General features: G+C 37.0%; 1 protein-coding gene and 1 long non-coding RNA gene across 2 annotated transcripts; both read left to right on the top strand.

Annotated features, from left to right (window-relative positions):
* Positions 1-3,454: 3,454 nt before the first annotated feature.
* LOC147577314 (uncharacterized) lies at positions 3,455-108,088 on the top strand. Its single transcript, XR_015240141.1, has 3 exons — positions 3,455-3,587; positions 8,505-8,677; positions 107,337-108,088. It is a non-coding gene; the product is annotated as an uncharacterized LOC147577314 (long non-coding RNA).
* A 767-nt stretch (positions 108,089-108,855) lies between these two features.
* On the top strand, positions 108,856-114,715 carry LOC147577313 (uncharacterized). The gene is made up of 3 exons (XM_086674759.1): positions 108,856-109,806; positions 111,034-111,226; positions 112,833-114,715. Exons 1-3 carry the CDS (start codon positions 109,761-109,763, stop codon positions 112,972-112,974), a joined length of 381 nt encoding a protein of 126 aa, XP_086530885.1. The 5' UTR covers positions 108,856-109,760; the 3' UTR covers positions 112,975-114,715.
* The last annotated feature ends 7,181 nt before the right edge of the window (positions 114,716-121,896 follow it).

Here is a 121,896-nt window from a genome sequence, read left to right as displayed (position 1 = left end):
CATGTGTCGTTCTTAAGAACTGTGTGAATTAATTTGTATGAAAATTTTCTGAGAGCACACGACAACTGTATGGTGTTTGCATAAACTGTGATTAGGGCATGGTGCCATAGTTATTTCAAAGAGGGCCGTAGCTACGACGTTGTCTGCTAGAGGAAAGATAAAACAAGCATGTGTTATTTCATAGCTATTTCATTCCAGTTTTCAGCAAACTACTGATGATTGCAATCAATGAATCTGCAAAGAGACATTTGCCTCCGAACACGGGATGCAGCTTCACCTGGCTGAGAGCCACAGTGAGAAGCAGAATTTGTCACAGGCTTGCATATCCAAATGTTCTGAAGGAAGGAAAATCTCCTTAGAAATACAATAATACTGTTCATATTATAAATTGTGATGTCTCCCATGGCATCAATTTTCACTGAGCACATTTCTTTCTAAAAATTCTTTGAACATTTATGCAATTAATTCAAATGCAAAAACCAATTAACCATATATCCTATAATCAAATCAGTTTCAAGTGAGTGCCCCAAATTTCAAGAGGACTTTGAAAGCACTACCAAAGTGAAATGGAACAAGTGAAGTGTGTAGTGCCAGCACAGGAAATTTTTCATTATTTTTTTCAGGCCCAAATACAGCTGCACAATATTATGCAACTTACTAAATGTCAGGGATGCACTAATTACACCATTTTCCTTCACCAGGATGTTGTATGTGGGTATGTATCACAAGTGGGGGACTTTGGAAAAAGACATCAAGAAGCCAAGAGTGGTATTAGAGTCCTATAGACTTGTGTTGAAATGCCTCTTAAAACTAGCTGTGGGCTCTTTTGTAAATTAATTAAACCCTTTGCTTTAGGGTTGTTTTGAGGAAAACGCCAGGCACGGGGTTGCAGAGTGTTCACCCCACCAGCAGAGGCTCTTGTTCATTGTGCGTACTATGGGTCAAGAGTCGTCTTTGCTTATACCCCCATGACCTGGTCTCATACATCCACTTGTACGAGGGCTAGACAGAGGCATCTGCCTTAGAGACAAACACAAGCAATGCAACTGGTAATTGTCATAATGATCTCTTCGTAATAGATTGTGTCTTTGATAATATCATTCCCCTATTGTGGAGCGTGACACAGTGACACAACCAGTCACCAACCAAGTCACACAGCCAGTTGGCTAAGCCAACTAAATGCCAAGATTATGAATGTGATTTCAGAAACCCTGAAAATGTCCCTTTCCCATGGGCAATCATGGATGTTCTTCCCTACCTCATCTGTTAATATTTAAAACTAAGCGGATGTATTGAAAAAGTTTTTCTTTTCCTTGATTATGCAAGTACCCTTAGATGGGTCCCTATAGAAACTTATCAGTACAGATAAAGAATCCGTGAGCAGGAGTTGATAGGAGTACGGGAAGAAAGGCTGAAAGTTATAGGCAAAAGGCAGGAAGAGGGGGTCTTGCCTCAGTGAGAGCTAATGTACAGCACAGGAAGCTGGACTATAGCGATGGCAAATTACACCTTTTCAGCAGACACCAAATTATGTCTATTATTAATAGCTCCATAATTTTTTACCCATGTGACTTCATGCAAGAAATTAACTTCTTTGTCAGTTTCTTCATCTGTAGAATGGGAATAATAAGGCCTATTCCATAGGTGGTTGTAAGAGTTAAATGAGTTAATAAGTGTAAATTCATTAGAATAGCGCCGAGTACATTGTAATTATGTTTAGCAATTATACATTAAAATTTTTTTTTAATTTCTAATCTTTATTTTTGAGAGGGAAAGAGACAGAGACAAGCAGGGGAGGAACAGAGAGAGAGAGAGACACAGAATCTGAAGCAGGCTCCAGGCTCTGAGCTGTCAGCACAAAGCCTAACACAGGGCTCGAACCCAGGAACCATGAGATCATGACCTGAGCCAAAGTTGGAGGGTCAACTGGCTGAGTCTCCCAGGCGCCCCAGCAATGACACATTTTTAAAGTGGCACAACCAGTTTTTTTTAAAGGAAGTTTAATTTTAACAATTGTTAAGTCTTCAAAGTGCCCTCATTAAAAACTGTTTCACATTAGAATTGTTGTGTAAACAGGTAGTTTTGCTTATATTTAATATGTTCCCAAGGCTAATTATTTTTATAATTACTTTCAGTAATTTTATACATGTTTGTTGATGATAGTTCTCATCAATTCATTAAAATGAGTGACATCTTGGAACTTAAACCTTTACCAGACACCATCTACTAATTTGCTGATCTGTGTCAGACATACTGTAGTTATCAGAAGTTAGCTAGATATGCACAATTTGGTATTTTGAAAGTGGATTTATTTTGGTATTTGATGTTGAGTCTCCTAAAGTTAAGCAGCTGTCACATTCCTCTCCACATATCCTGAAATTAAGTTATCAGAAAGCAAGATAGCAGAATCTGTCCTTAGATACTCACCACTCAGAAAGATCAAGTGGATGGACATGTAGCAGAGGCTGGTGTCTATTTTGTCCTTTATCTCAGAGCTCCCTAATGGCAAAACAGGAAAATTCAACTAGTTTGAACCCAGTAATTTCCATCATTCAAACAGAACAAAATGGTACATATTGAGGAAACAACCAGGTACACAATGTTGGAATTATATATATTTTAAATTCTGGGGTTTTTTTTGGCTTTAGTAACTTTTTTTTCTGACTTTTTTAATCATTTACTCATTTGTTCATCCACTTGTTCATTTACTACTCATTTGTAAGGAAACATTTAAGATAGGAGCTCTGTGAGGTAATGAAAATAACAATAGCTCTGACCATACTCTCAGGGGGTCCACAGTCTGTGACAAGAAACAGATATATTAGATAGATAATGAAAATACAAGGTGATGAGTGGACAAGAAGAGTACATAAAAAAGTTGCTCTTACAGGACATCTCATGGGCCAGATGGCGGTTTTAAGTCTTTGTTGTGGAAGTGACATGTAAGCTTTTGATGCCTTGTTGCATGGGATGTTCTATATTGAAGTTTGCTGACCTGTAAGTGGGAGTTGGGCCCTTCTGTTTGCTTCTTGTTTTTTTCCCTGAGCTTACAGTTTGAACTAGACTATTGCTAGATCCATGGGGGGGGGGGGGGTAAGTGGGGGAGAAAGCCTGTAAGAACTTAATATTTCTCATCCTTCACTTGCCTGAGGTCACTCAGCTTTCAGGTGGTAGAGCCAGGACCACAGTAGGTAAGATTTCCTGTCTGCCAGTCTAAACCTCCTTGCACTATGGCAAGCTATTTTCAAACTTTCCCTTTGGTTTTCTGAAAAGAAAATTTGGTAAACTGTTAGGAAATAAAACATAGCTCTTTGATGGTTTTACTAGTTAGAAAATTACAGTTTTAGACTTTGCAGAAGGATTGTCTTATTTCATTTTCTTACCATTGACAGTTTCACAGTGACAGAAACTTATTCATTCACTTCTTTTTGTTCTTATTTTTATGCAAAGAAGTTGAGGCTAAGAGAGAAGATGTAATTTGTTCAAGGTCACAAAGTGGTTATTGAAACAACATGGTTCCAAACCAGGAAGGTCTTTCTCTGAGATCTGCTTCCTTCGACTTTATCTTGCTGCCTCTTCACATCAAGGTAAGTCACCCAGTTCCTGCTGTGAAGGAGTAATTTGGTAGAAAAACACAATTTAGTAGAAAGCCATAAAGAAACAAAGCTCAAAGAAAAGAAATATCTCTAGTCACGATCCACCAAAAGAAAGATATGAGGAATTTCTGTAAGAGTTCAGAGAAAGGATGTGAATTTAGTATGGATTTGTAGGAAAGATGATATTTGCACTAATATTTTAGGAATTTATATGATTCAGGGATGTGGATATGGCATGATAATGGGAAAGAAGATTCTGGAAAAAATTAAACACAATTATCACATCCACAGAGGTCTTAAATTAAGATGCGTATAAAGTGAGAAGTTCATTTTGAGTGACACTGGTGTATATGAAAGACATGTGGACACAGAGGTAGAAAGCCCAGTAGGATAAAGCCATGGGCAGAGTTGAATGTCCAGATAAGAATGTGGATACCTTCCATAAGCTGTAGAGAGTCATCCAGCCATGTAAACTAGAGAAGTAGAATGATCTGTGTTGAGCTTTATTTTCTTCCCTAAAAAATAACTCATTTCACCTAAAATTTTATTTTCTTTAAAGCCTACTTCCTAGAATCTGTTTCTTAAAAGTCTTTGAGTTCATTCGATCAATATGCATTTAATAATGTGGGTAATAAATTTGTTTCCTAATTTTAAATTTAAGTTTGAGATGTTATTCTCAGAAGGATCAGGTTCTGTTTATAGCACAAAGAGCTAGTGAGACAGCAAATATGTTACATTATCAAGTTAAGAATTATACTTTGGTCAACATTGTGTCACTGAATGTTGATGCATTTTTTAATGATAGAAAAAAGACGAATAACAAACTGATGCACTTAATAAATTATAAATTTTTTCAAGCTTCACAAGGTAGGTAGAATAAGAAGACTATATAGTTGTTTGTGGATGAAAATGGTAAGCATTTATTGAGTGCATTCCATAATCTAGTCCTGTGAGAGAAGCCTCACCTCTCTTACTAATTTTTTTGATTATTTATTTATTTTGAGAGAGAGAGGGAGAGAGTGTGTGTGTGTACGCGCGTGTGCGCATGCAAGTGGGGGAGGAGCAGAAAGGGGGAGAGAGAGACAGAGAGAGAGAGAGAGAGAGAGAGAGAGAGAGAGAGAGAGAGAATCCCAAGCAGGCTCTGTCTGCACTTGATGCAAGGCTTAAACTCATGAGCCATGAGATCATGACCTAAGCTGAAGTTGGACGCTTAACTGACTGAGCCACCCAGGCACCCCCCTCTTTCTAATTTTCATGGTAATTCTATAAGGTGGTATTATTACTGCTGTTAGATGAGGAAATGGAATCTCAGGAGGTTAAGTGATTCACTTCATTCTCATTGTTGATGAGTGGCTCAACAGGGATCAACACCCCTTTGATTCTGATTTCAAAGGTAATGTTTTTAGTCGCTTCACTCAGACTCATGGTTATTAAAATATTTTTTACTTTATATTTTCTGTGTAATGAATAGATATAAAATAGACACAGCCTATCTTATAGAAGGCTGAATTCTGTCAAACAACCAAATTATCACCATTTTAAAAGTGTTCAAATTCCATGTTTCAGTGTAAAAAAAGAACTCGTCTCAGCGTATAGCCATGGTCTGATATTATTTTGACTGTTGTCACGTTGAATCTCTAATAAAACAGAAGGCAGAAGTAACCACAATTTATAATCTTTGAGAGATGTCAGTATATATTTTAAAACCACCTTACTTGATGTTATGAGGAACTTCAGACTGGGTTTGAAAAATATATATTGTTATGCCCTGTGGCATTTTCTGACCTGTCATGATGCCACTCAGTTTCAGAATAACTATTCATAGATGTTGAGAACATTTTTGTTGAATAAAGAGGCCATTTTGGAAATGTGTGGAGGTTAATATTATGCACATGAAACTGTGCTTTCAGCTTTCCTACACCCTGTCAAATCTGAGCAATTATTCTACCAACTCGCTGCCTGTCCCCGCCCCCACATCATTTCTTTAAATTGCTATGGAAATTAAATCGAGAGACACACTCTTCTTTGCAAGATGCCTCCTTCAGAATCCTCTCTGCTTTGCCCTAGCCAGTTTGGAATGGAAAATCAGCCCACATTTCCATGGAACTTAGCAAGGCTTGGGCCAGATCTAAAAGGCACAATTTGCCTGACATCTGTGTTCCAGCGTCATGTTGCATCAAAACAATCCGTGCTGCTCAGATGAAAGCAAGCATCCTATTGTATTAAAGCATTTAACAAGCTAATGGTGGTCACTTTCTATTCTCACATCCATACAATCACATCCCACAAGGACAATTATACTTGCAAAGTATCCAACTCCAATTACATTATTCCATGATCACACTGATATATTTTCTATCATTTTGTTTTCATTTTATCTTCCAGTGGGTGTTGTGTGTAGCACAGCTGAGGAGAACAGAGGTTTTTTATTTTTGTTTTTGTTTAGTCTTTATTGAAAGAAACTAGATGTCTAATTTATGGAGGCAAGAGCTTACTAATAACTTGTAGGCACTCCTTCTTACAATCAAGATCCAGGTGCTTAGTTAGGCCTGATCTGTGGCTGTGTAGTTAGTCAACAATGACTTAACCACAAGGGCTGGATGGCCACTGGGAGCCAAACATCTGGGTTGACCATTTTTCATTGCTGTTTTTAAAGGCAAGACAATGTTTCTAAAGTTTTGGAAACCATGGCATCTGCTCCTTTTATAATTACTGGTAGAGCACTCAAATTTCTAAATGGCCTCATGGTCTTGAAGCTTCAGATGTATTCCCCATACAACTTCAAATATCCCCTTTCCCTAAAACAAAACAAAACAAAACAAAACAAAACAAAACAAAACAAAAGCAGCTGCCATTTGTAAGCTGGACCAAAGTAACTTATAACTTGAATATTACAGGAGAGATGGCTGTGAAAATAGAGATTGGACCTAGAAGTAGACTTTAAAAAAAAAATTAATGTTTATTTATTTTTGAGAGAGAGAACGTGAGCAGGGGAGGGGCAGAGAGAGAGGGAGACACAGAATCTGAAGCAGGCTCCAGGCTCTGAGCTGTCAGCACAGAGCCCGACGCAGGCCTCAAACCCACAGACCGGGAGACCATGACCTGAGCCAAAGCTGGACGCTCAACCAGCTGAGCCACGCAGGCGCCCCTCTAAGTAGATTTTATAGATACTTAGGATAAACAGCTGTATTAAAGAGATATTAAGAGTGCTAAACTATAGAGATATAGAGTAATAGAGTAATAGAAAGGTCTAATATAGGAAAGTAACTGAATTTGGATAACCATAACCTGAGAGAATTCAATAAGGCAAATTTGGGGGTGACTGGCTGTCTCAGAGCATCCAACTCTTGATCTCAAGGTCATAAGTTTGAACCCCACATTGGGCACAGAGTTTAGTTAAAATAAATAAATTAACTAATTAAAAAAAATAAGGCAAGTCTCCCTAGTTGACTTTTCTAGGTCAGTAACTACTGAACATTCTACAGGTTCCCTGCTTCTATCAAAAATCCTTGTTCTTTTAGGAAGGTGAGAAAACTAAGTGTTCTCTGAGGTCTAAGTTGAAAGTTTCTAGTTTCAGCTCTAACTAAAAAATAACTTTCTTCTCCATAAATACAACACAAAGTAAAATTAGGTAATAGATTCTCATCTTTTGCAGCATAGAACAAAATACCATAGATCCTGGTATTTTGGATATATTGTCACTCATTAAATTATCAAATTATGGCTTTATAAAATTAGAGCTTGGTTTCATTAAGAATTCTTCCTTCCAATTCAACTGGACACTTTGACATCTTAATTATAGCCATTGTTTTGTTTGGGGCATAATTTCTGTATTTTCTTAAAACACAATGAAACACTGTCTTTGAACACATGCTTCTAGGTCCACCAAATTCAGTGAGCTGAAAAGAAAGATGGACCTAATTGTGATAGTCATTTAATAGTTTATTCTCCTTTTTACCTTGAAATCTTTCTCTCCTATTTCAGTTTTCCATGCCCAATCATGGAAGTCTCATGGTTGCCTCTGTTTCATTGAATCTGTCAGACTTTCAATAATAGTATGAAAATAACTGCTCATTTTCAGTCTGGAAGACCAATACCGAACATGTTATTATTCTATCATCAGTAGTTTAGCAGTGGAGTTTTCAGAAATCCCTGGGAAGACTTTTCCCATAAAACACCCACTGTTGGGTAACTGACATAAATCCTGAACAGCCGAAGAAGCTTTGGGCTAATTGAGCTCTCCAGGACTGGCCATGCTGGTGCTCATCCAGCAAGATGGTTACAGAGACTAATGATTTATGACTTCACATCCTGGTTCCTTCAACTGAAATTGGAAATAAGTGTTGTGCATAGATTCTACTGCTTTTTTGGTAATTGTGCAATGAGCAAGAGTCTTGTGGGAGGTTTCATTCTGACACAGTGTTTTTTGAAGATACTGCATGGAAACTGTGTTAGGAAAAAGAAAAATAAAGAGGCTTATGCTTTCTTTTTCTAGAACAAAGCCTCCTTTTAGCTTTGTAAAGATTATAACCACAACAGAATCATGAACGTAATAGAGATAGTTGCTATTTGAAGTGTTAGTAATGGAATTCGTTTTATACTAAATATTTATTTAGTGAATGTTAATGACAATTATATAGTTTTTTCTCACACTTTCCTTGATTACCATGACTTCCTCCTTATCATGAAGAATATCCAAATTAATAGGCACTGCCTTATTATTTTTACTAATTTCTATGATTTCTTGATTTTCACTTGAGCGCATTTGTGTCATAAAAAAGGTCTAAAATTAGTATTTTATTTTTCACTTGAGAATGTAAAGTGGAAAAAAGGCAGATATTATTCTTGATACAATTTCAGCTTTTTCAATATGATAGGCCTCCTATATCCATGGTTTCTCTTTCTAAGGGTTCAGTTACCTGAGTTCTACTGCAGTCTGGAAGCAGTTAATCTTCCTTCCAACGTGTATTCAGATGAGTAGTAGCCTAACACTATGTGACGATGCCTACTACGTCCGTCACCTCACTTCATCTTATCACGTGGGCATTTTATCATCTCACATCATCAGTAGAAGAAGAATGGTGAGTACAGCACAATGAGATATTTTGAGAGAGACCACATTCACATAACTTTTGTTATGGAATATTGTAATTATTTTACTTTATTATTAGTTGTTAGTCTCTTACTGTGCCTAATTTATAAATTAAACTTTATCATAAGTATGTACGTAGAAGAAAAAACATAGGGCATATTGGGTTTAGTACTATCTATGCTTTCAGGCATCCACTGGGGGCTCTTGGAATGTAACCTCCATGGGTAAGGGAGGACTATAAGTAGGTTGTACATATGGAAAATCATGTCAAGTCCCTAGGTCACAATTTCCTTATCTACAAAATAAGAAGTTTTTAGTATAAGGACTCACTCTAAAATTTTTCCTAGTGCCTGCAACTTAGGATGTTACATTTCATTTTTACTCTGTAGTATTTTACACATGACATTATGAAAACATAATAGCAAAAAGTTAACTGATTAAAATGAATAAAAGGCTTGTAAATACACAAAACACAAGACTTACAAGATAAGCAAGCAGATAGAGTGACATGCACAACTCTTCTTGCTGGATGAGTAAACATTGACAAAATTTTCTTCAATAAAGTGAGAGATAAATTCTAAATAGAGTAAGGATTGCTTCCTTGCATGAATTGATACGTGTTGTGAGTTGAGCATTCTTTTAACAAATACTGCTCACTTCTATATTATAGTCTAGTGAAAAGAATATTGGATCTACTTTCCCAAATATGTTGCTTAAAGATTGATGTACCTTAGCCAAATCATTTACCACAGTTTTCTTTTATAAATCAGCAGGTTCGGGCTTTTTAAATCTAAAACTTTTTATACTTCTGATAAGTTTATGTCATGAATTACATGGATATATGGGTGGATTTGGAGAGTGTAGATTTTGGAGCCAGGCAAACCTGGGTTAAAATCCTAGCCTGTTTAATTATTTTCCAAGCTGTATAAACTTGGTCAAGCTGCTGGGGTCACTGATGTCACTGGGTCTCAGTTTTGTAATTGGTAAAATTCAGTAGCTTAACTAAATAAACCTGCTCATTCACGTAATAGTCCAATGCCAGTTCCTGGTAATGAGGTCACTTTCTCTACGTGTGATTCAGCAGATTTACAGGGAAGACAATGGGGAAGCCTCATTTTCTTTTTTCAAAAGTCTTGGCTTGAAGGTAGTACACATCACTTTTGTTTACATTCCTCTGTTGGGAATTGATATATGATTATTCATGGATGCAAGGAGGGGTACAAAACATAACCCTTGTCTCCTCAATGGTTCTAGAGGCCATTCCAGAAAGGAGAAAAGAAAAAACTTTTTGTGGACCACTTGTAGACTGTGCCCCAGTAGATATTCAACATTTTTTTCATTACCCACTTTTCTCTCTTATGATTTGACTTCCATTTATCAGATCTTATGGAAATGAGGAGAAATATTAGGTAAACTCTGATACACACAGTTGCTTCATTTTCAGACATCATATTCTGAATGCCACGTGTACAATCTTGGTACATGGCTATATGCTAATATCTGGTATGTACTTGAAAAATACCATTCTACTATAGACTAGAAGTGTTTAGCAATAATGCCAATAATAACCCTTTTACTTGCAAATGTTTCTGACACACCACACGTGTCACTGTTACAGCAAAATAATTCCTTGATTTATTATAATTCCATAAATCATTCTGCATTTAACATCTTTACATCCTTTTGTAAAGGATTTGCTTTACAAAAGCAAACCTTTTGTAAAGTTTGCTCTTCATCCAAATGCTCTTAAAAGTGAATTGACAAAAAAATGCTTCAGTCCTATATGAATGAATTCAAAAGCATGGTATGTGATTACTTTTGGATGCTTCTGAGCCAAAGCTATGTTGTGGGGTGTGTGTGTGTGTGTCTGTGTGTGTGTGTGTGTGTGTGTGTGAGTTTGGTATGTCACTAGAGCAATACTATGCTTCAAGAATTTCATTACATTTCTTGGGAATTACTGCATACAAATAAACCAGCCTCTAGCGTTCAGCTTCATGCTGTTTTTAAGGAAATAAAATACCCTTTGCTCTTCCCTGGAAGTTATGTTTTAGTTTCTGATTATTGTCCACATTGTAGTTGTCTGTAGTATTTGTTAGTGAAAGTCCAGATGGCTGACATATAATTGATAAAAACGACTTGAAGCTTTCATCTTATATGCAAGTTTTTGCTCTGAAGTATACGTCTAAATACTAGACAGAGTAGACTGGCAGTCCGTATCTGTCTTCAGTGGGAACATACCATGCTGTTTTTCCCTACTGTGACTATCATTCTTCTCTCTACTCATACTGCCACTGGCCAACTGATCCCCTAAAAAATGAAGAGAAGAGGGGAAGAAGCTTCCATGCTGACTTCCTCGTTGATAGAATTGCCAGCAGGAACACATTTGATTCAATTAAATTAAACAAGTGTTTATTGAACACAGTCACTGGGCTAATGCTAGTGCAAAAATAAAGAATAATACAACATGGCCCCTGTCTATAAGAAGTTTATTCTAGGTGGGGAGATAAATTTATAGACTAGAAATTCAGTCTTCCGTTAAAATCACTAGATAATATTGTTTTACATGAGTGCTAAGGCAGATTATCTTCTGATAACAAAAAATAAAACCCAACATTACCAACACGAGACACTACTATACGCCTGGCAGAATGGCAAGACCAAAAATGTCAAGTATCGGAGAGGGTTTGGAGAAAGTGGAACTCTCATACATCATTGGTGAGGGTGAGAGTATAAAATGGTGCAATTACTTTGGGAAAATGTATTCCAGTTTCTTTGAACATACAATTACCCTAAAACCCAACAATTCCATTCTTGAATATTTACCCAATGTACGTGAATATATGTCCCCAAAAGACTTGGACAAAAATGTTGACAGCAGCATTAGCAGTACTAGTATCCATCACTGGGGGAACTGCCAAACAACTGAAAGCCACTTAGCAATAAAGAGGAATATGCTATTGATCCACACAGCCAAAGAATGATCCTCAAAAACATTACGCTGACTCAAAGAAGGCTTATACAAATCAATCAATATGGTACTATCCCATTTATATGAAGTTTTAGAACTGGAAAATATAGTCTATGTGGAAAAACATTAGAATATCACAACACTGGTAGACTCTGGGGGTGTAGGTGAAGACTGGGAACAGACTTGAAGGAGTTTTCTTGAGGGATGGAAAGAGTCCCTATTTTTTAAATGTTTATTTTTTTATTTTGAGAGAGTGCATGCACGAACAGGGGAGGTCGGAGAGAGAGGAAAAGACAGAGTCCCAAGCAGGCTCTGTGCTAACATGGGGCTTGATCTCACATACTGTGAGATCGTGACCTGAGTCAAAATCAAGAGTAGGATGCTTAACTGACTGCGTCACCAACATGACCTGGAAGCATCCCTATCTTGATAGGGTTTGGGGTTATATAGATGTGTGCATTGGTCAAAAGTCAGAAAATGTACATGTGAAATTTTGCATTTCATCGTGTATAAGTTTTACCTCAAAAGAAAAAAATTGTAAGCTAATATTTAACTCTAATTAATGAAATTCATGATACAGGTTCTAGCAGAAGCAGTTTATTTCAAAATGTATCAGAAATAAATGACGGGATTAAAGGGTAGATAAATGGATATGTCATAAAACAGACCAAAATGTTAATGACAGAACAAAGTGGTGGGTATATAGATATTCACAGGAAAAAACTCTTTTAATTTCACTATCTGTTAAAAAATTCATAATAAAATAGTTGGCATAAATAGAATAGAGCAGAAATGGTCCTGGTTTCCACCTAGGTTATTGAAGTTCCCCTGTGAATGAGTTTTATCACCTACTCCCTTATTTTTTTCTTCTTCAATCCTTCTGTTATTTTTGTTTCTTCAATTTCCTATTTGCTTAGCTTTCACAACCTTAAAAAATTTTGTCCCTAAACCTGTCTCTATTCAAATTGCTCTTTTTTTCTCTTTCTTAGTAAACTTATTTTCTTAAAGAGGATCTAAATTTGCCATCCTGCTAGCTTCCCCTTCTCACCCCCCCCCTCCTCCCCACCCCCAGCAGTTTGGTGTTCATCCTTGTTATTCTAATAAAGCTGCTCTTTCTCCACTGTTACCAAGAACCACCTAATTGCCAAATCCAATGTTCCTTTCTCAGTCCTCATCTGTTCCCTCTGAGGTCGCAGCAACAGGCCAAGGCAGCTGGTTTGACTCAGAACATTATTATGGCTATAAAATGACATAACCTGCCAAACTGCTTCCTGTGACAGACAAATAAACTGCCAGCTGAAGAGGCGCATGGATGTCACATTGCAACATCTCCTAGGACACATTTTTTCCTGCTTCTCTTCTCTGAATATTTACTGCGGCTGATCATCCACAAGTGGAAAACCTTTCTTCATCCAGTTTCTATGATTTAGATTTGAGTGAGTTTTCTTCCTCCTCTGTTTCCTCCATTTGCTGACCATTATCAAGCTTTGTTAGCTCCCCTCTTTAAGTTTCTACTCTGAAATGAACCCGTTTCATTAATTGTAATGACATCTATGTGTATTTTTAAAATAGTATAAGCTATTGAGAATTAAGGCACCAGACAAAACAGGTGTGTGTGTGTGTGTGTGTGTGTGTGTGTGTGTGTGTGTGTGTGTGTGTGTCTAGTGTCTATTTAGGATCCCCAGCCTACATTTTGAGAACCACTTGTATTCTGGTACACTTGTTTGATGATTTTTAAACATTCTCTAAGCAAGAGATTCCATTTTTAAAGCTTAACATGGAACTTCAACACTTAAAAATATCAGACCAGGGCACCTGGGTGGCTCAGTTGGTTGAGCATCTGACTCCTGATTTCATCTCAGGTCATGACCCCAGGGTTGTGGGATCTCTAGCCCTCCACTGAGTTTTGGGCTGAGCATGGAGCCTGCTTAAGATTCTCTCTCTCTCTCCCTCTCTCTCTCTCTCTCTGCCCTTCTCCTCTCCCTGCCCTTCTCCTTTCCCTGCCCTTCTCCTCTCCCTGCCCTACTCCTCTCCCTTGCTCACACACTCTCTACTCTAAAAACAACAACAACAACATACAACAAAAGCCAAAGCTACACTGCTCTGGTGGTGAGGAGGTCGGAGAGATTCACAGGACCCACCCCTGCCTTGGGTCTTGCAGAGGTCTTCACTCTCCTTAAGGAAGGCCTTGAAGTTTCTCCTCAGTACTCTGGAATCATGTTCCTTAAAATTTGGATGCATACTAGTCACCTGAGAATTTTATAAAGATACAGCTCCCAACTCAGTAGGTCTGGGATGGGATCTGTGAGTCCGTCATTCTAACAAGCTCTCAGGTGATACTAGTGCTGCTGGCCTGCAGACCACACTTAGCAAACAAAATGCTAGATTTCCTCAGTGCCACATCTGAATGCAATGTGTAAGCTTTTTATATTCCAGAGAACATTCTGATTGTTTTGTCCTTTAGGAGATAAATATTTGTTTCTTCAGGGATCAAGGAAGTAGATATTTTATTCTCTGTGATGTATAATTATTCCTCTAATATGTTTTCAATTTTGAAAATTCTATTTGGAATTGGACAATGGCCAGGTGGAATGATTTAAGGAGATTATATCATAAACCCTTTTTCTAGCATTAAAGTAAATAGGGGAGGAAGGCCTAGAGACAAGAAGGTTTAAGAACAGAAACAAAATCAAAACTCTTCAAGAAAACTCAAACCCTATTTGGAACTGGTAACCAGCAAGTTTAGTCACAGGAGGACTCAATAGAGGCACCAAAATTATAATGGATGGTTAATAGGTCTACTTGGATTCAGATATTTCTTTCCTCTCTTACCATGACAACCAAAAAAAAAAAAATACTAAAAGCTGTTAACTGGAGAATGACCTTTGATGCAAAATTTTCCACGAGTCAGAGGTTAGGGCAAGCATCAATCAGCCTGATAGTGAAATCAGCAGAACTGGTAGATCCCATACACAGACTGCAGAGCACTGTCTTTAACTTCCTAACCTAATAGGGCTATTCCTCAAGTTGAAGACCTCCTTCCTTTTTTCTCTAGATGGCCTTTTCTCCTTCATCTGGAACTCATTTTAAATTCTTTTTTTTAAGTTTATTTATTTTTGAGAGAGCGAGCGAACATATGAACTGCAGAGAGACAGAGCAAGAGAGGGAGATACAGAATCTGAAGCAGGCTCCAGGCCCTGAGCTGCCAGCACAGAGCCTGACATGGGGATTGAACCCATGAGATCTGTGGGATCATGTGAGATCATGACCTGAGTGGAAGTTGGAGGTTCAACTGACTAAGCCACATAGGTGCCCCTGTAACTCATTTTAAATTCTAATTGATGACCTGTATATATTTATCTTCAGCATTGATCTTTCTGGAGTTTTTATTTCTGTTCCAAAGGTTATTTACTCATTTCTCTCAATTAATTAATTAATTCATTCATTCATTCATGATATATCAATATAGAGACATAACAACAGAGAAAGCATAAACTAGTCCTTAGAGTTCCTGTGGGGAATATAGAAAACCCAGTAATTTCAATTCACTATGTAATTCCTCTAGCTCTTGGGGCCTCACACTTTCCTTTAATTGTTAGACAATGTGACTTTCGCCCTCATCCCACATATTGTGGGACGCTTGGTGACCCACTCCCCACTTTTGAGCACTCCCAGTGCTCTTTCGTATATTTGGATAGTGCTTGCTTCAAATTCCTGTCTAGAGTTAAGAACAGGTTCCTTCCTGGAGCTGTTGTCCTGTCTCTGCACAGGGATCATTATTGCCTCTCTTATTTCATAACCTGAAGCCTGCAAACACTGGCTTTTGCCAATAATAGACTTTTACACAAGTACTAGATATAACAGAGGTATAACTATAGAAAGCTAGAAGGGAAAACAGTGAAATACTGATGCTTGGTGGGCATTTTCTCATTGGTATCTTTATAGGTCTCAGCTCCCTACCTTAAGGTGAAGACCTTCTCTTTCCTGCAGTGTTCTCCCACTCCAGTGGTGAACCCACAGCTCCTACCACCCCCATCCCATATAAGTAGTGCAACACAGCCCTGTTTCACAGACTTGCCTTTCATGATCTTGCACAGGGGCCTATCCTTTCATGATCAATAAAGGGCAATCATGGTGTCATCCTAAACAATTCCTATCTTTCTAGGGCAGTCACCTTTAACTTAATTATAACTATTTTCTTTTTCAACAAGTATGTGAAAAATGCCACCAAAAACCATAGTAAAAATGGAAGTCCTATAGCTATATACAATAGAAGTAAGCCTCAGAAATATCATATTTAATGTAAAAGGGAAGTTATAGGAAAGCATGTGATTATATTTTCTAAAGACTAAAAATGAATGTAAAAATGTATAGGCAGACATACATATAGGACAGAATCCTTTTAGAGTTTATTTTTAAAACATAGCTCTTAGTCTCAAAACAAGATAGTGTTATCTCTGGGGCTGGGAAAGGCAGTAAGAAGAGATGGACAGGAGCCTGTAGGTAGCTATAATGCTCATGGGAATGTTCCCGTTACGAACTTGGGTAGGAGCAATGAAGTCTTATTTCATCTTTATGCAGTATAAGTGCTATATTGTAGGATATAGATCCTTTGTAAAGCAATATGATGATGCGTGATGCCCAGGGTTCTCTGATTCCACAGATATTAAATTCAGATTTGGAACAGGGGATTAGAGGAAGCTCCAAGAGAATATGATTTCTGAGATACTAGTGAAAGGCAAATGGCCATTTCTATCTGTAAGTTCCTCTTGCAACTCAGATTACATCCGCAATAAACTCATGTTTCTGTTTACTTTACTCTCAGCCAACTTCTCCTATCTGTCAAAAGTTAGCTCTCCAAAATATCACCAAAATAACCTGCTGATAAGACAAAAAATTTTTATTGCTTACCATGTGAAGGGAGAACACTACCGCAACAGTATCAGGAGCCTTGCAGAGGGGAAAGAACAACACTGGGGTATTTATTAAGATTCTGAAGTCTAGTGCGTGATTCTGAAATTACATTGAAATCAATGTGGGATAGACATATGGAGAAGGTATGCTTGGATAGAATTGGGTAAAGATCATGACTGATAGTTTAGAATTGGTGGACACTGGAAGAGGAAGATTTTGATGCAAAGGTTTACGGTCTTGGAATGCAAACTGTTGTTTGATGCTTTCTACAGAAGACTTGAAATTCCTGGAGTGAATAATTCATAATTGTTCATCAAAGTAATGAAGTTGCTTAACAAAGTAATCTGCAACTTATCTTCCTGAGTAAGGGTTTCCTGGAACACTAAAACTTTCTTGGTGAGGTCAATAGAATAGTCATGTTAATGTAGACAGTAGGCTGTATAGATAGTTTCAACTTTCAATAATCCTTTCTATGTTATTTAAAGGCAGCATTAGTTATCCAGTGAGGAGAAAGTGATTAAATTTAGTCAGAAATATCGCATCTGCTTCCTGATTCTGCCATTGACAACTTGGATGAGTCATGACACACTTTTAAATAGCACTTTTGGTACCTTTAGAAAGGGGGAAGAAAAAATAATATAAAAATAGAGGAGATAAACCATAAGAGACTCTTAAATACAGAGAATAAACTGAGGGATGCTGGAAGGGTGTTGGGTGGGGGTATGGAGCAAGGGGCATTAAGAAAGGCACTTGTTGGAATGAACACTGGGGGTAAGTGATGAATCACTAAATTCTATTCCTGAAAAAAAAAAAAAAAGAAAGAAAAGAAAGGGGGACTATGTTTCCTTTAAAAATCGGTGATAGAATTAAATGAGGAAAGGGTATTAGTATTATAGTATTAGTTGACCCTAAATCTCGTAGGGGAGGAAAATATCTTTTTCTTAAGTTTATTGATTTTGAAAGTGAGAGAAAGTAAGTGCACATGCATGTGAAGGGGAGGGAAAGGGAAAGAGAGAGAAGGAGAGAGAGAGAATCCCAAGCAGGCTCCACATGTCAGCACAGAGCCCTATGCAGGCCTTGAACTCACAGAAAGCGTGAGATCATGATGCGAACCAACATCGAGTTGGACACTTAATTGACTGAGCCACCCAGGTATCCCTTTCTTCTACTTTTCTAAATTCTCAGCTGAGGCCCCTGTAATACAAAACGCTAAATTAAGGAGAGATAAACATACATACGTATTGAATATAAATTTTACATGACACAGGAGCCTTCCTAAGGAAATGAGGACCTGATAGTGTGGCTAAATCTGAGTGTTCTTATGCTAGGTTTGATGAAGAATGGAAATGTGTGGGAAAATGTGATAGCTTATAATCTTTTTTGTTGTTGTTCTAAGCATCATAAACCAGGGAAAACAGCAAGGTCTATTCGTTTAGATTCCTTTCAGGGTCTTGGAGATAAGCATGTTCCCTTACTCCAGGTGTAAGGAGGACATCTCTCACAGGAGGGCTTTGTGACCTGCTTCAGGGGAAGTTCTGAAAGTCCTTCCAGTACTTGCCATTTCTTACATTCTTTCAGCTTGAAACATTCAGTATGCTAAGGTGTTATATTTTGGGTACTGTGTCCTGAACCCTGTGAATCCCCGCACACACCACATCTAAACTGGTCAGAAAATGTAGACAACTCTCCCAACATGCTATGATGCAGGCACGTTTCACATTACAGTGTTTAAAATTTTCTATATAATGGTGAAAAAAAAAATCTTAGCCTGCTTAAACAACAACAGAATTAGAACAAAGATACTGATCTTAGATTTAAATTCTACCTGGAATTTGTCATTTCTGCCAATGAACTCCGCTTACTCAATATTAAAATTGACTGAGGTTCTGTATGTCTCTCTTGCTTTTTTTTTTTTGTTGTTGTTGGATCACTTTAGCATTCAAAATGAGCCAATTCTGTTTCAGTCACGCTTGATGAGAACCGGTGATTCAACTGTTGCAAAACTTTGAAAGTGTTCATTAATTCAGGCTTAATTAATGCAGAATGACAATTAAACTTTTATGGAGTATATGTCATCAACATGAATACTATGCATTTATTATATTCCTGAATATTGGGATGAATACAAATGAATTTCAATGACCAAAAAATTTAAAATGTTACCCCAGTTGTATAGCCATGGTTATATATGAAATGCGCCTCACGTGACTGAAAAAGATTTAAAACTACATTTTATACCTTATGATATAAATGCAGACAAAGCACTATATTTTTATTAATGTAATGGCAGCTTTTCTTATGAAATCAGCCTCTGGAAAAAAGGAATAGATAATTCCTTTAACTTCTTGCTCAATAATTCATATGTCCTAAAAATATTAGAATTCTAGATTCATGGTATTAAAAATTCAGTCTGTGATTTCAAGAATATTTAGTGTTTCTTAAACTCAAATGTCTGTTCTTTTGTGTTAAATGGAACAGCTGTACATTCTAGAATCTAAACCAGCATAAGGTGAATGGCAATGTAAAATATGCCTGTTCATTTCAAAATTACATAGTTTCATCAAATCCTAGGCTTATATGCCAGGTTCCAGTATTCAACAGAGCCAGAAGTTTGCCATGGCAACTGCTGTTTCCTTTTTTTATATATAAATCTGCAGACTAACAGGAAAGAACCATCATGTCAGGATGTTTTTCCAATTCATATACAACTAGATTTTTATTGATGTTCATTTCTTATGATAATTTACGTTGAATGTTAAAAACTTTTGGTTTTAATTAGAATTTATATCAATATACTGATAGTATGTCATAAATTAAGAAGGTAGTATGTAACTTTTAAAATGACTGTGGAATTCTGTCCTCTGTATCAGTTAGTATTCCACTTAATTGGGAGTCAGCCGCTTTTTTTTTTTTTTTTGCAGGAAAATGAAGGGTCTGGGATCTGTACCTTAGTTTCTGCCTAAAACATTCAGAATCCTATAAACACCTTGCCATATTCATTACTTTTTGCACCAATACCAGTCACATATATATCATCTAGTAACAAGATCGATAATCATTTTATTAGCAGACTTTTTAAAGAGGACTGGGTAGGATTTCTTGGGTGGCTTAGTTGGTTAAGCCGCTGACTCTTGATTTTGGCTCAAGTCATGATCTTACCATTGTGAGATCCAGCCCCACATCAGTCTCTGAGCTGGGTGTGGAGTCTGCTTGGGGTTCTCTCTTTCCCCCTCCCTTTGACCCTCTCCCACTCTCTTTCTCTCAAAAAAAAAAAAAAAAAAGAGGACTGGGTAAAACTAAGTTACCATAGAAAAATTCACCACAGCAGAATAGACTTACAGGAGAAATAAGAATTTTCCTGAAAATTTATATAGATAGAAAACAATTTCATACAGAAAATGAAAATTATTTAAGAAATAAATTTTTATTAAAAACATAAGAAATAAGATATAGTTAGGTTGAGTGACTGGCAACTGTAAAGTCTTTCTTAAAATAATTATGTTCAAAAAAGACATCTTTCAATGATGAGTTCTAGAGGTTTTTTTAGTTTATATTTATTTCTGCCCTAATCTTTATTTCCTTCTTTCTACTGGCTATGGGCTTTGTTCTTCTTTTTCTAGCTCCTTTAGGTGTAGGTGTAGGTTGTTTATTTGAGGGTCCTCTTGCTTCTTGAGGTAGATTTGTATTGCTATAATCTTCCCTCTTACAACAGCTTTTGCTGCTTTTCAAAGATTTTGGACTATAATGTTTTCATTTTCATTTGTCTGCATATATGTTTAAACTTCCTCTTTGATTCCTTGGTTGACCCATTAATTGTTTAGTAGCATGTTATTAAGCCTCTATGTATTTGTGTTCTTTGCAAATTTTTTCTTGTGACTGATTTCTAGTTTCACATCATTGTGGTCAGAAAAGATGTATGATATGATTTCAATCTTTCTGAATTTATTGAGACTTCTGGCCTAAAATGTTGTCTATCCTGGGGAATGTTCCATGTGCACTTGAAAAGAATGTGTATTCTGCTGTTTTTGAATGGAATGTTCTGAATATATCTGTTAGATCCATATGGTCCAATGTGTCAATCAAAGCCACTGTTCCCTTGTCAATTTTCTGTCTGAATGATCTATCTACTGAGGTCAGTGGGTGTTAAAGTTCCCTACTATTGTTGTATTACTATTGATTTCTTTCTTTGTCTGTTAGCAGTTGCTGTATGTATTTGGGTGCTTTCATGTAGGGTGAATAAGTATTTACGATATTTACACATCATACTTTTGATAAGTGTCTTTTCTCCAAAATATACAAAGAAAAAACCCTACCAAATTATACAAAGAAGAATTAAAATTCAATAAGAAGACCAAAAGACCTGAGCAGACATCTCACCAAAGAAGATACAAAGATGGCAAATATAAGAAAAGATGTTCAATATCATATCATCAATAAATTGCAAATTAAAAGAAGATACTCCCACCTATATATTAGAATGGCTAAAATTAAAAAAAAAAAAAAACACACCAAAACCCTACAATACTAAATGTTGACAAGGATGTGCAGTAACAGGAACTTTTATTCATTGCTGGAGCTAGTGCAAAATGGCTCAGCCACTTTGGAATACATTTTTCACAGTTTCTCACAAAATTAAACATAGTCTTAACCATATGATCCAGCAGTTATGCTCCTTAGCATTTGCCCACATGAATTGAAACCTTATGACTGCACAAAAATATGCACTTGAATATTTGTAGAAGCTTTATTGCCAAAACTTGGAAGCAAGCAGAGTATCCTTCAATAGGAGAATGGATAAACCAACAGTGGTGTATCCAGATGATAAGAGAGCTATCAAGTCATGAAAGAACACAGAGGAGCCTTAAATGCATACTAACTAAGAGAAGCCACCTTAGAAAGGCTTCATAGTATATGATTCCAATTATATGACATTATGGAAAAGACAAAACTCTAAACTCTATAGACAATAAAATGGTAAGTAGTTCCCATGGTTCAAGGGGAGAGGAGAGATGCATAGGTGAACCACAGGGGACTTTTAGGGCAGTGAAGCTATTTTATCATACTGTCATGGTGCATACATGAAGTTACGCATTTGTCAAAACCCTTAGAATTTAAAAGCACAAACAGTGAATCTTAATGTTCAAGAAAACAACCTCAATTCAAGAAAAAAAATCATTTAGGAAGAAGGTAGGGGATCTCAGGAAGGAATGCAGAGTATGACAAGAAAATCTATATATTATAAATATATAAAACAACCACTGTCTTCCTTGCAATAACCCACAGATCCAGTCTTACCACAAAAATAAAAACAAAGACAAAACATCAAACAAACCCCAATAATGAGAATACCCTGCAGAATTCCTCAAAACTGATAAGGTCATAAATAAACAGGAAAATAGGAGAAAATTTTATGGCCAAGAAAGGCAAAAGAAACATGAAAACTAAATGTACTATGGTACCCTAGGTGAGATCCTGGAACAGAAAAAGTACATTAGGTTCAAACTGAGGAAACATAGATAAATTATAGACTTCAGTTTCTAATAATGTATCAATATTAGCTTATAATAAATGCACCATGCTAATCTAAGATGTTAATCATAGGGGAAACTGAGTATATGGAATATATGGGAGTTCTTTATACTGTATTTTCAATTTTTCTGTAAATCTAAAACTTCTAAAACATAAATCTGTTTTTAAAAAAATGCCAATTTGATGGGGTGCCTGGGTGGCTAAGTCGGTTAAGCGACTGACTTCAGCTCAGGTCATGATCTTGTGGTTTGTGAGTTCAAGCCCCATGTCGGGATCTGCGCTGACAGCTCAGAGCCTGGAGCTTGTTTTGGATTCTGTGTCTCCCTCTCTCTCTGCCCCTCCCCTGCTCACGCTGTGTCTGTCTTTCCTTCAAAAATAAATACATTAAAAAATTTTTTTTAAATACCAATTTGATGCACTGAAGCCTTTGCAAGTCACAGACTGCTTTGGGATTTATCATTTCACTTATTTTTTTTATAATAATTCTTCTCCAAAGCAATTTTTGTTATTTTCATAGAATAACTCTTGATTAAAGCCCAGATCAATTTCTCTTTCATAGCCTAGAGGTAGAAAGAGCTTCAAACACTTTTCAGAAATAAGTAAATCCTGGAACATCAGACTTGCTCTTTCTACTTCTCCTTCCCTAACCCCTTCTTCAGTGTTTTTAACAGCTTTCTTCTTTCTATTGCCAAGGCTGCTGAAAGCATGTCCCTTTGGTGTAGCCACACCTGATATGTAACCATCTCAAGACCTTACCATTAATCACACTCGGTTGTAGTTTCCTACTTAATTGTATCACCCACCAGATTGAGGACCCCTGTATCCTCACATACTTGCACAAACTTATCATGTAGTATACGTTCAAATGTATGTTTGAAGACAGTGCCACAAACCATGACTCTAACATCAACCTGCTTAGGGAACTGTGAACTAATACAGTTAGAGGGGTTTCCCTGTACCTGTTAAATGCCATTAAGGGGGTTGTGCCCATAGGAATGTTGATTGTTGTTGCAGTAGTTATGTTCTGTAAAGTCACTATAAACACTGAATTAGTGGACACTGAACAATTGCTCATGGGGAAAATACAGGGTTAGGTTCCTGAGAGACTCTGGTCACAGTATTTTCCTCAACTAATCAATACATAACCCTGTTTTATGTGTATTTCTGTTTCCATATGCCTTATTTAATATATGCTCTTGATTCATTAACATTGAACTCACGAAACACAGCACTGTTAATCATGCCTGAAAGAAGCTTATTTAACACAGGTATTTTCTCCTTAAGGCACAACCCAGCCTTTTAACGTTTCAGTACTACCTTGGGGGCCATTTTAAACAGCAAAATAACCAACAAAAAGCACAAACATATTAAAAACATGGCACTAAATTCACACTGTAAGACATGAAATAAGAATGCAGCGTGTTATCTTGTTTACGTCAGCTGGTAACATGCACGTCACGCAACTCAAGTTTTTCACCACTTTGTATACATCTGTGAATGACTTCTAAAGTCTTGCAAGTGATGATTTTGAAGTTATAAATAAAATTTAGTAAGTAGATTAATTTGAAAATACAGAATGTGTGAATAATGAGGAATGACTTACTTCATAGGTTCTAGAGCCTGACTGCCCAAACAATAATTTCCCTATTGCTATATAACGGATTTTTGAAAGAAAACCTGACTGTGGGTAGTAGAAAGCACCAGGACTGGGTACCAGGGTGTCTGATTTCTCTTCCCCTGCCTTATATTTCCTGAGTGGATGAAACAGCTCTAAGATACTCTTTTTCCTTCCATGCTAGTTTGTATCTACCCCTCCCATGTCCTAAGGGCATATGAAGAAGAGCAAATATGGGGTAGCACTGTTCATACAGGATACTGTTGAACCATAAATTTTATTTTTAAAATTTTTTTTTCAACATTTATTTATTTTGGGGACAGAGAGAGACAGAGCATGAACGGGGGAGGGGCAGAGAGAGAGGGAGACACAGAATCAGAAACAGGCTCCATGCTCCGAGCCATCAGCCCAGAGCCTGACGCGGGGCTCGAACTCACGGACCGTGAGATCGTGACCTGGTTGAAGTCGGACGCTCAACCGACTGCGCCACCCAGGCGCCCCGAACCATAAATTTTATAACTGAACAGGATCTCAGAGTTCATCTGTTTTATTTCCAACATATTCCAAATTTGGAAACTGAGACCTAGATGTTTTAAGTGACTTGCCCCAAATTAGCAGCAATGCCAGGATAATAACCATGTCTGACAAGTTTTTATTTTGTCAGTGCATTGTGTTACTTATGGATTTCTTTGCTTGCTTATTTAATTACATTTACAGAAAGTTTACCATGTGCAAGGAAATGTATGGCTGCCTCTCCTCAAGAAGCCTCCAGTTCAGAGATTCTATGCATAGACTCTCCCTACATTCATATTTTGAGTTTTGATGCTCTACCAAATTATTGACTTTAAAGTTTTAGTTAACTGGTTTAATGCATAGATGTTGGGCAATGTCCATCAGTTCGATAATATGTTTAACGGTTTTACCTATATATTGATTATGGGCCCTCTTCCCTTTTTACTTTGTATCCCATCATTAGGATAAAGACTTGGAAATACATATTCTGATTGAGATTTCTCTTCTGAAATCTCCACTTATATTTCTTAAGAGTTTAACATATTAACATTTCTTAAATTTAACATATCTCAAAGTAAAATTGTACTCTCCACTCCTCACCCACACCCAACATGGGCGTAGTTAACACTTGCATTTTCCATACCACCCATGTTCGATAGCCAAGAGCTGTTTAGTGTAGTTCCAAAATGTATTTTGAATTCATCTAGATCTCTCCATCTCTATGTCAAATGCCCTCACCCAAGCTGCTACTATTGTCTAGGACACTGCATAGTTTCTTAACTGTTTTCCCCACTCCATTCTTGTCCCTCCTATAAAATATTCTTCACACAGAGGCCAGAGTGATTTTTTAAACTGTAAAGTATATAATATTGATTTGAATATTTAAAAATCTTCAGTAGTGCTTGCTATGTAGTTCAGAAAATGTCCTCAAACTCCTTAACATGATCTTCAAATATTTGTATGTGCTGCCCCTTGTCTCTTCAACATCAGCTCTGGTCGTTCTCCTCACTCATTGTATTTTAGATATCCTAGCCCTCTTATGTGCACTAGGATGCTCCACACCTCCTCTCAGTTCAGCACCTGCAAAGATACCACTCCTTCCACCTGAGAAATTCTTTCTTAGACTATTAATCAAGATAATTTCTGCTTATATTTTGGATCACAATTTAAACATCATTTCTTCAGTGAGAATTTTTCTGCCTCTCTCAATTTAAAAATTTTTTTTTTTTTCAACGTTTATTTATTTTTGGGACAGAGAGAGACAGAGCATGAACGGGGGAGGGGCAGTGAGAGAGGGAGACACAGAATCGGAAACAGGCTCCAGGCTCTGAGCCATCAGCCCAGAGCCCAACGCGGGGCTCGAACTCACAGACGGTGAGATCGTGACCTGGCTGAAGTCGGACGCTTAACCGACTGCGCCACCCAGGCGCCCCCTGCCTCTCTCAATTTAAATTAGACCATAATAAATTAAAAAAAAATAGGGGCGCCTGGGTGGCGCAGTCGGTTAGGCGTCCGACTTCAGCCAGGTCACGATCTCGCGGTCCGGGAGTTCGAGCCCCGCGTCAGGCTCTGGGCTGATGGCTCAGAGCCTGGAGCCTGTTTCCGATTCTGTGTCTCCCTCTCTCTCTGCCCCTCCCCCGTTCATGCTCTGTCTCTGTCCCAAAAATAAATAAACGTTGAAAAAAAAAAAAAATTAAAAAAAAAAAAAAATAGACCTTGTTGATACGGCATACATGGTCTTTCCTTTCATAGCACTTATTATAATTATAAATCTGTTTTGTAATATTTTGTGTCCTATCTCCCTTTCCGCACAATATATTCCATGTGGAAAGACATCCTCTTTCTTGACCTATCTCTGTCTTACTCTCTATTGCTTAATCCTCATTGTCTAGCACCGGACTTTGCCAGCACACCCTTTCTGAAAATAACTGTTGAATTAATAAATATGCTGACAGATCTACTATTTTTTATTTAGATATGAAATACATTATAATGAAATACATAAGGTAACCAATATTAAGGATTTAGCTTGATTTTTTTTTGTGTTTTTATATTTTATTTATTTATTTATTTATTTATTTATTTATTTATTTATTTATTTATTTATAATTTACATCCAAGTTAGTTAGCATATAGTGCTATAATGATTTCAGGAGTAGATTCCAGTGATTCATCCCCAATATATAACACCCAGTGCTCATCACAACAAGTGTCCTCCCTAATGCCCCTTACCCATTTGGCCCATCCCCCCAACACTAACCCCTCCAGTAATCTTCAGTTTGTTCTCTGTATTTAAGAGTCTCATGTTTTGTCCCCCTCCCTGTTTTTATATTATTTTTGCTTCCCTTCCCTTTTATTCACCTGTTTTGTGTCTAAATTCCTCTTATGAGTGAAGTCATATGATATTTGTCTTTCTCTGACTGGCTAATTTCGCTGAGCATAATACCCTCCAGTTCCATCCCTGAGTTGCAAATGGCAAGATTTCATTCTTTTTGATTGCCAAATAACATTCCATTGTACATATATACCACGTCTTTATCCATTCATCTATCACTGGGCATTTGGGCTCTTTCCATACACTGGCTATTGTTGATAGTGCTACTATAAACATGGGGGTGCATATGCTCCTTTGAAACAGCACACCTGTATCCTTTGGATAAATATCTACTAGTGCAATTGCTGGGTTGTAGGGTAGTTCTATTTTTAATTTTTTGAGGAACCTCCATACTGTTTTCCAGAGTGGCTGCACCAGCTTGCATTCCCACTAACAATGCAAAAGAGATCCTCTTTGTCCACATCCTCACCAACATCTGTTGTTGCCTGAATTGTTAATGTTAGCCATTCTGACAGGTGTGAGGTGGTATCTCAGTGTGGTTTTGATTGATATTTCCCTGATGATGAATAATGTTGATCATTGTTTCATGTGTTGGTTGGCTATCTGGATGTCTTCTTTGGAAAAGTGTCTATTCATGTCTTTTGCCCATTTCTTCACTGGATTATTTATTTTTTGGGTGTTGATTGATCAGTTCTGTATAGATTTTGGATACTAACACTTTATCTGGTATGTTATTTGCACATATCTTCTCCCATTCTATTGGCTGCCTTGTAGTTTTGCTGATTGTTTTCTTCTCTGTGCAGAAGCTTTTTATTTTGATGAGATCCCAATAGTTCATTTTTGCTTTTGTTTCCCTTGCTCCTGGAGACATGTTGAGTGAGAAATTGCTGCGACCAAGGTCAAAGATGTTTTTCCTTGCTTTTACCTCTAGGGTTTTGATGGCTTCCTGTCTTACATTTAGGTCTTTCATCCATTTTGAGTTTATTGTTTGTGTATGGTGTAACGAAGTGGTGCAGGTTCATTTTTCTGCATGTCACTCTACCGTTTTCCCAGCACCATTTAGTAAAGAGATTGTTTTTATTCCATTGGATATTCTTTCCTGTTTTGTCAAAGATTAGTTGGCCATATGTTTGTGGGTCCATTTATGGGTGCTCTATTCTGTTCCATCGATCTGATTGTTTTTGTGACAGTATCATACTGTCTTGATGATTACAGCTTTGTAATACAGCTTGAAGTCCAGGATTGTGATGCCTCCAGCTTTGGTGTCCTTTTTCAGGATTACTTTGGCTATTCGGGGTCTTTTCTGGTCCCATACAAATTTTAGGATTGTTTGCTCTAGCTCTGTGAAGAATGCTGGTGTTATTTTGATAGGGATTGCATTGAATATGTAGATTGCTTTGGGTAGTATCGACATTTTAATAATATTCTTCTATGAGCATGGAATATTTTTCCTTTTTTGTGTGTGTCTTCTTCAATTTATTTCATAGGTTTCCTACGTTTTCAGGGTATAGATTTTTCACCTCTTTGGTTAGATTTGTTCCTAGGTATTTTATAAGTTTTGGTGCAGTTGTAAGTGGGATCAATTCCTTGATTTCTCTTTCTGTTGCTTCATTATTGGTGTATAGGAATACAACTGATTTCTGTGCATTGATTTTATATCCTGTGACTTTGCTGAATTCCTCGATTAGTTCTAGCGTTTTTTTTTTTTTTTTTTTTTTTTTTTTTTGTGGAATCTCTTGGGTTTTCCATATGGAGTATCATGTCATCTGTGAAGAGTGAAAGTTTGACTTTCTCCTTGCCAGTTTGGATGCCTTTTATTCCTTTGTGTGGTCTGATTGGTGAGGCTGACTTCCAATATTATGTTGAATAACAGTGGTGAGAGTGGACACCCCTGTCATGTTCCTGACCTTAGGGGAAAAGCTCTCAGGTTTTTCCCATTGAGGATGATATTAGTAGTGGGTCTTTCATATATAGCTTTTATGATCTTAAGATATGGTCCTTCTATCCCTACATTCTTGAGGCTTTTTATCAAGAAAAGATGCTGTATTTTGTCAAATACTTTCTCTGCATCTATTGAGAGGGTCATGTGGTTCTTGTCCTTTCTTTTATTGATATGATGTATCATATTGATTGTTTTGTGGATATTATACCTGCATGCCAGGTATAAATCCCACTTGGTTATCGTGAATAGTTCTTTTAATGTATTGTCGGATCTGGTTGGCTAGTATCTTGTTGAGGATTTTTGCATCCATGTTCAACAGGGAAATTGGTCTATAGTTCTCCTTTTTAGTGGGGTATTTGTCTGGTTTTGGAGTCAAGGTAATGCTGGCTTCATAGAGTGAGTTTGGGAGTTTTCCTTCCAATTCTATTTTTGGAATAGCTTCAAAAGAATAGTTATTAACTCTTCTTTAAATGTTTGTTAGAATTCCCCTGGAAAGCCATCCAGCCCTGGACTCTTGTGTTTTTTGGAAGATTTTTGATTAGTAATTCAATTTCTTTACTGGTTGTGGGTCTGTTCAAATTTTTTATTTCTCTTGTTTCAGTTTTGGTTGTTTATATGTTTCTAGGAATTTGTCCATTTCTTCCAGATTGCCCAATTTCTTGGTGTATAATTACTTATGATATTCTCTTATTATTGTATTTCTCCGGTGTTTGTTGTGATCTCTCCTCTTTCATTCTTGATTTTATTATTTGGGTCCTTTCCTTTTTATTCTTGATCAAACTGGCTAGGGGTTAATCAATTTTGCTAATTCTTTCAAAGAACCAGCTCTTGGTTTCATCGATCTGTTTTCTGTTGTCCTTTTTTTTTTTTGGTTTTGATATCATTGATTTGTACCCTAATCTTTATTATTTCCTGTATTCTGCTGGCTTTGGGTTTTATTTGCTGTTCTTTTCCCAGCTCTTTAAGGTGTAAGGTTAGGTTGTGTATCTAAGAACTTTCTTCCTTCTTTAGGAAGGCCTGGATTGCTACATACTACTTCCCTCTTATGACTGCCTTTGCTGCATCCCAGAGGTTTAGCGCTGTGGTGTTATGATTTTCATTGGCTTCCATGTACTTTTTAATTTCCTCTTTAACTTCTTGGTTAGCCCATTCATTCTTTAGAAGGATGTTTTTTAGTCTCCAAGTATTTGCTATCTTTCCAATTTTTTTCTTGTGGTTGATTTTGAGTTTCATAGCTTTGTGGTCTGAAAATATGCCCGGTATGACCTTGATGTTTTTGTATTTGTTGAGGACTGATTTGTGTCCCAGTATGTGATCTATTCCAGAGAATGTTACACGTGCACTGAAGAAGAATGTATATTCCACTGCTTTAGGATGAAACGTTCTGAGTATATCTGTTAAGTCCATCCAGTCCAGTGTGCCATTAAAAGTCATTGTTTCCTTGTTGATTTTCTGTTTAGATGATCTGTCCCATTGTGGTAAGTGGGGCATTGAAGTTCCCTAATATTGTGGTATTAATACCAATAAGTTTCTATATGTTTTTGATTAATTGATTTATCTATTTGGGTGCTTTCATGTTTGGAGCATAAATGTGTACAATTGTTAGATCTTCTTGCTGGATAGACCCCTTAATTATGACATAATGCCCTTCTTCATCTCTTGTTACAGTTTTTATTTTAGAACCTGCATTGTCTAAGTATGGCACTCTGGCTTTCTTTTGGCAACTATTAGCATGATAGATCATTCTCCATTCCCTTACTTTCAATCTGAAATTGTCTTTAGTTCTAAAATGCATCTCTTGTAAACAGCATATAGATGGATCTTGTTTTCTTGTCCATTCTGTTATCCTATGTCTTTTGATTGGAGTGTTAAATCCATTGACATTTAGAGTGAGTACTGACAGATATGAATTTATTGCCATTATATTGCCTACAGAGTTGGAGTTTCTGGTGGTGTTCTCTGGTCCTTTCTAGTCTTTGTTGCTTTTGGTCTTTTTTTGTTTTATGTTTGTCTTTTCTCCCCTCAGAGAGTGCCCCTTAAAATTTCTTGCAGGGCTTGTTTAGTGGTCATGAACTCCTTTAGTTTTTGTTTGTCTGAGAAACTTTTTATCTTGTCTTCTATTTTGAATGAAAGACTTGCTGGATAAAGAATTCTTGGCTGCATATTTTTTCCAATTCAGCACAGTGAATATATCCTGCCTCTCCTTTCTGGCCTACCAAGTTTCTGTGGATAGGTCTGCTGTGAACCCGATCTGTCTTCCCTTATAGGTTAAGGACTTTTTTTTCTCTTGCTGCTTTCATGATTATCTCCTTGCCTGAGTATTTTGTGCATTTGACTATGATATGCCTTGTTGATAGCCAGTTTTTGTTGAATCTAATGGGAGTTCTCCATGCTTCCTGGATTTTGATGTCAGTGTCTTTCCCAGGTTAGGAAAGTTTTTGACTATGATTTGCTCACATAAACCTTCTACCCCTTTTTCTCTCTCTTCATCTTCTGGGACCCCTATGATTTGGATGTTATTCCTTTTTAATAAGTCACTGAGTTCTCTAATTCTTATTGTGCTCTTTTGCGTTAGTTTCCCTCTTTTTTTTCTGCTTCATTATCCTCTACATGTTTGTCTTCTATATTGCTGATTTGCTGCTCTGCTTCATCCATCCTTGCCGCCATGGCATATACTTGAGATTGCATCTCAGTTACAACACTTTTAATTTCGTCTTGAATTTCCTTTTATCTCCACAGAAAGAGATTCTATGCTTTTTTCAATCCAAGCTAGTATTCTTATTATTGTGATTCTAAATTCTGGTTTTGACATCTTGCTTGTATCTGTGTTGATTAAGTTCCTGGCTGTCTTCCTGTTCTTACTTTTCTTTTGGATTGAATTCCTTCATTTCATCATTTTGAAGGAAGAAAAAATATTAATAAAAAATAAAAATCATAAAATTTAAAACAACAAAAAAAATCAAAGAAAGGATGCTGGATCCTAGATGTGTTTTGGTCTGGTTGTTGAAAGAAGCTTGGTAGAATAGAGAAAAAAAGGAGAGAAAAGAAAAGAAAAGAAGGAAAAAAAAAAGAAAAGGAAATTGCTTGAAAATTAAAAAATGAATACAATAAAATAGAATAAAATGATGAAAGTAAAATAGAATTTAAAAAATTTACAGAAAGTAAAATAATATAGTAGAAAAAAATTTTAAAAATCTTTTTTATAAAAATGGGAAAAATATATATTTTTTCTCTTTATTCAAGAATAAGAAAAGAAAAAAGTGAATAGATGGATCAGCGAAAAGAATGAAATACGATTGAAATTACATCCAGTTTCCCCTAGAAATCAAACTATGAAGCACTTTATAGTCTGTAAACTAAGCAGGCAGAGAGACTTGTGGTGTTCCTCCAAAGCGTGGTTGGCCCAATTGGGTGGGTTTTGGTGTAATGGCTCCAATCTCCACTAGGTGGCACTGCTTAGTTTATTGGGGTGGATCATTGTGGCTCCTGCATCCATGTATGCCCATGTGCAGGAGGGGTGAAAATGGCGTCACCCAGCTACCCAGTCTCTAATATCAGAACTCTGTGCTCTTGCCAACCAGCATTCAAGCACCCCTCCTTTGTCTCCAGCTTCTATCCACTCTCTGTTTCTACACTGTCCGTGACCAAGCCATCAGACTGCTAAGCAGCACCTCCCTCCCGAGTTATCTTAGACGGGGCTGTGTTTCCAACCCCCTCACTTCCGAAGGCCCTGCAGCTTTGACTTGATCAGACCCTTTAGGGGAGGGTCTTGCCAAGCAAGGGCCGGGTGCTACCCTACTGCCCCCAGGAATGTTCGGGAGACTGTGCTGCTGCCGATGCCCAGAGACTGTGGCCAGGTGCCAGCCCTCCCCAGAAAAAGTTTGGGAGATCATGTAGCAGCAGCATTTCAGGGTTTATGGAAAATCACAACACATGTCTAGTGCCAGGCTTCACCCTTAACATCCTTGTTCCAACACCAGCAAATGTGGCTGTTCTCTGGGATCTGCTGGGACTTTCGCTTATGGGGAGGTTGCACAGCCTCTACTAAATGTTCTCCCAGCAGGGAAACCACCTCTCCCTGTGTGGCCTGTGGACACCTTGGACCTTGTTCTCTGCTCTTTGGGATTCACCCTTCCCATCAGAGCACTGCCAGGCATCAAGCTGTGAGTTTCAGACTCTGAGCTCCCTCTGTTTATAGTCTTAATGGAGTTTAAGCCCTCTTCTTTCTCCTTTCTCCCTTCTCCCTTCTCCCTTTTTTGTTCAGTCCCCCTTGCCGTCCCTTTTTCCTTTCTCCCTTTTTTGTTCAGTCCACTCTTTCTCTTTCTCACCAGCTGCTTTCAGGGGGAGTGCTTTTCCTGTACTCTCCCTGAAAGCAAAAACAGCTCACTGCTCTTTGCGGCTTCTCTCTTCCCAAGTTCACCTCTCTGCACCATGTACCTGCTGAGTTCTGTGGTTCAAATTGTGCAGATTGTTGTGTTAACCCTCAAATGACTTTTCTAGGTGAGCAAGATGGTTTGGTGTTGATCTAGCTGCATTTCAGGGGTAAGAGAGGCAAAAAAAAAAATACAAACTTCCATGCTGTTCCACCATCTTGGCTCCTCTGCTGCAGCTTGGTGATTTTTAAACGTAGTATATACCTGTGTAAGCACTACCCAGGTTAAGATATAAAACATTACAAGTTTTTACTATAGCATTCATTCCTTAACTTGAACATTTTAGCTAAGAGCCTCAGCTGTGTACTGTAGCAGTTTAGAACAGTGTTTCTAAAATTTAATGAGCAAGTGAATCACCTGGGGACCTTGTTAAAATATAGATTCTGAATCATCACATCTGAGGTTGGGCTCAAGACACTGAATCTCTAACAAGCTTCCTGGTCAAGCTAGTGTTGCCAGTTCATGAACCACACTATAAGTAACACTGTTTCTGAGAAGGGAGATATGAATGAGCAAAGGACTGGGTTTGACTCCTGGCTGTGCTATTTGTATCTCTGTGAAGCTAGATCAATTATTTAACATCTTCATGACTCTTTTTTTTTATTTGTAAATTAGGAACAACAGTACCTACATTGTAAGGATTGCTGTAGGATAAAATGAGCTAATATAAGGCATAGTGTTTGGTGTGCAATATATGAAGTATTACTACTGTTGTATCTCATATGGAACACTGGCAGGTACTCCACACCATTGGATGAAGTTTCTCATCTGTAAAGTTAGATGGCCCTTCAATCACTAAACCTCTGTAATTCTCTTCTAGAATCCATCTCCCTCTAAGTATGTTTCAGTCATCTTTTACACTTAAGAAGAAAATGTGGGGAAAAAATCAAGCACACTGTTTCATAGAGGGAGGTGTAGTTGAGATTAAAAACAATCTCAAAACAATAATGAAAGAAGTAAAACATCCACTTAATAAATGTTTATGGAATTCCTTCTCTGAGTGAGCCCTTGTCCCAGCCCTGAAAGAATTCATAACTTAATGCAGAGATAGAAAATGGATATCTGAATCAGTCGTACTTTTCTAAGGAACTCAATATTCCAGGAAATCATTTCTGTTCGCCTTGATTTAAAAAGCTTTTATAACATAGGCTCAGCAAAACCAATAATATCCTGAGACTTTCATAGAGCCTATTTACTTTTGGTTCTCCACCCATTTCTTTCAATTAAGCGCAAGGTCTTAAGTTCTTTTTTATTTTCTCAGATAGGTTAATAGAGAAAAATTCTATGGTCTTTGGAGAAACAAAGTACAGATTCTTTAGGCTAGAACTGAAAGCAATTCACAGATGGACCACTGCCCTCCTTGGCTGCCTAATCTCCACCATCTCCACTCCACCAGACTTTCATTCAGCTTTATCATGACCATCCTTTCCCACAATGGAGTAATTCTCCCTATATTCCTGGGCCTTTGAGCTTGCTGTTCCCTTTGCTTAGATGCTCCTTCCCCCTGAATCCCATTGATTCTTCATTAGTCACATTAAACATCTTCTATTCCAGGAAACATTTCCCAAATTCCAAATCTGTGTTAGTTGCACCTTGCTTTTGCTTTTGTGTTTATTTAAACCATGACTCACATTATGCTCTAATTAGTATATTTGCTGACCCTGCACTAACTGTAGACTTTTACAAAATAGGCCTGAGTCTTACATTTCTCTGCTGCCCATATAGTCAGCAGTGGATCTATCCATGGGGGTTCTGTAATGATGTCTGTAGAGAGCAAAGAAAAACTCGCTTCTCATGCAAGATGCTATATGGAAAGACCTGAAGCTTATTAGTTTTTTTTTTTTTTTTTTTACATTTGACTAAATTCTACAAAAAAAAAAATTGTGTTGGCAGATTACTATGTTGGGTAGAGCCAAGACAAATGGGATGGTAAAATTTAAGAACACTGGCATTTAGGAAATAAAATACAGTGGGGGAAAATGAACATGAAATAACTGAGATAAAATAGCAAAGCTAGAAGGATCATAAAACTAAATGTATTGAAAGAGCTATAAATCTGTAAATTGGGCATGTGAGCAGTGAGAGTAAAAGATACAGTTGAATCAGGCATTTTGAATTGTCTTTGTGGGTATAGACTGGGATGTTTGTTTGTTTGTTTGTTTGTTTGTTTTGTAAGCTTCCTTGGTGCTTGTTCTAGAGAAGTGAGTCCCAGAGGAGGTGTCTATGTGAAATCCAGAAGAACGCTGACTAATGATCAGAAAGAACATCAGACAGCATTGTGTTTATTTCTAGGTTGTTAAGACTACACCTCCAGAACACCACCACCCAATAATTAATAATATAAATCTCTTGAATTTCATTTTGTTTGGTCATTTGCCTGAGACAAATATCAGGGAAGCAAAGAGCTCATATTCTATTGCAGACGTTGGCAGCCGTTACTAGCTAGCCTCTTTGTGTAAGTTACTTTCCATGGAACACAGCCACACCCACTCATTTGCATCTTTTCTCTGGGCCACTTTTGTAGGACCAACCACATTAGAGCTGCGTAGGAGACAGGGATCTTATGCCTAGTGAAGCCTAAACTATCTGTCAGGCCCCTTGCAGAAAGTTTGCTGTCCCCTGTTTTAGTCTCACACATTCCTCCTTTCTGTAACAATGCAGACAGGAGGCCATGATCCCATGAAAGCAATAAATCAAAACTTGAGTTGCAGTCCATATACCATCTGGCATGTTTTCTTTCATCTTTCAGATTGTTGACAACTATTCATTAGTTCATGAAAACTCTGCATTACATATAAGCTGCCACTAAAAACAAATACTACACTATTTCATTTTATTATTACAAGGAGTTAGATAAAATGAAGATCAGTATGGAGGATTTTTGTGTATCAGTATAGGAGAATTCACAGCTCAGGAATTTTGAGGTGGTAATTTCCAATAGATAACAAAACCTTGCTAAGTATATATGCTTAAACCTATGTATGGAGAGTTAAATCTACATATTTATCCTGAGGAAAGCTATATGAACATGCAAGAAGATGTAGCCATTAGAACATTTTTATATGGTATAAAAGAGCTGTAATAATCTAAGTATCCAACAATAGAAGATTCAATCAGTAAATTAAGGTCTACCTACATACCTAAATTGAAATGCGATGTATGCAATAAAAAATTTTAAACTGTTTATAAACAGGAAAATATTAACTTGCCATTTGCTATTAGAGAAGGTGTGACTGGAAGGGGATAGAGCAAAATACTAATAGATGTTATCAGTAGATGGGAAAATTATAAATGAATTAGTTTTTATTTTTATATTTTGTATTCCCATAATTAATAGGTATATTTGATTAAAAAAATGGGATATACCGCACTTCCAATACATACGTATACATTTTTTAATAAACGTAGTGAATAGTCTGAAGGGAAAACAATGTTCCAAATTGGTGTTCTGGAGTTTGCACCAATTTTTCCGTCTCCTGGGGTTTATACTTTAATAATATGCATGTTGAACAACACATGCACACACACATGCGCGTACACACACACACATAAATAGGAGGCAATACCACTTCCTATTTTCTGGTTCCTCCCTTCTCTAAAGTTCTGATCCATGAATTCCTTTGGATCTCTCTTTCCTATACATACACCCTCCACAACTAAAAAAAAAAAAAAAAAGACTGAATATGATTTATTTATATTCTTGTCTATAAATAGTCCTGAGTAAAGCCAGATTTCCTATTTCCATGCTTTCTAAAACTTAGATGAGTTACTATTTACTTTCCACTATTGAATGAGATAAATCTCATGAGTAATTACCTCATTTCTATATAAAAAACAATTGAGACATAACCAAATATAAAAAAACACAAGGGAAAAAGAGGGCAGTTTTGGATGAAAATTTTCCATTTTTTTTTTCACTTTTTATCTCATGAATCAAGATCATGAGATAATTATTAAACTTTTCATGACATTCTAAGCTTCAAAAATGTTTTTGAAATAAAGCAAGCCATCTAGTATGATTTCCTCACAACTGTTGTGATATGCTTTAGTGATAAAGTAATGTTCTCCTGTGTTTAGTTTTTTTTTTTTAAGTTTATTTATCTATTTTGAGAGAGAGCGTGAGTGAGGGAAGGAAGAGTGAGAATCCCAAACAGGCTCCAAGCTCAGTGTGGAGCCCAATGCAGGGCTAAGTCTCAAGACTGTGAGATCCTGACCTGAGCTGATATTAAGAGTCAGAAGATTAGACTGACTGAGCCACACAGGCACCCCATCCTATGTTTAGTTTCATAGGATCCTCTCTATAAAATATTTATTCCAAGTATAAGTTTAAAGGGCTTCTTTCCAAGTTTAGTAAATTTTCATAAAAGAACATTATAATCCTACTGCCTTAAACTCTTAACCTTCATTGTCATCCATATTATATATTTTTTATAAATATTAAATTAAAAAATATATATAAGACGTCAGGGGTATTTCTTGGCAAGCTACATCATTCAACATACAGTTGCTAATCTTGTCCCTTGTTTTTTTTTAATGTGTGTATATATATGTATATGTATACATATATATATATATATATATATATACACACACACACACATTTTAATTTTTTAACATGTTTATTTATTTTTGAGACAGAGAGCGTGAACAGGGGAGGGGCAGAGAGAGGAGACACAGAATCTGAAACAGGCTCCAGGCTCTGAGCTGTCAGCACAGAGCCCGATGCGGGGCTCAAACCCATGAACTGTGAGATCATGACCTGAGCTAAAGTCAGACACTTAACTAACTGAGCCACCCAGGCGCCCAGTAATGTATATATACTTTTGAAGGAGGGAGAGAGAGAAAGACAAAGAATGAGAGGGGGAGGGGCAGAGAGTGAGGGAGACACAGAATCCAAAGCAGGTTCCAGGCTCTGAACTGTCAGCTCAACGTGGGGCTCAAACCCACGAACTGCAAGATCATGACCTGAGCCAAAGTTGGATGCTGAACTGACTGAGCCACCCAGGCACCCCATTGCCTCTTATTTTTGATCAAACATGTTATCTGGCAAAATAAAAGCAAACTAGTATATTGTCCGACACTTTAATTTTCTTTCATTCATTCTTTTTTTTTTTTTTTTTTAATGTTTGTTTATTTTTGAGAGACCGAGAGAGCACAAGCAGCGGAGGGACAGAGAGAGGGAGACAGAATCTGAAGCAGCCTCCACGCTCTGAGCTGTCAGCACAGAGCCTGACATGGGGCTCAAACTCAGGGGTCATGAGATTATGACCTGGGCTGAAGTCAGACGCTTAACTGAGTGAACCCTTCAACACTTTCATTTTCAACTGATTATTGTGGACAATGTAAAAACCAGCTTCCAGGTACTAAGTTGGCTTCTAGGGAATAGTTTCTTAGGTGGCAGTTTCAAAGCTAAGACAGCCTGGTTTCCTCTTCACTTTTTCCTATTTCTCTCTGAGGTAAACATGGAAAGTCACCCATCTTTTGCAAAAGGGCAAGAAGACTGAAATAAGAAGGAGGATATGATTCTATGTAATACGGGAATATTAGTTTCTGAGGGAGTGTGATTTGCGTATGCCTGTGAAAGTCCCTGTTCTCAAACACTCGCAACAGGGCACTTGCAAAAGGCGCTGCCACCAGTGTCCATTTAAGGTTGCAGGAGCAACCTTGTTTACCAGATTCTGAAATGAAAAACAAGATGCTCTGGGGCAGGATTGCAGAGAATTGCAGTTCCTGTGTCAGCCTGAACTTTAGCTTTTTCTCCACCCACATGGAGTTTAGAGAGAGTCTTACCACATCAAGTTCAAAACAGAAACACTCATCACCAAAATAATGCCTTGTTTTTCTCCACCACAAAAACGTTTACCTCCGCTGAAGTACTTGTTTTTTTTTTCCTCAAGCCCAGACTTGGTATTTGCTTCCTTAATCTCTACATGTTAAATGGCTTCTTACAATTCTTGGATGAATACAGGCATGGTTGTATAATACAAAAATCATTTAAAAGTTGAGAAGATTTTAAGTGGTGGTACACAAAAGGCTTATTTCCTTTAAGTCTTGTCTTTTGGTACATAGAACCAGATGAATTGCCAAGGGGGGAAATAAATCCCATCTCTGATTTGCTGCTCAAAAGTGATTAATGTTTTGAGTATACTGGTTGCTCTAACAAATTTTGTGTGTCTTTGAAGCTTTTATCAAGTTTCACTTTTATCCTTATATTTAGGCTGATCTTTCCCATTAAATGAGTTAGGCAATTGTGTAATATGACATTTACATACTATATAAAAGTATTGTCACTCTGGCCTACAAAGTGCCTAACAGCCTACAAATAAGTAGCTCATAGAATGCTACCTGGAGGGTAATATGTATTCATTGAACAGACATTCATCCAGTAGATACATTCTAAGAGAAAAGAAGACTCGGGAACAAAAAGGGTCCTTAACTAAAAAAGAGGTACTGATAAATATTTTAGATATATTTTTAAAACAAATTAAAAATTTTTAAAGTTATTTATTTTTGAGAGGGAGAGAGAGAGAATTCAAGCAGGCTTCACACTATCAATGCAGAGCCTGATGTGGGGCTCGAATTCACAAACCACAGACAATGACTTGAGACCAAGAGTTGACCGCTTAACTGACCGAGCCACCAAGGAGCCCCTAGATATAAATATTTTAGATTGTCTGTAGAGAAAATATCTATGAAAGGAAAGTATGAAATACCAAGACTGTATTTTATTACATTATTTTGCTTAGATATAATCTATTTGCCATTTGATTTTTAAGGTAGAAATTGGATGTAATGATCCATGATTTTCTAGGAGCCATTAGCCAAAGATGTCCATGTTTTATCAACTCCAAAAGGGAAAGGCCATTTTCCAAAAATTTTTGGCTTGATCATCTGGGTAAATGGAGGTGCCATTTGCCCAAAAGAAGAACTACTGGGATCAGAACAGAGTTGGGTGGGGTAAAGGGAGTTCAGTTTGGGACAAGTGAAGTTTGAGATGCTTGTGAGACTTCTTTTTTTTTTTTTTTAATTTTTTAAAATCTTTATTTATTTTTGAGAGAGATACAGAGCGTGAGCAGGGGAGGAACAGAGAGAAGAGACACAGAATCCAAAGCAGGCGCCAGGCTGTCAGCACAGAGCCCGATGCGGGACTCAAACGAACTGAGTTCTCAAACGAACTGAGAGATCATGACCTGAGCCAAAGTCAGACGCTTAGCCGACTGAGCCAACCAGGTGCCCTAGACGCTTGTGAGACTTCTAAGCAGCCACACCAAGTAAGCAGGTAAAAAGGAGAGCCCAAAGGTGGCATTTGGGGCTGGAAGTAGCCATTTTCAAGCTATTGGCACATAGAGTTTTCCAAACCAGCAAAATGGATATAAAGTATGACACAGGAGTTTAGGACAAAGTTGAAGTTAAAAACATACTTAGGTTTAAACACAGATAGTAGTTTACATGTTTACACTGTGCTAAGTGCCTTATATGTCAATTACTCTTACTCAGTGCAGCTTTATGAGGAAGAGCCACCATTTCTATTTTATGAATTAGCAAATGAGGATCCAGAATTATAAAGTAACTAGTCCAAGGCCCACACTGCTAATAAGTACCAGAACTGGGACCCAGAAACAAGTCTGTTTTGTCCCCAAACACATTATATCCATGAGTACAATGTGCTATCTCTGCATCATTCATTTAATATTCTATAAGTGCCATGTGCTACTGTGTAAATAACCTCACTTTAATCCTCACCACAAATCTGCAGGGAAGGTGTTAATATCTCAGTTTTGGTGCCAACGAATCTGAGAGTCCCACAGGTCCAGTGGTATGTTTTTGGTCAACGGCTAATTCCAGGGAAGCAGGATTCATATCTTTGTCCCCCTGTATGCCATACCACCTCTTTGGCATAGAGAGGATAAAGATCTCTCAGGTGCATGCCTGGAGGAAGGCCTGAGCCGGAGAGTGATGTAAAAACTTCTTTGAGGTCCAAGGATTGAAAATAATATCAAGAGTTTGTAGATTACAATATTAAGGGAAAGCTTTCCTGATTCTTTCTCTGGGAAGCAATGGATTTGTCAGGAGTCTGTTATTATCTGAGTAACACTAAAAAATAGAATGTTTTGAGAAATTAATGGGCAATGTATCCAAGCCTCAGTATTCTGCAAAATGAGAAGTTTAGACTGAGGTCCTAATGTCCCCTAACCTTAAAATGTGTGAAGTTGAGATATCTCACACACTTCTTCAATTTACTGAACAGAACATCCTGTTCCCATTGTGAACAGAGCCTAGTGATGAGGACAGACAGACTGTCAGACTATCGACTAAGCTAATATTTAAGAAATAATTTTTACTCCTGGAAATTCTCTTGCCCCATTTTCTTCCCCCCAGATCACATGAAACAGGATTGACACATCTTCCCTGGAAACTATCCTGATTTCTAAGTCACCCTGTTCTCTTTGCCCACCCAGAACATAATGGACTAATGAGATATGCACGGTATGCTGCAATTAATGTAGACTGTAATTACTGTTAATTTCCCATCCTATTACAGTACAAGCAATGCTGAAGTTCAGAAGATCTGACTTTGTCCTGTGTCTATGCCATGGTTCTGGAAATTTCCAATCCTGTGATAGGTTGATGAGTTTGCTTAAAGCAGGTTTAATTACTTAGAAAATCTCAAGGAATAGTCAGATGGCAGAAATTTGTTACCAGTTTCATTCAAAACAGCCCAGAGGGATTGAAGGAGAAAGATGAATATTATAGACAGTTTGTTACCTAGGAGGACAGATAGATAATAAACTTGGCTCCTTTTCTGGCTGAACTGTAAAAATCATAATCTCTCCCTTGACAGAGATTCACCAAATCAGTCTGGTAGTCTTTGGATAGCCTTGAACCTAGGGTTACTGGCAAGGATAAATGAAAATTGCACATGACTGGGGTTGATCTATTGACCTTCCTTCCAAAGCCATGCTCTGAGGAGAAAGATACTTTTAGTAAAAAAAAAAAAAAAAATGCAGCTTTTCATGGATCATCTTCATTCAGAAAACCCCTAGTATTGATCAAGTCAGAGGTCCCATATTCCTTATGAGATATTTGTAATAAAATGTATATTTTAAGGCATTATTAAGATCGGAATTTAAAAGGAATGAAATGAATATGAATACTTTGGGTACATACCCTATTAAATTCCTCTATTTCCATTCAGACTGGATCACATCTCAGTAGCATAGTTCACATTGTGTAACTGGACACAAAGGTAGACATGGATGTGAGGACTCTGAATGCTTAACGTAAGCATGTAGATAACTAGTCTGCCTGCTGCTAGAAGACAGATTTTTAAGACTGTGTAAAGGCATACATTTGGAGATTTCTACATGTAGTTGCTGTTTAAATGTTCATGTGCACTTGAACTGTAAGGTACCAACTCATTCTGTCAATCTTTCATGACTTCTATTTTCATAAAAGCTCTATCCTGGATCAACTTTTGCTTCAGATCCACAGGCACGGGCACTACTGTGTTAGTTTTATCAGGTATTCAAATGGCCATTCAAATCTTACTGCACTCAAAAGAAGAACCTTACACTATACAGAGACTACTGCTTTTAGCTAATGTTTATGGAAAGGGTGCTTCTATATAGGCACCAAGTTTGAGGAATCCGACTACTGTTGGCAGTGGGTCCCCCTGGAGCTCATGCCCTTAACCACTATGATTATAAAGTTTCCCATATAATACATAGATCTGATCTCTACATCAGGATAAATTAAATGCTCTCTGAATTTTCCTACTACTTCAATTTTAAAAACATATTTATTTAATGCATACTATATGGGCCATGAATGTAGAAAGAATTCCTTTAAAGCCCTCCAGTGAGGCTTTCTTCTTCTGACTCATCAAATCTGTTCTCAATAATGGTATCAATTACCTCCATGTTGTTAAAAACAAAGGTCTTCCTTAGCTTTCATCTTATTTTAATTCAAAAGCAGCCTTAATCAGAGTTGATTTTTCCATTCTCCTTTATGTATTTTCTTCACTTGGCTTTAAGTACACAATGTATTCCTGGTTTTCCTCTTGCCTCACTGGTCATTTTTTCTCAGTCTCCCAGGCTTATTCCTCCTGTTCTTCTGACCATGATGTGTGCAGGACTCAATGTTCAGCCCTCTTCTCTCCTCATGTGCTATGTGTATGTACATACCATTCACACATCAAATAGTTACAAATTTCTGTTTCCAACCCAGGCCTTTTTCCTGAACTTTGCACTTGAGTATTCACCTGTCTGCTTGGCATCTCCACTTGGATGGCTCAAAGTTAACAAGTCTAAGATAGACTCTGAATGTCACCCAAACCTTAGTAGCCTTCACCATCTCATCAGTGAAACTCCTCTTTCTAGTTGCCCAGGCCTTGAAAGTAATCCTCTTTTAGTCTCATATTCTCTATATTATCCATGAAGAAATCATATTGGTCTTACTTTCAAATATAACTAGAATCCAAGCACCTCTTACACCGCCCCTGCTATGACCCTGGCTCAAGAAGTCAGTCTCTCACCTTCTTGTGGGTCTTACAAAACTTAACTCAGATCATGTGTGGTTGCTCAAAACTCTGCAAGATATCCATTAATCTCAGAGTAAAACTAAGGTCCTTGCAAAGATCTGAACAGCCCTATGTTACCTGCCTCTGTACCCTCCCAGTCCTGAGTTAGTTCTTTGTCTTCCTCTCCTCATACTTTCCTTGCTTGTGGATCACCTTGCTCCAGACACTCTAGCCTCCCAACATACTTGATATACTAGCTTCCAACACAACAGGTATGTTCCTGTCTTAGGGCCTTTGCTCTACCTTCCTTCTGCTTGGCACACTCTTATCTAAGATGTCCTCTTGGTTTCATCCTTCATTTTCTTTAACTTTTCTCTTGTCAAATCTTGCCTTTTTAATCTTAGTCTTCCTTACCCTATTCTATAATGATGCTACTTCCATAGCACAACCATCTGTAGTATATTACATAATAAACTTGTGTATTAAGTTTATGATATATTGCCTAAGATCTACAAGAGCAGGGACTTTTGATTGTCATTGCTGCTTACTGATGTAGCCCAGGTACCTAGAATAGGTGAATTACATAAATGAATGACTATTCATTTATAAAATAATTCATGTAAAACAATTCCCTTGGCACTAAGCAAATGCTTAATGAAAGCGACTTATTACTTAGCTTTTATAAATGGGAATTTTTTTCCTTTGGATCTTACCCTCTGAGAATTCTGTGAGACTCAGTTTATAGAAAAAGCAATATATTTCAAAGAAATGAATTTTAAAGTGCAACACCATAAGTAGTACATTATTATTACTGTTTGTGTACAAGGAGATTGGCCACTGGTACAGCTACAAAATAATAGAGGTTTACCCCTACATTTCCACCTCTGCCTGCCTGTCTTCCCCTCTTCACAGTATGCTCATCTCATCTCACTGTGCCAGGAATTTGATGAGATTGTATGCTCTTCATACTTTTATCATCAAGAGTGGTTCCCATAAAATGGTATGATAAACTAATTCATAAAGAAAGTATAAAATCTGATAAGGTTTAACTTATCTCCTTTTCCAGAGCCATTTAATTTTTTGTTCATAATTTTCTTTTAACATTCAGTTTTGAGAGACAGAGACAGAGTGTGAGTGGGGCAGGGGCAGAGAGAGAGGGAGACACAGAATCAGAAACAGGCTCCAGGCTCTGGGCTGTTAGCACAGAGCCTAACAGACCTGAGATCATGACCTGAGCAAAAGTCGGATGCTTCACTGAGCCACCAGGAACTCCTGGAGCCTTTCAATTTTTAAGAGAGAATTGAGTGTGGACTATGAATGTGATACAGAGACTGGAAAGGGGTCTCCCTTCTATGCACAATTCACTCTACTTAGATAACCAAATCATCATCTCTTAAAACCAGCTCTGAATATCAGGATTTAAGAGAAATAGATATTTGTGGGTATTGTTGGTTACAACTTCATCTGTGTTTTATTCAACATTTCTCCTTTGCATGTAGATTTTATTGCTATCTCTCTTTGAAAGAATAGTCTTGATGAAAGAAAATGGTTGCACCCCATCTAAGCCAGATAGAAATAATGTTTACTGGCAGTAGGGAGTTATCTAATGACATGGCAAATGGCCATGTCTTCTTAAAGATGCTTCATAACTTCATTGAATCCAACCTTTGGCAAGTAAACCTTCCCTTCTGTTAACTGCCTGTCACCTAAGAACTTTTGAGACATCAACTGAGATTTAAATTTTAGAAGTTGTTCATATTTAGAGAACACAAAAGCAGTTACCACCTATCTAGTAATGCAGAGAAAACTTATCTCAAACTTAATAGATGCAAATGCATCTTAACTGGTGTCCTGGTTTATTGAGAACAATGTTTTTCACATGAATATCATCAGTATAACTACTACAGTATAAGAAGATTGTCCCATGTTCTCATTAGTGCAGAGATTTAAGAACAAAGCCATAATTCTATTATTTATATAGCAACAATAAACATTCAACACAGGGAAGCATTGTCTTAATTATGGACAAGTTGTTTTCTAATGATTATTGAATTTTTTTTTACCTTTCTTCCCAGCTTTATTTAATAAATTTTAGTGAAGCATTCATTACATAAAATCTACAGAGCTGGCTGTGTGCTTTATACAAATATATTAATTTCAATTCAGTAGACACTGTGATTACCTACCATGTTCCAGGAATCTTGCCAGGCACTGAGGATACAGTGATGAATGAAGTGGTCCCTTTCCTCTAGAAATTGACAGCTTGATGAGACACTAAATAGACAATTAAATAATTAAAATACAATGTGATATTTCCACCAATAGACACATATAAGATCTAGCTATAGTACCCAGGGAACAGATGAGATATTAACTGAGATGCTAGAGATGGCTTCATATGGGGAAGACAAATGTGATTATAATTTGAAGACTCTGTAATAGTTTTCCAGGCAAGGATGGGAAGAGAATTTTATTGTACTTTGGGAGGTTTGCCTTTCAGTCTTGAAGGAAAATATCTGTGTGTGTGTTGGGGGGGGGGAAGGATGAGGAAGGAGAGTCATAGATATTCAAACCAAAAGTTATAATGATGCAATATTTTTAGAGAGACAGAATGATGTTTATTGCATACCAGTCTACTAATCGAAACAAACTGTATCAAGTACCTTGTCATATCCAAAGATGAGTGAGACATAGACTCTTGCAATTTAATGAAAGAGATATGAGAATGATTACTTTAAAAAGTTTGAATAATGTAGTGTAATGATAGTCAGAAACACAAATTGCAGTGGGACTAGGCTGTCTATTGTAAGTTGGAAATTGATCAGGGACAACAGAGTTAGAATGAGGCTGGTGCATCGGGAGTAGAGGTTAGCATTTGCTCAACTGTAGGCCCTTGATCTTCTGGAGTGCCCCCATATAGCCTTTCTGAATGCCTTACACACATAGACCCATACACCACTGTATTCATGGGTCTCCCAAGCACAAGAATTCCTTCCTAGCTCCCACACTGCTTCCTTCTCTCCATCAACTAGTTGACATTTTGGATCTTCTTGCTTCCACATCTTATTTTCCATTCTTTTTTGCAGCATGCAGATTTGGCATGTGATCTACTTCATGACTAACCACAGAAATCTCCAAGACTGCTGCTAGCTATGATCCATGTTCCACATTCCATGACTAACTCTATGAGATACTGTACTCTAGAAGGAAATCTGGAAGTTATCCCAGAGTCTGGCAGCCATTGCTGGGCCACAGAATAACAACATGTAGAAAGCTAACTGGTGCTATATTGTACTCTCTTGCCAGGATTGGTACAATTTCATCCTTTCCTCCCCTCTTTCTTTTAAATTAACTTTTATTGACAACTTATACAAAAACCTTGATTTCTCACAAAACCTAACAAATCTTAAACTCCAGAGGTGTGTCCAGATTTGCATCTGAATGTACTAAATGCTTATAGGCAATTATAATGTCTGTAGAGTGTGAGCATCCTACCTTGCCTGCCACGATATACCTATCACTTGTTAAAATAGCTTCTTTCCAACCAGTAAGACTGGAATCTCAACCAAGATTAGTATGGCACATAGACTAACCAATTTATCTCAATCTTGGCTTCACGTTTGAGTCTCTGAGAGTTATTTTAAAATACTAATGTCTGTGTCTCACCCCAGAACTAGCTATTCAATCAGGCTCTGAAGGATGGGACCTGGATTTTGTACTGTAAAGAATTCTGATAATCAGCCAGGGCTGAAAACCACTCATCACCAGAACCTAATGCTTGTAGAGCTGTCTAGAGATGAACTAAGGAACTAAACTGAGCTGACTTTTCAGGTAGACCACATACAGGAATGGGAAGCTGGTATGGCCAGAATAAATATGTTAAGAATAAATGACCAAGAAATGCACTCATGGACAAATGGTATTGGGTAATTAGATGGACAGATATGTGAGTGGATGGATGGACAGAAAGAATTTCAATAAGAAAAGATCAAGTTAGAAGGCATTTAAGTTGGAGGTCTATGGAAGCAGTAAAACCTTTCGGGAAGGTAGGAAGTCCGAGTGTCTGGCATAAGGAAAAGTATATGTAAACTGTAAGGCTTTGGTGTTCATAGAGTTGTCCTCACATCGACAGCATCAGCTTCTGGTTGCCGTTGGAAATGCAGAGTCTCAGAGCCCAGGTGACACCTGTGCTTGTGTAGGAGATAACACTAAAGCATGGAAGCCAGACTAAGCCCACTTTGGGAGTAGGTTAATAATATTCAATGGGCACTAATACTGTCATTCACCTGGCTAATATGTCATTATTATATGACCCGTTTGATATAGAAGAGACTATACAGTAGAGTGGGAAAACTTTAATTGGGAATATAGGAGATTGTTTATAAACCTAACACTCTCTCTCCCTAACTATGTGACTTTGGACAAAGTCTTTTAGCCTTTAGGTTTCTTTTACTCAAAAGGAAGATATTGAACTATGATGACTATTTTTTTTAGCTCTAAAATACCAATTAGGCATAATCACAAATATATACTTATCTACAAAGTAACGAAAGTGGGAATGGTCTATAAATCCTTGAACTTTTCATAGGGTTTCCCATTGTCAAGTAATTCTGCATGCTTGCCCATTACAATTTAGGTTTTCCTATTTCATCAGCCAGATTGTAATTTCAATTTGGTTGCTCAAATAGGAGTTTAATTTAAATTCAATAAGACATTTATTACATAATGTGCTAGCCAAATGCCATCCAGTTATTTAAGATATTCTTAATAAGGTTTGTCATCCAAGTAATTATTACAGTATATTGCTTAAACTAGAAAATATGTACGTGCAAATTATCTTTTAACATGGAATTATGGCAATTAGATGCATCTCCTTAGATTTACTTTAAAATAATTTAATACATCTAGATATTAATTGATCCAAACATACCTGTTTAATACCACTTAAAACTAATATTTATATAACTTTGTCATCAAAATTTGGTAGTGCTAATAGTTCCTCCAAGGAGAGGGAACATAACATTGGACAGAGACTCTGGTGTTCAAATCAGGTCAGAACAACATGGATTCAAGCCCCGATCTGATGTTTTCCAGTCAAATTGAACTGAGGTGAGATTCTTAAATTTCTGAATGCCCGTTTTTATTACCCATGAGTTACAGATTTTATCCTTTATCTTGTAGAAAAGATAGTTGGGGATTAAACAAAGCATGTAAACTACGTGACATACATAGTAGACAAAGAGGTGTGGCCATATTATAATAATCCTGCAAAGTCTAAGCTAAGAAAAAATGTTGTTAAACAAAAACTAGCTGATTCATGATGTTTAAAATACAATTTCAGGGTTTGTGCATGTGTGTATGTATGTTTCACTCAATTTATTATTTATTAATTACAGTAAATGCTCAAGAAAAATTTGTTGATTTATTCAATTTGACTTCTAAAACTCCTTGTGTTTACAACCCCACCATTTTATTTCATAATGCCAGTAAAGGTCTCTGCGATTGGTCTGTTTTGCAATTTGGATTTTCAGGTAGTAGTTTTTCACAAAGTAAAACACAACTAAATATCTAGTTCTTCTTTCTTTTCCCCTTTAAATGTACCAGTGAACTATTTTTACTGCTAATTCTAATTTCCAGTACCTAATTCATACCCACTGAAAATGCCTCAGGGCAATGAACTTGCCCCTTAGCATCCTTCCTGAATTACTTTTTCACTCTCAGTTCATAGGTGAGAAGCAGAACCTTTTTTTCCCCCCAACTCATCTCCTTTCCTCTCAAATCAACAATTAATTTCTTTTTGTAGGATACGAATCACATTGTTCTCTCCTACCTCCACTATGGGACAGTATGGAGAAGACAAGCAGGGAAAGACCTTTCTAGAATCCAGTCACTATAAAAATAGGCAGATTAAACCATTTGAAAAATGAAACATTTAATCAAGTCACCTGCTTCATAGGAAACATGGTATCAAATACCCTGTTCTGATTCATTCTGTTCCAGAGAGAAATAAAAATTATTTACGTGTTTTATTCATTTCTGGTCAAATGAATAATAATTTATTCATCCCATTTGTTTATTCATATGTATATCACAAAATGTATGAAGTTTTGCTTAACTGTTGAGCTCTTACTACAACTTAAAAATAGTCTAAGCTGGAGGGAGCTGCTGAGGTTTGGAAGGAAGGAACTAAAGATATAAGATCTAATCTTCTCCCTTCTAGAGTGTGATGGTAGAGACCTTGTATAAAGACATAGAAAGGGAATGATGTATATCAAAAATAAAAGTTCAATTTGATAACCACTGGAAAGCAGAAGAATGGTTTGTGGTTTGGCCTAGATGGAGCTCAGAGTTCATATGTAAAATAGAGGAAGCTGATAAGGAAATTTGAAACCAGACTGTGAAAACCCTTAAATCACTCACTCTATTAAGGCATAACCTTCATGGGTAGGCTTTAATAATTAGTAATCAGAGGAAGTTGCCAGAAGCACCATTAAGAACATAAAGAACTATACCCTCCTTCCTGGAGATATGGCAACTAGCTGAGCCTCGGGATTTTGCAAAATTGAATGTTTAAGTCACAGGCTAACTCGTGCAAGCTTCAAACCTTCATGCCTACTTGTAGCCTGAAAGAATCTTGAGTTTTTTATTATTTAAATGGTCATTTCCATGTCTGTAATGCCTATAATCACCTACCTAAAATTCAATGTTTAACTTTTTAAAATACAATACCTCTCTATTTGATGTTCGGGCCATAGACTGGTATTTAGGAAGGACTGAAAATATATAAATTATGCACACACACATACATGACATGAATAGATAATTGCTGAGAATAGGAAATTGTATCTGGAATTCCTATAAGTGAAATAAATTTGTAGAAAAGAAGTAATGCCTATAAGAGATGCATCTCCCAAGAATTACATGTATCAAACTTCAAATACCATAATATCCACTAATTCTTAGGCATATGAAGGCATTTGACAATCTTCTGATTAAATCTTTCTCTTTCTCCCCTTTTGGTAGGATCTAAATCAAAATAGTGACAGAAACAATTTCAGAAGGGAAAATGGAAAAGTACATAGGATAGTTGGAGTTACATGCATGTCTGTGCATTCTCATGATTTATATTCTGTTGACTTCTGTAGTGCAAAATAAATAAAAATTCAAGCCCCTTTTTACTTTGGAACTGTGATTTTGGCAAGATGGAGAAAAATATTTTACCATATAAAGAGGTAATTTTTTTTGGTAACGTTTTATGTTATCATGTAACCATTCACCATATAATTTCACAGACCTCTTCAATAACTTCTTAAGGACAAAAAGTAATTACCGAATCACCGTTAAGAGCATCTGATCTTTAAACATCTGAATAAACATATAAACTGCTTATTATATATCTTTATTCTCTCATCCATTTTTTTTCAACAAACATGCATCCAGGGCCTCTAGTGTGTCAGGAATTGTTACGTAGAGCAAGTCTGTAACAGAGGGAGAAATGGGCCAGGAGGGTTAAAAGGTAATACTGTATATTGAAAATACCAGATTCAAGGAAGAGTCAGTGGGATAACAGCACAGCCTAGGTATACCTATGGAGATTTGAAGTGCTTTACCTCTCCCTACTGAAAACAAGAAAACAAAACAAAACAAAGCAAAAAACCAACAAAGCACAGAACTAGATGTCTTGTGATCTCGGGTAAGTGGCTCAACATCTCTGTTCGCTTAGTTCCCTTATCTGTTAAATTGGAAAATAATCCCCAGTTCATAATTGCAGGGTGGATAAAATAGGATACTGTACGCGAAAGCAGTCTGTAAATGATCAAATATTACTCAATATGGGTGGTTATATCTATCTGTTCCTGTAGAGATGAGGAGGACCAGTGCTGAGCAGACCTGGGGTATGTGGAAAGAGTTATCCTTCGTAGGGCAAACTGAAACCAGAAGTTATGTCTTGGTAAAAGTACGAAAAGGTGCAGCTTTGTGAGAGAGTACATGCAGGTGATAATAATTCCTATCATGGTGAAAAATAGGGTGCACAAAGCAATATGGAAGCAGATATCAGAGAATCTGCTTATCACTTTTTTTTTTATCAATAGCCACTTCGGAGACCTATCAGTTTGTCAGTGTATTCATTTAGCCAACTGCATAAAATTCTCCTTCAGACATAACAAAGGCATGAACAAAATCAGTATTCTGGCAGTATTAGTGGCATTCAGCTTGATAAGCTGTGCAGGAAGCTACTTGTCAAGGCCCTGTGATAATGAAAATGGCTCTCTTCACATTACAAAGATATTACTTATCTCCTATAGTTTGAAAGCTATAAAAATTCTTATGCTTTTCATATTTACATTCTAGGCTTCTACATACCAGTTAAGTGCATGACATTTTGTTTCTGCTATTCTTGCCCAAATGTATGAAAAGATATGTGGGTTGCTGTTACGTTTTGTTTTAGGAACCAGTCAAAACATGGTTGCCTGTCACTTTAAGAGACATTTTAAAACTTCAAACTTCTTCGTTGTTGTGACTATTGACCATTTTTTCCTCAGCCTGGAGACAATGATAATAAATTCCAGGTGTTTACCATGGCACTGATAAGGAGGCTTCCAGATAATAGATTTCTGCGAAAGCACAGTCTCACCACGAACAGGGGTTGAAGGGGCATCTGCTAGCTTATTTGAAGTAAGCACCACAAGAAACAAACTGTAGTTAATATTTTTTTTAAAGCAAGATCAAAGGAATGGATCGAGAGAAGAGACTTTACATGGTCTTTGGAAGCCTTTGCTTTTTTTCAGGAAGGTTTTTTGTTTCACATGATCACCATGTCTATAGAGGTAGAGAAGCATATTATTTGAAATAATAATCATTTAGCTCAGCGCGTCCCAGGTAATGTTTGTACAAACTGCTACTGTTTCTTAGTGTCCCAGGCTGTGAAAATCATTGGCAAAAGTAAATACGTAGGTAAATAAATAAAAAAAAAAACAATGGTCATTTAAAAGATAAGTAGTTTGTAAGTCTACTAATTTTTTATATAAAAAGTAAACTGACATGAATGCATTAAACTTTACTAGAATAATCTCATCTTATTAGATGTTCAGTAAGTGCTGGCTACTTAATACTTTATTTTTCATCTATATGTTACTACATTGAGTCCTAAAAACAAACTTATGTGGTAGCACAAGATGAGGACAATGAAGCTCAGGACAGAAGGTAAGTTGTCTACAGTCATGCACCATTACATAGTGGACAAGGAATTTAAATCTGGGTCCCAATGACAAATAAAGATGAAACTTGAGCTCAAGGCTCCCATCTTTATGGACATATACAATATATAGCTAATCTTTCTAGCATTTATATGCATAGCATTAATTTTTTGAACAGTAAATTATATAGACAAAGGTCAGTGCTTTCAAATAGTTAACATTAGTTAAAATTTTAAAAATTTATTGACAGACATATGTATGTATATACATACTCTTGAGTTAGAAAATAACACAGAAAACTTTCATTCCTTTGAAATACCATTCTGTCCCATTTTTCTTACTCCTTTACAGAGGTAATGATTGGTGTGCACAGTGTATATTGTCCCAGTCCACCTGTTACATTTTAAACCCATATACATGTATCCATAACCAATTATATTTTCATGTGTGCATTTGAAACATTCATACAAATACCTTATGTTTTCCATTTTGTTTTGAAACTTGCTTTCCAAGTTTTTATTTCATCTTATGTGTTTGAGATGTATCCATATATATAGTTTTTTTTTTTATTTTTTTTAACGTTTATTTATTTTTGAGACAGAGAGAGACAGAGCATGAACAGGGGAGGAGCAGAGAGAGAGGGAGACACAGAATCTGAAACAGGCTCCAGGCTCTGAGCTGTCAGCACAGAGCCCGACGCGGGGCTTGAACTCACGGACCGCGAGATCATGACCTGAGCCGAAATTAGACGCTTAACCGACCGAGCCACCCAGGCGCCCCTATAGTTTTAAGAAATAGTTCACAGTTTTAACTATTTTAAAGTTAGTTGTCCATGGTGTGAACATTAATTATTTTTTTCATTTCCATATTGGTAGTCTTTTTTTATTTTTTACAGGTACAAACAGTTGCAGTAAATACCTATGTATGCATTTCCATGTGTATCTTTGTGAGTGTTGCTTTAATGCACATAGCTTAGAAGTGGAATTATTAAGTCACAGTATAAGCACATTTTAAAATTTTGTAGACATTGGTAATGTTCCTCAAGGAAGCTGTCAATTTACACTGTGGACTCTATTTGCCAACCTGATGGCTGTGATACAGCATCTTCTGCTTTTAAGTTTTCTTTTCTCTTGAGTAAATACCTGGGAATTAGATGGCTGAATCACATGGCCCTTCTATGTTCAACTCATCAAGAGATTGTCACCTGTTTTTCAAAGGGGTTGTACCATTTCAAATTCTTGCCAGAAGTGTATGACAGTCCAGATTCATCTACATTCTTTCCTGGTTCCTCCATATTCTCACAAACACAAGGTGTGGTCAGTGTCTTTCATTTTAGGAGTCTAACGTATAGTGATCTTGGATTGTGCTTTTAGTTGCATTTCCCAGTCACAGATGATACTGATCTGTCATATACTTAAAACATTTTATATTTTATATTTATATTTATAAAATTTTCATATTTAAAAAAATTATTATTTGTCTTTAGACATTTTAAGATAATTATAAACTCACATGCAATTGTAAGGAACAATACAAAGGGATCTCATGAATTCTTTACTTGGTTTTCCCCAATGGTAGCATCTTGCAAAACCATAATACCATAGCACAACTGGGATATTGATATTGATGAAGTCAAGATAAAGAACATTTCCATCATCATAAGGATCTCTTACATTTCTCTTTTATAGCCACACCTATGTCCTTCCCATCCCCACCCCCTTCTTAATCCCTAGCAACCACTAATCTGTTCTCTATAATTTTTTTTTCATTTTGAGAATGTTATATAAATGGAATCATACAGTATGTATTTTTAAGGATTATTTTATCGAGTATAATTCTCTGGAGATTCATCCAGGTTGTCATATGTATCAGTAGATCATTCCTTTCTATTGGATAGTATGGATGTGTTAACAGTTTATTTCTTCATTGGTTGAAAGAAATCTGAGCTTCCAGGTTTTGTCTATTATGACTAAAACTGCTTATAAACATTTATGTACATGTTGTTGTGTGACCATAAGTCTTCATTTCTCTGGGATAAATGCCTAGGAACAAAATTGTTGGGTTGTATTGTAGTTGTAGATTTAGTTTTTTAAAAAAACTGCCAAAATGTTTTCCAAAGTTGCTGTGCTGTTTTACATTCCCATTATTTACATTATTATTTACATCATTATTTTGCATACTTGCCAGCATTCTCTGTTGTCACTCACTGTCTTGTATTTTGCCATTCTGATAGGTGGAGTGCTGTCTCATTGCGTTGGGGTATTAATTTGCATTTCCCTAATGGGTAATGATGTCGAACATCTTTTCATATTCTTATATACCATCTGTTTATCTTTAATGAAATGTCTTTTCTCTTGCCCATCTTCTTTTTTTTTTTTTTTTTAATTTTTTTTTCAACGTTTTTATTTATTTTTGGGACAGAGAGAGACGGAGTATGAACGGGGGAGGGGCAGAGAGAGAGGGAGACACAGAATCGGAAATAGGCTCCAGGCTCTGAGCCATCCGCCCAGAGCCCGACGCGGGGCTCGAACTCACGGACCGCGAGATCGTGACCTGGCTGAAGTCGGACGCTTAACCGACTGCGCCACCCAGGCGCCCCTCTCTTGCCCATCTTCTAATTAAATTGTTTGCTTTCATTGTTTTAAGATCAAATTTTCATAGTTCTTTATATATTCCAGATATAATTCTCTGTGTATGTGGTATGTAAAGGTTTTCTCCCATTCAGTAGCTATTTTTTTTTTTTAAACAAGGTCTTTCACAGAGCACAATTTTTGAATTTTCTTGAAGACTTACAGTTTTTTTTTTTCTTTTTATGGATTGTGCTTTTCTCCTTTTATAGATCAGCCTAAGAATTCTGTTTAGCCTTAGAAGCCAGAAGATTTCTCCCATTTTTTTTCCTTATAGTTTTGGAATTTTGTGTTTTACATTTAAATCCATAATCCATTTTGAGTTTGGTGTTTTTTTGTTTTGTTTTTTTTTTTTAACCTATGGCTGTCCAACTGCTCTAGCAGCAGTTGGAAAATGCTGTCTTTCCTCCACTGAATTACTACTGCACCTTCGCAGAAATCCATTGGGCATATTTATGTGGATTTATTTTTGGGTTTCCTATATTCTGCCCCATTGGTTTATGTGTCTATACCTCTGTCATTACCACAGTCTTAATTATTGTAGCAATATACAAAGTCTTAAAATCAGATATACTGATTTCTCCCAACTTATTTTTTTAAATTTGTTTTGGCACTTCTGGGTTTTTGTTTTTGTTTTTTGTTTTTTTTTTGTTTTTTTTTTTTTTTTGCATTTCCGTATAGATTTCATTTAATTTTATTTTTAAGTTTATTTATTTTGAGAGAGAGCACGCATGAGTTAGCATAAGCGAGGGAGGGGTAGAGAGAGGAAGAGAGAGAATCCCAATCAGGCTCTGCAATGTTAGTGCCAAGCCTGACATGAGGCTTGTACTCATGAACCCTAGAGATCATGACCTGAGCCAAAATCAAGAGTCCGACGCTCGACCAACTGAAATACCCAGGTGCCGATCCATATAGATTTTTAGGACAAAATTTTACTACAACCATGTCTGAAATTGATTTAAACCATGTCTGAAATTGAGGGATAATTGGTATCTCTACTTAGTTGAATCTTTTGTTCTATGAGTATATTGTTACATTTATTTAGATCTTTGATTTCTTTTGTCAACACTATATAGTTTTCAGCATTTAGGCCCATGCAATTTTTGTTAGATTAAACCAAATATTTCATTTTTTAGAGGTTATAAATTGCATTTTTAATTCCAATGTCCAAGTGTTCATTGTTAGTATATGGAAATACAGTAAATTTTTGTATATTTATCTGGTAGCCTTTAATCTTGCTGCATGTACTTAGTTCTAGGAGTTTTTGGTTTTTATTTAATTTGTAGATTCCTTGAGATTTTCTGTATAGACAATGATGACATTGCAAATAACAGTTTTAGTTCTTTTTTATTTGTATGCATTTTTTTTTTTTCATTTTCTTGCCTTACTGAACTGGCTTGAACTTGCATAATATGCTGGATAAGAGGAGTCAGGTCAGACATCTTTGCCTTATTTCCATTCTTAGGGAGAAAGCATTCAGTCTTTCTCCATTATGCATTATGCCAGCTGTAGGTTGTTTATAGATGCTCTTTACCAAGTTGAGGAACTTCGCTCTATTCTTATTTTTCTGAGAATTTTTATGACGAATATTAAATTTTTTCAAATGCTTTTTCTGCATTCGTTGATTTAATCATACAATTTATTCTTCTTTAGTTTGTTAATATGGTGGATTACACTGATTGAACTTGAATATTGAGTCTGTTTTGTACCCTTGGAATAAACTCCACTCAATCATGGTATATAATTCTTTTTATATATTGCTGAATTCTATTTAATATTTTGTTAAGGTTCTTCTCATCTATACTCACAAGGAAAGTTAATATGTGATTTTCTTTTTTCTTTCATGGATTTTCCTTGTCCCTCATTTTGGTATCAAGATAATATTAGCTTCATAAAATAAATTGAGAAGTGTTAACCACACCCTAAAAGAGATTGTGCAGAATTCAGGCTAATTTTTCTTTAAATGTGTCATAGAATTTGCCAGTAAAACCATCTCCTCTGAAGGTTTCTTTTGGGGCAGTATTTAAATCAAAAATTAAATTTTCTTAGAAGAGCTGTTCTAGTTATCTATTTCAAATTGGGTGACTTGTAGTAGTGTTTTTTGAGTAATTGATGCATTTTGTCCAAGTTGTCAATTTATGTGTAGATTTACATAGATTTTTTCCTAGTATTTCTTTTTGTCTTTTGATGGCTGCAGGATCCAGTAATCCCTGTTCTAGTCCTGAAATTGTAATTTGTACATTCTTTTTTTTTTGTCTTAATAGAGGCTTGTCAATTTTATTGATCTTTCTGAAGAACCACTTATTTATTTTATTGATTTTCTCTGGTATTTTTCTGTTATATAAATTTTATCTATTTCTGCTTTTATCTTTATTAGTTCCTTCCTTTTCTTTGTTTGGGTTTATTTTGCTCTTCTTTTTCTAGGTTCCTGAAGTGGGAGTTTAGATTATTGATTTGAGCCCTTTCTTCTTGTCTAATGTGTCCACTAGTGACATTATGTTTCCCTCAGCACTGTTTTAGTGTGTCCTGTACACTGTGGTAAGTGGTATTTTTATTTTCATTTTCCAAAATATTTTTTTTTTATTTCCCTTGAGACTCCCTCTTTGAACTATGGATTCTTGAGAGTATGTTTTTTTGTTTCCAAGTGTTGGTTTCCTGTTATCTTTATGTTATTGATTTCTAGTTTGGTTGTGTGGTAGTTGGAAAACATGATTCCTTTATATTGTTTTATGATACAACATATGACCCATCTCAGTATAAGTTCCATGGGGACTTGAAAGGAATGTGTATTTCAATATTGTTGAGTAGTGTTCTATAGGTATCAACTAGATCCTTTTGTTTGATGGTGTTGTTGAGGTGTTCTACTCCTTGCTGATTATCTATTTTTTTTCTATCAATTCTTGAGTAAAGGGTATTGAAATATCTAACTGTAATTATGAATTTTTATATTTCTCCTTTCAGTTCTATCAGTTTTTACTTCATATACCTTGTAGCTCTATTTTTGGTGCATAACCATTTAAGATTGGTTTGTCTTTTCAGTGGATCGACACTTTAATCATATATTGTGTCTCTCTCTATATTTGGTAATTTTCTTTACTCTGAAGTCTACTTTGGTATCAATATAGCCATTCCTGCTTTCCTTTGATTAATACTTTTGTGAAATACCTTTCTACATTCTTTATTTATAAACCTATCTATATTATTGTATTTCAAGTGAGTTTCTTATAGACAGCATACAGTTGGGCCAGGTTACTCTATTCCAATCTTTCAATTTGTATATCTAGATGAGTGATAATTACATTGGTAATTATTGGTATGTCAGTGCTTAAGTCTGCTTTTTTTCTCATTTTTTTCCTATTTTTCATTTATGTTTTCTCTTTGCTGCCTTACTCTGGATAACTTGAACAGTTTTTACAATTCCATTTTAATTTATTTATGTTGCTTTTTGATTGTATCCCTCCTTACAGCTTTTTTACTGGAGGTACTACTGCATTAATGCCTTATGGAGATACAAGTGCAGATCAGCCTCCATTAACAACTGAGCCTCCATTTCGCACTCAGCCTCCATTAACATCTGAGGTGGTGGGGGGGGGAGGGAGAGTGGGAGTTCTAGCTCCTTTTGTGATTTACACTGACAGTGTGGTCAGAGTGACCTCATTACCATTGTATGATGGTAGAATTCCAGACTCCCTACCTTGTCCCACTAAAAATGGAGGGAGGAGGAGTTGCCTTCTTACTGGCTGGAGGGGATGAAATCCTGGCTTCCTACTTGGCCTTCTCTTCTACCAATCTGGCAAGGATATTGGGTGACTCATTACAGCCTCCCAAATGTAAGAGGGTAGTCTCCCAACTCAGCCTTTGCTGGTAAGGGAACACATGGGGCCACGTCTTTTTCATTAGTGTCTGGTTAACGTAGAGAGGTTATTATCTTGAAATTTCTGTCTTGTTAGGCTGTCCCTTTCCTGTCCTTTAGCTAGAAAGGGCAGGCTTTCAAAGGGGCTTTTATTTTTGTCTGTGCCTGTAGGTATTTCCAGGTTGCTGGCTTCTTAAGATTGGGATATGTAAGTTAAAAAGAAAGCCTAGGGAACTCCTCACCATATCGTTGCTCAGGTCCTGAGGGTCCAGCCAGTCTGCTTTCTTCTCTTAACCTCCCAGAGTCTTCTTAAGTTCCTTTTATAAATAATGTCTCACATTTCTAGTTATATTTAGGAGAAAAAGGGAAAAGTCCATCTACTCCATTTCCCAGAAATAAAAGTTCCAGTCTCTAGTGTGTGTGTTTTGCCATTTATATATCTTCTTTGAAGTGTCTATTTAAATCTTGTGTCATTTACTGATTTGGTTGTTAGTTTTCCATTGTTTACTTTTTGAGAGTTCTTTATATATTCTGGATACAAATCCTTTGTTTTATACATGCTAGCAAATATTTTATCTCCATCTGTGGCTTATCTTTTCATTCTCTGAAGAGTTCCCTTTGAAGAGCGGAAATTTTGTACTTGTATAAAGTTCAATTTTCACTTTGTTTTTTATGTATCATGTTTTTAGTGTTGCAGTGAAAAAAATCGTTGCCTAATTCCACATCAAGATGATTTTGTCCTGTTTTCTTCTAGAGGTATTGTAGTTTGGGATTTTATATTTAGTTTTGTTGCCGTATTTGAGTTAATTTTTGGATATGGTGTGAAGTATAAATTGAGGTTATTTTTTAAATATTTCTATCCAAATATTCCATCACTATATATTTACGTTTGTACTGATTTGCCTTTTCTGTGTTGATTTTCCTTTTTACTTTCATCAAAAATCAATTGTCAAGAAATGTATGAATACACTTAGGAACTCTCAACTCTGTTCTATTTAGCTTTTAAAAATCATTTTGCCAGTACCACACTACCTTTACTTCCTTTTAACCTTATAATAAATATTGAAATCAGTTGATAGTCATTCAACATTGTTTTTGTGTTTCAAAGATGTTTTGACTATTCTTTGTCCTTTATATTTCCATGTAATGTTTAGAATGATATTGTTTATAATTATGGTTCCAGTTTGTTTTTACACACACACACTTGAAATTAGGGTGAGGGGAATGAGAGGGAAGAGAAGAGAGGGGAAGATTTAATTTACATATGTCAGTAGTATAAAATTATTTCTCTGTTTACTATTATACTTGCATCATATTCTTTGCTTTGAATTTTTTATCTTTTCCTCCTAATAAAGTCCTTTACTTCTTTTAATGACAGCATTTTTTTTTAATTTTTTTAACGTTTATTTATTTTTGAGACAGAGAGAGACAGAGCATGAACAGGGGAGGAGCAGAGAGAGAGGGAGACACAGAATCCGAAACAGGCTCCAGGCTCTGAGCTGTCAGCACAGAGCCCGATGCGGGGCTCGAACTCACGGACCGCGAGATCATGACCTGAGTCGAAGTCGGCTGCCTAACCGACTGAGCCACCCAGGCGCCCCTAATGACAGCATTTTTAATAAAATATCTCAGTTTTTGAATGTCAGAACATATTTTTATTCATTCTCAAAATATAATTTTGCTTGGCATAGAATTTGATGTTGATGGCTAATTTTAATTAGCATTATGAAGATATTTACCACTGTCTTTTGGAGACTGTCATGACAGCTACGAAATCTGTACTTAATCAGTATATACTAAACCTTCAGGGGCCAGAACCCACTTACCAACTTGAATAGGTTAAGTTTAATGTAAAGAATCATCAACTGTGACAAGGGATTGGAATATCAAGGAATTAATTTCACAGTGAGAAGGAAAGCAGAATATAAACAATATAGGAATAACAAATATAAGAAATTGTTTCTAATGCCAGATTGAGATCCAGACCACCTTGAGTTGTGCACACTTGTGACTCACTCAACCCCAGTTTTGACGGTTCCACAATGGTAGAAATTTATGGAAATATGCCTTCTAGGGATTGAGGAGAGCTATTTATGGGGAGTTATTGCATCAGAGGCACTCTTCCATGAAGCCATCTGTGTAGTAAAGATTTAACCTTACCAAAAGAGAGGTCTGGCCTTTGCCCTGGGTTCTTGAGATATATTCTCTAAGACCTCAGAATATTCTGCCTGGTATCTTTGTTTACCATATTGGATAGTTTAATGATGTGATTTATGGTACAGACTTTGAGCCATGTCATACCAGCTCAACTTCCAGAGGGGATGGAAATCAAGGTTGGCCACAAAGGTGGTCAACTATGTCTGTGTGACCCAAAACAATCTCCACACCAAGGCTTAGGTGAACTTCCCTTGTTGGCCATATTCACAGCATATTGTCACATATCTTTGCTGAGAGGAGTTAACACTGACCATGACCTCAGTGGGAAGGGACAACTGAGAGCTCTGTGTTTAGAACTCTTCTGGACTCTGCCCCTGCATCTCTTCCCTTGGCTGATTTTAAGAAATCAAAATTAATGTATCCTTTTGTTGTGATAAACTATAAACGTGTGAGTTTAACAGCTTTCAGTGAGTTCTATGAGTACTTTTAGTGAATTATCAAACCTAAAAGTGGTCTTGGAGATCCCTAAACTTGCAATTCATTTCAGAAGTAATGTTGATTTTGTGTATTGTTCTCTAACTGTATACCATCCAAAAGAGATGCCAAGGGAAGCTTCTGGGTAATGAGTGCAGCTGACAACTGGGCAGTGCAGAAGGAGGGTGCTGATGAAGCCATCTGTAGTACAGCAATGCAGCATTGGAGAAGTTTCCTGCACTGTGCTGCAGAAACTGGGATTTGGGGAAGCATCTGTGTTGCAGGAACTGGACATATACTGTAGGAGCCTAATAAGAAGGTACACTGAACCAAGAAGCAACACCTCTATTTCCTGCCATGTCTCTCCATCGCCCTTTACTAATAAAATTTAGTATCCTGTCAGCTGGAAAAAGAAAATATTTAAAGGGTCCATCTCTGTTTTTGCATAGCATTTAATAAAGTATGAATTTGAAGTTGAGGCACTATAAACATACAGCTGGCATAATTAGATTTTAATTTCTGTTTGCATGATCTATTTTCTTTATTAATTTTTAAGACTTTTCTTAAAATCCTATAGTTTTACTATAACTAGGCCCCTTTCTTGCTTTCTTCCTCCTAGTCTGTCTGCTTGTTTGCTTGCTTGCTTTCTTTCTTTCTTTCTTTCTTTCTTTCTTTCTTTCTTTCTTTTGATTGTTTAATCTTGCTTGGTACATGATAAGCCAATTCAATTTTAGAATACATGTTTTCATTTATCTCAAAAAATTAATAGATATCCTTTAGCTTCAATACCATTTTTTAAATTCATTTCTTCTAGGACTTCCACTAGAAGGATTTTAAAGTTTTTTTTCTGTCTTCACTGTCTTTTAGGTTTTCCTTCATTTTTTTAAAAGTTTCTTTTGTGTCTTTGTGAAGCATTTTTAGAGACTTTGTCAGTGCTTTGTTCCAAAGACAAATTTTTCCTTTATACATGCCGTTCTATTATATATAGTCTACTGTGGTTTTATATCACTGGCTGTCACATTGGTTTATTTATTTTTTTTTATTTTTTTTAAACCATTTATCTTTACTTATACATCTAATTTTGTGTTCTTGGATGTCTTCACTAATTAGGGATTTAAAATGCACATAATATCTCTTTCATTGATAAAAGTTTTTCAAACAATTGCTGTAGGGTGTTTTTATAATATTTGTCTTTCTTGTGTGCCTTATAATTTTTATTTTATGGATGAGTTTCAAAGGAAATTTTTCACCAATAGTGAATCTTCCTTTAGGGTATTTGCCATTTGCCTTCAGTCTTGACCCATAGGATGCCAAGATCTGAATAAGCTCTTATGCTTGAAATTTAGTTTCGAGCTCCAACTGCATGTGCAGAGAACTGGCTTTCAAACTTTTTCCCCATTAGAACAGCATTTATTCAAATGCTTAAGAGAAATCCCAATAATCAAATATCTGAACTTTTCCTCACGAAGAGAAAAAAAATGAGACTAAGAATTTTTTTTCCTTTTAAATTTTCTGAACTTATTATAGCAAATTCAGAGGCAATTGCTTCCAAGACCACAGTTCTAAGGAACAAACTTATGAAGTACTGTCTAAAGAATTTTGAGTAACTTGCAAAAAAAAAAAAAAAGATTTACTAAATATATATGCATGATTAGTGTGTTGACATGACTGAAACATTTTGAAATCCCTGGATGACAGGCATCACATTGAAATATGTGCAGAGAATTTTTAGGGAATTATATGAAGACAAGCAATTTTTCAGATGTAAAGTGTACTATTGAACATGAAATGTTGAAGAAATAGATGTGGCCAGATATTGAGTTTACAGAATATATTAATGAAGCCTCATTTCTCAACACTAAATATTAGAGAAGGAAGGATGTGAAGAAAAAGTATGTTGCCAAAATTGAGACTCAAACATTTAGCACAAGTTAAGCTTTCACCAAGTCTATTACATCGATATGTTTTTACATTGCTGTTTAGTGTGAACATTGTACAAATAGCTGTGTAGTCTGTTAGTTATAAATACTGATAGGTTTGTGCTATTGTATAGTCCTATGACAAGGTGAAGAGATAGGTGCTTCTTTCTGGTAATGAGGGAAGCTTATGCTTAGTTTGAGCAGACATGAAAAGAGAAACATTTGCTCATTAGAAATGAGATCCCTTACTGGTGGATTAGGTTCAAATGGCAAGTTAAAAAAAAAAAAAGCAGGGTTCATATCTCAGCTCCATAATTTTCTAATTCAAATAATTATTTTTTGTGAGGACGAACATAACAGCTTTATGACTGTCCTCTCTGATATGATATGTATCTTTCCCTGATCACCCCTTTCAAGAAAAATCACTATACTGAATTTAGTGTTCATTGTTACAATTTAATGCATTTCTTGCTAATATTAGTATAACTATATGTATGCAATACAATATATTGTTTTGCTCTATATGTTTTAAAACTGATAGGGAGTATCTGGGTGCCTCAGTTGGTTTGTTAAGCATCCTACTCTTGATTTAGGCTCAGGTCATGATCTCACAGTTTGTGAGATCCAACCCCATGTCAGCCTGCTTAGGATTCTCTCTCTCCTTCTCTCTGCCCCTCCCCTGCTCTCTCTCTCTCAAAATAAACTTAAAAACATTTGACATAAATGCAGCTTGTGTTTTTGCTTAACATTATGCTTGTAAGATAGATCTATGTTGATCCATAAAAGTTTACCTGTCTTAATGTTCATTTTTCACTGCCATATAACATTTATTTTTATGAATTTGACATAATAGATTCATTACCTTCAATAACATTTTTTTATTCTCAATAATGCTGCAATAGTTATTCTTATGCATAGGTATTTGTGCAATAATTTTTCGAGATGTATAAGCGAAATAGGTTAGGAATAGCATATTTGTGTCTTTACGTTATCTGATATTACAAAATTGCTATCTAGAGTAGTAAATTTACCAATTTACCAAAAACAGGAGTTCACTATTCACCCTTAATATAATGTGGTATTGTTAAGTATTTTAATTTCTGTTAATTTGTTGAGGAAAATATGTTATCTCAATGTGTTCTAAATGGAATCTCATTGATTATTAATAGATAATATATACTCACCTGTTTATTGACTGTTTTGGTTATCTCCTATGTGCGTATTCATATCTTTTCCTTTGAACTGTTTTTCTTTTATTCACTGATTTTTAGGAATAGTTTGAATTTTCTTCTCTTAGCTTCTAAGGTGTGTTTTTATGTATTTTATAATATTTCTTGATTCAAATCCAAGGTAATATTTATTCATGATTTCTTAATTTATTTCATTTTTAGTGCTTTCTTTGTCTTGTTTTAAAATATGACATATTTGGAGCACCTGTGTGGCCCAGTCAGTTAACCTATATGACTCTTGACATCAGCTCAGGTCATGATCTTGCATCGTGGGATCGAGCCCCACATCTGACTCTGCTCTGACTGTGGAGCCTGCTTGAGATGGTCTTTCTCTCACTCTCTCTCTGCCCCTCACCCACCTGTTCTTTCTCTCTGTCTCTGTCTCTCTCTCTCTCAAAATAAATAAACATTACATTTTTTTTAAATTTAAAACAATACATTTTTTTATTTGAAAGATAAAAAGTTTCTATCCCTTCTTATATGCTTTTAATCCAGCTCTTAGGACATGTGTGTGTATGTGTGTATGTGATGAAAGAATTCAAATATGTATTATGGAATCCCATTATGGCATCCCTTAAGGATTTTTAAAAGAGTGAGTAAATCCTATCACTTCATTCTTGTTAAATTATTTGTAAATTAAATTATTTGTAAATGTGTCATTCTGGCCCTACTGGTAGGACAATTACTCTTGTATTACTACAATTTTAGTGTATCTGCTGATGGAGCAAGTACAATTTAGAAATGAAGTAAAATACAAAAGTATTGGGTGTGAGTGACAATTTCTAACATTATGTTTGTAAATGGATATTTCAGTGAGAAAAATTCTACTTTCACCCAAAATATTTTCTCTATCAATATAACTTAATATGAAATGTAGAAACTTTGCAATTTAGACCATTTTCTCCCTACCTTCTGATGTCTTTTATAAATTTGTACTAAACAGTCATGTATATTTGAAAGAAGTTAAGATAAAAAATAGTTTGTCATTCAATAAGATATTTACCATTTCTGGTGCTCTTCATTTGTCCTTGAAGATCTGAATTTCTCCCTGGTTTCATAACTTTCAGCCTAAAGAACTCCAAATTTTCTTTTATTGTAGGTATACTAGTGACTAATTCTTTGTTTTCCTTTATGTAAAATGTGTTTATATCTCTTTCATTCTTGATAGATATTTTTGCTGTATAAAGAATTCCAGATTGATTTTTTTTTCTTTTGTTTTCTGCTTTGGTAAGTTAGAGATATTTTTCACTGTCTTTGTCCTCCATGGCTTTTGATGCAAATTTTCTGGGTATGTTGTCTGTTATTCTATGCTTGTATGTATGTATGTATGTATATATGTTTTCCTGACCTCAAGATTTTTTGTCTTATCTTTTGTTTGCCACCAGTATGTATGTATGTATGTATGTATGTGTGTGTGTGTATATATATATGTATATATATGTGTGTGTGTATGTATATATGTTTTCCTGACCTCAAGATTTTTTGTCTTATCTTTTGTTTGCCACCAGTATATATGTATGTATGTATGTGTGTGTGTATATATATATGTATATATATGTGTGTGTATGTATATATATGTATATATATTTATATATGTATGCACATATATGTATATATGTATATGTATACACATACGTGTGTGTGTGTATATATATATATACATATATATATATACATATATATATATATATATATATATATATATATATATATATACACACACACACACACACACACATACATACACACACACACACACCTGGCAGGGTATATGTTGGGGCATTTTTTGTATTCATTCTGCTTGGAATTTGCTGAGCGTCTTGAATCTGGCTTTCATCAAATTTGTGAACTTTTCAGCCAGTATTTTGTCAGATTTATTTCTGTCCCCCTCACTCTCCTTTGCTTCCTGGACTACAATTACACATATGTTAGATATTTTGATCTACTATAGGTTTCTGTGTCTTTTGATTTTTTATTTTTAATCTATTTTCTCTTTCTCTTTTTTTTTTCAGATGATTTCTGTTGACCTCTCTTTAAGTTAACTGAATTTTCTCTGTCATCTCCATTCTATTATTAAATCCAACTAGTGACATTTGAATTTCTAATAATGTATTTTTGCTTCTAAAAATTCCATTTGGTGCTTTTTATGTATTCTATTTATCTACTAAGATTTCATATTATCTATTTCAAGTATATTTTCTTTCATATCATTGAATATATATTTATTATCACCTGCTTTAAAGTCATTTTCAGATAATTCCAACTTCTTATCATCTCAGGGTTTGGCTCTGTTGACTGTCTTTTCCCTTTATTTATTTATTTATTTTTTTTAATTTTTTTTTTTCAACGTTTATTTATTTTTGGGACAGAGAGAGACAGAGCATGAATGGGGGAGGGGCAGAGAGAGAGGGAGACACAGAATCGGAAACAGGCTCCAGGCTCCGAGCCATCCGCCCAGAGCCTGACGCGGGGCTCGAACTCACGGACCGCGAGATCGTGACCTGGCTGAACTCGGACGCTTAACCGACTGCGCCACCCAGGCGCCCCTCTTTTCCCTTTAAAATTGGTCAAATATTCTTGTTATCTGTATGTGACATAATTTGGATTGCATCTTAAACATTATAAATGTAATTCTGTATAGCTCTAGATCCTGCTATATTTCTTAGAAGACTTGATGTTTTTTGTTTTGAAAGCAATTAATTTGGTCAGATTCGAACTGCAAACTCTGACTCACCTGTGGTAGATGACATCTCAAATCAAAGTTTAATTATTTTATATTTGTATGGTTTACTGGTAGCTTTCCCTAGTTGGTAGCTTTCCTTATTCATGCATAGTTCAGGGATTAGCCAAAGACTGAGACAGAGTTTATATGCACAATTTAGAGATTCCCCTTTTCTGGTTCCCTCTTTTCCATGATTCCATTATCATCTGGTTGTTGGGATCATTCCCTGGTTCCACATAAATATGGAGGTCTTTCTATCAGAATATTAGAATTTTAGCCACTCCTCACTGAGCCAAGTCCATAGGAACATAAAGCATATATAGTACTATTCCCTTTTTCCTAGTGATAACTTCTCTTCAGAACCTGCCTGCCTTATTTTCTCCCCAAAGTCCTCAAGATGTTTGCAGTATTTTGTTCAGGGTTTATAGTTGTTATTGGCAGAAAGACTGTTTGAAGCTGTTAGGAGCTTATTCAGCCATCGCAGCAACTTTTTTTCTATAGAATAATGAAGGACTAGCATGGAATGGATTTTTTAATGACTAAATACAAATTATTAATTCCTATGACTTATTCTCTCTAGATGTAGTCATCATAGGAATCTATTTATTCTGGAAAATGCTGACTTTTTCAACATATGTTTAGCACTTCTTTAGGAATTGACTTAAGAGCCTGTGATACATTTTTCAATTTATTAAGAATTGGCATTTATCTAAACACTGTCATCCACCTCAAGAGAAAATTTGATGTTTCTTATTATAGGCAAAAAATTATTTGGTACTAAATAAAAAAATAAGATGATTGTTATCGACTGAATTGTGTCCCCCTAATATTCATGTTGTGGTCCTAACCCCAATAAAAGTATATTTGGAGACAGGACCTTTAAAGAAGCAAATGAGGCCACAAGGTGTAGTCCTAATGTGATAGAACTGGTGATAGTGTAAAAGAGGAAGAGATATCAGAGCCCTCTCTCTTTCCCTGTGCACACACAGAGGAAAGACCATGTGAGGAGGTGGACATCCACAGCCAGGAGGAGAGGACTCGCCAGATACCAGCCCTGCTAGAACTTTGATCTTGGACATCCATACCCAGAACTAGGACAAAATAAGTCTCTATTGCTTAAGCTACCCAGTCTGTGATATTTTGTTATGGCAGCCCAAGCACATTAATAGAATAACTTGTTTATATCATGTTTTGGGGGCACAAACACTTTAAGTATATAAAGCAATGAAGAAAAGAAACTTGGGAAAGGAGAGAAACGAGTTCAAAAGCAGTCTGTACAATAGTAACATGCTTAAAGTCAGCAGTGTCCTAATGCAGCAACATTTAAGAGGAACAGTCTTCATGATGAACATCTGGGCTTTGGGGGAAGAAGCAGTTTCACGGCATGATGTTAACAATACACCTAAATGTGCACTGGTACATTATTTATCCTGTTAGTGACACTGTTAGACTACTCTAAAATGGCGCAGTGCAAATGTGTTTTAGACTGTAGAATGGTCAAAAAATACGATTTGTAGCTCTCCAATTTCAGTTCTCAGCATGCATTCAACATGTATGAGTTTTTATTTTAAGCAGATATTTATTACCATGTTTAGGAACCCTTTGACCCCAGGTTGAAAAGATACTATTTATTTGGCCTAAATCTGCAGAACTGTCATGAATCCACAAGAGAAGTTACTTATGGAGCTTAGGGGAGATAAGAAAATAATCATTCATTACTCTTCCATCTAGCAGCTGTGACCCCAGTGGTGAGTGTTTGTATGTGTGCCTGTGTTTAAATTTGCTAAAGGAACACGATGGTAAATCACCAACAATAACAGGAGGATCAATACTCTCTCTTGCCTCTTTTGTGAGATCTGGAGCATGGCCTGAATCTGTTAGACGGAATTAAATGGCTCAGGGTGTCAGGGAGGATGCCAACAAATAGACCTGCCATGCTGTCCATTAACAAAGCCCCAGATGACCGCCGTCACCATTGTAGCCACTTTAAAAAAAGAACATTTGGGACCTGCCAGTTAGAAATGAAAGGTGGTCTAGTTATTCACAGCCGAAATTATGTGCATTTCTAACCAACAAAGTGCACAATAATTCAGTGATAACACTGAATAAACTCCATGGAAAGGAGGAATCATTGTGTTTTACCATGACGGGGGAAATGACATTTGATGAAAAAAACAGATAGGGGCGGTTACTGTGAGACTCAGGAGCACGGCTCATGGCTTGCTTGCAAGTTTCCATCACATGCACACTCGTTCCTTTGCAAAGGCTAATGCCTCAGGCTTTCTGGGTTCTTTTGTCTTTGTACAACAACAACAGCACATCATGCATCTGGCCAATTGTGCAGTGGGATACCACAGGGAGGGTTTCCATCCCAGCACCAGCTGGTGATGATTTTATGGCTACCAGCATGAGGATTGATGGCTTTCATAAATTCACATCCAGCTAGTGTACCCACAGATGCTATTCTTATTCTTATCTTGAAACTTTACTAAATTTTAGCCTGAGAAATATCCTGCAGCAGTGAATTCTGAAAGCTGATTATGCACCACATAAAAAGTCTTTTTATCCATTTTCAATCTGCTGCCATTTGAATTCCATCCAGCTTCTGCTCTTTCTCAAATTAAGGTGAATGGGAGTATGGTATATAATTAGGCTATGTTATACTATTCACTACTTCATTCACCTTAATCTTATTATCTCTGCAGACATGCTAGGTCAATTCCAGAAACATTTGAACAGAAGATGTGGTTAATTTTAAATGAACTGGATATGACTAATAATACATTTGATTGAGATAAACTCTAAACTGAAAGAAATTGTCATAGGAACTTTATTTTGTTATTAACATTGACAGGAGGGACGTAGGCATTTTACAGGCACAGTGCTGGGGCCAGAGTGTCTCTTTGTATTTGTGAAAAGCTGTGAAGACATGGGAAAATATCTATAGATTCTCTGTTTACTCTGCATTGGTTAAAGGTGAATAACAGATTGTAAATTTTCATTTATGTGATTGTGAGCTTTCCAAAGGATGAACCTGTAGCATACTTCTGTAATAGATCAAAAGCATACAGTCAGCAAATTCTAATACTTGGCATTTCTAAACCAGAATGTTAGCATTGTAGGAAACAAATGGTAGTATTTTAGTGAACTGTAGTCTGCAAAAATACAGTAAATGCTTATACATTCCTGTAATGGAAATCAGATATAGATTGTTTTTATGCTGAAAAATGAAAGGAATATTTTGTAGATACATAAGCATTGTATTTACTACAGGTATTAAATACATATAACCTATGATTTAACATAATTCTTCTTACACTTATAACATTTTAGATCGTACGCTTGTGAATAAGCCACACTGAAGATCTGTAGAGTCCCAGTGCCCTGATTTCTGCACTGGTTTGCCCTTGTATCCAGCAATTTGGGGGCACTCTTAACCTCATTAATATTCTCTCTCTCTCTTTCTCTCTCCCTCTGTCTTCTCCTCTTGCCCATATTCTTCCCTGGTGTCAGCTACATAAAAGATTTCAGAAATCCGTTCTCTATCTTTACCTTTTTTTTGTTAGGTTTCCTGATTTATCTGCTTTCCTCTATGGACTCTGAACTGGCCAAATATTCAGCTTCATTTCTAGTCTAGCTCAGAGCACATAGGAAGCTTCATAGCTAGGGACCTCAATATCCCCTTGTATGATTTTTGTCGTATGATTTTTGTTCTTTCTTGGCTTTTGACTTTCTACTTGAGTACTTGACTGCCTAACCCCTTTTAACCATCTGATTTTCTTTGCTTATATATCTGCGGCCCGTACCTGCCAGTTTTCTGATTTCCCTAAATCATGAGTGTGCTCTTATTTTACTGCAGTATATGCCTGGACTTTTGATTCCCTATCTAGTTTGTGATGCCCTGTCTCACCAAGACTCCAATTTCCCCCTACCATGCCTCATTACTTTAGGTGCAGCTTGGTTTTTCCAGGAACCATATTTATTTTTCTACCTTTCTTTTTTAAATTATTAAACATACATGGTTCTTGTGAAATAGCTGCAAATTACCCATAAAGTAATTCTGTTAATACTATTGTTAAAAGATGTTTCTAAATAAAATTTTGACGAATATTCTTCTCTGTAAATATTTGCCTGCATTTCACATACTTTTCTTGGACTAAATTAATCAAATTGAAATTATTGTGTTAAATATACAAATATTAGAGGCTTTTGAAATATATAGCTATATTATATAGTACAAATGGAGCAGAACTAGCACTGGAGAGTTATTCCCATTAGGTACATGGAAGTGCTTGTGTAGTCAGGGAAAGGGAGTAGGTGGAGAACACGGGCTTCTTTATATGAGACCATAGTATGGGAGAAACACAGTTTGTGCAAGTGCAAATTCAGACATGACCTTGGGATAAATATATGCATATTGCCCTCTGGTGATGCGTGCCACATTAATGTGCCATTCCCTTTTTGTTCTAGGATTCGTGGTGGAATTTTCTTTCCTATATCTCATTTTTATCTGTACTATTTAGTTGTATCATACAATCTTGAGTTTTCAATATTTTCACTCTCTATGGCTCTGTTAAATTATTGTATTTTCCCCATTCCCACTCCCATTCTATTCCTGGGCCATCTTCAGCACATGTCAACTGTCTTTGGTTCTCAGTTGTTTCTTATGAGAAGCCAATGTTCGAATGAATTTTTGTTTTTCTGTATTCAATGTCATTTTTCTCTGGCTGCCTTCAAGATTTTATCTTTGGCCTTTGGCAGTTTTACTGGTATGCTTGGAGGCATTTGCTGGTACTCACTCTGCTTGGGGGCTGCTGAAATCTTTATAAATTTGTCTTTCACCAAATTTAGGAAAATTTTGGCTCCTATATGTCTTCAAATATTTTTTCAGAAAGCCCCTGTAGGACTCCAATTACATGTAGTCTATATATTTTAGAATTGCCCCACAGACTCCTGAGGCACTATTAATTTGAAAAGTTGTTTTCTCTTGTGCTTTTTCAGATTGGATAAATTTAATTGGTCTATTTTTTAATTCATTGACTCTTTCTTAAGAAAGTGTTATTTTGCTATTAAGTACATCCATAGAACTTTCTATATTAGATACTGCATTTTGTTTTTATTTCTAGAATTCCACTTGGTTTTGCACATACACATACATACACGTGTGTGTGTACGTATACGTGTATGTGTATGTATGTGCGTGTATATGTATATATATATATATATATATCCTTGTTTCTGGCACAGAGCTCCTAAAACTCTTGGAATTTTCTAAGCGATAGGAATTATAAAGGTGTCTTAATATTCATAATAAACCCGTTCAAATACACCTGAGTTTATTTTGGTGAGGTGAGTTTTGGACTTAACCTAAGGATGGGCACTGGTTGTCAGGGAAACCAAGCACATGATTAGAAGGTTAGAATTTTCAGTCCCATCTCCCTGATTTCCTGGGAGAAGGGAGGGGCTGGAGGTTGAATCATCACAAATGACCAATGATTTAATCAGTCGAGTCTATGTAAAGAAGCCTCCAAAAGAATGTGCTAGGAGAGTTTCCAAGTTGGTGAACACATGAAAATTTGGAGAGTGGTATATTCTGAGGTCAAAAAAGCTTTTCCCTCTTTCCTGTACCTTGCCCTCTGCATCTCTTCTATTTGGCTGTTCCTCAGTTAGATTCTTTTATAGTAAACTGATGATCTATTAAGTAAAACATTTCTCTGAGTTCTGTGAAACACTCTAGCAAATTAATGTTACCTAAGGAGCAGGAGGTGGTGGGGGTGAGGGGCCATTGAAATCTTCAACCTGTAGCTAGTGGGTCAGAAGCACAGGTAACAACCTGGACTTGTAACTGGCCTCTGAAGTCTTGTAGGACTGAGCCCTTAACCTGTGGACTCAGATGCTCTCTCTCCAGGTAGATAGTATCAAAATTGAATCAAATTATAGGATATCCAACTGGGGTATCTGAGAATTGTTTGTATATGTGGGCAAATTCCTCCTCTCCAAACACTGGAATTAGGTGTCAGAATCCTTATTTACTTATTATATTTCTTTTTATTTAATTTAAAAACATATTTATTTATTTTTGAGAGAGAGAGAGAGAGAGAGAGAGAGAGATCGACAGAGAGGAGGGGTACAGAGAGATGGAAACACAGAATCTGAAGAAGGCCCCAGGCTCTGAGCTGTCAGCACAGAGCCTGATGCAGGGCTCGAACCCATGGACCACAAGATCATGACCTGAGCCAAAGTCAGATGCTTACCTGACTGAGCCACCCAGGCACCCCTACTTTTTATATTTCTATTTCTCTGTTGGGATTTATTTATTTATTTTACACATTACAAGCATATTTTCCTTTACTTCATTGAGCATATTTAAAATAACTGTTTTAAAACCTTTGGTACTTCCTTGCAGTGTCTGGGTGGCTCAGTGGGTTGAGCGTCCGACTTTGGCTCAGGTCATGATCTCACGGTTTCTGAGTTTGAGCCCCGCGTCGGGCTCTGTGCCAACAGCTTAGGGCCTGGAGCCTGCTTCAGATTCCCTCTCTCTCTCTCTGCTCCTCTCCTGTTCACACTCTGTCTCTCTCTCTCTCAAAAATAAATAAAGATTTAAAAAAAAAATTAAAAATACAAACTTTGGCAGTCCCAACATCTGCATTATCTTGAGGTTGGACTTTATTTTTTTCTCTTGAAAATAGATATTTTTGTAGTTATAACATGTAATTTTAGAATGTAAGCTGGATATTATGAATTAGGTGCTGTAGATTTTGATTCTAATATATTCCTATAAAGAGAAACTCGAAACTCTGAATTCATTCTTCAGGGTTTTTTTTAAGTCTTAACTGGGCTACTTGGAAGCTACCTCTTGAATGTACACTTATAGGGTTAGCCAGATATTTGAACAGAGTTATTTGAAGAATTTGCGACTTCCCCATTGTTCTTTTCTTTCTAGGATTCACTGCTTCATTTTCTAGTTCCTATGGATTTCCCATATTGGGTATTCTGCTTCCTCAACGTTCTGGTGTCTCTTTCTGGGCTTTATCCACATTGAATGACAACTGTGGCCTGCTCTCAGGCTAACAACTATTAAAAAGTGGGAAACTTACCTCGTGTTATTTATTTTATGTGTTGACTGCCCTCTGATGTCTGGGGATTTTTGTTTTCTGTCTAGTCTCTTGAGTAGTTGTTTTCTGTATCCTGTCCAGAGGTCATAGTTGTTATTTATAGCATCTTAGGTTGATAGGAACTACTTGAGCATTATCAAAGTAGAAGCTCCCCACCGCCCATATTTTCTGTGCATGCATGTCTCATTCTCTTTCATTTGCAGTTGAGGTCTAAGGCAGGTATATTACAGGTGGAGTGACTACAGCAGTCCGATTTATGAACACTGAGGAGAATATTCCTAGAGTGGCTGGGCTTACCTTCTCACAACTGAGTCTAACTGCTGGGGGTTAGACTGTCCTGCCTCATCCAGAGTTCTGCCAGGACATTAAAAATGGGTCAGGACATTGTTGTCAGAATTTTAAAGTAATTTCAAATCCCTCATGTCTGCAAATGGAGGCAGAGTGAAAGATACCACAGGAGAACTGGAATATCACTCTCTGTTTTCCAGAAGATGGGATTCTTGATTAACTGTCAAGAAGCAGGCAGAATGACAGGTTCAGCTTATACAAATGTACCTCAAGGTGCAGTCACTGAAGAACTTTATCAGAATCATCTGGAATATTTGTTTAAAAAGGAGCTTTCTAGCCCACCTCAGACCTGCTGAATAATAAGCTCCACAGATATTTACATTCATATGGCGGTGATACCTACATTCATTAAAGTTTGAGAACCACTCCTCTGTATCAGTGGCTCTTAAGCCTGGCTGCACATTACAGTCACCTGGGAAGCTTTTAAATCTTACAGATTTTAAGACTCATCCTCAGAGGCTCTCTAAATTGGTGTGGCTTGGGACACAGGCATTGGTGTTTTAAAAGCTGCCTGGATGATTTTAATGTGCTGTCAGCATTGAAAAGCACTGCTCTTTGTGAATAGTCTTTGCTTTTAGATGGTCAATAGAGTGACTTCTTCTAAGACTCTGAGGACAATGAGATAAAAGATGACATGAACTAGTAACTCTCCCAGGACATTTAGGCAGAAAATAAACCTATGAATATGGCACTAACTTCTAGATACTCTTGACACATCTGGAGGGATAAGACGATGCTATGAAGTCATTTTACAATGGCACAGTGGTACTTCTGATTTGTAAATCCTCAATCAAGACTGCACATGTTTCTTTATTATGAAGTTTGTGGACCCCAATTTGTAAATATCCCAGAGAGGTATATGGTACACCACTTTTCTCATATTTAATTATGTGACCTTTTTTACTTGTGCAACATATGAACATCTTGCACAACCAAATCTTAGAAGCATCGTTCTAAGTGCCATTCATGTAGAACAAACATACTGGTTAATCAGAACTTAGAATAATATTATTTGCAATGTAACTAGTAAGTTTTTTTAATATCTGTAATTGTTTTTAACCTTGAAAGTTTATGCATCAGAGAGGAAGGCAAATTATTTACTTATACAGCAACCTCACATTAGTATTCTTTTTCCCCCTAGGGTAAGGTAATGATGGCAGATGTCACCTGCATGTGTAAAAGGGAGTTTTACACTATAGATGAGGAACTCCAAAACTATAGCTTTCAGAGCTTATATAGGAATTTCTCTCCCGGAGACAGGGTGAGAAATTTTTTTCTCTCTAATGAAAACAAATTCTTTCTGGGAAGAGATGGAGAAGATTCCTAGGTATTTATAACCACCACCCTTTAAAATGTAAACATATGGCTCCCGATTTTGTTATTTGATGAAACAGAAACAAAAAAAGTTTTCAGGAAAATAATTCTTTAAATTTTTTCTAGATGTTTCTATATTAGTATTGCTGTTCAATCATCCTTTAACCCATGTTGCTAGCAATCTTTGCTCAGAAAGCTCTGAGCAGGCAAAGCCATGAAAGTATGAACATTTTATTCATAATGCCATCTACTCTTAACTCAGAACATCCTCATTCATTCCAAGTATGTTCCCGATTCAACAGTATTTTCTAGTGTCTGGCAAAATGGTCCTTTTGTGATATAACAACCCAGATGAACTTCAGGACATACAGACCGACTTACAAAGCACCTTGTTACATGAAAAACATAAGTAAAAACAGATTGTCAACTCTCTGAGTCCATTTGGGCTACTTTAACAAAATATCATTGATTTATTGCTTTATAAACACCAATTTTATTTCTCACAGTCTAGAAGCTGGACATCTGAGATCAGGGTGCTGGCATGGCCCTCTTCCTAGCTTCAAACTGATGACTTGTCAGTCGTGTCCTTACATGACAGAAGGGGCAAGGTAGCTTTCTTGGGCCTCTTTTATAAGGGTACTAATTTGGGATCTAATCACCTCCCACCTCCTAATACCATCACATTGGGCACTACGTTTCAACACATGAATATTGGGAAACACAAATATTTAAATCTTAGCATCAACCATCATGCAAAATGTTGCCTTATGTCTGACTACACTCATCAATCTTCCCTTTCTCTAAGACTTTCCCCAGTCCTTTACCTAAGATATTAGAATTGATGCATAGCCTTTATATAATGAGCTACAATGCTAATTAATGATTAAGGTTACACCAAACCCACCATATAACCTTGTTATCCTAAGCTCAATATAATATTTTACTGACACTGCCCTCATTAGTCAACCATGGATTTTCACTATATGTGGCACAATAACACCACATCCTCCCTTGATAAGAACAAAAATCCCATCCATATATCTAAACTATCTTATGGGCATATAACTTCTATGGACATCTGCCTTGCTTTGAAGTTTTGAATGGAATGGAACTAAAGATATACCTGACAATCAAAAATAGACAACCATTTCAATTTCCTGAAAGCTTTGGAAGCTTTCTAAGATTATACCAGTCCTTAGACTGGTATATACAATTCCTTTATTGTATTCAGTTTAGGTATGAGTAACTAGACTCCTCAATCTAAGTTACAAGGCCTCTCTAGAATCTAATTTATTGATGAGTACATATAGGTTTTTTATGTTACTAATTCAAAGATACTCTTGAAAATTGTAATTTGCCATGATAGCTTATACACTATCCTAACAGCACCATGATTTTCTTCCTTCCTGTTTTTCACTTCTCAAGACTGCACACAGCATTCTGGTTAACAGGAGGAGCTCTGGCCTCAAACTGCCTAGGCTCAAATTCTAGTTCTGCCATTTTCTAGCAGTAGTAGGTATATTATTTTTTTTAATGGTTTTATTTATTTTGAGAGAGAGAGAGCACGAGCAGGGGATGGGCAGAGTGAGAGGGTGAGAGAGGATCCCAAGCAGGCTGTAGGCTACCAGCACAGAGCCCAATGCAGGGCTTGAACTCAAACCATGAGATCATAACCTGAGCCCAAATCGGGGGTTGGACGCTTAACCGACTAAACCACCCAGTTGCCCTGATTAGTAGGTATGTTATTTAATCTCTTTGTTCTCAGCTTCCTCAGTAGTAAAATGAGCTTAACTATTACTTATGCTAAAGAGCTGTTAGAGAATTAAGTGATGTAATCATGTGAAGTGTTTAAAACAGACCTTATCCCTTAGTACTCCATAAATATTAACTATTACAATACAGATTCTCTAAGTCTGGTTTGTTAATTTCATCTCCGTATGTTGTGATTTTACCATTTTTCATCTGTGTCTATATCACTTCTTCCAGATATGGTGAAATGGGCTTCAACACAGGTACAGTTCACAAGCTTTAAGTGTTAATGGCAAATGAGTATCAGGCCTAATTCACCTTATGAAAGTTGGCTGAGGGGATGGTAGTAAAGGATAAGAGATGGGGTGGAGGTTGAACAAGCCAGTCAGTAAATAAGTCAGTAAGCAAGTCAGCAATATATTTTTCCATGAAAAAAATTAATAGGATTTAAACAATTTGAGCCATAAATCTCAAGTTAGGGCAAAGAGTTAACCTGGGACAAAAGGAAATCAGTTATGACCGTAGCTGTCAGACAAAAGGCTGTGTTGATAAATGCCAACAGCTTGGCGTCTGCTATTTCTGCTGGTTCTTACTGTCCTAATAGTATGGAAGACACTTTTGCCCCTAAATTTTCCTACAGGCCTTTCAAGGATTTAGAACCTGCTGGAAAGATAATTTGGCAGAGAGATCATTGATAATATTTTCTCCCACAAGGATAAAAAGCATTCACAAGCTTATGTGCTTCCAACTCACTAGTCCCCAGGGCATTTTGCATGCTGTGATCATGAGTGTCCACTCTACATATATTCTGTAGCTGTTATTCACCCTTGGTTTTATTTTAAAAGTTTTACTGATGCTACAGTTCATTCTGGGACAATTTCTATTTTATTGTAAGAGTTAATTTATGTATATATGTATGTATGTACTTAAAGGAATTTGAATTTTGAGTTGCCTTGGATATTTCTTATTGAAGTATAATTAACATATAGTGTTATGTTAGTTTCAAGTGTAAAATATAATGATTCAGAAATTCTGTACATTACTCAGTGTTCGGCAAGGTTGATAGTCCCCTTTATCTAATTTATCCATCCCTCTGCCTACTTTCTCTCTGGCAGCCACCAGTTCTCTATACTTAAGAGTCTGGGTTTTTTGTTTTTTTTTTGTCTTTTTTCTTTGTTCATAAAATTCTGCATTTGAGTGACACCATATAGTATTTGTCTTTCTCTGACTTATTACACTTAGCACTGTAGCCTGTAGATCCATCTAATTTGTTGCAAATGGAAACATCTCTTTCTTTTTTATGGCTTAGTAATATTCCATTGTGTATATGTACATATACATACATATATGTATATACATATACGTACATACATATATACATACATATATGTATATATACATACATATATATATATATACACACACATATATATATACACACACACACACACACACACACTAATCTTCTTTATCCATTCATCTACGAATGGACACTTGAGTTACTTCCATACTGTGTCTATTGTAAAAAATGTTGCAATAAACATAGGGGTGCATGTATCTTTTCAAATTCGTGCTTTTGTTTTCTTTGGATAAACACCCAGTATTGGAATTACTGGATAATATGGTAGTTCTACTTTTAGTTTCATGAGGAATCTCCATACTGTTTTCCACAGTGGTTACACCAGCTCACATTCCCACCAACAGTGCACAAGGGTTCTTTTTTCTCCACATCATCACTAACACTTATTATTTCTTGTCATTTTGATTCTGGCCATTTTGATAGGTGTTAGGTGATATCTCATTGTGGTTTTGATGTGCATTTCCCTGAGGATTAGTGATGTTGAACATCCTAATGTGTCTGTTGGCCATTTGTATGGCTCATTTTGAAAAATGTCTATACAGCTCCTTTGCCCATTTATAATCAGATTATTTTTCCCCAGTATTGAGTTATATAAATTCTGCATATATATATTAACCCCTTTCTGGATTATATAATTTGAAAATATTTTCTACCATTAAGTAGTTTGCCTGACTACTACTAAGTAGTTTGTTGATGGTTTTCTTCCTTGTGCAGAAGCTATTTATTTTGGTGTAGTCCCAATAGTTGAATTTTGTTTTTATTTCCCTTGCCTGAGGAGACATATCTAGAAAAATGTTCCTATGGCTCATGTCAAAGAAATTAATGCCTATGTTTTCTTCTAGTTTTATGGTTTTAGGTCCCACATTAGATCTTTAATCCATTTTGAGTTTACTTTTATGTATGATTTAAGAAAGGGGTCCAGTTTCCCCACTGTATATTCTTTTCCCTATTGTATATTCTTACTTCTTTGTCAAAGATTAACTGACCATGTAAGTGTGGGTTCATTCCTGGGCTCTCTATTTTCTTCCAGTGATGCATGTGTCTGCTTTTGTGCTAGTATCGTAGTGTTTTCATTACTGTAGCTTTTTAGTATATCTTGACATCTGGGTTTGTGATGCCTTCAGGCTTGTTCTTTCTCAAGATTACTTTGGCCATTTAGGGTCTTTTGTGGTTCCATACATATTTTAGTATTATTTTTTTATCTCTGCGAAAAATGTCATTGTTATTTTAATAGGGATTGTATTAAATCTGTAGATTGCTTTGAGTAGCATGTACATTTCAACAATATTGGTTCTTCCAATCCAGGGGCATGGAACATCTTCCCATTTGTGCCATCTTCAATTTTTTTCATCAATGTTTTACAGTTTTTGGAGTGCAGGTCTTTAACCTCTGTGGTTAGGATTATTCCTAGGTGTTTTATTATTTTTGGTGTAATTGTAAATGCTATTATATTTTTAATTTCTTTTTCTACTACTTCATTATTAGTGTACAGAAGTGTAACAGCTTTCTGTACATTAATTTTGTATCCTGCGACATTACTGAATTCATTTATCAGTTCTAGCAGCTTTTTAGTGGAGTTTTTAGAGTTTCTACATATAGTATGATGTCATCTGCAAATAGTGAAAGTTTGTTTCTTCCTTACCAATTAGGATATCTTTTATTTCTTTTTCTTTACTGGCTATAATGTCCAGTAGTATGTTGAATCAAAGTGGTGAGAATGGACATCCATGTTTTGTTCCTGATCTTACATGAAAGCTCTCAATTTTTCACCAATGAGTATGATATTAGCTGTGGGTTTTTCCATATCTGATCTTTATTATATTGAGATATGTTCCTTTTAAACCTACTTTGTTGAGAGTTTTTATCAGGAATAGATGTTAAACTTTATCAAATGCTTTTGTTTTTCACTAATCTATTGAGATAATCATACGGTTTTTATCCTTTATCCAGTTAATGTGATGTGTCATGTTGATTGATTAGTGAATACTGAACCACTCTTTTATCCCTGGAATAAATCTCACCTGATTGTGTGGTGAATGATTTTTTTTTTTTTTTTTTTTTTTTTTTTTTTTTTTTGGTGTCTTGTTGGATTCAACTTCCTAGTATTTTGTTAAGGAGTTTTGCATCTGTGTTTATCAGAGATATTGGCTTATAGTTTCCTTTTTGATAGTATCTTTATCTGGTTTTGGTATCGGAGTCATGCTGTCCTCATAGAATGAATTTGGAAGCTTTCCTTCCTCTTCTGTTTTTGTAATAGTTTGAGAAGAGTAGATGTTAATTCTTCTTTATATATTTGGTGTAATTCACCTGTGAAGCCATCTGCTCCTAGACTTTTGTTGGTTGATAGTATTTTGGTTATTGGTTGAATTTCATTGCCAGTAATAGGTCTGTTCAAATTTTTTATTTCTCCATGATTTAATTTTGGAGGGTTATGTTCATAGGAATTTATCCATTTCTTCTAAGTTGTCTAGTTTGTTGATATACAATTTTTCACATTATTCTCTTATAATCCTTTGTATTTCTGTGATGTTGGTTGTTATTTCTCCTCCTTCATATCTGACTTTATTTATTTGAGTACTCTCCTTTTCTTGAGGAATTTGGATAAATGATTATCAATTTTATTTTCAAAGAACTGGCTCCTGGTTTCATGGATCTGTTCTGTTGTGTTTTTCGTTTTTGTTTTGTTTTTGTTTTGTTTTGTTTTTTGCTTTTTTTAGTCTCTATATCATTTACTTGTGCTCTAATCTTTATGATTTCCTTTCTTATACTGGATTTGGGCTTTGTTGTTCTTTTTCTATCTCCTTTAGGTGTAAAGTTAGGTTGTTTATTTAAGATTTTTCTTCTTGAGAAAGGCATATATTGTTATAATCTTCTCTCTTAGAACAGCTTTTGCTGCATCCCAAAGATTTTGGACTGTTGTGTTTTCATTTTCACTTGTTTCCATGTATTTTTTAATTTCCTCTTTGTTTATTTTGTTGACCCATTCATTGTCTAGTAGCATGTTATTTCCAGATTTTTTTCTTATGACTTTTAGTTTCATACTATGTGGTAAGAAAAGATGTATAATATGATTTCACTCTTTTGGAATTTATTGAGAATTCTATTCTGGCCCAATATGTGATTTATTCTGGAGAATGTTCCCTGTACATTTGAAAAGAATGTGTATTCTGTTTGGGAATGGAATGTTCTGAATATATGTTAGGTCCATCTGGTACAATATGTCATGCAAATATGCCACTAATTCCTTGTTGATTTTCTGTCTGAATGACCTATTGATGCAAGTAGGGTGTTAAAGTTCCATACTATCATTATATTACTATTAAAATTCCCTTACTATAATTGTATGATTGTCAATTTCATCCTTTATGTAAGCTAATAGTTGCTTTATGTATTTAAGAGTTTTCATGTTGGGTGCATAAATATTTACAATTGTTATGTCCTCTTGTTGGATTGTTCCTTCTTATCACTAGGTAGTGTCCTTCTTTGTCTCTTGTTACAGTCTTTGTACGAAAGAAAGTCTATTTTGTCTGATATAGGTATTTGTACCACAGCTTTCTTTTTGCTTCCCTATACATGGTAAGCATTTTTCCATTCCTTCACTTTCATTTTTCATGTGTCTTTAGATTTTAAGTGATTCTCTTGTAGGCAGCTTCCAGATGGATCCTGCATTTTTATCCATTCAGTCACCCTATGCCTTTGATTGGAGCTTTAGTCCATTCACATATAAAGTAATTATCAATAGGTATGTACTTACTGCCATTTTTTGTTACTTGTTTTATGGTTATTTTTGTAATTCTTTTCTGTTCCTTTATTCTTCTCTTGCTTTTTTCCCTTATGGTTTGATAACTTTTTTTGCCGACATGCTTGGATTTCTTTCTCCTCTTTTTTTTGTGTATCTATGTTTTTGATTTGTGGTTACCATTAGGTTCATATGTAACATTTTGTGCATATACAAGTCTATATTAAGTTGATGGTCATTTACATATGAACATCTTCTAAAAGCACTAAAGTTTTACTTCTCCACTTCCACTTTTTATGTATATGATGTCATACATTAAATACTTTTATTTTGTGAACTCTCGACTGATTTTTGTAGATGTAATTGCTTTTACTGCTTTTGTGCTTTAACCTCTGTATTAGCTTTATAAGTGATTATTCTACTACTTTGATTATGTTTGTATTTATCTGTGATTTTTTTTCCCTTAATAATTTTCTCATCCTGATTATGGCCTTTTCTTTCCACTCCAAGATTTCCCTTTAACATTTCTTGTAAGCCTGGTTTAGTGGTGATGAACTTATTTACCTTTTGTTTGTTTGGGAAACACTTTATATTTTCTGTTCTGCATGACAGCCTTGCTGGGAACCAGCCTTGCTGGTTACATGTTCTTGTTTTTGCTTTTCCCTTAAGCACTTTGAATATATCAAGCCATTCCGTTCTGGCCTGCAAAATATCTGCTAAAAAATTAGCTGAGAGCCTTATGTGGTAACTGTTTTGTTTTCTCTTGCTGCTCTTAAAGTTCTATCACTATTTTTGGACATTTTAATTATGTCTTTTGGTGTGGACCCCCTTGGGTTAATTTGCTGGGTGCGCGCTGTCCCTCCTGGATCTGGATGTCTGTTTTCTTCCCCAGAATAGGTAAGTTTTCAGCTATTATTTCTTCAAATTAATATTTCTGCCCCGTTGTCTTTCTCTTTCTCTTCTGGGAGCCTTATCATGCAAATGTTATGATTGGTTATGTTGCTGAGTTCTCTCAACCAATTTTTATTTTTTATTATTTTTTTCTGTTCAGCTTTGTCGCTTTCCATCACTTTGACTTCCAGTTCATTAATATGTTTTTCTGCTTCTTGTAGTCTACTATTTATTCCCTCTAGTGTATTCTCAAATTTTAATTACTGAGTTCTTCATCTCTCATTGGTTCTTTTTCATATTTTCTCTTTGTTGAAGGTCTGAGATCCTCCACTCTTTTCTCAAGACCAGGGAGTATCTTTATGACATTCATTTGAATTCTCTATCAGGCACATTGCTCATCTCTGTTTCATTTAGCTCTTTTGTTGTGGTTTTGTCATTTTTTTTTTCATTTAGGACATATTCCTCTATCCCCTCACTTTGTCTAACTCTCTGTGTTTGCTCCTATGTGTTAGGAAAGTCAGTTATGTGTCCTGATCTTAAAAGTGGTGGTCTTATGAAGAAGAGGTCCTACAGTGCCCAGTTGTGCAATATCCTTTGTTCACCAGAACCAGGTACTTCATGGGTGTCTCCCAAGTAGGTTGTGTGTGTCCCGCTGTTATAGCTGAGCTTCATTTGCCTTCAGTCCAGTTGACTGCAGTGACCCACTTTGTCTGTTGTGGGTGCACTGGGCAGGGTTTGGTCCCTGGCAGTCTGGAGCTGCCACAGCCCTGTAGTTGGGCATTGTCAGCACTCACACCAAATGTCTGCCCTTAACCCATCTCATGGGGCTGTAGTCACACAAACTTTCAAGGCACTCTGTGTGCCTTGTCTTCTGAGAGGCTTTCTGTGGTGGGCTACATCAGATGCCTGGACCCCATCTGGGACTGATCAGCAGGGCACTCTCTGTGCTGCCAGTTAAGGGTTCAGTTGCTGGGACTATAGGCACATTCATATTTGTGGTTCTCTTCCCCTTTCCTAGGGGCAGGAATCACTTTGGAGTGGCTCAGGTCCCTGCTGGAGTTGTTTGCTGGGTATGTGGAGACAGGAGCTGCTTTGGAGGTATGCCTTCCAAGTGGGTCAGGTTGGATGGGGCACATCCATGGGAGAGCATGGAGGTGAGGCATGCAAGGTTATGAAGATAGGTGGAGAATAGTCTTGCTGGTTCCTGCAAGTATCCAGCTATTTAGGATGGGGGTTGGGGGGAGAGGCTGGCAGCAGAGAAATGGTTCCCACCAACACTTTTGTTCTTGGAGAGGTCTCCCAAAGTCTCCTGCCCCTCCAGTGCACATTCTGAGATTAGTAAATAAGTCATCTTCAGTATACCCCAGGACACAAACTGCTACTTCTATGCTGTATCTCGACCAGGTTATTTGTTATGCTGGCTCTTTAAGGAAAGGGGCTCAGTTTTCTGTGACTCTCTCAGAGCTAAGCCTCCTGATTTTTAAAGTACCCAAGTTAAGCCCTGATGATTGTAAATACTCATGGTTAAGCCTCACTGGTTTTCAAAGCCAAATGTTCCCAGTGTAGTCCCCCATGCCTGGAGTGCCTGGTATGGGATCTGATCCTCCCACTTCTCTATCCTTGTGGTATCCCTCCCATTTGTGGTTAGTCTCACCAGGGGTTTAGTTCCCAACTGCGTTTCTTTCCCTCCTACACTTTTTGATGTGGCCTCCTCTCTACAGTTAACTCAGGAAAGTCCGTTCTGCCAGTCTTCAAGTTGCTTTCTGGGTTAGTTGCACTGATGTGGCTGTTATCTCAGTGTGTCCATGGGACAAGGTGAGCTCAGGGTCCTCCTACTCTGCTATCTTCTCTGGGAGTTCTTAGTTGCCTTTGATCTTGATCATCTTGGGGGCCTTCCTCTTCTTTATGGCTAGGTACTCTTTCTGTGTTTTAAAAGCTTTTTCATCCATGACAGTCTCACTTTTATTGATGCAAAGCTGATCCATTTATTTATTTAGGTTTATTTTTATGTGCCATTTTGATTTGCATTTTGGTGTTTCTAATTCATGTGCCACATATATGTTGGGTCTCCAATACATATGCCTGGAAATAATCTCCAAGTTTTCTGTATATTTTTCACTTTTTACATTACCCCCTTATCAGTAACTTAGTGTACTGATTTAAATTGCCATTCAGTTGCATAATTTAATTAGTTCATTTTTCTCAAGTAAGAAGCTCACTAGACACATAGTAGGAATTTATTGACTTTACAAAAAGAGGTTACAGTTCACTAGTATTCTACTTAATAGCTATTGTAAGCTATCTTTAAGCTTTATATATAGTTAATGATATAAATTAGAGTTAAGAAAACTAATGTTCACAGTAAAGCTCAAATGATGTAAATTAGAGTTAAAAAAATTGTATTCTGAGCAGTAGTAAGCAGAGCATTCATTAACTAGATGTAATTCCGATAAGGAGTGAGCCATAGCTGCTATGGAGATGGCCAAAGACATGACCAGAATATTTGATATCCCTATAATGCAGAAATCCCAGATTGTTGTGTGCTGATAAAAAGCTACATAGGACTGCAGCTGCTACCTTAAAGCTGGAGCTGAGAAAGACTTTTACTTCTGAAGTAGGCCACTGACACATGCTGTGCATATTTCCACAGGCCAGCCACAGGTGACCCAGCTGGTTCCTAAGAGGCATTAAATTTAAATGTCAGAATGATTAGCAACTGTATGTGTAGAAATACATGTGCTCTATTTGTGTGCATGTGTGAGTATGCCTATGAGCATGTGTGTGTCTCAGGAGAAAAGGGCATGGAAGAGATTAGAGTACAGCTGACCAAAGAAGCTGTATTTTCCATGACTGGTTTCATTTGAGGGATGAGGCTTTACAGCCACACCCTCTAATAGATCTGGCTTGGCAATTTGTTGTATACAATTTTTCTGTATCAGTTTAAACTCAGAGTCCCAAAACATTTGTGCTTGCATCCTCTGGCTCTAAATAAATCTCCTATTTTCATACCTCCACCACAGCAGTTGGCCAACTGATACTTCAGAATAGCATTAGATGGCCAAATAAGTAGCACCATCTGCTGCAATTTAAGGGAATCCTCAGTGGTGCTGTGACAGCTGTCTGGTTCTGAGTCCTGAACACCAGAATTCATTTGTCAGAGAGGACACATATCCAGTGTTAGAATGGCCATTTTATATAAAAGGAACAATTTTTTTCTAGCAATGCTGTAGCCTATTTTTATGGAGGTCAGACTTCTGGAAACCATTGTCTCTTCTTTAAAATATAGCCCCAAATGTGAATGTTGACAAAATAGTCCCTCTGAGCTATTAGATTTAAAGCCCAAACTCTCAAGCCATGCTTTAATGTATGAAAAGTCATTATACCCTCCCTAAGTGCCTAATTACATTTATTTAATACACAGTCCTTAATAAGCTTGATTATCTGGTTTGTGAGCATAGAGTATCATAGAAGCTGCAAGCTAGAATTAGATATGGTAGGGTTAGAAGTGACTCAAATTCAATAATTAGAGGTGAAGAATCTGGTGGATTACTAGGTAGAAAATACTAAAATGCAGGCCATGATTTTAAACATGTTACAATGGCCTACTTGTGCATTCATTCATTTAATCAATACCTATTTACTATGACTCAGGCACTTTTCTAAATACTGAAGTACATAGAAGAGTTAGTAAGATAAGATTCTTGCACTTAAAGAATCTGAAGTCTAGTCAGATGGGCTACCTCATTAATAATGCAAGATGGGTTGCACAAATACCATTAGAAGAACAGATAATATAACATGAGAATTCAGACTAGATTGGGATTACTTCAAGCACAGGAAGGATTCATTTAGGTATGGCATTTAAAATCGACTTTGAATAGGTGTGCATAGTTTGAATATACAGATAGAAACAGGATGGCATTTTTTGTAAATTAAAGTGTGAGAAAACCTGGATGCCCACAAACTATTGGAAATAGAAGACTATAAAGCTCTATGAGGCAGAGGTTGTGTTTGTCCTATTTATTGCTGGGTCCCTAGTAAAAGGACAGGCACATAGTAAGCTCTTGATATTGTTGGAATAAATGCAAGAATGAATGCATGTATGAATGAGTAGCTCAGTTATATTTATGTAAAGTGTGTATCATTAGATGAGTAACTAAAGAGGACAAGACCAGAAGAAAATGTATAAATGTAACCACCACTATAATCAAGATACAGAACATTTTCTCGCCCCACACACCAAAAAAAAAAAAAAAAAAAAAAAAAAAAATCCATATGCCTCTTTATAGTCAGTTCTCTCTTTTCATCTGCCCTTGGCTACCACCAGCCAGTGATCTGTTGTCACTATCAATTAGATTCCTCTTTTTAAGATGTTTATACATATATTAGAAACACATATAGGTGACCTATTTTGGGGAATGAACAATCATGGACCTTGAAAGGACTCTAATTAATAGAATAGGTTCAAGAAACATTTGACAAGATAAAGAATTTCACTAGAGAGGAACTTATTTTTTAAAAGAATAAAATGAGAGGGGTGCCTGGGTGGCGCAGTCGGTTAAGCGTCCGACTTCAGCCAGGTCACGATCTCGCGGTCCGTGAGTTTGAGCCCCGCGTCAGGCTCTGGGCTGATGGCTCAGAGCCTGGAGCCTGTTTCCGATTCTGTGTCTCCCTCTCTCTCTGCCCCTCCTCCGTTCATGCTCTGTCTCTCTCTGTCCCAAAAATAAATTTAAAAAGTTGGAAAAAAAATTTAAAAGAATAAAATGAGGGCACCTGGGTGGCTCAGTTGGCTAAGTGTCCAACTCTTCATTTTGGCTCAAGTTATGATCTCATGGTGAGTGGGTTCAAGCCCCATGTCAGGTTCTTCACTGGCAGCACAGAGCCTGCCTGGGAATCTCTGTCTCCCTCTCTCTCTGTTCCCTGCTCACTCTCTGTCTCTCTCTCAAAATAAATAAATAAACATTTAAAGAAATAATAAAAATAAAAAAGGGTAACATGAAAATTCTAAAAATGAAAACTGAATAATTGAAATTCAGAGCTAAAGATGGGTTTTGACGGCAGATTAAATCACAAGAAGAAAGGATTACCAAATAGGAAAATGAGTCAGTAGAAGACATTGATGATAAAATGAAAGAAAAGAGAAGAAAAATGTAAAAAAAGAGCTTAATATGTGATAAATGGTAAAAAGTTTTGAGATTTTGTTTATGCCTTAAAACATGGAGATTTGTTTGGTCATTACGTTACTCCATGGCTATTCCCCTCAGAAGACTTCCACTGATTAGTGGCATGACCCCAACATGTTGTGGGGAAGTAGTAGCTCCAGGATTCTTCCAAGCATTAAATAAATTAGAGCCAGATGTTGAAGGTAGAACTGAGAGTAGAGTACAAATAAACCTTTTCAAGAAACTCAGGTCAAATGAGTAATATTTATTTAAATAGTTATTTTTGAGAGAGAGAGAGAGAGAGAGAGAGAGAGAGAGCATGAGCAGAGGAGGGGCAGAGTGAGAGGGAGAGAGAGAATCTGAAGTGGGCTCTGTGCTGACAGCACAGCCCAATGTAGGGCTCAGACTCACAAACTGTGAGATTATAACCTGAGCCGAAGTCAGACGCCCAACTAACTGAGTCAACCAGGCACCTCTATGTATATTTTTAGTTAATATTCAATCAAATTCATAAAAGTGTATTTTACATTTTAAAAATGCACCTACTTTAAAATATAAGGCAATGTGTTTGTCAAATGTTTAGAACATTTCCACCATCCCAAAAAGTGATTTCCATATATTTGGGGATTTTTCAGATTCCTTTTTAAAATTTATTATTGATTTCCATAGTAGTAAGATAGTATATTCTGTGTAAGTTCAATAATTTCAAAATGTATTAAGAATAAGTTTATGACACCATATTGTCTATCTTAGTAAAGTTTTGTATACACTTGGAAAAAATATGTATTCTATTGTTGGGTGAAATGTTCTCTAAATGTCCATTAGCTCAGTGGGTGGACTGAGTGTCTACTTGTTTTATTGAGAAGAGTGTTGAAATTCCATACTATACCTGTACACCTGTCTATTTTTCCTTTAAACTGTTAAGCATTTGCTTCATAAATTTTGGACCTTCTGTGTTAGGTACATGTCATTTAGGGTTTTTGTTCTTTTTTTTTTTAATTTAAGAACATATTTTTAGGATTTTATTTAAATCCAAGTTAGTTATCATATAGTTTAATAATGGTTTCAGGAGTAGAATTTAGTAATTCATCACTTACATACAACACTCAGTGCTCACCACTACAAGTGCTCTTTGATGCCCATCACCCATTTAGCCCATCCCCCTCCCCTCCTCCCCTCCAGCAACCATGTCTGTTCTCTGTATTTAAGAGTGTCTATGGTTTGCCTCTCTCTCTGTTTCTATGTTATTCTTCCTTCCTTTACCCTATGTCCATCTACTTTGTTTCTTAAATTCTAAATATGAGTGAAATCATATGATGTTGTCTTTCTCTTATTTTGCTTAGCAGAATCCGTTCTAGTTCCATCCATGTTGTTGCAAATGCCAAGATATCATTCTTTTTGATTTCCAAGTAATATTCCATTGTATATATTACACATCTTTACTCATCAGTCAATGGACATTTGGGGTCCTTCCATAAATTTGGCTATTGTTGAAAGTGCTGCTCACTCTCAACAATAGCCAAATTTATGGAAAGAGTCTAAATGTCCATCAACTGATGAATGGATAAAGAAATTGTGGTTTATATACACAATGGAGTACTACATGGCGATGAGAAAGAACTAAATACAGCCCTTTGTAGCAACGTGGATGGAACTGGAGAGTGTGATGCTAAGTGAAATAAGCCATACAGAGAAAGACAGATACCATATGGTTTCACTCTTATGTGGATCCTGAGAAACTTAACAGAAACCCATGGGGGAGGGGAAGGAAAAAAAAAAAGAGGTTAGAGTGGGAGAGAGCCAAAGCATAAGAGACTCTTAAAAACTGAGAACAAACTGAAGGTTGATGGGGGGTGGGGAGGGGAGGGTGGGTGATGGGTATTGAGGAGGGCACGTTTTGGGATGAGCACTGGGTGTTGTATGGAAACCAATTTGACAATAAATTTCATATATTGAAATAATAAATAAATAAATAAATAAATGTATAACTAAACAAAAAAAAAGTGCTGCTATAAATATTGGGGTGCATATGCCCCTTTGAATCATCCGTTTTGTACTCTTTGGATAAATACCTAGTTGTGCAATTGCTGAATCATAGGTAACTTTATTTTTAATATTTTGAGAAACCTCCATATTGTTTCCCAGACTGGCTGCACCAGTTTGCATTCCCACCAACAGTGCAAAAGGGTTTCCCTTTCTCCACATCCTGGCCAACATTTGTTGTTTCCCGAGTTGTTAATTTTAGCCATTCTGACAGGTGGGAGATGGTAACTCATTGTGCTTTTGATTTGTATTTCCCTGATGATGAGTGATGTTGAGTGTCTTTTCATGTGCCTGTTAGCCATCTGGGTGTCTTCTTTGGAAAAGTGTCTGTTCATGTCTTTTGCCCATTTCTTCCTTAGATTATTTGTTTTTTGGGGTGTTGAGTTTGGTAAGTTCTTTATAGATTTTGGATACTAACCCTTTGTTCGATATGTCATTTGGAAATATCTTCTCCCATTCTGTTGGTTGCCTTGTAGTTTCACTGACTGTTTTCTTCACTGTGCAGAAGCTTTTTATCTTGATGAAGTCTAGTTCATTTTTACTTTTGTTTCCCTTGCCTCTGGAGACATGTCTAGTAAAAAGTTGCTGCATCAAAGAGGTTGCTGCCTTTTTCTCTAGGATTTTGATTGTCTCCTGTCTTACGATTGTTTCCTGTCTTACATTTAGGTCTTTCATCCATTTTGAGTTTATTTTTGCGTATGGTGTAAGAAAGTGTCCAGGTTCATTTTTCTGCATGTCTCTGTCTGGTTTTCCCAACACCATTTGCTGAAGACACTGTCTCTTTTCCATTGGATATTCTTTCTTACTTTGTCAAAGATTAGTTGGACATACATTTGTGGGTCCACTTCTGGATTCTCTATTCATTCCATTGATAGAAACAGACATTTCTATCTGTCTGTTTTTGTGCCAGTACCATACTGTCTTGATGATTACCCTTTGTAATATAGCTTGAAGTTGGGAATTGTGATGCCTCCAGCCTTGGTTTTCTTTTTCAACATTACTTTGGCTATTCAGGGTCTTTTCTGGTTGCATACATAAAGTTTTTATTCTTTTTTTTCACCTTTATTTTATTTTTTTATTTTTTTAAAATTTACGTCCAAATTATTTAGCAAATAGTGCAACAATGATTTCAGGAGTAGATTCCTTAGTGCCTCTTACCCATTTAGCCTATCCCCCCTCCCACAACCCCTCCAGTAACCCTCAGTTTGTTCTCCATATTTATGAGTCTCTTCTGTTTTGTCCCCCTCCCTGTTTTTATATTATTTTTGTTTCCCTTCCCTTCTGTTCATCTGTTTTGTCTCTTAAAGTCCTCATGAGTGAAGTCATATGATTTTTGTCTTTCTCTAATTTCACTTAGCATAATACCCTCCAGTTCCATCCACATAGTTGCAAATGGCAAGATTTCATTCTTTTTGATTGCTGAGTAATACTCCATTGTATATATATATATATATATATATATATATATATATATATATATATACACATATATATATATATACACCACATCTTTATCCATTCATCCATCAATGGACATGGACTTTTTCCATACTTTGGCTATTGTTGGTAGTGCTGCTATAAACATAGGGGCGCATGTGTCCCTTTGAAACAGCACACCTGTATCCCTTGGATAAATGCCTAGTAGTGCAATTGCTGGGTCATAGGGTAGTTCTAGTTTTAGTTTTTTGAGGAACCTCCATACTGTTTTCCAGAGTGGCTACACCAGCTTGCATACCCACCAACAATGCAAAAGACATCCTCTTTCTCAGCATCCTTGCCAACATCTGTTGTTGCTTGAGTTGTTAATGTGAGCCATTCTGACAGGTGTGAGGTGGTATGTCATTGTGGTTTTGATTTGTGTTTCCCTGATGATGAGTGATGTTGAGCATTTTTTCATGTGTCGGTTGGCCATCTGGATGTCCTCCTTGGAATAAAGCTTTTATTCTTAATGAATTGATGACCATTTTATTGTTATTAAGCCTTATTCTTTATGAATGGTCAAATTCCTTGTCCTGGAGTCTACTTTTGTGATACTCAATAGCCACTCCCAATTTATTATGATTAGTAAAATGTATATAGTTTTTCCTCCTTTTAATTTAAAAATATATGTGGTCTATGTTTTACATGCATTTCTTATAAACAGAACATAGGTGGATGTTGCCTTTTTATTAGTCTAACAATCCCTGCTTTTTATTTGGAGTTACAGAGAATGTTTATTTTTTTAGCTGGATGTGTTTAAGTCTAGAGTCATTCCATTTGTTTTATATTTGTTGCTTCTGTTCTTCATTTTTCTCATTTTTTGTCTTTTTTTCTGATTATTTTTAATTCTTTAATTTTAAGCCCTTTCTTGACTTATAAGCTATATATTTGTTTTGCTCTTTAGTGGTTGCTCTAAGATTTACAATATACAATTTTAATATATCATTGTCTATAGTCAAATATTATTACAGTGCTTCACATTTATGAAATCTTACAAAAATATATCATCATTTCCCCCTCCTTTTCTTTGTCCTAAGGTTGCCATATGTTTTACCTCCATATATGTTACAGTTCATTGTTAATAAGTCTTATGTCATAGCCTCAAATCTAAGGAACTTTTAAAGTGAGAAAAAATTTATATTTTTTTCCCATTTTGAACATTTTTACACTCTATTGATTTTTGAAGATCCAGGTTTACATCAGACACCAAATTCACTTAGGTACTATTTGTATGAAAATGTTTTTGGGGGGCGCCTGGGTGGCGCAGTCGGTTAAGCGCCCGACTTCAGCCAGGTCACGATCTCGCCGTCCGTGAGTTCGAGCCCCGCGTCAGGCTCTGGGCTGATGGCTCAGAGCCTGGAGCCTGTTTCCGATTCTGTGTCTCCCTCTCTCTCTGCCCCTCCCCCGTTCATGCTCTGTCTCTCTCTGTCCCAAAAATAAATAAACGTTGAAAAAAAAAATTAAAAAAAAAAAAAGAAAATGTTTTTGGTTTCCTTTTACTTTTAAAAAAAAAAGATATTCATTTTGAGAGAGAGAGCCCACATGAGAGGGAGTGTGAGCAGGGTAGGGGCAGAGAGAGAGGGACAGAGAGGATCCAACCAGGCTCCACATGGAGCCTGATGTGGGGCTTGATCCTAGGAACCGTAAGATAATGACCTGAGCAGAAACCAAGAGTGGGACACTTAACCGAGACACCCAGAAGTCCCAGTTTCCTTTTATATTTTGCTACATGTAAAAGTATAAAAATAACTGTTGCTGTTTTCAGCAACTTTGTCAGTAGAAACTTTGTCTACTGATGTACTTCCCTGCCCCTGATGAAAAGTCAGAGATCATTCTTATCTTTGTTTTCCTATATGTATTGTGATTTATTTCTCTGGCTGCTTTGAAGTTTTCCCTTTATCACTGTTTTCCAGTGCATACAAAGGTATGAATTTTTCTCTATTTATCTTGCTTAATGTTCATCAGCTCCTTGGATTTTCATTGCTTTGAAAAAAAAATTTAGCTGGATTTATTTTCTTTTTCCCATTGTTTTGGCCCACTCCTTTGTTTTTGTATTTCCTAATACTCAAATGACAGGTATGTTTCACCATTGATGTTGCTCTACAAATCATTGAAACTTTTTACACTTTATCTCTCTCTGCCGTGCACCTCAGTTTAGATGATTTCTATAGTCATGACTTGAAATTCACAGATAAAAGTAAACTTGTACTTGATATTGAAAAACTTAAGTCTACCCAGTTTGTTTTTTTATCTTATATATGCAATTTTAAACTCTTTGTTCTTTAATTTCTATCATTTCTATCTCTGTTTTTAAACATATGTTTTTCTCCTGATTACAGAGGACATTTTTCCAAGTCTTCACATCTATTAATTTTGTATCAGATGCTGACCATTGTGATATGATAATATATATATGATATATATACATACATATATATACATATACACATATATACATATATATACATATATACATATACACATATATATACATATACACACATATACATATATACACATATATGTATATATACACACACATATACATATATACACACATATGTATATATATGTGTGTATATATGTATATACATATGTATATATACATGTATACATATACAATCACATATATACATATATATACATATATACATACACATATACACATATATACATATATATCTCATATATATTGTGTGAACCAGACTAACAGCATCTTGGACAAATCTACGATGATGACCATTTTGTGACTTGAAACCTTAGGTACAGATCCCCTCCACCTTCCCATATTCTTTCCTTTTGTTTAATCACACCTTTAAGTACACCCTCAGGGCATACCATCCTTGATCTGCCCAGGAGAAAATGTCTGTGACTGATGTATGCCTATTCTTAAACATTCTCCTCGAGGTTAGTTCCCTTGCATGTACTCCCAGCCTCTAGGGCTATAAAAGCAGGTCTTAAGAGAGGTAGAGTTACAAGGATATATTCATAGTTGCCTACGATAGGATTCTGTCCTGTAAGGCCTCTTAATAAATCATTTCTCATCTATCTGGTCTTATAGCCCCTTTGGTCTTTGGAGGTCATTTTGCATATACCTCACTTTCACAGTGTGTGTGTGTGTGTGTGTGTGTGTGTGTGTATACATATATTTTTTTTTCACGTATATGTGTGTGAGTGAATTTTGTCTTTATTAAAAAAGTATTGTTTATTTTGGTAGGTAGGTAAGTGGCCAATCAACTTGATCCTTTTAGGTTAGTTTTAATCTTTGTTATAAAAGTTTTAGAATATCTTTTTATCCAGGACTAGTGTAGTATTACTATTAAGGTCTGACTCGCTGGGGTCTCTGATCAATACCCTGAATTTTTATTGAGAATTGTACTCCCTGGTTAGTTGGGAGATAAATGTCTTCTACCCCTGTGTGATCTCAGGAATTGTGTAACCATTTTGTTTTTTGCTTGGTATCACTGAGCTTCACTTTATGCCTATACAACTTGCATAAGTTAGCAACACCCAAGTAGACCTCTATACAGATTTTTGAGGTACTTTCTCTGTGTAACTCATTCCTTCCAGGTCCCTGGCCTGAAAATTCTTCCTGCCTCAACTTTCTAAGAGTTAAATCTCTATTTCCTCAACTCAACAAAACTACCTTGATTGGTTTTAGTCCTTCTTCCCAGAACTGTATTCTTAGAAGAGTTTACTGAAGTGAAACCAGGGAAATTATAGGACTTACCTCATTTGTGCTCCCTTTATGAGAGATAAGAGTCCCTTGGCTCCTATTTTCCAATGCTTGATAACAGTTTCATGTATTTTTATTAATTTTTCTTCTTTTCTTTGTGTAAAGCAATGTAATTAGTTTTTTGGAAATTTCATGTTAAGAAAACTATATATGGTGCCAATAGAAAAAGACACTGAAATTTTGCATATTTGGTTCAAGATTAAAATGTTTATTTGATTTTATGAAATTAGTAATACAATATTTTAATATAATGAAACAATCAGTGAAATGCCAGAAATTATGGACAAAAATAAATTACAAAGTTTATGGTGATCTTTTAAAACCTTTTTAATTATTAAATCAAGTGTCAGAACTGAATCCCTAAATCATTGATCCTCAAATTTTATGGTGTACAAGAATCAGCTGGAATCTTTGCCAAGGAGTAGATTCCTGAGTCCCAACTCTAGTATTTTAATTATGTTTTGAGTGGGGCCAAGATATCACCATTTTTTTCTTTTTCTTTTTTAAATATATGAAATTTATTGTCAAATTGGTTTCCATAAAACACCCAGTGCTCATCCCAAAAGATGCCCTCTTCAATACCCATCACCCACCCTCCCCCTCCCTCCCACCATCCATCAGCCCTCAGTTCTCATTTTTTAAGAGTCTCTTATGCTTATCACCATTTTTTTAAGCAATACTCCTATTGATTCTGATGTAGCAGTTCCAAGAGAAAATTCAAATGAAATGTCCTTGTGCTGTTGATATTTTCCTTATGAGTAACTGTTTAATGACAAATGACCATATTGATTCTGCTGGGTGAAAGCATAATTTAAGTGTTGCAATGTCTGGAGGCTATGTGGGTCTTACGTTCAGTCATTCCAAATAAGAGAATGTAGAAACTAAAAATTTTGTTTTCTTATTTGAACCTTTTGCCTCTCAACTCAGGAAAGAAAAGGTGATATTTAAATTTGGTATGAATGATGGGGCGCCTGGGTGGCGCAGTCGGTTAAGCGTCCGACTTCAGCCAGGTCACGATCTCGCGGTCCGTGAGTTCGAGCCCCGCATCAGGCTCTGGGCTGATGGCTCAGAGCCTGGAGCCTATTTCCGATTCTGTGTCTCCCTCTCTCTCTGTTCCTCTGCCGTTCATGCTCTCTCTCTGTCCCAAAAATAAATAAACGTTGAAAAAAAATTTTTTTTAATTTGGTATGAATGAAAACATCTTGCAAGCTACCTTTGTGACAATATTTAAATGACTTATAATCACAATGAAAACATATTTGAAATGTTTAACAGAGCTCTGTTGGAAGCTCAAACCAAACATCCAGAAAAGTGTGGAAAAAAGAAAATGCCATTTATGACAAGATTTCATAGCACTTGAGTTCTGGTTTTAATTTTCTCCAAAAGGCATTTGGCATCAGGCAATATGCCATCTATACTATTACTCTCTGCAGTAAGTCTCTGAAGCTCAATGTCCAGGGAGGTATGGGAGACTGTGGACACTCTCCATGTACTGAGTTTTCCTCTATCTTCTGTCCAAATTAGGTCTTTTGCAGGGTTTGGGAGGAGAGGTCACTGTGCCCCAGAAAACCCTAAAAAATAAAAACTCTTGTTTGATGAATCTACTGATACAATGAATACCAGGTCACATTAGCATTCTCTTGACCCCTCCAAAGGAGCAGATTAAAATCATAACGGGCCTAGGAGATTCATTTCGACAACCTTCTTAGGACAACTGTCTCATATTTGGCTTATTTCTTGGTTTCAGGAAAAATATAAGGGAGAGAAGAACTGGTGATTCTGAGAAAGTTTTAGGAAAAATTAAAGTTCTTCCTTGCAATGCTGCAGCTCATGTATTTTTCTTTAAGCTGGAAACTTGCCAGTCTACATTACAGTGGAGCAGTCTCTAAACTTCACCTGGAACCATAGATTGGGCTCTGACTTGCTGGAGATTCTCAATCTATGCTGGCAAAATTTGCAAAGTCCAAGAATGCTGGTTCTTGCCAAAATAGAAAAGAAAACGTAAAAATGGACTTGGTGCCCCCAGATTTGTGCTTTGAGAAATCTAAATATATTTTAACAAAAGCTAATGTAAGAAATGCTAAACCCATATCCCTAAGAGTTTCTTTTCCTACTTAATAAGGTCTTTCCTTTATTGAAAAGTTACTGTATAGCCAGACATAAAGCACTCTGCATATTTACCTCATTAAGTTTTTATAGCAATCTTTTGAGGTAGGTGTTATTTTTATGCCCATTTTATAGGGAAACTAACTGAAGATAAATACTATATATTTAATAACTTAAGAGTAAAAGCTAAATGGGGTAGAGCAATAAGTGGCAGTCAACATTTAAATCCAGGATGTCTGACTCTGAGGTTCATGATCTTAGTGATTACACTGTATTTTAATAACTCAATCTCTCAGCCTATCCTTTCCAAATATTCGCTACACCCATAGAACACACCTGTAAGCTCCATTCTTCCCCAACAATCTTCCCTGATTTAGGATAATATTTCATCAACTTCACTGAGTTTTGAAGCTAAGGATTTCTTGTAGGTTTAGAAGTCAGTATTCTAATCACATCTGATAGGTCCCTTGTTGGATTACCTTTGGATCTCTCTTAAGTCTCCTTTTTATCAGCCAGAATGGGAATCCAGTACTATACACATAAAGAGCTCATATTTTCTCATGACACATTAATTCCAGTGACTCTTCCTCTTCCAGTGTTGACCTGCCCTGGAGTAGTGCCTGGATTTTTCCTTCTGTCTTCTTTCCTATTTCATAAAGTTCTGCTTGGCTTTTGTATTTGTACCTTCTAGGACTAGACTCTGTTCTTATGTTGTCATCTTTTGAGCCAGACAGCTTCCACATATAGATGCAGTGTTTAATGATGACCAGCACCTGGATTCCCTATTGGTATGGTTAGGTTGGGTTCCCTATTGCCACCTGACTGGATACACCTGAACAAACATTTTCTGAGTACAGGCTTTGTGTTAGGGCCTAAAATATATGGAAAGGTATATTCTCTGTCATTGTGATGTTCACAGTCCAAAGACTGTCCTTTATTAAGATTGAGACATTTCATTAGTTAGCCTTATTCAAGGAATTTTTCCTATGCAACCACCTTCCTCCAGTTTCACCTTAGTAGGAATATTTCTGCTTTATCTGTTACAGTCCATGCTTGATAATCTGAGCGATGGCACTTCCTGTCTCTCCTCTTCCATGCCACTATGGAGACATGACCTGAGGCTGACCATTCCAATGCTTGCCTTCATCCTCTATGGATACATGTTCAAGGGGATGTCTAGTGGCCTTTCTGGCTCTATAAATCATTAGAGATTAATCAACTTTGAAGTTCCTAGCAAGTCTCTAAGTACTCTCACTGGGAGTGAAAGTTGTAGGGGAAAAGCAGTTGAAATCTTCTAAGACAGGTACAGGCAAACAATAGCCCATAGTCCAAATCTGGCCCTTCATCTGTTTCTGTAAATAAAACTTTATTGAAACACAGCCATGCTTTTTCATTTATGTGTTGTCTATGGCTGCTTCTGTGGTATAATGGCATAAAAAGATGAGTAGTTGCAAAAAGAAACATGGCTCACAAAGCTTAAGGTATTTACAATCTGATCGTTTACACAACAGTTTACACATACTTGTTCTAAGACATTATTAAACTTTTTAGGGAGCATATTAAATAATAATGCTTGGTTATCTTAATTACTCTAATAGTTAAGAGAGTAAATTTAAGGTGGATGTGTAACAAAAAGGATACACTATAATAGTTTTTTTTTTGTTTGTTTGTTGGTTTTTTTTTTGGCCATGCACATATAGCCTGAGTAATAATCAACAAGGTATTTGGCTTGAGCTCTTATTCATATTTCTCACGCCTCTGGACATATCAGTTACCCTTGATCCCACGTTGCTCTCATACTTCTTCCAAAGGGGATGTCAGCAGTCCTTTCATACTTTTTATGAAACAGTACAAGGTGTTTAGAATCTTAGGGTATTGGTTGATATCTTCTTGCCAAGTTGCCAAGCAACCTCTAAGCAGCACTTACACCTTAGTTTGTCCAACCTTCATCAAATTCATGTTCTGCCACTAATTTGGCTCCCAAGTGGAAGAAACCTTCATTCTAAGCTTAGTGCTTTTATATGTGATTTTGACTGATTTATTTTCTGAATATAAAGTTTTATGGTCCTTGAAAAGGTGACTATGCTCCTCTAACAAATTCTCCAGAGACTAAACCAACTTTTTAATAATGATAATAATGGTAAAAACAATAACTTTGAATACTTATTATATACTATAGTTATAATGATAATGAGCATTATAATAAGCTATACTAGTTTTGAATGGTTATTATATATGTGGGAAATGGTTACAAGTTCTGCACATAAATTTATATAATCCTCCCAATATTTCAGTCAGTCTGGCACCAGAGCCCATGTTCTTAGTCACTATGCAAAATATTGCGAAGTCACCTATTGCTAAGGAGTTTTTGTTGGTTCTTCAACATAGGCAGGTCGTAAGTGGTATTACTAGTTGAATGTCTTTGATGGTGTTCCCTAAAAAATAGGATACACACACACATATATATGAATATACATATTTCATATACATATATGTATACATACTATATGTTAAGTAGACAATATGGGGCACCTGGGTGACTTGGTTGAGCATCCGACTTTGGCTCAGGTCATGATCTCACAGTTTGTGAGTTTAAGCCCTGCGTTGGGCTCTGTGCTGACAGCTCAGAGCCTGGAACCTGGTTCAGATTCTGTGTCTCCCTCTCTCTCTGCCCTCCCCTGCTTGCACTCTCTCTCTCAAAAATAAATATTAAAAAAATTTTAAAACGTATACAATAAATGTTTTGAAAGATGCATAGAAAATCTACTTATCAAATATATTATCAAAAAGTATATGGCAGGCACTGTTGTAATTTAGAAGGAATGCTTCAATTACTTGCATGTATGCACACTCTCCTACGAATCATTTTGATGAGAGTAACACACTTAGTAAATTAGATTGAAACACAGAAGCAAACAAAATAAGTTTTACTAGCATACAGGATAATTTATGGAATTTGGGGGCAAGAAGTACAAAAAGTAGGCAGTTAGGGGTCAAATTAGTCTCCAGACTAACAGAGACTAACAGAACAAATCTGTTCTCTTTTAGTCTCCAGATTCTCTTGCTCCTTCTCCCCACCCCCTTCATATGCTTATCTACCACTCAGTACCTTGCTGGCATCTTTCTGATCACTTGCCTCTTTGTAGATCTAGCCTCTTTCTGTTTCTGAGTGAACATGGAAGGCTGCGCACTAAAAGCTCCTATAATATTAACTAGAACTGGATCCAAACTACAGATTCCCAGGAAAGGAAATCAGTGAGTTATTTCCAACCAGATGTCCTCTTCTGGGTCCAATCAATAATGCCTGGCATTAGGGTTAAGGTGTGTTCACAAGAACTGCTAAGGGAACAGAATCCCTAAGATTCTGGGTCTTGAATAAGGCAGGAAAACTGAATAATAAGTTTGCTGTGTATAAAAGATGGTGACTTTCTCTCTCTCTCTCTCTCTCTCAGTGCCTAAAAAGTCATATTAATGTTTCCTAAAACCAGGTAGTAATACTTCTAACTGCTTTCTAAGATTATGGGAGATTCACTCACAAGAGGAAAAATACATTAAATATGAAAAATGTACATTCACTCCTTGAATGTTGCAATTCCATAATACCTGATATTTTTCTATATTCCTATGCTTGCCTGAGATGCCAGTAAAAAACTGCAGTGGAGGCAAGTGCCAGACTTTCTGTTACCACCTGTATAGTCTCATCAATTGCAGACTTGATCCTTCATTCAAAATTGCCAGTGGCATTCAATCTACAAAGATTAGCCAGAGAGTGTGGAAAGGATGAAATGAAACCATTTCCAGTGGTATCCTGCAGACCTGCAAAAACCAGAAAACTGGGCCGCCCAGTGAACTGGCACTACCTGGCGAGGGACCAGAACAACTTGCCACTTCACTGGCAGAATTCCAGGTACTAATTTCCTTTCCTCATGACTCTCCATAAGTCAGATGCTGAGTCTGAAAAACCATGTGGCCACTACTAAAGAGGAAGTATCAGGAGATGCTCTAATAGCCAATTGAATAGCTAGCCTCTCCAACATCAGCACTCCTAATATAACAAAAATTTTTTTTAACTAAAAGTAAAAACCTTTCTCTTATTTGAATGACCTCGTAGTTAGAATTATTCTTTGTTTTTAGTGTATCCCTATTGGGAAAATTATCCACACAATGTGGAGATGGAAAAATGAGACAAATATTAGAGTTGAGTGCTACAGTTGAGCCTTAGTTCTTACAAAACTAACAGAGATTAGAAGAAAAGTTTATGCTTTGGAGTAAAGACTTTATAGATCTATCACAGGGGCTTGCACAGGGTCTTCCAGGTACAGAGGGCTCATGTGCAATTATCTAAATTGCCTAAATTCTATTAGTCACAAAATTCTCCCCAGGTCCCAAAGCTCTGTCTGATAGTTTTAAAACATGGTGTAATAGGATAGATGGGATGCATATGGACCTCAGGATATACTCTGGAATGTCATCTTTAAAAGCCAGTGTATGGATTTATTCTGTTTCTACTTTTCTTTTTATTTTAAGTGACTGGTACTATTATTTTACAGAGTTGATTAACCTAAACTAAAAGAGATGTTTTCTCTAGAAATACAAAAAGTAGCAAATTGTTTCAGTATTAACTACCATGCTGACCAAGTGAAAGGTAGATTTAGTATGAAAGTCCTTAATTTACATCTATCTAAATCAGTAATTCCCAAGTTTGGCTGCATAGGAGAATCACCTGGAAGATTAAAACAATGCCAATATCCAGGTCCCAACCCCAGAGATTTTGATTTGTCTGTAGTATTCCATAGGCATCATTAAATAAACTTATTTTTCCAGTACTTCCAGATTTACAAAAAAGTTGCAAAGACAGTACAAACAGATCCCATATGTCCCTCAGTCAGTCCCCCCTCTTGTTAATATGTTTATTACTGTGATGCATTTGTCACAACTAAGACACCAGCACTGGTGCATTACTAGTAACTTAACTCCACACTTTATTAGATTTCATTATCTTTTGCATTCATGCCCATTTTTGGCTCCAGGATCCCATTCAGGGTACACCGCATTTTCTTTGGAGAAGTGTCTATTCATGTCTTTTGCTCATTTCTTCACTGGATTGTTTGTTTTTGGGTGTTGAGCTTGATAAATTCTTTATAGATTTTGGATACTAACCCTTTATTTGATATGTCATTTACAAGTATCTTCTCCCATTCTGTTGGTTGCCTTTTGGTTTTGCTGATTGTTTCCTTCGCTGTGCAGAAGATTTTATTTTGATGAGGTCCCAGTAGTTCATTTTTGCTTTTTTTCCCTTGCCTCTGGAGATGTGTTGAATAACAAGTTGCTGTGGCCAGGATCAAAAAGGTTTTTGCCTGCTTTCTCCTCGAGACTTTTGATGGCTTCCTGTCTTACATTGAGGTCTTTCATCCATTTTGAGTTTATTTTTGTGTATGATGTAAGAAAGTGGTCCAGGTTCATTCTTCTGCATGTTGCTGTCCAGTTTTCCCAGCACCACTTGCTGAAGAGACTGTCTTTATTCCATTGGATATTCTTTCCCTCTTTGTCAAAGATTAGTTGCCCATACGTTTGTGGGTCCATTTCTGGGTTCTTTATTCTGTTCCATTGATCTGAGTGTCTGTTCCTGTGCCAGTACCATACTGTCTTGATGATTACAGCTTTGTAATACAGCTTGAAGTCTGGGATTGTGATGCCTCCTGCTTTGGTTTTCTTTTTCAAGATCGCTTTGGCTATTCGGGGTCTTTTCTGGTTCCATACAAATTTTAGGATGATTTGTTCTAGCTCTGTGAAGAATGCTGGTGTTACTTTGATAGGGATTGCATGGAATGTGTAGATTGCTTTGGGTAGTATCGACATTTTAACAATATTTGTTCTTTCTATCCAGGAGCATGGAATCTTTTTTCCATTTTTTTGTGTCTTCTTCAACTTCTTTCATAAGCTTTCTATAGTTTTCAGTGTATAGATTTTTTCTCATGGTTACTCTAGGGTTTGGGGGTTTTTTTTGTTTGTTTGTTTTTGTTTTTGTTTTTGTAAAGAATACCACAGAGAAGTACCTTCATCATGTATCAGGAAGTAAATACCATGAGCACTGAATGTGCACTAATGTTTGAAAACCACTGAAGGAGATAATACGAGGGATACCCTCTAGTCTTTCAAAAGGTACTTAAAAGGTTGCCATAGCATCACTGCATGAAGTGATCTGTAGTTTAAGATGAGCATCACATTTTAGGTGTAGGGTTGTAAGTCTAGTACTTTCAAAGTGGCCTAATTTCTTCCAGCCAATATGTATTGACTTAGAATGCCTTGGCAGAGAAACTGTCCCTGCCCTGACATGGAGCTCTTACTTTAGTCATGGACAACTGTGAACAAAATATGCACATGATCAAACATCCCCCCCCCCAAATATGCTCCTTTATTGTGATACCATAAATATTGATATACTACTAATTATTAAAATGTGCAAAATTACTGTGAAAAAAGGGACCTCCTCTAACCCCAGGCTTTTCTTATTATTCTCAAAGCAGAGCCATTAACTTTCTCTAACTTATGCTTCAGGTGTTGAAAAGCTAATTCACAGCTCCCTGGCTGCCTACTTGTGGGGACAGCTTTCTTCTGCTATAGGCAGTAATTGCCTTCCTGCTAGCCCAAATTGCCCTAGAGAAGAAAGCATAGCTTTGCTTGCTTTATCTTGTGGATTTAAAGCAGTGTCTATACTTCCTTTGCATACAAGTTCTCTTACAGATATTTTTACTCTAATCCATGTGACTTCTTCCAGTTGGGACATGAGGAAGAAGATTCTGAAGACATGCACTAATATACATTTTGTCTGTACTGGTAATGTATTGAAAACAACTCAGGGATTATCTTGTTGGGGGAAGGGGGCAGAAACTATTCTCACCGGTCCGAGTTAGTAGAGATAGTGTGAGAGATGGTGTGGATAAAAATTCACGCTCAACTGGACGGATCTGTCAGAAATATCTGAATGGATCAAGAAGCATTTGATTTGGTCAAAAAGGCTAGACTTAAAACCATAAAATGTAAGTATAACCTGTTTTTCCCTAAAGAAAACATCTTCCAGGTAAAACTAGGAACATAGCAAGATTAGTAGTTACTTTACTAGTTCTTCTCAGATATAATATACAGGATTGGATTGTGAAATCAGACTCACAAATCTCATCTAGCATAAAGTTTTACTATTAACTTCAAGGGTACGGGAAATCAAGAGGCACAGAGGGGAGCAAGGGAGAGCCTGGGATGTGGGGGGCAGCCAGCCATGTCCTTTCTCCCTGCAGCAAACATGTACCTCTGGTTCAGAATAAGAAGTGAGGTCTCCAAATGAGATTCCTGAGGTTACCTCACGCAGCAGAGGATGTTTAAGCAGTGAAAAAATCTCCATTTTATACCCCAAGGTGGAGGAACTTATGTGAAAATCTGTAGGAAGTCATGTCTTACAAATCCAGAGATTCTGGTTTATTATCATAGATAAATCTTTAGCCAGGGACATCTTTCCAAAGGCATTCTGAATTCAAGTTCTCCTCCTCGTAGCATATATTATGAGTGTATCTGCTTGGAGATTCAGTTGACAAGGAGATCAGACTGGGTGACATGCCATCCATTACTTCTTCCAAGAGTGTACCCTAGTAAAACACGTAAATAAATATAAGCCCAGTTGCTATAACTCCTTCCTCCCCATGCCTCGGCCCATTTTTGCAGGAACTTTAACTCCAGTCATTAATCTCTACATTCCAACCAAGCACACACACACACACACACACACACACACATTCTCCAATTTAACCTGACCTTGTCAGTTCTTCACATAGGCTTAGAAACTCAGTTTTGGTTCCTCTGTGGGGTCTACAATTTTTCTTTACTTTTGCCCTGGCTTGCAGCAGTGAGATCTGCTGCAAAACCTTCACAAGTCCAGGGGACCAGCATCAACATCCAGACCAGAGATCTGTACTTAGGGTACTGGTGCCGTATGAACGCACCCCTCCCACTGTCGCTCTGAGGCAGCAATACATTAGTTCACCCTATTGTCTTTCTTGGCCCCGTGTTACTGTGAGTTTATTAACTGTTCTCCTGCTAGTTCAAACCCTTAATGTCTGTCCCACTGCAATCTGTCTTCCACGGCTGCATTCAAATGTTCTTTCTAAAATGCAAATGTGATTATGCCTTTCTCATGATAAGAAACATTCAATGGCTCCCCAGTGCCATCAGCATAAAAACCCAAGCTTCTTAGTCTGTATGACATATTCAGAGTCTGATCATTAAGTACTTGTCCTATTTGACTGTTTTCCACTCAACCTAGATAACCTAGATAATTCAGTTTTAGCTCAGCCCTACCTCATTTTTGGATTCTGTGCCATTATAATTGCTGCTCAGTCTGTATGGGATGGTGTCCCTACACACACACACACACACACACACACACACACACACTTTTTTTTTTTTTTTTTAAATCCAGGCTAGCCTTTCTTTATTCTGTTTGGTTTGGTTCAGGTATCACCTATTCTGGAAATTTTTTCTGGCCCCAGTATTCTAGAGTGGATATTCTTCTAGCAAGAAGAGCAAAATGATATAAACTGTTGTTACCTTTGTTGGGTCTCTTGTCTCTCTTACTATCCTTTGAGAAAGCATTCGGTCTTCTATTTCAGTTTTGGGATACAGAAAGAAAATGAAGGTGGATGCAATGAAGAGCACAGACGGGAGTTTTATGTCAAAGGGGTGTGACGCCTTTACCTCAGACTGAAGGGAGAGGTGTGCTATAGAGAGATTTCTGGGAATCCAGAAGGACACGTGAGGTGGTGCCTCAAACCTGATGCTCATTGGAAGCTGGTTGAGCTTTTTGAGCATGAGTGCTGGGATGACAACTTGAAGAGAAAGTTTGGAGGATGCACTGAGACTGGGATAGGCTGCAGGCCAAAGATAAATAAAAGGGTGAGAGAAGGAGGAAATCCCCCAAGGCAGGCTGTAAGTGGTAACTCTATGGGGCAGCATGGGAGCTGAGTGAAGGAAACTCAGCTGACTGTGAAGAAGCAGGTGACAGATCCTGGGACTGAAACAGCACAGGGATTTGTAAAGTTTGCATGAAGAAAGGCCAAAGGGCTGAGGGAGTTGAGATTTGCAAGAGAATGACTGAAATCATGGCCTAAGAGTTTAGCCCGGAGAAAAAAGGATGGGAAGTCAAGAGTAGGCTGAGAAATTGTGAGAAAAGTATAGACTCACTCTACATCCTTAGCTTTTATTGTGGTTAAACAAAATAAACTCTCATTGCCAACCAGAGTCATAAGATTCCTCAACTGTGCTGTTCACAGCCGTGTCATAGATCTACTTTGAATTTTAAGAAAATGTTCGCAGTTAAGGGATTAACAAGACTTTTATTCCATGAATGGGAATATAGGGGGAGCTGGACCTAAAATTAATGTCACTAAGAAAACTGATAACATCTTTAAAATCTAGTTGATCTTTTAGCTATCTGGGTGTTATCTGGAACAGAGAGATAAGAAAATGATAAAGCTTTCTCCTCTTCAGAATTACCTTCTTTGATTTCAAATATTTTTGGTTCTCTTGTCTCTTGGGCTAATTGTCATTATAGACAAGGGCTCTCGCTGCTAAGTTGCTTGCCCAACACACTGTGTAGCAAAAGATTAAAAGGTAATTGGATCAAAAATTTCACAGGAAAAACACACCGAGATGAAATATCTCTCTGTTAGGCCTATCCCCGGGAGGAGCACTAGGATTAAGTGAGCCACAAATAGTACATGACGACCTCACCAAATGCCGCATTACTGAGCCTGAGTAATATGGTTATATAATAAGAAGAAGCTGCTTTACTCGTGATGAAAGAAAAAAAAAAAAACAAAGAGCTGTTCACACTCTCCCATTTCATATGCCAGACAATCTGGAGTTGTTTTGATCCTCATAAATAGGGTTGATTTTAATGTGGTCATCAGAGCCTTTTTGGGATCTTTATAGGCCTGAGGCATTCTTACTGTTGGAGACAGCCCCCCACCTATACCACATTATAATAAGTAAATTAGAATGCACCGAGGTGTTAGATCAATTCTAATTTGCATATTTATTTCTGTAATAATTATTGCAGTTATTTTGTTCATATATTTTACTACAGTTTAATTAAAATACATATTGCATTTAGTTTTGCAATGTTCTTTTATTTTGCAGCTGGTAATATTTTTCCAGATGTCTGTCAGACATTGTGTTGGCCTTTATAAAATTCATCAATTATAGGTACTATGCCTGATGATACCTCTGGATGAGTGGTCTTGTGCATAGGGAGAGAAGTTGGACTCTCTGAGGAGATATGTAAGATGAAGTCAAGGTCACTGAGAATGAGTTCAAGTCCAAGCTTTGCATCTAACCTATTTGACTCGGGCAGGACCTTTTGTCTCCTTCTCATTCACCAGTGCCAGCACCAATGCTGTTTTTCTCTGCTCTTAGTAGAAACAGATAAATAATTGGGCAAATACAATAAAGTGATAACACTTATGAAAGACTTATTACAGGTTGCTATGGGAACAAATAGAAAGGGCAGAAAGTTCAAGGAAGTCATTTTTTTTCCTTAGTGGAAATATAGATAATACTCATGCTGCAGCATTAATTTTTTTTTTTTACAGGCTTTATATGGAGGATCAAATAACATCAGAAAACTTTCATACTTTAGGATACAGCAGAAACACCATAGAATTGGAATCAGAAAATTGGGTTTTAAATTCCAATTTGTTCCTCTGAACAATCTGGGAAAACTGCTTAGCCTATCTGGATCTCAGTCTCTACTTCTGTAAAAGAGCGTATGCTGAGTTGAATAGTATTCCCTTCCAAATTCACATTCTATCCAGAACCTGTGGATGTGACCTTATTTAGAAATGATGTGTTTGCAGATGCAATCAAGTTAAGATGAGATCATACTGTATTAGAGTGGACACTTGTCCAAGAACTGGTGTCCTTATAGGATGAGGGACATTTGGAAACAAACATACAGGAATGTCAAGTATTGCCAGCAACCACCAGAAGCTAGAAGAGGTAAGGAAGGATCCTCCCCTTGAGCCCTTGGAGGGAGTATGGCCATGCTGACACCTTCATTTCAGACTTCTAACCTCCAGAATGGTGAGAGCATACATTTTTGTTGTTTGAGGACACCCAATCTGGGCCAATTTATTTTGGCAGCCCTAGGAAATTGATACAGGGGGTAATAACAGCACTTATGTACCTCACAGTGGTGTTATGCCAGGTCTAGTGAGGGTCTGACCTTGTGGGGTGAGAGTTAAAAGGGGTGCAGCCACTAGAATCCAACCTCCATGATATTCACTTTGGAGCAACCACACCCCATTAGGACACCTCTGTCTGCCTTGTTCACTGTATGTCAATCCTCTCACTGCCAGTTTCTTCTACCAGCTTCCAATCACCATGCTATTTGTTGACTCTTCATTTATAACTTTATTTTCTAGCTTAATATTGCATAGCCTAAAATCAGTGGTTTGATTTTTATGAATTTGCCATTAGCATCTCTGCTTCCACCTTTCTGCATTGTCCCAGTGGGCTAGGAAAGACATCCTGGAGGAGAGTGTAAAGACAAAAAGCACAAATGATACTACAGCACTTCATAGATGGTAGTTATTTGGATAAAAAATTACCAGTATCCAAAGTGGATAAGGAAGTAATGTGCACCCATGTGGGGACACAGTACAGAAGGCACTGGCTTGGATTCTGGTCCCAACACTGCAGCTGGCTAACATGGCCATGTTGTATAACCAACTGGTGCCTGAACATCCAAGTCTGTACAATACGGGGCGGAGGGGGGAGGCAGAGTGGAGTACATGAAGGTCCCCTCTAACTCCAGTATCTCTTGAACTCTGCTTAAGCTGAATTTTTAGAGGGATACTTTATGCAAGCATTCATAGAACTCTGAAACACACACACACACACACACACACACATATGTTTTCCTTCATGAGGGAGTCCTTTAATAGACATGGGAAGGACAGGGTCATGACTTGGTCCTGAGCCAAGGGATGTAGTGGCTCCTCCTCCCCAACGCTGCATGACTCTGGTAAAAGTTGACATGGGAGAGGTGGTTTTAAAACAAACATGGTGAGACTAAGTTTTCACTTTCATGAAAAAAAGGGGAACTCGGGAGGATTTGTACACAGAACAGAGTCTAAGCACCTATTCCCATAAGGCTGAAGCTTGTTACATTCTGCATTGGACACTCTCCCCCCAAACTGTATGCATCCAAGTAAGACAAGAGCCTGGCTAGTCCCTGGCTGCACATGAGGGACTGATGACTCTATAGCTCTTAAGTGTTTTTACACTATGCATATTGTTGTGCTTTAGAACTCCCTACCCTGCAGCCTCAACCTGAAGCATCAGGTGAGAAGCCCTCTTCTACTTCAAGCTCAGACCCAGGAGACAGCAGCCCTACTCCTTGCTGGCTCTGTAAACTGAGGGGTCATCAAAAGAGACGGGTCAACGCTGGACAAGATGCAGCCAGTGGGAGAAGGCAGGGTTGGAAGGACCAGGGTGAAAGGTGAGGCCAAGGGTAGCAAGGGTGTATGGACTGGGAAGGTTGGGGACTGGGCAAAACTGGGCTCAGATTAGGGGGCAAGATGTGGATGGGGGCAGGATTGAGCATGTCCTCAAAAGCCATGCTGTAGCAGCAAGCTGGGCAGGGGTGAGGTGCTCAGGGCTCCATTCTACCCAGGGCAGCTGCCTCGAGCTTCAGAGGCCAGGTGGCTGGGGCAGGCCCTGACTCCAGATGTGTGTGGGGAGAGGCAGGAGGGAGTCACTAGTGTCAGATGGGGCTGGGCTGGGGGGGCAGGGCATGGTGACATCCGTGGGCATGTCCCTGTGGGCCAGGTGGGATCAACAGGATCAGTTGTTTTGGAAGAGAGAAAGCAGGTCATCATTACTGTTTGGGGAGGTCAGGTGAACCGAGGTAGGACAGCTGGATAGAAATGTCTTAAATGTTCCCCTTCATTAATCTAAAATTAGTTTTCAGGTGACTTAGCAAAGCTATGATTAAGAACCAGAACTTTTGGGGCGCCTGGGTGGCTCAGTTGGTTAAGTGTCAGACTTCAGCTGAGGTCATGATCTCATGGTTCATGGTTTGAGCCCAGCATCAGGCTCTGCTGACAGCTCAGAGCCTATGGCCTCCTTTGGATTCTGTCTCTCTCTCTCCCTCTCTCTCTCAAAAATAAACATTACAATATATTTAAAAAGAACCAGAACCTTGAAGTTATAAAATTAAAAGTTTGAGTCCCAGCTTCTCTCCTTACAGCTGCATGATGCCAGTAAATGTGCAGTTCTAAACCACGGCCCCCAAATTCATTGACATTTCTCTCATCATCTGGTAGGTCTTTGTCTCCTTTATCTAGACTCTGTGACCAAGATAATACTATGCAAGTGGTACTGTGTCAGTTTCCAGGCTCAGGCTTTTAAAACTAGCAACTTCCACTTCTTGTCTCTTGGGGTGCCCACTCTTAGGACACAGCTGCCAAGATCCAAGAAAGTCAAATAGCTTCATGGAGAACACATATGGGCATTCCAGCCAAGAGCCATACCTGAATATCGAAGTGACTGGCAGCATCAGCCACCAGACTGTGTAAGTGTGTGGACCTTTGGATGATTCTAGTCCCCAGCCATCATGTCCTCCCAACCTATGCATCAACCCAGCTTAGAACAAAGATGGGTTATCCCAACCACATGGTGCCCAAGTGGCAGATATTTGAGCAAATTAAATAATTGTTGTGTTTTAAGCCACTGAGTTTAGGTTGGTTTGTTACACAGCAACATATATTTCACCTAGTAAGTTACTTTATCTCTTTAATCTGTTTTCTTACCCATAAAATGAGAGAAAAACATCCTCATGGTGGTGTTATGAAGGATAAATGAAATAACGTATTCAAAGCAAGAACCCCACATCTTTGAGACTCAGTTGATAGTAGTCACCATCGTTACATTGATATTTTTATTATTTTAATGGGCTGAAATCATGGGCTTTCAAAAGCCATATTATATTTCTAAGGTAGCCCCAAGACAAGATTAGATATAATAGCAAAGATATACACACACACACGCACGTGTGTGTGTGTATGATAGCTAACCTACCTTTTTTTTTTTTTTTTTTTTTAAAGGATCAGAGAAGGCATCAAACCCTCTGGTACTCAAAGGGAGAAGAGTTTCCCATTTACTTGTCAATCTCAATGGTTGATGAAAGTATCCAGGCCAGACTATACAGAGCTGAGAGTGACTCCAGGAGCTCATCATGCAGATTAAATGGACTTCATGAAGAACTTACTGTGGTGTGGTTTGTGATGTTGTATTGTATTGTGTTATGGTTTCCTGGTGTAGGAAATATCTGAGACATATCTGATTCTATTTTTCTTGTCCATATTAACCAAAGCCCTTGCAGGAATTCATACCAGGTAGTTCAACTGGCAAGACTTCAGGAAGGGTCTACTTACTGAGGTATAGGAACGATGAAGGGAAAGGACAAAAGATGGTGAGGCGCCCAGAGACAACTAACGATGGGGAGCCATTGCTGCCCTGTGACTAAGGAGACAAAGGAAACCAGGTTTGCTATGGAAGTTCATTAAGAGCTGGAACTGAGGAGGAGAGGCTGCTGGTAGGAGCTGTAATTATAACGGGAATCAGACACTACCATAGTCCTGGTGGAAAACCCTCTTGGCCTTTGAGTTCCTGCTGGTGCCACCCACTGCCCAGGCATAAACAATCCATTGGGAGTTGAGGGGGGGGGTCTAAATGTTGTAGACAATAGGGATCATCACAGAACAGAGTGAATGGATTTGCAAAGGCAACCAGAGAATAACCAGTAGTGATCTCACCCACTGAGGACAGTATTACTTGGCCTTACTACTGTTTCGGTTCTCTGAATGCAACTGGGTGATGGTAGGCTATCCAATAGTGTTACAGGGTCCCCCTCTCCAGTTATTCCTTCTCATAATCCCAAGTGGTGGAGAGATGGGAGGACTGACGGATGGGGTAGGGGACATGAAGGCAGAAGGAGATAGAACAGGAAGAGTATCACATGGGTTAGAGAGAAAAATATGCATGTATGTCCTCAATAATTAGTTATAAGCATCCTTTATTTTGGGGGGGGGGGAGGGACTGTCTGGGGCCAACAATCCCAGGGAGAAACATCCAGATGAAAGTTCAATAGAGCAATGAAGAATATGTGACACAGAATTAAGGCCAGACCCTCCAGCATGAGTACAACTCAGGAAGATAGAAAAACCCACTGACATTTCAGAACTTGTCAGTCCTGATAAGTTATTAATTCCTTCCAGGATCTATTTTCAGTAGACCTCAAGATGCACACCTGTAAGCAATGGGGGCTGGGACCAAATTGGGTGTACTAACCAAGAGGATCCCTAGGAAGACAGCTTCTTCTGTTCCAAGGTTGTGTACTGCTTACGTGAAAGGGAGAGGTTATCAGCAGTTTAACCAAAGCTTTCTTATAATCCTTCCTGTTATGAAAATGTAAGTACAAGCTGGGAAATTTTCCTCAAGTGATAATGCTTTGCTAAAGAAAACAGCTTAGTGTTCTGATTTTACTTCAGTTAATCTTAGGCATTTTATAAAAATATAAATTTAGTGTTTTATCTAAAATCGGATAAGTAGTTCTAATTCAGATGAGGGGGCAGTGGTGGGGTGTGGTAGGTAGCTATGTATATCATCTTTATATTGTGGTTTCAATCTGGGCAAAGTTTAACTCATGTGTATATACTAATATATATATTCACACATATATTCATATACATATATACACTTGACATTATCTAAAGTTCTATTTATGATTATGTTCATATTTTTATTTTTATATAATCCTTTTTCTTTTTCACAAATTTATTAGCAAAGACATTTGAAAGAGTACTATTTACTCATTGTCTTAAACATGTCATAGGGAAGGTTTTTTTAATACTATTTTTAATTGATTATATTCAGCTTATCTCCACTGCTTTGTATAAATCATCCTGTAAAGACTTTTCACTTCCAATTTTAAATCTGATGTGGGATTTTTTTTGGGGGGGAGGGCGTGGGGTTTATTTAGTTTTCTAGAAAAATGGGAATAAAAACACAAGTCCTACATACCCTACTCAGTATTTGTGACCATCTGATGGGCTAATATATATTGAAATGACTTGCAAACTGTAAATAGCTATGCCTATTAATTACAGCCAAAAGTTTACTTCATGCTTAATTCTAGGGTAATAATAATTGTTAGCACTAACATTACTGTCAAATAGCATCTAAGACGTATTTACTTGCTTACTGCTATCATCTCATTTTACAAATGAAGAAACTTGATGAAACTGAATCACAGAAACTTTGCCAAAGGCACATACCTAGAAACTGGGCCTAGACAGGAGATGAACCAGGTTGTTAGTCAGCTAACCAGAGTCAGCTATCTTTACACTAAAGCTGAAGTCAAATATTTATAGTTTCATACTCCATATGTTTAAAATGTGTCCTGTTAGACTTCTGGAAAGATGGTGGAGTAGGAGGATCCTGAGCTCACCTGATCCCATGGATACACCTAGACAACAGCCACATCAGTGCTACCAATCCAGAAAATGACCTGAAGACTGGCAGAATAGACTTTCCACAGTTAATCAGAAAAAAGGCCACACTGAAAAGGGTAAGAGGGGTGATGACATGGTTGAAAACCAAACCCACCATAAGATTACCACAAGCACAAAGGAAAGCAAATCCCATTCCCAGCACTCTAGAAACAAGGGGTCCACACTGGGTAGATGAGTCACAGATAACAGTTGTCTTTGAAAACCAGTGGAGCTTAATTTCAGGTACTTTAAAAATCAGTGGGCTTAGTTCTGGGAGAGCCAAAGGGCAATAGGAAACTGAGTCCCTACCTGGAAAGAGCATAATAGCCCTGTAGAGATATAGCATAGAAGCAGCAATTGGAAAAGTGCCTGAGTTATATCCATACATATCAGTTTGATTGTAGCCCCAGAAGTCAAATCTTATAACTGGCAGCACACAGGGAGTGTCTTGCTAATCAGCGTGTCAGCATCCCCAACAGAGGGACTAGGAACAGACATCAGAGGTGACTTCCAGCTCTGCCCAATAACAAAAGCCTCTCAAAGGACAAGGCAGGGAGAGTACCCTGTAGATTGGTGCTACTGCAGCCCCAACAGACAGACTGGAGGCAGGCATCTAGTCTGACACCACCCAATTACCAAGCCCAGAGTGGTCCCAGATAGGTCCTAAACCCATCCCACAATAGGTAAAGTGAGCCATTGCAGCTAACTGGACTGAAGGCAAATGAGGCTAATCCACAATATTAGGGCACATACAACACACACAGGAGACATTCCTGAAGCACCTGAAGAGGGTACCAGAGGACCTCTTCCTCATAAGGCCACTACTTTCAAGATCAGGAGACATAACTGACTTTCCTAATACATACAAACAGACACAGAATGTTAAACAAAATGAGGAGACTGAGGAATATATCCCAAAGAAAGAATGAATCAGAGATTAGAATAAGCCTGATAAAGAATTCAAAGCAATGGTCATAAAGATACTTACTGGACTTGAGAAAAGAGTAGAGGATCTCAATGAGATTTTCAATAAAGAGACAGAAAATATCAAAAAGAACCAAGCAGAGATGAAGAACTCAAAAAGTGAAATTAAGAATACACTAGGGGCACCTGGGTGGCTCAGTTAGTTAAGCATCTGACTCTGGATTTCAACTCAGGTCATGATCTCACAGTAAGTTTGAGCCCCACATCGGGTTCTGTGCTGGAGCCTGCGTGGGACTTTCTTCCCCTCCCACACATGCTCGCTCGCTCTCTCTCAAAGTAAATAAATAAAGAAAAGAATACACTAGATAAATAGTAGACTAGAGGGGGCAGAATGGATCAGCAAGCTGAAGGACAGAGTAATGGAAAGCAACCAAGCTGAACAGCAAGGAAAAGTAATAAAAAATGAAAATAGATTAAGGGAACTCAGTGATATCACCAAGCATAACAACATTTGCATTATAGGGATCCCAGAAGGAAAAGAGAGAAACAAGGGGGCAGAAAATTTATTTGAAGAAATAATAGCTGAAAACTTCCCTAATTTGGAGAAGAAAACAGATATCCAGATCCAGGAGGCACAGAAAGCCTCCAACAAAATCAGCCCAAGGAAGTCCATGCCAAGACACATAATAGTTACAATGGCAGAAAGTATTAATAAAGAGAATTTTAAAAGCAGCAAGATAATACAGTTACTTACAAAGGAAACCACATAAGGCTCTCAGGTGATTTGTCAGCAGAAACTTTGCAGTCCAGAAAGGGATGGCATGATATGTTCAAAGTACTGGGGAAAAAAAAACCCAAAACAAAAAAATAAAACATGTAACCAGGAATACTCTACCCAGAAAGGATATCTTTCAGAATAGAAGGAAAGATAAAGAATGTCCTAGACAAACAAAAGTTAGAGAAGTTCATCACCCACTAAAATATGCTTACAAGAAATGCTAAAGTAAAAGGCCATAATCAGTACTAAGAAAGTATGAAAGGAAAAACTTTCACAGGGAAATACAAACATAATCAAAGTAGATTAATTACTTATAAACCAGTATAGAGGTTAAAGCACAAAAGCAGTGAAATCAATTGTATCTACAAAAAACATTCAAGGGATTCACAAAATTAAAGGATATAAAGTATGACATCATATGCATACAATGGGTTCAAACTTAAGTGGCCATCAATTTAATATAGACTGCTAAATGTGTAAGATATATATGAATCTAAAGGTAACCATAGTTCAAAAACTTGTAATAGGCAAATAGTGAAGAGGAAGGAACCCAAGCATAATACTAGAGGAGGCCATCAAACAACAAGGAAAGACAACAAGAGAAGAAAGGAACAGAGAACTACAAAAACAACCATAAAAGAAATAACAAAATGGCAGTAAGTTTACACCTATCAATAAACATGGAGCTCGATCCCATGCCTCTGGGATCATGACCCGAACTGAAATCAAGAGTTGGATGCTCAACTGAATGAGCCATCCAAGTGCCCCAGGAAGACAAAATTTAAATAGACCAATTATGAAGCAATGAAATTCAATCAGTAACCGAAACGCTACCAACAAATAGGACTCTAGGACCAGAGGCTTCATAGGTGAATTCTACAAAAAATTTAAAGTTTATATTTATTCTTCTGAAAATATTCCAGGAAATAGAAAAGGAAGGAAAGCTTCCAAATTCATACTATAAGGCCAGAATGACCCTGATACCAAAACCAGATAAATAAAACTACACACAGATATCTCTGATAAACAAAGATGCAAAAATCCTCAACTAAGTATTAGCAAATAGAATTCAACAATATATTTTAAAAAATTATCTACCATGATCAAGTGAGATTTATTACAGGGATGGAAAAGTGGGTAGGTTTAGAAGGAATGTATCTCAACATAATAAAGACAATGTATAAATAATATACAGATAACATCATACTCAATGGTGAAAACCTGAGAGCATTGCCCCTAAGATCAGAAACAAGAAGTGGATGTCCACTCCCACCATTTATTTTTTTTTTTTAATTTTTTTTTTCAATGTTTATTTATTTTTGGGACAGAGAGAGACAGAGCATGAACGGGGGAGGGGCAGAGAGAGAGGGAGACACAGAATCGGAAACAGGCTCCAGGCTCTGAGCCATCAGCCCAGAGCCCGACGCGGGGCTCGAACTCCCGGACCGCGAGATCGTGACCTGGCTGAAGTCGGACGCTTAACCGACTGCGCCACCCAGGCGCCCCTCACTCCCACCATTTAAATAAAACACCTAGGAATAATTTTAACCCAAGAGGTGAAAGACATTTACTACAAAACCAATAAAACACAGACGAAAGAAGTTTATGATGACCCAAACAAATGGAAAGACATCCCATGCCCTTAGGTTGGAAGAACAAATACTGTTAAAATGTCCAAACCATCCATACCAGTCTACAGATTTAATACAATCCCTATCATAATATCAAAAACATTTTTTATTGAACTAAATATTAAAATCTTGGGGCGCCTGGGTGGCGCAGTCGGTTAAGCGTCCGACTTCAGCCAGGTCACGATCTCGCGGTCCGGGAGTTCGAGCCCCGCGTCGGGCTCTGGGCTGATGGCTCCGAGCCTGGAGCCTGTTTCCGATTCTGTGTCTCCCTCTCTCTCTGCCCCTCCCCCGTTCATGCTCTGTCTCTCTCTGTCCCAAAAATAAATAAACGTTGAAAAAAAATAAAAATTAAAAAAAAAAATAAATAAAATCTGTATGGAACTACAAAAGACCCCTAGTATGCAAAGCAATCTTGAGAAACAACAAATCATAATCCCAGCTTACAAAATATACTACAAAGCTGTAGTATTCAAAACAGTATGGTACTGACACAAAACAGGCACATAGATCAGTAGGATAGAAAGCCCAGAAATAAACCTACCATTTTATGGTCAATTATTCTGTGACAAAGGAGGCAAGAATATACAATGGGGAAAACACTGTCTTCAACAAATGGTGCTTGGAAAACTGGACAGCTATATGCAAAGGACTGAAACTGGACCACTTTCTTACACCATGCACCAAAACACACTTAAAATGTATTAAAGACTTACATGTAAGACCTGAATCCATAAAACCCCTAGGAGAAAACATAAACAGGAAATTGTTTGACATCAGCCATGGAAACATTTTCTATAGATCTGTCTCCTCAAGCAAGGGAAACAAAAGCAAAACTAAAGTATTGGGAGTATAGCAAAATAAAATGCTTTTGCATAGCAAAAGAAACTGTCCAGAAAACAAAGCAACCCACTGAATGGGAAATGATATTTGCAAATAACTCATAAAACTCAACACCCAAAAATATAATCCTATTAAAAATGGGAAGATGGCATGAGTAGACATTTTCCAGAGAAGACATATGCATGGCAAACAGATACATGACAAGATGCTTAACATCACTAATCATCAGGGAAATGCAAATCAAAACTGCAGTGAGGGGTGCCTGGGTGGCTCAGTCGGTTAAGCGTCCGACTTTGGCTCAGGTCATGATCTCACGGTTCATGGGTTTGAGTCCTGCGTCCGGCTCTCTGTCCCTCCCCTGTTCATGCTCTCTCTCTCTCTCAAAAATAAGTAAACATTGAAAAAAACACAGTAAGATATCACCTTACACTTGTCGTAATGGCTAGACTCAAAACTACAAGAAATAACAAGTGTTGGCAAGGATGTGGAGAAAAAGAAACCCTTATGCACTGTTGAGAAAGCAAATTGATGCAGCCACTGTAGCCAACAGTACTGAGGTTCAGAAAATTAAATAGAACTACCATATGATTCAATAATTCCACCACTGGGTATCTACCCAAAGGAAGCAAAGAAAAGATATGAAATTATTTATGCACCCCTATGTTTGCTGCAGCAACATTTATAATAGCCAAGATATGGAAGCAACCCAAGTGACCATTGATAGATGAATGGGTAAGAGTGGGGTGTGTACACACACACACACTGGAATATTACTCAGCCATAAAACAGACTTGACATTTGCCATTTGCAATATCATGGACGGACCTACAGGGTACAATATTAAGTGAAATAAGTGAGTCAGAGAAAGACAAATACCATACGATTCACTCAAATGCACAAAGGAAAAAGAGAAAAACCAAGAAAGAGACTTAAATGCAGAGTACCAACTAGTGGTTGCCAGAGAGGAGTTGTGGGGGAATGGGTGAAGTAGATAAAGGAATTACTTACTGTGACAAGCAATGAGTAATATATAGAGTAATCATTATATTATATCCTTGAAACTAATATAACACTGTATGTTAATTATACTGAATAAAACATAAAAAATATGTCCTGTTGAAGAAATGAAATTGTGAACCATAGAGGAGATCATTTCAAAATGTAACAGAGAGCCCTTAGACCAGTATTGTCACTTATTCTAAACATGTAGATTTTCTTGAGGCACGTGAGAACATGTATGCACACATATATCTACTTCTGTAGTGGATTCATCCCCAGGTGTGGGAGTCAAGGAAAGGACCCTCATGGCAGAAAGGGGACATAGGACTTAGAACAGGACACCTTGGTAAGTTCTCTGTAATGTTAGAAAAACAGACATAAGGTAGAGATAAACAATTTGAACTTGTAGAGAAATTTTGAACCACTTCAAGTTCCTTTTTTGCCATCCTCCATTTTTCCCACAGGAAAACCCTTCCAATCAGAAGGCAGAGGAGGAGGAAGGAAGGAGCTATGGGGGACTGAGATGGCTCTGATCCCAGTGAGGAGGCAGGAAGGGCTCCAATGACACCCTCCCCCCAAATTATATTACATAATTATTTATCCCTTTGATACTATGTCTACCCCTTTCCCTCATCACCAGCACCCCATTCCCATACATACATGAGCACCATTCATTCACCACTCATTATTATTTCATCTGCATAGATAACTTGTTACTGTCATAAAAGTAAAGGAACTGACTTTTAAATTGCTGCATGAAGGAGTTCTTCTATATCAGTGCCATTAAATTAAATTTCTGCTCTGGAGAATGCATAAAAATGGCTTGTGATTTTTTTTCCCTTGGGTGACTCATTTTGTTTGAACTCCAAGGCAATTCTGCAGAAATGGAAAGAGGCTATTTAAAAATGAGCTGTGAGATTGTCATTTAAAAGTCATTTTTTAAAGTGAGGGGATCTCTACCAGCACCAAATGATAGAAGAGAAATTTGAGAATCCTGAACTCAGTTCTCAAAAGTATCACCTTTGTAAAAGAAGCTTAAGAAATGTTAAGAAATTGCTTTTAAAAAGCAATTCGAAGGAAGTGAAGGAACGGGAATAAAATCTTAATTTTTTTAGGTGAAAAATTATACCTTTTCTTATATGAAGAGAAGAGTTTCTTGGTACTTCTATCTTACATGCTATTTAAGAAATTATTAGCATTCACAGCAAAATGTAATACTTCTTGCAAAAACAAAACAGTATAAGCTACAGTTGTGCTATCATCAGTGGACGGTATAATAATATTTGAATCTTTTTATTAAGCTTCAAGGTCTTTGAGATATTCTGACAGCAGAATATAATGTTAAAGGTCAGCAATTGAACTTAAATTACAGTTTTTCTTCTTAAAATCTATTCTCTTTTTCTGCCAAAATAGTCTTTAGAAAATGCTCCTCTGGGGAATGTCT

The sequence above is a fragment of the Puma concolor genome, chromosome C2 (genome assembly GCF_028749965.1).
Source record: "Puma concolor isolate L17-30 chromosome C2, mPumCon1.1.hap2, whole genome shotgun sequence".
Lineage (NCBI taxonomy): Eukaryota > Metazoa > Chordata > Mammalia > Carnivora > Felidae > Puma > Puma concolor.
This window is presented reverse-complemented; position numbering and strand designations above follow the sequence as displayed.

What these genes read in the sequence shown, in the direction of transcription:
- LOC147577313 (XM_086674759.1), top strand. Translation starts at nt 109,761, where the DNA reads ATGGCCATGCTGACACCTTCATTTCAGACTTCTAACCTCCAGAATG. An exon ending in GACTTCTAACCTCCAGAATG is followed by an intron (nt 109,807 to 111,033) that starts GTGAGAGCATAC and finishes GTTGTGCTTTAG; the next exon opens with AACTCCCTACCCTGCAGCCT. An exon ending in TGGAAGGACCAGGGTGAAAG is followed by an intron (nt 111,227 to 112,832) that starts GTGAGGCCAAGG and finishes TTTTTTTTAAAG; the next exon opens with GATCAGAGAAGGCATCAAAC.